This window comes from Python bivittatus, unplaced genomic scaffold, assembly GCF_059951505.1.
Source record: "Python bivittatus isolate LINGU-HERP-01145 unplaced genomic scaffold, Pbiv_v1 ctg000080_np1212, whole genome shotgun sequence".
Taxonomy (NCBI): domain Eukaryota; kingdom Metazoa; phylum Chordata; class Lepidosauria; order Squamata; family Pythonidae; genus Python; species Python bivittatus.
Genome location: NW_028277035.1, coordinates 36,444,033 through 36,565,928, shown reverse-complemented (window position 1 = coordinate 36,565,928; position 121,896 = coordinate 36,444,033). Strand labels below are relative to the sequence as shown.

The 121,896-nt window shown below is 39.2% G+C and overlaps 2 protein-coding genes across 2 annotated transcripts; both read right to left on the bottom strand.

Annotated features, from left to right (window-relative positions):
- Window positions 1–23,942: 23,942 nt before the first annotated feature.
- On the bottom strand, window positions 23,943–59,996 carry SLC6A7 (solute carrier family 6 member 7). The gene is made up of 14 exons (XM_088134677.1): window positions 59,796–59,996; window positions 46,556–46,739; window positions 41,884–42,015; window positions 40,908–41,142; window positions 39,440–39,578; window positions 38,489–38,623; window positions 37,621–37,724; window positions 36,441–36,565; window positions 34,426–34,538; window positions 34,199–34,330; window positions 33,553–33,652; window positions 32,990–33,090; window positions 31,869–32,039; window positions 23,943–26,686 (listed from the first exon to the last, which is right to left on the bottom strand). The coding sequence occupies exons 1-14, from the start codon at window positions 59,994–59,996 to the stop codon at window positions 26,474–26,476; spliced, it is 2,085 nt and encodes a 694-aa protein (XP_087990803.1). The 3' UTR covers window positions 23,943–26,473.
- A 10,316-nt stretch (window positions 59,997–70,312) lies between these two features.
- On the bottom strand, window positions 70,313–107,265 carry CDX1 (caudal type homeobox 1). Its single transcript, XM_088133851.1, has 3 exons — window positions 106,711–107,265; window positions 73,600–73,745; window positions 70,313–72,918 (listed from the first exon to the last, which is right to left on the bottom strand). The coding sequence occupies exons 1-3, from the start codon at window positions 107,138–107,140 to the stop codon at window positions 72,715–72,717; spliced, it is 780 nt and encodes a 259-aa protein (XP_087989977.1). The 5' UTR covers window positions 107,141–107,265; the 3' UTR covers window positions 70,313–72,714.
- Between the last annotated feature and the right edge of the window lie 14,631 nt (window positions 107,266–121,896).

Genomic DNA, 121,896 nt, shown 5'->3' with positions numbered 1-121,896 from the left:
TCTCCTTTTAACTTGTTCACTCTGAAATAACTGGCTAGAGAGCTACTCTTGTGCTCTTTCGTCACGAAAACCTCCATTTAGGTAATACATCTGAAATATTTGTCACTGTTGCTAAACCTTGATAGCCTATCTTGTCTGAGTTTTTACTCCTAGGAAGAGTCTCCTACCCATATTTTCCATCAAGTGTTGCCATTGGTTATGTTTCTTCCAACAACTTAAATACTGCATTTTGCAATATGTTGTAGCTTCCAGAGTCCTTTTTGAATAATGCTTCAACAAGCTGAGAGAAGCTGGAGTCTACAGGAAGCTGAGTTAAGTTTTTAGTCTTCCAGTAAAAGAAACCTGACAGACTGAAATGTATTCCAACTCCTTTGAGTTTTGCCTGCTGCATCTGACATAAGCACCTGCACTTTAAACCTCTGGATTGCATCGGCATTTCTAAAACTGATTTTTCCCCCCTAAGAAAGCATTTGTAGCCACATTATCATCCATTGTCTGTACCTGTTTCTCTTCTACATTTCCTGCCCTTCCTTACTCCTTCAGATCTCTAACATTTATAACAGCTCATTTCTCATGATTCCAAGCATCTGCAAAGAAATTGTCACTATAACACAAAGCATTCTTATTATTTACTTTGTACCTGCTAGGGCTCATATGCATAGCTAATCTCGCCTTTGAAGACTGACCTGCTTTCATAGGCTAGATGACCCAGTAATGTGATACCTTTCTTAATGTTAAGCTACATGTAACATAAAAGTGCGGGCAAGAAATGGCTTGCATACTGTATATCATTTTATCATAGGAAAAGTGCCATTTCTATTTCTATTTTTGTTTTTATTTTATTTTTTGCAGGGGGAGGGAGTTCTTGGTGTCCATATGGGTGCTAATTTTCTCCAACACAATATCCTTTGCTAATGTTTGGACAGCATCGCATAACATTATCCTACTCTTCCTTTTTGTCATGATCATTTTTTCCTTCTAACAAAATTTACAGCTTGTTTACATTTCCTTCTACCCATTCCCCTAGAAATCTCAGTAATTTTTTCTGCTACCCTTCTTTAAAGCAGAGGAGTGTGATTTTTATAATCCAACAAAGCATTGTCCCATACAGAAATATCAGACCCAGTGCTCCCTTTCTCAATATTGCATCAAAGTAATCTATGCATATTGAGTGTTAAAAAAAATAAAAGATAACAAACATTTTGAGCAGAAAAAAAAATCATGCTTTTATAGTTAAGCAACAATGAGCAACAAAACTATCATAGATAAAAGGATAAAGATCCACAAACTAAAATCAAATGTCATCTGATGAACTGCAACACAGGAGATCTTGACTGGACATTACTCCTTGTAAAAATAGGGAACCAAGGCTGATGTGTGCTGTGTCTATTAATATTTTTATATAGTTTTACAGAAATATCTCTTTCTCTGAAGATTTTCAAACTAAATCTGGATGTATCTATTTTAGGTACAGTTTAACTTTAGTAAATTGGACAATGTGAAAAGAGGCTGGGCTAGCTTTCAGTTCAGCAACTAATTTAAAAACAACAACAATGGAAGAATATTTTCTGCTGCACTATATGTTTATCTATTTCTTACTTTGCAAATCAATTTATTTCTAGCTATAGAAAATAAGAGGCAAGTTTCTGAATTAGAATGTTTCATAGCAGATCCTTCTTACTACATTCTACAGTGTCAATTAGGCTGGTGGGATGAATCTCCCTCCAGAAAAATGGAGATTCCAAATGGAGATTCCATTCACACTTGGCTTCCCACATGGCTGGGAATACAGGCTGACTTTTTCCTCCCAGTTACCCTCCATATTTTCTGTTTTCTTAAGATGGGTTTACTTCCTTCTCCTCAGTTCTTGCATGGCTGCAAACAAGCCACCTTTTGACTTTTTTCTGCCCTAAAATAAAATCTGTGAGAAACAGTTTGGGATTTTTTTTTCTAAGCGTTGCACAATTTTATGACTTTTTAACATTATGGGGAAGAAACAGGAAAAAAGTTAAATGGAACTATAAGTGTATATATAAATATATATTATATAAATACAAACACACAATATATATGTATATATATATATGAAATACCTTTGGAAATATTTATTTCACACGAATGCAAAAAGCAAAAGAAAACAGAAAAAAGCAGCTTTGTAATGTAAGCAAATAAAAACTTCAGAGAGTCTCCCTCTCATTTGCAACTTGATGTGACTGGAATACTCAAAAAATCTTCAGTATATTTTGTACGTGAACCAGAATTGTAAAACAGCGTGATCGTGTTGGGTTCTTTGTTCCAGTTTTTTGAAGCTGTGGCTGTGAACAAATGATCACTGCTAAAATTTTATGCTATATTTTTGGGGTGAATGGGGTAGAAAAATAGGGGTTGTCAATTTTATTCTTGGTGTTTAAGTGCAATAAAATAGCTACAAACTCTTGTATGGAAAATACTGATTCTCACTGAATGATTCCTACAGACTGTCTTCCTCTCGTTTCTTTGCGCGGCTTCTGTCTGAGCAGGACCATTTCCAAGTTCTGTAATGCTTGGCGTTGGAGGTTGGTGCATTCTGGGTGTTCATGTGACTGTTCCTGAGAGTGGGAATCTGACCTGAGCAGCAATTAGTGAAGCAGGTTTTATAACTACAACAGAAAGATCTATTTTCACAAATACATTATAAGGTTAGGTAAAGCCTGTCTATGTACATCCTAGCGAAAAGTTAAAAAGCATGTGCTGTGTGTACACACGGGCAGAAAGCAGAAGGAAGTGACTCAGATTAGCAACGCAGAGTGATAGGCTTTGCGGTCAATAGATCATGCGGTCAGAGGGTCACGAGGTGCTGAAGAATCAGTCACTGGAGTTAGGCAATTCCTGCCAAGCTTTGGAGATCTAAGTGTCCATTCTGCTCCCCACTCTCCACCCCCACTGCCCCCCCCCTTTTGTTCCTAATTCAATAGTAGGCAACTGTGATGGAATGGAATTATGAAGGCCAAGCTCAGGGAGATAAGCATTTTCTTAGCTCGCCGATGGAGTGTGGGAACTACAAGAGGATGAGACTGGCACCTCCCTGAGGAATTCACACTGTCGTGGCTGGCTGACTTGGGAGATGGGGTTTCAGTCTGGGAAGATTCTTGCTAGAGGTTGTAGATAATAAACATAGCTGAACTGATTTGCATTGTCTCTTGGAGTTCCTTGGGCTAGGCCTGACAGCAACTCTCTTTTCCATCAACCTGAGTGTCCCTCAAATGTATGGACTCTAACTGAAGAGTCTGAAGTATAGCTATCTGGCGGTAATGAGATTTGGGAATGATGAAAGGTACTAAATGATGGATTTCTTACAAGTCAAACTTCCTTAACTACCCAGAACAAATCTGGACATTGTATGTGCACTTTGCTTTTTCTACTTGTCTATAAAATTTAGCTCAGTGAGAGGTGCTTGGAGGGAGAGGAGAAGGGAGACAGATCCAGTCCAGGTCTTAAGCCAGAACCCAGGGCTCCATAGCTTCCACATTAAGGCAAGATTGCAATCTACTGCCAGCCGCAGTTTGAAGGAACATATCACAGTCCTTTGGAATTTAGTATGGAGGCAAATTGGGATAGGAAATCCAGCAAGACAAATGGGACATGGGAAAATCCTCTGTGAATTCAGGAGCTACAGAGCCAAATGGCTCTGTAGCTAATTATAAAGTCCAAGAGCTGGAGAACTCTATGGAGCACAATGACAGCAGATGGCATGCAGGGACCCCTTTCCTGTGCTCTGACCCCCACGTGAAACCTTAAGCAGGTTTAGTTTGTTTAGTACAGTTAAGGAGAAGAGAATGAGGGGACTGAATCTCAATGCTGACGTTAAAAATAGTGCAAAATTTATTTATTTGTTTGTTTATTTATATCATTTATATAGCCACTCATTGGACAATTGGAAAGGAGGACAAATGGGGGGGGGGAGGAGGACACACTAACTATTTAACTTACTTGACATCGGTGACAAAAATTGCAGCAAAAACCTGCAAAAAAGGTACTTAGGCTTACACATTATATGAAATGACTTTTTTCAGCATCAGAAAGACTGGATTTTCAACTGCAATATTTTTCCAGTAAATCTTTATTTTCAAGAACATATGCTAGTGATAATATAGAAAAGATGACGATGTGCTTTCCAAATTTCACCATAGAAATGTATGACAAGTCATGTGATCTGCAGACTACAGTAATCATACTGTAGATGTGAAGGGGCTGGACTGAAGCTGTTTGCTGGAATCAGGAAATAGATTAAATAACTTAAATCTAGACTGTCGAGTCTGTTGATGGATGAGGGAGAGAAAGAAGCAGACAATTTACAAGGTCACAGTACATGAAAGTTTGAATGACTACTGTTGTGAAAACAGTCCAAAATAAAACACAGCAAGACACTCAAAAAGCCAGACAATGTTTAATTTTCAGGCTATGCCTGCCGAATGGAGGACATGAGGACAAAAAGGAGGCCAGGTCTTCCTTTTGCCGGACATCTGGTAACCCTACACACAAGTGACTCTGGCCAGCTTACAAAATTAGAAACAAACAAGTCCCCCCCAAAATACTATTCTTCCCCAATATCAACATTTCATGTTGTTAAAAAAGAGATCGCGGAAAATAAAAGAAAAAAATGAAGCTGGTCTTCTTGAAATGTAGGGAACTTAGGAAACTTAAATAACTTGTACAACTGATCCACACCATTGGAATCATTTAAAAAAAAATCCACTTTTCAATTTGTTTTTGGAAGTTCCCTTATTATCAATGCAATCCTAAATGTAGCATTTTTATTCACACAACCAGCTCTTACCAACGGTTGGATACCTCTTTCCCATCCACCAGGTCGTTTCCTTCATGGTGTAGAAGAGAGGAGGAGTTACCCGGTGGCCTACTTCCCTTTGTTTACATAATGCTGCCAGTATGTACATCGAAGGGTTAAAGCCCACTTCCTTTGGGACCGTCCATGCTAATTACCAACAATATTGTTGCCAATGACTGTAAAGTTCTGTAGCTTTTAATATAGCAAGATATAGGTAACGTAAATGCTTGCCTGTTGTTAATGTCTCACTCCCTACTTTTGTCCCATTTTTGCCAGTTAATCTTTGCTGATGTTTAATAAACAGACATCAAGCTATACTTTTGCTAGCTGAACTAAGTGGGATCTCTGTTTGCTCTGATCTGGATCTAGGGACTGACTGGGAATGTATTTTCCAATACTGTGTAGCTCCAGCTCCTTTCTATGAAGCAGTGCCATCTAGCGGGACCCAGAAGAAGTGCCTCCTCTGTTGCTGTCTGCCCAGTGTGCACACACCCCACACCCTGAGATCCAGAAGGCCCAGACCCTGTTAGTCTTCCACAAGGCTTTAAAGGCCTGGCTTTTCCCTCCAGCCTTGGGGCCAGGATTTTAGATGAGTCTAGCTGCTTTGTCCATCTTTAATGATTTGCTAGACGGGGTGGGTTTCTTGGACCTTAGGTGCACTGGACTTGATTATTTGTGCTGTTTTAAATATTTTGGGTTGGCTGTTTTAGTTTTTCTTAACCTGCTGCTAGCAGTCCAGAGTCACATTGTTTAAAACAAACAAACAAACAAAAGAACTGTAGGAATAGAAGGGGTTGTAATACCCTCTGCTGGTATTTGGAGGTAAGTTGGTATCACGCTTAGTTAGGAATTCACAAAAGTTTGATATAATCGATCATTACCTAATCGTTTTTTCCTTTGACTAGATCAGCATAATTATTATCATTTAAAGTACAGTGCAACTAAAAGCAATTAAGCTATGAAGTTTCCATTTCATTCCATAAAGACCTTGTCTTGTTATTCAACCACCTCAAATAATCAAATATTCAACCAGCTCAAACTACCTGAGATGTTTTAAATGAATTCCTACATTAGTGGATACATTTTTATGGAAAGGTCAAATTCCCAAACTTTCCCCTTCAAAGTTGCAATTCCCATTTGATAAATGGGAGGTTTAATTCTCCTGATTTAAATTCTCCTGCTTTTAAATTATATAATTCGGCACATTAGTTAACTTTAGTTTTACATTTGAATGAAAGTGATGTGTATTATCTACTGTTATAAGCTTAATTGGAGAGTTACTACTTGACAAATCTTCACACTACTTGGTTCTAAGTGTAGTAGGAACTGTTTTTTTCTAGCAATGAAGGCAGTCAGACATATTTGTATGATATTGGGTAAGAAAATAAAATTTGATTCCTGCTCTTATGACAAACTGATTCTTTTGAAAAATGAGAGTATTGCCCTTAATGGAACTGTTACCCATAATCAGCTAATTGCTAATGATAGTTTTAAAACTTTTGAAAAGTTACAAAAATAATATAATTTTTTAAAAAACAGCTGAATGGCAATATAATGAGTTAAAACGTTTGAAAGTTAAAACAGATCAAAAGTACCTATTTTGCAGAATCAATGGTTTCAGGTTTTCAGACTTGTTAAATAAATTTCTTATGGTCTTAAAACAAGATTAATTAATCCAAAATGGGTTGTTGGGGGTTTTTTTTACATTTACTGGACCCCTCAATGGATATTCTGAAAGAGTTTGTTGTCTGTCTTATTTTCATTGAGCCAATTCACTCAAGGATCCTCTCCTCTCCTCTCCTCTCCTCTCCTCTCCTCTCCTCTCCTCTCCTCTCCTCTCCTCTCCTCTCCTCTCCTCTCCTCTCCTCTCCATCACCTTCATTTCTAGGACCCTAGCAGGAGTTGCTTTTCAAAAGCTACTCTGCCATAGAAGTGAACCTGCTCATTTGTTCATAGACTCTTTCCATCCACTCCACTGGGTTCAAATGCTTTTTCTATTTGAGAAGAGGTAACTGAAGGATGACCTTTTATCACTTTCCTTAGTATGAGGGCATGCTGGAAAGACCACTTCCTAAGCCAATGGTTCTCTATCTACCATTTTTCATGAGACAAACAGATGGTTAATACAGACTAGTTGTGCAAAAAACTTGCCATTCAGAAGAAAGAACATTCCAGGGACTTTTGGAAACTTCCATTTTTCTTCTAACAGTCTTAATCAGTAAAAGGAAGGAATATAAAGTTGGTTATACCAAAGTTAAAATAAGACTTTAAAAAAAAGTTCTGGCAGCCCTTTATGGACTTTTTGCTGACACCAGGATGAAAAGTTGATGTTTTATGAATTTCCTAATAGATAAGGATGGGATATGGGATGAAGAGATATCTGTTTGTAACCTTATAGGGGATGAAGAGTTACTAAATTTGTCTATACTTGTTGTAATGAAGGTTGGAAGTCACTTCTTTATATATTTCTTTTCTTTTTCTTTATTATATTCTTTCTTTTTCTTTATTCTTGCACTATTTATTCTTTCTATTCTTTTTTCTTTCTTTAAGTTTAGTTTCTTTTAGTTTTTACTACTGTAATCAAAATCCTTCATATAAAATTATGTACAAGGAAAGTTCCATTTTTCTTCTGGACCAAAAAATAAATTTAGCACTGGTCACTTATTGGTCCATTTGGGAGGTAATGAATTTTGGAGGACTTCTGGACTAAACTTCCATCATCACTGAGGCAATACAAATGCCAGGAAAGTGCCTGCCCCTGTCAGTGGGCAGACGGGCATTTCATGACTTCAGTCAGGCTCCAAAACTCAGAGGAGCTTAGGGCAAGGTTGTTGATAATGGCTGAGTTCACCAAATAAAATGCTAACTGATGGTTTATTTAACATGATTTACTGAACTAATCCAATTACCTGGGTTCATACGATACACTGAACACTGAACTACTGTAAGTGACTGAGTTTGCACAACACAGTGAATCCCAAAGTAAACCAACATGTATGTGGAAACCCAGGAGATAACAAGCAAGAATGGTTGGCATTTGCCAACAAACCATCCTTTCCCTATAACACTATGCATTTTCAGAAACAGAATTTGTCTTCTGATTGAGGCCTCCTCCAAAGCCTCTTCACAGATTTTTTTCTATACATCTTCATTTAACATATATGTGTGTATATATGAGCCTTTCCCTCTTTTTTCCTAATCCCTAATCTAATCCTAAAACTTTTTTTCTTGAGAAAGAAAAAGCTGGGGAGAAAAATAAGCAGAAAAGAGAAGTTTTAGCCATTCTCCCATCCCATTAATTTTTATTATGCTTTAAAGCAGTGTTTCTCAAACTTGGCAGCTTTAAAATGTGTAGACTTCAACTTCCACAACATTCCCCAACCAGCATTTTGGGAGTTGAAGTCCACACATCTTAAAGTTGCCAAGTTTGAAAACACTGCTTCAAAGTGTTACAGTAGGAGTAGTTCTCAGGCTTATGGATTCTACTAGAACCTGGGAGCCTCCAAAAAATAAAAGCATGTACAATTTTTAATGACAATGCCACAAAGTACCAGAACTGAATTCAGCTAACCATCCTTTCCATTCCCCTCCAGGTCACTCCAAACTTTCTTTATTTCAACGTTATAACTTAGGGAAAGTATTTTTACTTTTAGTCAGCAGGAAAGCAGAAATCCTTATAATCTACTGGAAATTATCTAGAGATCTGCCAGTATATGTTTAGCTTCTGCTCGTTCTTGGTCTATTGTATCTCTAGAACAAACAAAAATTGTAAAGACATAGCAGGAAATACTATCTCTGTCCACAGGATGGCAGGAGATAGCCATAAATGCAGCTTGACTCACTGAAAAAATGTGCGTTCATTATTACATCAAACTCTTTGGGACAGCAAGCTGCCTTGCATGATGGAAAGGTATGAGCGGTCAAAAACTCCTTATTAGGGTAAAACTAGCATCCAGAAAAAGAGATTATAGACATTCAGCAGGTGGTCCTGGGGAGCTTGTTTTTCTATGCTTAGTAGCTTTCAAAGATTCTCCAACTGCAGTCCAGAATAATGCAAGGTTGTTCCTAGTTTAAGCCTGTGCATGTGTAAGTGTGTTAAAATATTTTTTATTCATTTATTTAACAGTATTTATAAGCCGCCCCAATACATACGGATTCTGGGTGGCATTGATTGATTATGTGCCATCAGGTTGGTATTGGCTTTTAATTAGCACAGAGATAGATTTCTCCAGGATATCCCTAACTTGGTCCTTCAGCTCTTCCAATGGTGCATCCACTTCTGTTCTAATCGAGTCCATCCACCTTGCTGTTGTCCAGCCTCCTTTTTTCTTTCCTTCCACCTTTCCTAGCATTATAGACTTCTCCAGAAAACTAAGTCTTTGCATAATGTGTCCAAAATGCAATAATCTGTGCCTTGAGTGAGCTGAATGGCATACAAGACAATACAGTTAAAACGGCACAATTAAAATGACAATGAAAGACAACTGACTATGCTGCTTGTCCCCCCAAAAACTACAGGCCAAAACCTCAGTGGAATAGTACCAATTTAACTTGCTTCATAAAAGCAAGAAGAGGTTGGGCTGCTTGTACTTCTGGAAATAATGCATTTTAGAAGATAAGGGCCACCACTGAGAAAGCCTGTCTCATGGTCCTTACCAGTGAAACTCCTAAGAGGGGGGACTCCCTAGATGTCCAAAATGATGGGTGGATTTTATTTTGGAAAGACAGACATTCAGCAGGTGATACTGAATGTACAGTATTGTGAAGGGGTGTGAAGGTAATGACTAACACTTCAAATTGGGCCTGGAAGTTTACTGGTAACCAGAATAGGGACTTCCAACTGGAAGTTGTTCTACAGTGACAAGATAGCCCTATCAGCAACTGTATTCTGGACTAGTTGTAACTTCTGGGTCATCTGGAAAGACAGCCCCATGTACAGCACAGTTCCAACTCTATCTAGAGAGCCCCAGAGATAGGGAAACTATGCAGTGACAGTTACCAAAAAAAAAAAAAAAAAGGGCATGCTTTAAGCCCAGGAATGAAGGAAAGTAGAAAGAAGAAACTCAAATTGGCCCCACCCTAGCCTAGAAGGAAATACACAGTCATGATTCATGATTCTGTTATTATAACCTACATCAATAAAGTACTTATAGAGTCTGCTTCCTGATCTGACCTGAACGGCTGACAGGATATGAGTTTGGTTGCCAAAGCATCCCTGTTGAGCTAGGGTCACAGGTACCTGGTGCACCAGTGGAAACTGAGCAAAAGACCTCCCTGGCCATGGCTTCCATCTGCTATTTTATTAGGAACTCAGAGTCCAGGAGGATCTCCAAGTCAGGAACCAAGAGTAACTATCACAGTTATTGTTATAGGACTGCCCAGATGCAGGGCTGGCTTTAGCCCTAATTCCTGACCTTGGGAAAAACTAAAGCCAAAAGTCTTCTTACTATTCAGACTAGACCAAGTGATTTTATGGCATTTTTGCTGCCACTAGCAGAAGCCTATACCAATCAAAATTTCTAGCGTAAAACCCCCTGATCTGGTTTGCTCTAGCCAGTGTGGTACAATGAGCAGACTAGGACGATCTGGGTTGACATTCCATCTCCCCACCATGCCTTTCCATGAGTAACCATGCTCCAACCATTCTCTCAGCTTGATTGATCTTATAATGATGTTTTAAAGATAAAATGAAAAAAATCAAATATGCCATCTTGATCCCATTGAATGAAAAGTGGCATACACACACACAAACACACACAGAGTATATATATTCAATAAATAAACTAAAGATTTAAATGTTCCATTTCCCCATAGTTTCAGTTCCTGATATTACCACAGTAACCTAGAGTAACTTACAATGTAATTATTTTCTGCGTTGCTTCTCGCTGTTATCACAGCACACCCTGTCCTTTATCTGTCCATGTTCCAGCTTGCTGCAGCAAGGGCTAAAGTCTATTGTGCCTGCAGATGCTGGAGAAATTTGCAGGTGCCACAAAACATTGAAGCCAATTCTTCATTTGCAATGACAGCTTGATGACTTTATGAAAGATACAGAACGAGTGCTGCTATTTATGCTGCCTCTATAGCATTTCAAGGCTGTAATCCTATAAATGCTTCTGTGCAAATAAAAATTATTGAGCGGCTAAACATACCTAGGACTGTGCAGTATATTAGGTTAGCGAGACATTCACTCTAATTTTCATAGTCAGGATTTCAGTTAGATGCTTCTGGATTCAGTTAGATGCAATTTGGAATGAAAATAGGAACTGCCAATTACAGATATTGATAGTCTCATCAAACATAAGAACTGCTCCAGTTCTGGGAATTAATGCCAGAACAGGCTTGTGAAAGAAAGGCAGGACTGCTAGATTCTACAGGCTACTTCAGTTTTAGAAAATTATGCAAAGCCTGTGCCTGAATTTGATCTTAGACTCCAATTGATAGCTGGCTAGCTGAAGATTATCGACTGATTGATTTAAATCTGCACGAGGCTGAATCTTCAGGACTCATCATGAGATAATAATTTGTGCTAGCAAGGCAAAAGAGATCTAGGCTTAGTTTTTGCTCTCCCTTCAACCTCCACCAGAAGCAATTATCTACCATTGATAGAAGCAATAGTAGGGAAGTTATCAATGATAATAGTTGAGGTTTTATGTTTACTGGGTTGGGTAGCATCATTGAGAAGAAAACTGGCAGCGCCAATTGTGTTGCCCTGATTTCCCTGAAGGGAATGATGCAATTAAATGAACAAGTAACTCAGGAAATGCCATTATTACTGGAAGAATTCTGGATGATAGGTATTTTTGCTAAACTAGCAAATTTATGCTAGTATAATTTATTTGGGGGAAGACTCCCAAAGGATTGGTCTATTTAAAGCTCAGGTTCCCATAATCTAGAGACCCTGGATCCCCCCATCTCTTAATATATGTTTCCCTTGCCAAATGTACAAGCCTTTCCATTGGGATCATCAAGAGTAGGGCTGTAGGCTGTACACACTTTGAATTTCATTCAGAATTTTTTTTTTAAATCTTGCACAAACAAAGCATCACTCTGCTCTTTATGAAAGCAGCTCAACCTTTCTCAGGCTCGGGTGGAAGCTGGAAAAAAGTCAGGCCACTTTCATGAATAGCAGACAGATTATGTGTTTCCACTCATGCAGGATCCAAAGTAATCCTTCCAAGTGTGTCAGACTAAGTTTATGGAAATCTTGTTTTTTAAATGTCCAAATTACATGTCTGATTACATTCAGTTTTAGTTTCCCTTAAAAAAAAAAAAAACCTTCCAGAATTATACGGTTACTTTTCCCCAAAGTTGTTTTTGCTTTTATGTAGGTATATGTATCTATTAATGGTATGGTTTGATTTGGTTTTTCTTTCAATGGTTCTCATGAAATTGTCCCAAAATCACCAGTAAAAAGATCAGGAGAGCTTGTGCAATGAAAGAATAGGCATCTTTCTGTTGACTGCTTCTCCACAGCACATTAGTGACATACAAAGTGAGATACGTTTGTTTGACAGAGGCACCCAGCTCTGTAAAGGGCATATACTATAGATGTCTCTTCTATGAACCAGAAGGAAGTGTTAGTTCTACCCAGAGCAGCTCATGTTTATTCCCGTGGGAATTAGTCACTTTATCACTGACTTATCACCTCAGCCTCAGTTTACTTTCCTGTCCCCTCACAGTTATGTGCTGAGGAAGGTTTTGCCACACAACACCAGCATACAATGATTTGCCCACAAAAATGTTGGTGGGGGGGATGTTGGAGGGCAGCTTTCCCCTTCATGATTCAGGCCTATAGGACAATATCTGAAAATACAGCGATTGAAGACTGGTCCACCAGTGATGATCACATCGCTTGCCGGAGGACAGGGGAGTCATCAAAAAAAGGAGAAAAGATGGCGGGAATCACAGATGCAGATGCATGTATCCGGGACGTTGTCATCGTTGGTCTTGGATGGGGTAGCACTGCCCCAGACAGACCCAGTGCGTAATTTGGGGGTCCTCCTGGACTCACGGCTCCTGCTCAAAGAGCAGGTGGCAGCCGTGGCCAGGAGGGCTTTTGCACAGCTTCGGGTTGTGTACCAGTTATGCCCTTTCCTGGATTGGGATGCCCTGCGAACAGTCACTCATGCCCTTGTTATCTCCCAGATAGACTACTGCAATGCGCTCTACATGGGGCTACCCTTGAAGAGTATCCGGAAGCTTCAGCTGGTCCAGAGTGCGGCCGCGCAAGCAATTTTTGCTCTGTGAGCTGCATTGGGTACCAGTTTGCTTCCGGGTCCAATTCAAGGTGTTGGTTATCACCTTTAAAGCCCTACATGGCATGGGACCAGGTTACCTGAAGGACCGCCTCGCCCCCATGATTTCAACCCGTCCCACCTGATCTCACAGAGAGGGCATGCTCCGGATCCCCGCGATAAAAGAGCTTCGATTAGCGGGGTCCAGAAGGCGGGCCTTCTCTGCTGTAGCCCCCGCCCTTTGGAACATCTTGCCCCCGGGGGTGAGACAGGCCCCCTCACTCCAGGTCTTTTGGAGGGATTTGAAGACCTGGCTCTGCCATCTGGCCTGGGGTGGGGAGGGAGGATATCAAAAATGTGGTTGGCTGGCCCCTTAGCAGCCTGGTATGGCCTCTATCAGCCTCTTGGATTTTTTAGCCTTTTTATCTTTCTCTTTGTACTTTGGTTTTATAATCTTTTAATTATGTATTGCCGATTTTAGTTTGTTGTAAGCCGCTCAGAGTCCCCCGTTGTGGGGAGATGGGTGGGGACAAGTCAAATTAATAATAATAATAATTATTATTATTATTATTATTATTATTATTTCAGCAGCTGGGTGGGGTACAGGATTATCCCACCAGTTATATTTCAAAAGAGAAGCAACATGGGGGGATGGGGGCGGACAGGGAGTTGGGGGGCTGTTTAAAAAAGTCACAATCATGCAACTGAAACCCTGCCCTTTTTTTACATGGCAGTTGCCATCTTGATGGGTCTTTTTAACACCAGCAGACCCTCGGCGGACACCCCTGAAGCAGCAATATATTTTATATTCACATTCCCTTCCAAAATACCTCTTTTCTGAAATCTAATTATGTTATGTGATTTTTAGGATGACATCCTCAACTGAATTTCAGGTTAATTATATTCCTTATTTAGAAGGCATCACAGAGGTTCATCAATGGAGAGAGAGGCTTGATAATCTCTCAGGTGCTCAGAGTCCCCCGTTGTGGGGAGATGGGGAGATGCCCCCCCCCCGGCATTGCCTCCTCACAAGAAGTCCCTTTGGGAAAAACAATAGCCTTATAGCCCAAGGCCCTCATGAAACAGAAGGGTTAAGAGAAACTCAACTGTGTACCAGGATATTCTCACATTTCATCTCAGCTATGAACTCACTAGGAACGCTTCCAATAAGGCATTGCCCTGTCTCATTCAGAGACTTTTATGAGGGATCCAGATAAGGTCAACTTAGATTTGTAATTCTGTTCTCCTGGTTCTTCCTCCTCCTCCTCCTCCTCCTCCTCCTCCTCCTCCTCCTCCTCCTCCTCCTCCTCCTCCTCCTCCTCCTCCTCCTCCTCCTCTTCTTCTTCTTCTTCTTCTTCTTCATTATTATTATTATTATTATTATTATTATTATTATTATTATTATTAAACTTGTATGCCTTGTATGCTCTTCTTTTTTCCTTCTTCTTCTTACTACAGTACTGCAATTCTGGTAAGGAGAGAAAGTCAGGGTAGCTGCAGAATGTCTTTTGCCTGGCAGTGTTAGAAGGCTATGCAAAGGCTAGACAGTAGGATGTGATGTTGACTAGAATTGTTGCTAAATGAGTTAACCTTGTATAACCCAGAAGGATTGCACTGACATTACTGAACAACCTGTCAGTATTGTTTCACCTAGTGTTGTTGTTGTTGTTGTGTTGGAACTGGCTTTCAATAACACAGTTGCCAAGCTAACTGCATGTAGTTACCAGGATCCAAGCTTGCCTTGTAGGATAATTTTTTTAGCATTCTGGTCATTAAATCTAGTTGCTAGGAAGTGGAGGTCTGGCCAATCTTACAGGTTGCAATAATGCTAGTGATTGCAGCGCTTGAGCTGGCATGGCAATTCCTGTCCTCTCCTCTTCACCCATTCAGCCTCTCTCATTAGAGTCCAGATCTCCTGCCATACAGGTGCAGTGATAGGCGACCATTCCTGAAGGAAGGCCAGCTGGCTCAGATGCATTATACTAAAAAAGAGCCATTGCTTGACTAATAGGATAACTTTCCTTTTGATGAAAATGCCCAGAAAGCACCTCAGTGCATTACGAAAAGGAACTATGTGAGGGATTCATTAATTAGATTTTCTACAAGAACAATGATATTCCTTCCTAACTCTGAAGTAGTTAAGAAAGATAAACTTGGATGATGTGATTTAGCATTTCCCTGGAGATTTAGCATTTCCCTGTGATCCTCTCTGCAACTACCACATTTTGGCTACTGCATAAGAGCTAGAAAGGCTTCTTGGAACTATAGACTGCCGTTAGTTTCCATTATTGTGGTTCTAAACTTCTTATAGCTTGAAACACTGAAATGGCTGCTGGACCCTTGAATGTTATGTGGTATATTGGTTAAAATCTTGGTTTAAGCCCCCCTTTGACCACAAAGCCTACTGATCAGCTACTATCTCTCCGTCCAGTACATCTCATAGGTTCGTTGCTGTAGGGATAAAATTGGGGAAAACCCCTTACATATGCCATTCTGAACTCAGGGGAAAGGCGAGATATAAATGTGGTGAATAAATATAAAATTAATACAGCCTGGCTTTTATTAATCTTTCTCCACACAATCATATATTCCATGCAAAATAGCACTGAAGAATTAAACAATGCAGACAGGTCCTTGCATTTCTACAGCATTATGCAATCAAATTGCACCAAATTATATGATTTAAATTGATAAGCCTTCAGATGCTCTGCTTTGTTACAAATGTCTCTTATTGCAAAGCACAGTTATGTCTGTCCAGGCAGGCAGGTATATAATCACAACAAAAAGCACTAGTGCCTAACTATCTTTGCACTCTAGCTGTCACTTGTAGGTAAGAGCAAGGATCAAAGAGGTGGTTGATATCCAAGATACTCCCATTACCCAATAAGGAAACATAATAAAGTCAAAAGCCTAGAATAAACTAAAAAAGTAGTTCCACTCCCCCACCCACTCATAGGTAATTTGGCATCCACAAACCCTACTTATTTGTGTAATCGTCAATTATTTTATTCATCCATTGAATCAATCAATCAACCAACCAACCAATCAATCAATCTGTACCCAGCCTTTCTTCCAAAAACTCAGCTAGCAGCCAAAATTTAGAGGACAGTTCACGTCCCCCTGCTTCAAAAGAATAATAAGACCGAGCATTTATTATCATGTGTTTTATGTTATGGGTCAGTATTTTGTAGATGTGAGTTCAAATTTACCTAATGGCAAGACCCATTTAAGCCATTGCTCTCACTCCAACATCTTCCCCAGTCACTTAGATACCCCTTTACAAGTACTGTATTTTGTGAGACATAGAAAAACACCCTTTTTCCAGTGTGCCCAATCATTCTGTTCCACAACAATACAATAACCTTGCTGTTCATCAGCTACCTTTACATAACGAATCGCTTTCCTCTCTACCATGCTTCTGAAATCAGTGTAGTCCCTCAGCTTTCACCCAATCAAGGGCAATTTGGGCAGTAAAGTAGCCTCTCCTTGGGCAAACAATGTCAAGGTTAGAGCAAGTCATTAATTGTAATAATAAATCTTTATTGCAAATCCCTCTTCTTCCCATCCCCCACCATGAATGTAACTTTCCATAAACTACATTTATGGGATGCTTTATAATGATTAACTCAATGCTTGGCAGCTTGCAAAACTTTGAAAGGGCTGGCTCTGGATGAGGTAATGGTGGGCTGGAACCTGTAAGAGAGAGAGAAAAGGATCTTCTCTTTCTCAGGATGGCTTAACCTCTCAGTTCATTTGTAGAGTTAATGGCCTGCTGGCAAATCTGATGAGGAAAGCAAAGAATGCTGCTAGATGTCTTTCCAATCAAATAACGTTAAAGACAGCTTCTTTTTCTAAGCTCTATGATGGAAAAGAAAATACAATTACCTAGTCTCGTTGTCAGATTGAGCTTCACTAATTTTAACTGTCTCAAACTCTACTCCAGTTTCCTTACCATGTTGAGGGATAAATACATGATTGATCAGTAAGAGGACTTTTCATAAAATCACCCCGATTAGGGGGATCAATTTGGCATCTGTTTTGCTATTTGGAGGGGTCATTTGGCAAAGACTTTTATTCTTCCAACCCTTTGAGTTCCTTTACTTGCATTTCAGCTGCCTGGGAACATTTTAGGGCACTTTATTGCCATAATTTTCTTGCAATCCCTTTTTAGCCTCCACTTCCTTTCACTGATGGTCACCTTCAATTTATACTTTTTAATTGTTTAATTGTATTGATTTATATTTGACTGATATGCATCTTAATGTTTTTATTGTACATCATCTTCACAGCTATTAATTACAGGGTGATGCATTGAGTCTTACAAGGGAATTTAGGAATAGATCAGTCAGTCCTGAGGCCTTCTTTAGGAATTGTCTATTGAGGCATTGAAAAACTTTGTATCGGAAAGCAATACAAAATAAATATTTGAAAAATCAAGTTAGTCTTGCTTTAAATCTGCCCCCTCCAATTAGAACTGGAGGTGCAGATTATTATGACCAGAGGGAGTCTCTATTTAATAGTTCCTAGGCTAATACAAGACCAAATGCATTGGGAAAACTGGAAAGAAATATGTTCCTGTATACCAGTGTTGCTCAACCTTGGCCACTTGAAGGCATGTGGACTTCAACTCCCAGAATTCCCCAGCCAGCATGGCTTGCTGGGGAATTCTGGGAGTTGAAGTCCACACGTCTTCAAGTGGCCAGGTTTGAGAAATGCTGCTGTATACAGTACTTCTATACTGTTGAAGATACATCAGTTCAAACTAAAGCTGAATTCTTCATGTGATTTGGGCAAGCAACCTGGAATCACTACAGCCCTTTGTCTCTCCCCTCAAAGCCCCTTCTATGATGTCACTTTCAGCAGCATGACTAGCAACAGTTGGGTACTTGTTTCCTCTCTTTTTGAGGCAAGAAGATCTGAAGGCTGTATTGTACACCCTAAAGTTAACATTTTTAAAAAAAAAGGCCGAGGTATCCTGCTGGGAGAGGGAAAGGACATTGGGTGAGCAAGAGCAGAAACAAAGGGAGGGAAAAAAAGGGGGGGGGAGGCGGTTTCAGGGTGCCATTTCCCACAAGGCTATGCCCACTTTTGCACCACTTCTGCTCTCCTGCCTTTTTGTTCAGGTCACCCATAATGCAGCAGCCAGTCACCTTTCAAAATTCATGCTCATTCTCATGGCATGGAAAACCCAGCTCTGTGGTTTAGTGGTGGTGGTGGTGTTTTGTTTTTGTTTTTGTTTTGCTTTTTCACAATGAATGGGAGCATCCCTCCACCCTCATGATTTTCTGGCCTGCCTAATGGTCCGATAGCTTTTCAGAGGAAGCAGAACTAAAGAACAAAACATTACTGAAGCTTGTGCTCTTCCTTCCTTCATCTCATAGCTACTTCTCAGTCCCAGTGGCATACATTCTTTGTCTCAGCAAAATCATGAAACAATCCCAGATAGTGTAAAGAGTTGGAGAAGAGCAGCTCTCTAAATAAAATAATGCAATCATTACAATTTTCACATGGGGCTGCTTTTCTTTTTCTTTCTATTTTTATCTGTAATTCAAACTATTAATAAAAGCAGAGTAGTTTATTTTAGTAACTCTGTGATTTGGGAAGCTTTTAGATGTGCTCTTCTTGCTTTATTCATGGAATCCTACAGGGGGTCTAGAATCTTAGAGACATATAACTCTTGAGATGCTTGCATGAAGACATCATAGTAGAAGTACAATTGCTAGAGAAATTACAAAAGAAAATACAAAGTCCAGGAAACAACTTGTGCATTTTTAACGAAATAATAAGATTTAAATATTGAATTTTTCCATGCTTCCACTGATTCTGTTCCCTTTGGGCCTGGGAGAGAGGGAGATATGATCCTAGATATCCACCATCCAAGTCTAATATCCTAGCCATTATTCTGTGGTAGCTATGATCTGTTTCCAAGATTGCCTGGGGATGCATAATAAGTTGCACTTAAGCCTACTGAATGTTTTCATGTGCCTAACTTTGTACGGAACTGAGCTGCATGCTGGCTCTGATTCACAAGAAGGAAAGGGAAAGCCATCTATCTCCATAAAGAAGGTCACATCTAAGTGTAGTTTTTTGTTATTTCTATGATGACAGCAGCACAAGAAGTCTATTAGCTTTTCATGCATATTGAAAGGAAAAAAGCTTCAGTTGGAAGTCCCCGACAAGATAGATTGGCTTTACAGTGTCTTGAGTATCTGTTGCAAATCCAATGGATGTTGGTATGGTGGAGCTCAGGAACTGTGCATTCCCAGGGAAGTCAAGAGTACTAACTGTAATTCAAGTCATATTTTGTCAGAAATAAACCCTACTGAGCTGAATGAAGTTTACTTCCAGGTAAGGGAATGTAGGGTTGTGATTTTAAAAGTTCTATTTGGTTTTAATGGCATTTAGCTATGGTCAACACTTAGAGCAGTGTTCTGCTATTTTTTCTTTAGCAGCAAAAAAACCCAAAACAAAACAGTGAAGTCTGGGAATTGTCTGACATTATGAACTTGCAGCTGGAGTCAATTATATACTGCCAACACTGACGTCCCATAGACGTCCCATTGACAAATGGAGTTTCTAATCCATGAGAAACCTTGACATTTTGAAAAACATTTGCATTGCAGAGCTGAAAGGCTATGTACACACAAACAGAAGCCCAAATAGCTTGACTCAGGCAAAAACAAAGTCAAATTGTTGATGTCAACAAACAAAAATTTGAATATTTTCACCCAAGACAGTATACAAATTAAATCATTTATAAGGAATCAGAAAGGAAGGAAGGTCCTTTGCTTTGATTCAAAACTTCACATCTTTGGGTCTTGACATTAAATATTGAATCATGATTTAGAACTTTTCAGATATAGACTATTGTTTGGCTATTAAAGCAAATTGGCATTCTCCTTAATTCTATCCATAATGATGCTGATAGATAAATATCGGGAGATCTTTCCCTCCCCCAAAACTTATATTCAGCATTTAAATTTCAGGGATTTAAATCTCAAATCTTTCTGAAAGTACTTTCCTTCTTCACAGGACTGATCTGCATCCTCTTAAACATAGGACTTTCATTTTAACATGCTCTTCTGTTTGATTTTATTAACATTCATAATCTCTTTTACAAAGGAGGTAGGCAGAAAACTTCTAAGAAATTACTTGGCTTCAATTTCCAACCTTGTCCATCCAATTAAAAAAACCTGCATGGAAGGTATACTGTATTCCTTCAGGATTTTTTCCTTATATGACCTATGTATGATTTCAGCTTCCTGAAACAAGGGGGGACCTGATCAACATGCATTTAACAATCCCCCAATCAGGATGGGTTAAACTATCTGAATAAATTTGGGCTGTGAATATGTATTCTCAGAACACCTGCTCTAAGGTAGGAGGAGAAAGAAGCAGACAAGGAATATTCTGCAATGTCTATATGAGGGCCCAGTCCTACCATCAACATTCAAATTGCTGTCCACTCACAACTAGCATTTCAAAGCTTTCTACCTTTATTTCACAAAGCTGATATTGGTTGCAATTCAGTGAGAAAAGTTTATGTCCTCTTGACCTCTTTCTCCCCCACCCTGAGAAAATGTGTGTCCTTCTCCCTCCTTTCATCCCTCCCATTAGTAGTATTTTAGAAGACATCTTCAACATTGTTCTGTAGATATAAAATACAGAGCATGTTTTAAGTGCTGAATCTTTATGCTATGTTCAAGTTCTAATAATAGAATCTCTCTTTCTCATAAATAACTTAGCAGTAAATTCCTAATTTAGCCCAAGCATCATTGAATAGGCAATAGCTATGGTTTTCTCTTTGGTCATCACTAATTCAGGCATTGCAGGGATAACCAGAAACAATCACACTATTTCCTTTAAATGGTTTCAGGACCAGATTGTATTTCTAGTGATATTTCTCAAGTGATGGTATTCCTGTGTTAGAAGGAAATCACAAACATAGCCATGGACAAAGTTTTAATTTCACTCCATCTCCTGACATTCTGAAACACAAGGCTTGGACACCTCAAGGATTGTTTAAAAAGCAATGAACAGTAGATTCCTTATGTTGGCGTGTAAGAAATTGGAAGATTCATTAACCCTTATAATATGGTTTTATTCTGTTATAGCCTTGTTTGAGCTTAAAATTACTAGATATATTAATATAAGCTTGGGAAGAAATGTGTTTGAAGAAATATGATGGAAGGATCTCAGTATGATGTTGAATTATATCCCTAAAACAGGGGGATTTGTCAACTCATGAAGAGCTTGGCTCTATTGAGCCTGAGTTATGGCAAAGTAGATAATTCTACATAACTGGAAAGAAAGTATTTCTCCTGATTTAAAAAAATGGATCCAGGATATGAGTTTGTTATCTGTTTTTGAACAATCTCTGTGTCGTAAAAATAAGAAGATGACACAATATGTTGCTATATGGCCTAGACTGAGTTATAAGTTTAAAGGTTGAATTAATGTTATATACTATAGTTATTTGCAGTTATTATTTGGAGCTTTTTTTCTTTTTTGTCTCATTTAGTTAAAATGCTTCTTAACAGCATCTTTTTACACACTCAGTTGGAAATTATAAAGCCTAAATTGACTATTGGGGGTGGGGGGGGGAGCTTGTGTCCCAGGCTGCCCTCTAGCACTTAAGCCTTACTGGTTTCTTCTAGAGATGTGCCTGCTTATGACTGCAATGTCAGTTCCATATGGTTATGCTGATTGACCCAAATACAACAGGAGGAAATTACTAACTTGAATACTCCTCCTTGTGAGGCCAATAAATAATCAAGGCCCATTCTGTTGTCCTTGCTAAGATGACCAGTATCCTATTCATTTTTTCATAGTGTGTAACCATGTCCACAGTAATCAAGAACAGAATTACCCATTTATGTGCTTGGCCTGTCCAAGACAACCTAAAAATTGGGAGAAAAAGATGTTGGGTACATTTTACTATGGACTATTAGGAGACTATGCCCCTGAGGCAAATTGGAATAATTTATTACATACAAATTTATTCCATACAAAGAACTTGACCAAAACTGTGCCCAAGGGTTCTCCCATAATCACTGGCATATTGATATAATAGCTACCATCAACATCCAGTTCTCGTAAACGGAATTGCCATTATAAAGTGCTAATCCATAATATAGTGCAAACACTCATTTGGTTATGAAATATGGAGTACATTATCCTATGCTGCTTTTATATACTTAGTCACGTTAATTAGATTGTTTAAAAACAGAAGAGAACAAAAATATAACCATCAGTAAGCCAAACATCCCACTGTCGTTTTAACATCCATTCCCTATTACTCAAATATTACTAAAATAGCGGGAAAGACTGCTGTGAAGAATGTTGATCATGCTACATTGGTGACAAGGTCTGCATTGTCAGTGAAAACAGCCACACACAATTCTTTACAACACTTTATTGCATGTTTCATGTTTCATGTGTTATGTTGAGTTGAGGGTTAAAAGGTATGCACAAGGACTGTTTTTCTTCACCACATCAGCAAGTGTTAAAATGCAAATCGGATTCTTCCTTTAAATTGTCTTCAGTGGACAATTTGTTGTTGACTCTTGCTTTAAAAAAAAAACAATCTCTCTCCTTACCAATGTTTGAGGGAAAAAATTCATATGTGTATTCAAGGGTTTTAATGGAAATCTTTCCCTACTCAGCTAATGTGAATTACTTTTATTTGCAAGTGTGAAGAAACACTGAATTTTTATTTCTTTGGATATTCAGAGTGACCACTAAGAGAGCCTCTAATGCAAATGAGTAAGTCAGAGGTCACACATTTATACTCGGTATTAGGTCTAAGACAGTTAAAAGTGCCTTGGTTTGCATTACTACGGGAGGAAAGTTTCAAGCAGGTGATTTGAAAAGGATTAGGAAGAGAAGAAAGTACAATTTGGGTGGGTTCAGCTGGACAACAGATGTGAACCGATAATTATAAAGCCCATTAAAAACATAATTATTCAGTTTTCTGGCCAGAATGTTAAGACAAGAAAAGGGTCAATTTAACACTTGGAGAGTGACAGTTGGTAAGTGAAGGATACAGCTGGCCAAATCAGGGCAGTATTTCTCAAACTTGGCAACTTTGAGACATGTGGACTTCAACTCCCAGAATTCCCCAGCCAGTGGAATTCTGGGAGTTGAAGTCCATATGTCTTAAAGTTGCCAAGTTTGAGAAACACTGAGTTAAAGGATAGGGGAGGTGTTTTGTACCTGAAGGGAGCAATGCTCAGGCAGAGGTCACCTGTATATGAGTCTAGGACTGCACTAATTCAAAGTAAATCCAGACTTCTGTCCTGCTACAGCATCAGCACCAGGGCTGATTTATTGGCATCTCAACAGTGGGGTAACCATAGAAGAACTAACAGCAGAGGGCTTTACACAGAATGCAAGTTTTCATAGATGACCCAAGATCAGGAAGATTGAAATATGGTTATAAATCTGTCTTTCTACCACCACAATAGCAATTAATTTGAAAATCTCATATAAACATATTTAATACTGAATTTCAGTATCTCTTATATTCCCCAGCAATGAAAAAAGAGATTCAAAATGCTTTAAGTAGAACATACACAATTTCTATAAGTGTGTTATGGAATTCAGAAGATACAGAGAGACTGGTAATAGGCATATTGCTCTGAATTCCCTACACCCATGATAGAGAATTGATTCTACTTTATTTTAATATAAAATATTATACAGTTTTACAAATGCCAAGCAGCCTTCATAGAATAGCTTTTTAAAAGGAGGTGCTTGAACCTCCTTTAGTTCAATGATAATGAGATTTGATGCACAATCAGCTATGAACACCCATACAGCGAGGAAGACCAGAGTGAATTTTAGAAATATCAGATGAGAATAAACCAAACTATCTCGCCATTCATTTATCTATTTTCAAAACCTAAAATGGAGCTGGTTAAAAAGTATGTCAAGATTTTCAGAAATCTACATTCTTTGTTAGTTTTCTTACAAAGAAATCTAAATGCAAGGTTGTTGGCAGTGTCAGGAACAAAGCCTCCAAGGAAGATTTGCGTTTGTGCTAGAAAAGATCTGGGGCCAGTCTGTAGACAGCTGGAACCAAGATATCTTGTTTCAATTTTTCACCAATTGTTTTTAGCAACATCTTAAATTTGCTCACTTGTTTTTGACTTTGGCTTTTAAGTCCAGCAACAGCCTCCTTTTCTTGAATATATGATCGTACAAAAAACAAATACTATATTTATGGTTGCCATAGTAATGGTTTAATACTTGTTGATAACCTGTTGCTCGTCTCATCCAGGTTTAAGAAAGAATAAGAAAAAGGACTGTTAGGGAAAAAATATTCCTCCTTCATGACTACCTGTATCGAAAACCCTTTGACTATCACAACTGGACAAACTCCAGTCTATGTTTCACTTTTGCTGATAAAATTATTCAGATAGGCATTTTTTCAGAGTTGTAAAAATGATAGCATGATTTCATTGCTTTATGAAATAACAGCAGTTCCTCATATTTAAAACTAAGATTTCATAGGAGATATTTCCTGGTTTTACTGTAAAATGCTTCTTGAGGAATGATTTCATAAGAACTGGTAGTGCTAGCAATACCAGCATCTCATACTAGCTGTCTTTTATTCTAGCTGTCTTCATGAACAATGCTAAAGAGAACATTTGATCTTCTCTTCTGCTATATGTGCAATGCAATGAATGTATTCCAGGTAATGGTGTAAGTTTTACATCCCATTAGAAACTGGTTTCAGCACAAGCCAATGTCAGCATCTTAAGAAAAATAGTCCAGCCAACAAGTTTCCGTAATGAACTAAAGAGCATATTGTACCATGCAACCATTCCTTTATTAGTCAGTCCATCCATCCAATCAGCCAGCCATCCCACCATAACTTTTCTATATTATACCCCGATATAAAGCTTTATACATATGGCCAACTAAAACTATCTCCAGTTTATGATACTGTCATTCCTCAGAAAGAAAAGAAGTTATATGGGTAATGCTTTGTAGGCAAGAAATTTGTCATCTCCAGGTATGAACTGGGAAAGTCTTGCATCAGAAACATTGTAGGGTCATTCAACTTAGTATAGGTAACAATGATGACTTAATGGTATTCTATAAAGCAGTTTCTTACAGGGAAAAAATCACTGATGGAGCACAAGCTTTTTTGCATATTAAAAGTCCCATGTTCTCTGAAACCCTGAAGACCTATTGCCAGTTAGTGCAGATAATATGGAGTTAGACCACCTGACAGACTCAGTATAAAGTAGCTTTCTATAATCACACATAGTGTAGTTTTCATACATAGTGAATGTATGAACTCTTGGTGTTAACACGTCGCATGAATGTGCATAGTATACTTGAGGTTGAGCTCCTATTCCTACAGCTTTCAGAGATGATTTATGAGACTCTAAAGATATAAATTAACCCCTTTATATATAGATGTCAGCATGTCTGGGCACCTCACAGACAATTGGTAAAAATGTTGGTGCTGCTGGTTGTGGTTGTTGTTGTTGTTATTATTTTGTAATGTATCTTCATGTGAAAGATATTTTCCAGTCAGCCTAACCTTCCTAGTGCAGATATTTCTTTCCTTAGTATTAATCTGGTTCCCCGTTCCATTTTCTTTTCCTGGACTGTGTCAATCCTCAAAAGAAGAGAGAGCCCTAGATTAAGTTAGTTATTTCTAACTTCTACAAGTCCACACCAGTACCGAATATATTATCCAATGAATTTTATGATGGCCCTGTCACCACACAACACCTCTATATCTTTTAATTTATCTTAGAGTTAGAAATCAGAGTATTTGGTCTGGAATTTTAGTATTAATTGTGATATTGGAGATTTTCTTGTACAGTAATTCATACAAATTTTCAAGGTCTCTGGCTTTCTAGAAGCAATACACTTCATAGGCTACTTTCAAACTCCTTAGGCACTATGCAAAATTACCATTTACTAAGCCACAGAAGGTAGAACAATGGAAGATTTGTGAGAATTGATCCATTGGATAAAGAAACCTATGTTTCTATAGAACAATGACGTTTGTAGATAAAGAAGTACAAGCACATGGCTAGAGGAAAATAGGCTGGATCAATACAAGAAGGAGCTAGCATACAATATACTCATCCTGAATTGAGAAACCCATCACTGGTGACAGCAGCAAGGGACAACATGGATGGGTGGCCTGTATCAGGCACTAAAGCACTAAGACAAGCTCATTTCACATCTTGTCACATTGAACAGAAACCTCAACAACATTGGGATTTTCAGCGGAGTGCACTGCTATAAGATTCTGAACAGGCAATCTTTGGCTGCATCTGGAAACAGACTGCTGAGTGGACTGATGTGCCAAAGTGCAATGTTGTGCAGAATATTCCCCACAGACTCTTTACCTTCCATCACTTGATGTGAATAGACTGTGTCTTCATATCATAGATTCTTCTTCATCCTCTTCAATCTCTTTATCAATTTGAAAGGCTATGTTCTCATAGCTAGTTATTCCTCCATATTTTCTCATATGGACCATCAAAGGTTTAGGAGACGGGCTACCTGCCAGGGTGGCCACATACATGCCAGTTCTATTCTCCTCCAGAGAAGGACCCCAATCCATTGTTGGTCTGCTAGCTTGCTGGATTCTCTGCAGGTAAACAAACAAATAATGTATTGTTATCATTATAAGCACATCCCAGTGAAATTCCAGCAGCTCGAATGGGAACCCAAAGAAAATATTTTGCAGTTCATGGGCATTAACAGAATCTGCCATGTATTACTAACTACCATGGAAAACTGTTGCCCAGAAGGAGGCCTTATGGGTTTTGATGGGATTCCAGATAATCTAAACCAGCCCACAGATAGTATTTTAGTTACTTAGAACTAAAGTAGTTCATGGATAGAAGAGAAACTGCCTGTTAAACAAATCCTTCACTAATGATTTAGTTTTAATCAAGCCATATACAGTAATCTACAATATTTGTCCCATTGTTTACATAAGAAATGATTTCATTAGGCTGTTCAAACAATGGAATTGTTATATTTCTGCATTTTTTTCTCCTGGAACCATAAAGCATTATGGCACTCAAGTTCTGTTTGGCCTTGGGATCTCTTTAGGCTTTCTCAAGACCTGTAAGCCCTCCAACACAAAGAACTAATAGTTTTGTTGCAGGCTGAATTATGCTTTTTGAGATCCACTAATTACCTGACCTAATGTCCTAACGCCTGCACAAGTGAGGTACCAATAACACTTCCCCATAACCTCTTCCTTGTTTACTTGCTTTATCTTCCATCTGCCCGTTCACACTCTAGCTTACTTCATAAACATATTAACAGAGACCATCAAGGTAAATAATAGCTCAGTTTGTTCTGCTGACTGAACATGAAAATTTGCCCCCTAAAATATTTGGAGATGCCCAAAGGAATTATTTGCTTCCTCTTCTCAGTCAATGCAAAAATAATACAATGTTTATTTCAGGAACTTTGAAACTCACATATGATACATAATTGCTATGTGCCAATGAGTAATCTGCCTAATGTTTATATTATCTCAAGATTCATATAAACTTTCATCCTTACTGTTTTGACCATTATAGTAAAAATGTGGAAGATGAGTCCTAAATGTGACTTCTAGACCATGACAACTACAATGTCATTACTAGCTGCAGCTTTAAATTTCTTTTATATAGAATAACATGAGGGAAAAATGAAAAAACATAGATTTCCCAGAATAATAATCAGGAAAGGAAATCCAACCAATGATTTGCACAACAAAAATTAATCAGCCCTGATATTAGTGATCCAGTTAGGATTCTGCCCCAGGACCAAGTCTATCCTACCCCCACCTCCCACGACCACCCAGAGAGTGACAATGGAGACAGCAACAGCAAAGAGACCAATCATCAGCTGCTGGGTTGGCTTAGGCGTGCTGATGCCATTATTGCTATATGCCATCACATCCTTTCTTCTTATTTTATAGTTCCTGAAAGCATCTTGTAAATGGCACATGGTGCAATCAATATGGAGAGAAAGCAGGGTGGATTTGATCTCTATTGGGAATAGCTTGCAAACCCAACTGGGATGGGGAGGGCAGTATAGAGGGGCCATGGTGTCCTTCTAATGGTTCAGGAATCCAATAGTTCACCCTAACCTAGTAATTACTGGGGATGCGGTGGCGCAGTGGCTTAATGATGCAGAAAGTTGCCTGCCAGAAATGGTCGACACTTCAGCGGTTCAAGCCCAGCTTTCGCACAGCAGAGTGAGCTCCTGCTTCCTCCCCAGCTCCTGCCAACCCAGCAGCTCGAAAACTTACGTGAGTAGATAAATGGGTACTCTCACTCTGGTGAGAGGAAAAATGCTGGCGGCGCCTTGCAAAAGGAGTCAGGAGCAGTTGCTGGTAGCGCAGAAGCTGCGCTCACCCGAAAAAGACCCAAAGCAACAGAAACCCCGCCTCCTGTGCTCGCCAGCTGGGCTCTGCTTTAGGAAGGAGGCACTGGCAAACCACTTCCGAAACACCTTGCCTTGAAAACTGCAAGGACTCGTCCAGGCAGTCACCGCAGAATCGGTAATGACTGAGTGCGGATAAAAAACAACAACCTAGTAATTGGTGGTTGGGCAAAAAATGGAATCTGAAGATCAACCCAACTGGAGGACATCAGGTTTCAGAAAGCTGATTTGTTTATATGAAGCCCTGTAACACTCAAAACTCTCACATATGTAAGAGAGATGATTAGCAGTACCATATGATCTTGGCTTGTAATGCAGAAGTGCTGGACTCTGTTTATTTTCTACAGATAATCACTTTGCAATGTACATATATACCAGTAGAGGACACCTTCTGCTTCAGTATAATAGCCTGCTCTTAAAAATGATCTTATTAATATAATAACATAAACTGAATATAAAGAGAGAACTTTTCTAACTGGGGCAAAGTTTACAAAGAATTGTCTAGAGGAAATGTATCCCTGGAGCTATAAAACCTTGGGAGTGTCTCAGAGAGAAAATAAAAATGAAATTGATGATTAACATCAGGGCCTATGAAGTCAGAAGCAAAAGGGCTCCATGGAAAATAGGGTAATCACTTAGGTGGGCAGATTAGGAACTTGGAGATCCATTTTTTTTCCTAATTTAAATTTCTGTCAAAAGACCTCTTATAGTTCCAGTGCTGGCACCTTGACCTGAGTGCCTCTGAAAGGTTCTTTTTAAGGACCAAGTGTCTCTGTGCATGCACGCAGCGCCTTTTATTTATGAAAGGAGGCAACTTCTGTTGGTTAAAAACTCATACACAATCAGAAAGACCAAAGGCTCATAGGAAGCTGCCTTAATATCAGTTTACAGCCCATAAGTGGCTTCTTGGATTAACGGCAACATTACAGGTTCTCAAGCAGAGAAAGCTTTTTGCTCATCACATTCCCTCTTTTTCTTCCTTTTTGAAATGGAAATTGCTAGGGATTGAACCTGAGATTTTGCATTTATAAAATTGTGCACTCAACATTGAAATACTGTCCCTCTGCCTAAAATTCTCATGACAAGAGTGAATAAAATATATTTGGGCTGGAAACAAAATTTTAAAGGTCAGATTGCCTTAGGTGCACAGAGCAGATGCACACAGGGCTTATAACTTAAAGCATCTTAATAACAATAAATCATTTTTTTAGGAAATATGAAAAGCAACAGAAAGGTCCCCTTGTTTTAAATATGTATTAGCCAGCAACAGATTAAGAGATGAAATTTCTAGCTTTGCAGGCCCAGGGATAAAATTTCTAGCTTTGGCTGGTTGGCATCCCTACATATTAAATGAGATGCTAGAAAAATATTATTTTGTATTTGCCTAAATATTAAGAAAAATCATCAACGTTTCAATGGTAATGTATTAATCTTTTTACTTACTTGCCCCTGCTGAATGAACTGTGTCAATTGCAAACCTCTAATGTGTTGCAAGCATCTCAAAAACTGATTCATTATTTAGAAAATTGGCCCTTGCTTTTCTCCCTCTTTTCAGAGCTGGGTAGAATTTATATCCCAGTGACTTCATCTAGAACAGTGTTTCTCAAACTTGGCAACTTTGAGATGTGTAGATTTCAGCTCCAAGAATTCCCCAGCCAGCCTGGCTAGGGGATTCTAGGAGTTGAAGTTCACACAGGTTAAAGTTGCCAAACTTGAGAAACCTTGGTCTAGAGCTTGAAAGCATTGTTGTCACACTGGAGAGACAGCCTGCCATGCTGCTGCCACACACCTTGTCTTCAAGGCTGATCTAGTGCAAGAGAGAGACTAAGGATATTCTCAGTGCCTCTGCTGGTTTTTTCCAAAATCAGTCCTCCCTTGCAAGTGCCTTCTTAGCAGCCTATCATGGGGGGCAGGAGGAGGGGAAAATATTGTCCACGCCAACAGAGAGACCAACGCTCACAAAGGCCTGTTACCAAATGTATGGACTTTGGGTGTTTTGAAGACAGAAAGAAGAAACATTTGCTTCTGTTTTTGTGAAGGAAGGAGACAGGGTTATTTTTTTAAATCATAGAACACTGGAAGCTTCAGGGCAATGCACTCAGCAATTGATTTGGAGCAAGGAGAGTGAACATTCACTGACCGGCCTTCTCTGGGCTTAGTTATGGGCTTGGTTGGCTGAGCAGTAATTGGTTGAAGGTGCTGTTTGAGAGTTCCAGAGCCATAACATACAGAGGACACCATGCTGAAAGCCTTTCGGACTTGTAGACAAGTAGGACAAAGGGGAAGAATGGTGGATTGGCCTTCAAGTGGGCAAAAGCATTGCAGGTGGTAAGGCTGGTGATGTGGCAGAGCTCTTTATCTGATCACAGTACTGTATGAGTTCCTAATGACCTTCAGATGTAATGCTAAAGTTCAGACTTGTATTGCGTGAAGAAATCTGGAGGAGTATTGGGCATTTCTGCCCAGCTGTAAGTTCAAAAGCTTTCAGTTTTGTTTTCAGTTAGCCAGAGTTATTGATATGCCTGATCCCTAAATTGTGCTCAACTTTAACCATGGTTTATACACCAAGAAGTTGGTATTTCATTAAACCACAGTTAATACTAATTGGCTTCAGTCATAATGCTGTTTTCGTCAACCACCAAAATGAAAATGCCACTTTTTCCCTTATTACAACAAGGGGAGAAGAAGACAGTGCTGAGTCTTATCAAGGGTGTTCATATATCACTGCACATAACTGAGGTCAAGATGTAAAAATGAAATATAGGAAATATATGTGGCTGTGGCTAACTGCCCCTTTGTGCACTCAGATTTTCTGGTATGTATAATTATTGTTTTCCTTTCACACTTCATCTCTGTACTGTAACCACACCTTTGTACCCTGGTCCATGAAATATGATTTGTGCCTTAACAATGCAAAACTATTGTTACTGTTTTTTATTCCTGCTGCCAGAAGAAAACAAATAAAAAGGCCATAAAACCACATCACATCACATGGGCATTAGGACTGGCTAGATGAGAAAATGCAGAAAATAATGTTCTAGTAGGGTAGTCAGACAGTAAAATGATGAAAAGCAGAGCAGAGACGGGCAACCTGCAACCCCAGGCTTGCAAATAGCTCTGATCTTCTTCTTTGGGCCTGTCTTTGCAAAGCCTCTATTGATGAAAACTGGGGACATAATTTCTTAGTTTGCTAAGGAACGAAATCCATTAAACTATAGCGCAAGTCCTGCAATAGTTTTGTTTAGAAATATGAGAATTTTCCCAGATTCCCCCTTCTCCTTTGCATAACTGCTCCATTTATTTTAACCCAACAGGGTTAGGCCGGGTTATCCCCCCCCCCCCCACCTTGTATTGGGTTGGAGGGTTTTCTTCTTGTTACTTACTTGCCAGAGCGTCCCTTCTTCTCGGAGCACAGCAAACACCATCCCCATGGGGATCATCAGGCATGAGAAGATCCCCATTAGGATGCCCAGAGCCTCAGCCCAAAATGGAAAGCAGTAAGTGCCATTGTACTTTGAAGGCTGGTACTTGATAATGCTGTACACAAGCAGGGCCTGAAATAGAACATCAGACATCAGAGAACCAATCTGCCCTAGCAGTTTGCATTTCATTTCAAACTTAAATGTTACAAGTTAATTAGGTATATATCATACTGCTCAACAGATGCAATATTAATCCCATAGGGCTAGTATAGTGGCACTGTGAAAGATCAGCAAGGAGATACTGGGATGGACTCTTTTTTCCTTAGGTACATAGAATTTTATAGTCCCATGTAATGTGGGTATATAAATCGTTGAGGATTAATGCAGAATTAAGTAAGTATTTATTTTAGTCACTAAAGGATTATCCCTTGTTTTGTTTGTCATTGGTATGGAACACCTGTGCAGAGTGAAATGAACTTTCTCAGCTTCAGCAGAAAACCTTGGGATGGTCTCATCACCACCTTGTATAAACAAATACTCCTCCTTGGTGGGAATAGGCAAAGCATTCCAAGAACAAGATAAGATAAACTTTTCCTCCTTGTCCTTGGCAAGATCAAGTGAGATGAGGCCACTGAAAACAGGGGTGATTAATTATGGTTTAGAGCCCATATAAGCTGCTCAGAAACCCCCATGAGATGGGACTTTGATGCAGACCTAACCAGGAGGGTGCTGCATATTTGCTAGCTATGAAGGGGTCTGCTTGCCTTCATCTCTTTGGAGTCCCTTGACTGGCAGAAAGGGTGCAAGGACATTCTTTCTTTTCCTTAGTCCTTCCAGTATTCTTGGATATTCCTTGATTGTTATCTTATATTGTGTTCTTTCCTCATACTGCCATGGAATAAAGCCTTAAGTACTCAAACTTAAGTGTGTTCATTGCTTCTAAATCCAGAAGTGCCTGTGACCCAACCCTGCTGAGCTGGGAGCACAGCAATGCAGCAAGGATAAAAAGAATCCCTGGGTGGCAGACGTGGGGTCAATAGGAAGAGCTAGCAGGAAAAATGCTTCAGAAATACCATAGTTACCATCATTGTTACTGGAGACAGGAACAACCAGCAGGCCCTAAAGTATATCCCTGGTTTGAAACCCAGCATCATGTGAATATCACAGCAAAATCTTCTCATGCCTATGGGAAACAGTGGGAAAGTATATCATCTGAATGAAACTAACTGATGAACTGTTCAACTCTATGTATGTTTATTCAAAAGTTTTACAATGTTCAGTGAGACTTTCCCGCAGGAGAGCATGCATGAGATTGTAACCTGAGAGGAAGTCCCACTGAATACAGTAAGGCTAACTTCCAGGTAAGCAGGCACAAGTTCCTGCTGTTCAAGACACACAGTCTGTAACTTCCGCACAAGATTTTAAAATTTATCCAGCAGCGTAAATCTCTGGGATATAATGTGAAAGTTGTTGCAGTATTTAAATCAGCTTCATGTGACTTTAGAGAAAAGGTCACTTATTCTGGATTTTGGCCACCTTTTTCCTAAATCCCAAGCCTTTGCTCCACAAATTACACTGCATACATTTTTGCATTTCCCATTTCACTTTTAAAAAAGGGTTTACTACAATTCCAAAAATGTCTTACCATAAACACGTGTCACTACCAGGCAGGTAGTAATGACCACCACCATGAGCCCAAACCCAGCACTGTAGTCATCCAGCAGCACCAGCCAGTACATTCCACCCTGCAGAGAAAAAGCCAGAAACATCCAAAGTCTATCCCCCAAATATTTATTTATTTATTTGAATGTATAAGCCACCAACTCCATCTTATTAGAGCAGAACAATTTAAAAATATATTTAATGGAATACTACTTTGGTTTCTGAATAAAGCGGTTTGGGCCAAAATATTATAACTATAGGCTAGGTTTCATTACCTAAATATTCAAAAGGAATAAATACTATAATATGCTAAAAGGCTAAGGACATCATCCTAAGAAACGGATAAGACACTGCTCAGATTTTGAATGTTGAGCTTTAAGTAGCTGCAATTAACTGTTAATAGAAATTAGCCTATTTGGTTGGGTAGAAGGATAAGCCACATGTTCTGCTTTGCTGATCTTCTCTTGTACTTGTCACATAGTTTACTAGATAATATCTGAACTCCTCTTTATTCTTTGCCTTTTTGCCCCTTTATCCTAATTCAGTATAGGTTGTCCTTGTAAGTACTCGCCTAGATGCTTAGCTGAAAGCTCCAGCCGGTGCGACCTCTGCCAATCCACTTTGCTTACCTCCGTTGTGAGAATGAGCCCCATTAGAAACATTGCAACACAAACGATGCCCGAGAAAAAAGCCTTCTTTGGTCGCAGGTAATATGGGAACTCATCGGTCACTGCAGTAACAATGGTCTCTAGAAAGGCAAACTGAAGACAAAAGTATGTGATCGCATCAACTGTAAGGTCCATTCATTTGAAGGTACACAGCTGAAGCCTATTCTCTCAGCAAGCCTCGCCCTTACCTGACTGTCCAGGCCAAGAGTCAACAGCATGAAGAAAAAGAGGAAAGACCAGAAAGGAGAAAGAGGAAGCATTGTCATGGCTTGAGGATACACTACAAACGCCAGCCCTGGACCTAGAAGACAGGCCAAGAATGAGAAGGATTACGAGTGCAGTCAAGGAGACATTATTAGAGCTGGATTTCATGAATATCAAAATCAGGTCACTGAACAAGGGAGATTATAGCTCTCACTGAAACTGCTTGCTCACACTGTCACACAAACTGCATTTTGATTGCTGGATGTGGGGAACTGCAAATGTGTGATTTCTTTTCATTCATTCATTTATTGGCCTCGTATGCAAAGAACTTGGCTGGGCATGATTTAGAGATAAAGGCATTTATAGTTGGGGTTTTTTTTCTTTTCCATAGTTGGTTTTCTTTTTTCATTGTTGACTCCTGGTGACTGCATAGAGTAGTCCTAGCAGTTTTCTTGGCAGCATTTTTGGAAGTGGTTTGCCATTGCCTGCTTCCTAGGGCTGAGAGAGAGGGATTGGCCCAAGGTCACCCAGCTGGCTTTGTGCCTAAAGCAGAACAAAAGTTCACGCTCTCCTGGTTTCTAGCCAGATGCCTTAGCCACTACACAAAACTGGCTCTGTTCCTTAGGTAGCTGAGTGTTTTCAGTTGCCCCTTTTGCAATGTGAATGGGGTGGGACTGGGACTCTTCTGAAGTTCATGTGGGTAAAGAATTATAGTCCACATGTAATCAGTCAGAAAATGTGTTTCATAACTTCCATTTTAATTCTTCCCTAGATTGATCAGTTAATGCTAGCTAACTCCTGCTGGACACATTCATACATTTTTCTTGGCAAAAGTACAGATGTGGTTAGTGATAGCCAATTTCTTGATTACAATGCTAATGAGATTTAAAACCTTTTATTGTTGATCCCATTATATTTTCATTTTATCACAGAGCGATGCACAAACAAGAAAATAAATCTCTTCTTTGCCTATGGCTCATGTGATTAGCTTGGAGACGCTATCAATAATTTTGTTCAGTTCTTCTTTGTCTTCTGTTATCTGCTTATTCTACTGCCTTTAATCTTTCCAAGCATCAACATCTCCTCCAAATACTCTTCTTCCACATTATGTGTCCAAAACGCTTAAACTTTAGCCAGTTGGAGGAGGCTGTTCAAATGGTGGCCAGGGTTGGCAGGGCTGGAATTTCAGCCAAATGAACCTCAAGTTCTTGGGAATGTTTGCACTCTCCTGCTGGACACAAAGCAGCACAGCACAGACCTGCTCCAGGTGTGCAATAAGGGCACACTGTGAGGGCAGCAAAATTTAGGATGCCACAGTTTCCTACTGATTCCAGGATGGGAGGAGAGCACAATGAAGCAGTTGCATAGACGTAGCCTAGGAGTGGGGAAATTCCAGTTCTAACTCTCAACCATGGAAGCTTACTGGGAGATGCTGGGCTAGTCACTTTCTCTCAGCCAACCTATTTCACCAGGTGGTTGTGATGGGGAAAAATAGGAGGAGCAAATGCTACACGCACCACCTTAACCTCCTGAATGAAAGGGAGAATATACATGTAATAAAGAAATAAATCTAATTTCCCTTTCCAAAATGTCTGGCTTTAGCTCAGTGATCATACTTTTGTATATATCAATGATCTGGGAGTCATCCTTGTACAGTTCTTCTATTTGTACCATTTCTCCTTTATATCAACTTTCTCATTAGATCTTGATTTTTATTGTACCCATGTTTGTGTAAAAGTGTCATTTGATTCTTTTAGCTTTCTTAAATCTCTTGTCCTTTCCATTCAATTTTTTTTTCTTCCTCAATTTCTTTACATTGCTTATTTAGATATATCCGATTGTCTCTTCTTGTTTTTATCTGGAATTTGGCACTTAGTAGGATAAATTTTCCTCCGTCACTGCAGCACTTATTCTCTAGCAGTCTAACACTTAGACATTCTAACCCATACACACATACATACTTGTAAAAAAGAGGATGGAAGGAATGTTTAGGTTTTACCTGCTTTGGCAACTTCCTGAACAGGAACATCAAGTTCTTGGGACATGTAGCCCAAAACAGAAAAGATGGCAAAGCCAGCCAAAATGCTGGTAACAGCATTGCCCACGGTGACTATAAATGTATCCCTACAGAACAAAAAAATACAGGAGCTCAATCATTTGATCTCAGACATTATAGAATGTCTAAGGAGATATAAGGTAATGAAGAACATGCTTGCCTGTTATTAATGCAAAGATAGAGTATATCCACCTGCCAGATGTTGAACTCCAACTCCTATCAGCCCTATCTAATATGGCCACTGATGAGATGTATTAGCAACCATGACCCAATAAAGATCTGGAGGGTCACATTTTACCCACCCCCATATTAAAAGAATATTAGAACATCCATATATGTCCACTTCACACTATTCCCTTTTGGGGAAAGCAATGTTATGCAGACTAGCATGGAAACAAGAAACACAGTGTGCCCTGGCACATGGAAATCTGGAGATCTTAAGAAATGCACCATTGCTAGATGTTTCAGTATGAAAAAGCAGTGGATGTAAGAATTCTCACAAATTTGAGAATTAGTGGAGACAAAGAGATCATAACAGACAGGAACATAATGCCAAATATCTTTTTGTTACCCACCTGACATTGCAAAAGAGAACTAGACTAAGAAGGTATACTGTATGAATACAAACTGGGTTTTTGCTGAATTTCTGCAGGATGCTAGAGAGAATTTGTTATTGCTGTTGTTATTGTTACCATTTATTTGATTTGTATGGGTGCCCATCTCATCTAAGCAACTCTGGGCAGCTCGCAACAAGTAAAACATAATCCAATAAAAACAAGTTAAAAACCAATATACAAATATATAAAAACCATCCATAATCAATTTAAAACAAAAAATAAGGATCAGCAGCAGAATGCATCCTTACATCAACTCAACACAGCCATTGTAAAAGTTCCCCACCATTGCCAGGCCCCAGGCACAGCACAGAGCCGTGTCTTCAGAGCCAATGAATCCTTTCCCCCTTCCTTTCTCCCTTTCTTTCCATTTTATAACCCTAGCTGTATATCCGTAATTGCCATTTCTCTGCCTATTACCCCATCCATGATTCTCTTTAAAGCACAGAAAACAATAATTCTCTCTCAGTGCATTCCATCTCCATTACATACAAATTGAAAATATATACCTGTAAATATTCTGGTGGAAGGTATTATATGATGCAAAGGTCAGAAGTCCCCCAAATCCTACCCCAAGAGAGTAGAAGATCTGCAAAGCTGCTTCAATCCACACCTGCATTGGAAGTGGAAAACAAGAAGTTAAATCATTTCAATAAACAAGCAAGCAAACAGTATTGGATACTACAGCTTTTACCCACAACCATGTGCAAGATATCTTTTTCAACAGCATGGATATAAAAGTAACTCAAAAAGGATGCAATTGAATGTTTTGTGCAGGGAATGTCTGGTGCTCACTAGAAAGAGTGTGCTGGGCTTTCCTTGCACAATGTTTTTCAGGCATAACTTTTATTGTGATAAAATTCTAAAGAAAAATGTTACCAAAACATCGCCATCCATCACTACCTGAAGTTGTTCCTAAATGAATTTGGAAATGTGCAACGTATGTCTTCCCTGCCATAAGTGCTCATCGTATATGGGAGACATAAAATGCTACTTGGCATATAGTAAAGAAATATGAAAAATTATTCGTACTTTCTCCTTTGTGCAACAATGCCCTTTGTGTGGATGGGCCCACTCAAATATATTTCAGGATCATATATAGGCTTTGAGACCTTAAATGAAGAACTTTGAAAAATGTTAAGGATGCCTTGTTCAGTGCCTGGTGCATGCGGTTTTCTTGGCAGCACTACAGAAATGCCATTGCCCTCTTTTAGGATTTTTTTTAAACTTCCCAGTCCACCCAAAGGTCTGGAATTCCCAGGTGGTCCCCATCTAAGAATGAAGCAGGGCTGATTCTGCTTAGTTTCTGAGATCACCTGAAACATGAAGTAGTCAAAATTAAATTCTGTGATATAATGATACTGGCAAAGATCTCACCTTGGGAGACAGTAGGAGGTCAAACTGGGGTGTGAGATAGAACTTGATTCCTAACCATGCCCCTTCAAGGGTCACCCCACGAATCAGAAGCATGATCAGAATGAGGTAAGGAAATGTGGCCGTGAAATAAACAACCTACAAGAAAACAGGGGCATTTAGTTGCGGCAGCTCTAAAAAGATACTGTGTACCCTGTAAACAACCCCAGAACTCTTGTATTCTTCCATAGATTTACACTACTGCCATATGCAAAATATTTTTCACAGAGCCATAACATGAAATGATAGAAATGGAGGAAGCCATAAAGACCTTCTAGTCCAGCATCCTGCCTAATACAAAAAAATCCAGAAAGAAAACGTGTCATCCTATGCTTGAAGAACTCTAGTGAGCCTATTCATCGTTTCCATGATCAAACTTCTTTGACTCATTAGATGTCTCATTTAATAATCAAGTGAAATCTTTCTTTCTGTGTTTTAATCCAATTAGGTCTAGTACGATCCATTTGTGAAGCATTATGACGGTATTTTAAGGTATATTATGACTTTTTGCAAAAATGGTCAGGGCCCATAGGTGATGCTGGAGTACTGCATTTTCTCTCAGTCCTCCACAACTGTTAAAGTATACTGCTGAAATAAGTTGAAACAATCAGGAGTGGATTTGGCACAGAAGTAACGTGAGATTCATTTCTGAGCTCAGGTTTGTGGATTATGATATTTTTTTGCCACAGTAGATGATCTAAGAATTCATGGGGGGGGGGGGAGTTGACCCTGTGGAAAAATAAAGTTAAAGATGCTCATCCCTTTCCTAAAATATAGAGAGGATTCTCAAAACATATTTTTCAATTCTGATAGTTTCTGTCATAATTATTACATTTAGGAAAGGTCAACTAGGATTAGCTTATATTTTCAGGGTGGAAAAAACACACTGGTGCCTTCTGCTAATGTATACTTTACCTTGCCAGAAGATTTGACTCCTTTTAAGATGCAAAGATACACAATGACCCAAGCTAGGAGGAGGCAGAGGCAGAGATTCCAACGAATCCTCCCAGGATCGCCAATTCCTGAGCTCTCTTGGATGTGGAGGACATAACGGCTTGGAAAAAGAGAAAAACTTCAATGGGCAGAAGGACTGTTCCTCTGCCAGTTATTCATGATGAGGTGACGAAAAGTAGATCTGCCTGAAAAGCATTTCCAAGTAGCAAAAAGCAAGAACATTTGTGTGGAGATTGCCTTATATGATAATACTGTGTGTGTGTCATTTTCACCATACGTATGTGTGCACACATGCAGGGAAGCAACAATTAAACAGCTTCTCAGATTAATGTTTCCAGTTAAATTGAGGCTTTAGTTTATCGTACTCTTCTGTTGGCTTTAGTTTAACTTGTGATTTGATGTTTTTCCCTGTACAGAAATTTCTTTATATAAAGAATTTGTAACATTTGCAGCACACATTAAGAAATGCTTTAAACCGTGTTCTTTTCCTACATATGTATTATTTCAAGTAATAATTTTGGGATGACTGCATGTGCCATGTGTGTGCATGATAAAATACATTTTTGTGTGTGATAGCCACAATGTCAGGACATGCAAAAGCTATTTCACATGTTACATTAATTTGCATGGATTACAACATACACTCTTTGTCTAATGTGTCTTTGTCAATAAGATTCTCAATAATTTCCAATCCTATTAACACAATAAAGTTTATTTTGAACAGAATGAACAATGCCTCCATATAGATTCATTAAGTTGAAATAAAGCTCCAGTTCCTCCTCTTTTGCTATAGCATATTTTAGCCTTATATGGATTTCTATACAGTCCCATTTTCATAACCTACAATTCTCATTAAAATATTAAACAGTTGGGAGAAAGAAAGATAAAAATACTTTATGCATGTAATGAACAATACTAATAGATTCATATATTTGACAGCAAATATCACATCCACATAAAACATTTTTTATGACAAATATATGTAAATTAGGGTAGGAAATGTGATGCCCTTCAGTTATTTTCGACTACGGCTCCCATACAGCGGTGCTAAAAGTTTGTGAACCCTTTTGAATTTTCAATATTTCTGCATAAATGTGACCTAAAAATCTGTTCTCCACACAAGTCCTAAAACTAGATAAAGAGAACCCAATTAAACAAATGCGTCAAAAACATTATACTTGTTCCTTTATTTATTGAGAAAAATGATCCAAAGCTGCATATCACATTTTAAGTCATATTTATGCAGAAATATTGAAAATTCAAATGGGTTCACAAACTTTTAAGCACCACTGTAATTACTGACCTCTGACCCTGCTTATGAGTGTTGAGAAATATCTGAAGGGCAAGAGGCTGCCCTCAGACCAAAGAGGGCAAACCTATCGCCATAGATCGCCTTCCCTGCCACCCTTGTCTTGCCTAAGCTACTTACCTCCAGTACTCCTCACTCGGACTGACAGTGTTAGAAGTGTTGAAAGGGACAGCACTGTTCCCTGTGTGCATGACATGGTGGTCCAGGCACAGGTCTGTATTCCACCAGTTGCCGCAGTACTGCCAAGGCAAGTTGTTTGTCAACGAGGCAAAGAGGTAGAAGAGAACATAGGCAATGATCATGTTATAGTAAATGGCCACCAAGGAGACAATCAGGATTGTGGCCATACCAATACCTAAAGAAGAGCAGAAATTATATATAATGGCAGCATAACACAGGCAACCCCCAAAGTTGCTGGTTGCTTACTGCACTGTTCATGATGCACATAAATTCAGCCCATGAGCTCAATTCAGACTGCTAGGTCTTTTTATCCAGCTTGTGAGGGCCACCAGAAGACCCTCTCTCTTCTTCTGTTGCTTTGGCTGCATTGGGTCAGTCATTAACTTTAGCTGTTTTTATCACAAGTCTTAAATTTGTCAGCAGTTTTCCTAGAGTAACCAAATGAAACCCCTCCAGAAATGTTGGAATTATAACTCCCAGAGTTCACAGCTAGCATGGCTGAAGGATGGCTGAGAATTTGAATAGTTTCATTCTTAACACATTTGGAATTTATGGGATTCTAGAACACTATACTAACATACTTTGTAGAGAGCTCATTTTGAAATGTGAGCTTTGTAAAAAAAGCCAGCTATATTAAATCTGCCTTGTCTTAATCCTCCTCCTTAATCCTTCATGCTTCTGAAACTACAGGAGAGAGAATTCTCTTCCCAAATGTTCTTTCACTTGCACACCATCCATTCTCATCAGTAGTATATTACTACTCTCATCTATTCTGTTAAGGAAGGCTCTACTTTTGTCTCCACAGTGCGTGAAAGCTAACCTATTCCACCAGCAGCCCTAATAATTTATTCTACAGAAGAAGAAATGGAGACAGAAATGATGAGGAAACTCGATGAGTACTGCATCGCACACAGACCTTTAAAGAGTGGGCTTATCTTCCAAACAGCAAGAGGCCCCAGGCTTGAGAACTGGCCTAGTGACAGCTCCATGAAGAAGATGGGGATCCCACATATAGCCAACATAATGAAATAAGGAACGAGGAATGCTCCTGCAGGAGAGAAATTACAAACAAATGACAAAAGGGGCAGAGCTCCAACTGAGAACAGCTGGGGATAGATAGTTAAATGTGACAATTACAGCATGAACCAAATGATACCTCTTCCTATCAGGTAATGTTTTATATCCTCATAAATCAAGAACCTAGTAAAATTGAGAGATGGGAGATTCAGAACATACAATGGAATGGGGGGGGGTTGTTTTTTGTTTTCCATGCTGCAAATAATTAAACTATGGAATTTTTTTCAAGAAGATGTTCTGATGGTCACACACTGGGATGGCTTTAAGAGGGGATTACAATATAATCTAACAGAAGGCAAGACTCTCAATACTTCCCAAAATAGAGAAATATTCTTCTGTGTATCAGAGGTATTAGGTCTTTCAGTGCTATTTGCTCTGGGGTGTAAGAGTGGGAATGGTGTTTCATTTATATCCTGCTTATGGGCTTCCCATAGTCATCCAACGTCTATTGTGAGAATAAAATGCTGAATTAAACAGATTTTAATCTGATTCTGCATTCTCTTTTTATTGTCTTATGGACTTTAATCTTACCATTAGAGTTTCCAGGTTCCAAATTGAAAATTTGGCTCAGAAATTTTTTCTTCCTCTTGCCTACTTGCATTAGGTGTGAAATAGAAGAAGGAAGGAGATACTACCTTCTCTGCTTGTTGCTTTCCAAATATTTTAAAACCACAGCACAAAACTTACAACTCTTCCAACTCTACTTTATCTCTCTAGCATTGGAATTCAGTGGTAGAATACATCACCTATAGAATGTAGAAATTCCCAGAAACAATCCATAACAGCCCAGTGGCAGAATATTTCTGTGTCTTAGCATCTAAGAATATTTCTCTCAGTCTGTGTCAACACTGCCACGGTTTTCTTTCCCCAATCCTTCAGAACTAGTCTGAAGATTACCCATTCATCATCACTGCTGCCAACTTCAAAACACTGAGAACAGTATGAGCTAGTCACGTCTTCCTTACAGCTGTCAAACAGAAGAACAGGCAACAAGCAATGCCTCTATACATAACTTTAGTTCATGTTCTGTGCATTTTGGGGAGGGGGGTGTCAGTAAGAAGTTGCAGTTAAAAGATCTATAGAGGATGAATTTCTGTGGAGAGAAGTAAGAGATTGGCTGGCTACTAGGAACCACAGGGCAGGGCAAGGCAAGTCTCTGTCAGTGAGAAAACAGCTGGCCCACAGGCCTTGCAGAACTTCAATCTTGCAAAAGGAACAGTTGCCTTTTGTGCAATTCTAGTTACACTGCAATTAATTCAGAAATAAAATGGCTTAATTGCTGAGCACAGTCAACAATATGAGATCACAGAGGTGCTGAGCTGCTTCTGGAATGGTTTGAAGACCCTGTGTGGAAGTGCCCAGAGACTTTAGGGGTCAGGTACTAGTCAGTGTAGACAATATGGTATTAGTTTTGACTGACAAATAGCATGACCCAGTATAGGGTAGCTTCCAAAGAAGCATGGAACTCTTATTTTTATTCTTTGGCAGAGAGGAACTGAGGCACAGCATGCTTCAAAAGGAGAGTTCCTAGCAGTCAATATATGATGTAGATGTATCTTCCTTTCTTCATGGATTCTTGTGATCAGAAAAAAAGATGGAAGAAAAACATGGGATGATTATGTAGAAATACTTATATATTCCCACCATCACCACCACCACCATTACCACTATCTATTAATGTGGCAGGGCCCCATCTGGATGCATTCCTTAAAGAGTCTTGAAAGTTTACTATGCTGCAAGCCAAATATTTAGAGGATAAAAGCTGAATGTGAAAAAACCTGAATTTTCTATCTCAGGAGTTGGCAGACTTTAGTTTGTGGAAGTAATTTATTTGTTCAGTTTTCTTTGATTAGAATCCGAAGGTCCAGCAAGTGGAACTTGATGCAAAAAGTGTATATTTAGAATTAAGAAATTCAAATCATAAATATATTTTGAGTACTAGAAGCGAGCAGTGGAGAGCCATTTGGTGTAGTGGTTAAGGCACCAGGCTAGAAGCCAGGAGACTGTGAGTTCTAGTCCTGCCTTAGTCATGAAGCCAGCTGGGGTCAGTCTTGGGTCAGTCACTCTCTCTGAGGCCTAGGAAGGAGGCAATGGCAACCCACTTCTGAAATCTTGCCAAGAAAATGCAGGTACTTGTCCAAGCAGTCACCAGGAGTCAACACTGACTTGAAGGCACCAAATATATATATATATATATATATATATTGAGTAGAGTTCATAGTCCTTCCATATTGAAATCTATTTATTTCAAGTTCTTTGTATTTCAGCAATAAAATTCAAATTTGAGGGAGTTACTCTATCACTGCTGTTGTTAAACAGTTTGAAGTCAGAATACTTGTGGATCTACTGCAAATGAACCACAGGTCTATTACAATATTCAGATCACTTTTTCATCCAACCCTGCTCTAAACGACTTGACAAGATCATAGGAGTGATAAGAGATGCAATCAACAACCGTACTTAAGTCCCAAGTTAGAACCTTGATCATTGTATTTGTATTTATGTATTCCAAAATGCCAAAGAATTATCTGTGTTTTCCATATTTGAAATGTGACTATTATTTTTCACTATTAACAAATTGATAACATTTTCTGTCCATGCCAAGTGCTCAATGTCTATTTTCCTGAACTGCAGGAAAATGCAATGAAAACACAATATTCATAATAAACTCAACAGAAAAAAAAATAAGTTGTGCAGAATCAAATTCTTTTTCTTAGTCCTATCATCATCCTGGAACAAATATACCCAGAGGTGAATCTTGGAAGATCAGAATTCTTCCCACCCTCCCCCCGCCCCCCACTTTGACTGATATTGTTGTCCAATAAAAAAGGGTGACATTTTCAGCAGTGTGTTGCCCTTTTGCATAATGCATTCATGCAAGCTGAATAACACACTGACAGAACGAGGAAACCACCTACTGATTCATCAGCGTGATTTTTGGAAATACATGGGATATTTGGCAAAGGAGCCCAGCATCATGCCGAAGCTGTTTCACAGTAAATAATTGACACATTATGATGGCCAGAGTGTTTTGAAGGAAAGATTTTGCCTCCAGACTTGTCTCCTTCATTTACCAAGAAATCTCCTGGGTTTCACATGGACCCAGAAATATTTTGAGAATGATGGGGAGCTTTCAGCTATACAGTTCAGATAAAAGCAATACTAGTCACATACTTAAAAAGAAAAATGAGAGAAAGGGAGGGAAGGTCATCAGTAAATTATAAGTGACTGTGGACATGCAGTGCCAGAGATCTCATGTTGGGGACTGCAGCCATATCATTTAATAGTCAGCAGAGACCAAATCAACTGGCTGATTGTTGACAACATTTGTAAGTATGGGTGTACAGATCAACCTGTATCCAGGCGTGCCCATATCACAGGCATTCATTAGTCTTACTTTTGAAGGTCACTTCCCCAAATACAGGAAAGTTTGTATGTAATTTTACAACTGAGAAATATTTTGAGATAAGACGTTAGCAGACTGCATGAATTATGTCCCATTGTACTTGAGCAGAAATCTGTCACAGATTTCTGCAGCATCTCTAGTGACAAGTAACTATTGAGGAAATGTATTAAATTAGTAGAACAGGGCATGGGGTGAGCAGACAGCGGATGGCAAATTGATCAGAAAGAAAAGGCACTACTGGAGGTGATATGCACTATAGATTCCAGAGTCTTGCAACCAGCTATAAGCTGAAGTAATACATGTAATTTAGAAATTGGATGTTCATACTTGGAATGCCTGTCGGATCATTTTTATTATAAGCCTCCTATCTCCATTTTGGTACTGGGCTGTGAAGCAGAACTCTTCCACATCACTTGTATGCTTCACGCTTTTGTCAAATCCCCGCTCCTTACATCTTGATAGTTTTAGAAGTGTAAGTGTGGATAAGCTTGGAGGAACAAATACAGTGTATGCCAGTTTCTACCAGATCAATGTCTTCTATGTAATTTGCAGAAAGACTGTCCCATATGTAGACTTCATCTGATACCTTTACATCAGACTTGAGTAAGCACACATTTATCCCCAAGAGATCTGCAGAGGCTTTTGTGACCACATATTGAATCTATGTCAGGAAATCAGATGGTATTAGCTGATATGATAGTGGCTGTAGACAACATAATATTGACTTGGAATCCTTCCATGTCATAACTCCTGTAATTAAACTCCTGTAAACTGGAATTTAATAAATGTAGAATTTAATGTATCTCTGGTGCTATATTTGGTATTATATTGTTATTTGTGTTTTAGACTCTGTACTTTTAATACAGGGTATATAAGCCACTCACACTCCATTTCAATTGGAGCAATACTTAACATAAAATTTCTCTTCTCTGGAGCCCTTCGTTGTACTTCCTACTCTTAAATATGTTGAAATGGGAAATACATGCACACCATAACTTTTGCTATTGCCGGCTGTCAATACGGATATGAAAATCTCACCATAAACAATGAGAAAGGTAGAAATTTTCCACACAAAGGCAAGAAAGAGTGGTGGTCAAGCGCTCACCTCCCCCATTTGTATAGGCACGATATGGAAATCTCCAAACATTCCCCAATCCAACGCAGTAGCCAATACAGGACAAAAGGAAATCCAGCTTGCCTGTCCAATTTCCTCTCTCTTCGGGATATTCAGTCTCTAGGTCACCATCTCCTTGATCACTAGGAGTCATTAACAAGTCTGGAATGACTGGCTGATAAGGAAGAGAGAGAGAAATGCAGAGGAAATGAAAGACACACATGAAAGAAGGGGGGAGAGGAGGGCAGGGCACATTTCAGAGCAAGGAGATAATGATTTTTAACATCCTATTAACAGAAGCTAGAATATGGTATACAAGTTCACCGTCCCAGAGCTTTTCAGATTGCTTAGTATGTATCCTTTGATGCTGCACTCTATAGCAAATTGCATATGTGAATCAGCCATCACAACTGAGACTTCTCAGGCAGGATTTTTGTACCCTTTCTCACATCCCGCCAGTGCTTCCTCTCTCCATAAAGCCAATTCATGTATTTCAGACATGAATCACAAAGGCTGCTTCGCACAGCTGACAGCCTTTACACCATGGCCTCCAGCACCATGGAAAGCTCTTGGCAGCCCTCACAGCCCAGTTGCTTTCAAGTGGGAGTGTTGATTACGTGAACTGACATAGCCACACAGAGCATGAGCATAGTGCCAGAATCTGTGTGAGTACAACGGCTTGCAAAGGAGCATCCACAGTCATGTAAAGAAAGAAGAATAGGCATTATTAAATATTCTATAAATGCAAGAGTCTTTCTGAAAATGTTTGTGTTGTCATCTCATTGAAACATTTGAAAAAGCTATGTTTATCGTATCAGATTAAGTTGTACAGCCATAGAGGTAGCAATCCTCACTTGTATAGGGAGATGGGTGGCATATACACATTTGAAAAATAAATAAATCCAACAAACAGTATTGATTAACCCATTTTGATTTTTTCCTATGAGTAAAACTGAATATTTAGAAATAGAACTTGATAGTAGAAGGAAAATCTTCCAATAAGACTTATCTTATAACCTTAGACAAAACTTTTCCAATTCTGCAATCTCAAGATATGGACAGCAGTTCTCATACTTCTAGTCTGGATACCCCATTAGGGAAGGCATTCTGAGAATATCCCTTCCTGGTGTTTCAAAAATGTCAATGTGTTTGTCCTATTTAAGAACAGCCCAGCTAGCTCAAACTAAAAAAGTCTACCTTACTCTGCCTTTAAAATGCTCCTCCCTTTACATGGCTTTCAGCCACATCTTCTCAAGAAACCGTTTCATGGGTTGAATCTTATCTGGAAATTACACATATAGATTTGTCTGTTTTTTCATTCTTGATGTGAAAAACTATGGGCACTTCCACACTGTCATTTCTGCCATCTCTGGCATCCTCGTCTCCATTGTCCTAAAAATACTAGATGAGTCAACTAGTGTTCTTTTGGGTGGCCAAAAGGGAAGAACACACACACACACCTCATTCTACCACCCTTAACACTTCTGGCAAATAATATAAAGGGGGAAAAAAGACCTATGAATACAAGAGGGGGTCAATGAAGTCACCCCTGCTCACTAGATAAAGCTTGGTAAAACCGTGGTGTGGTACCATGGCATGTTAGCCTTAACAGAGATTGGACAGAAGTAAGGAGCCAGGAGACAAGACAAGGTGAGTATTCCACCAATGGGAAATAGCCCAATGCCAAGATCCTGTGTTACCACTGTCTTTGCATCCTGGCTTCACACCTGAGGGGAAGGTACTGGGTTACCTGTCAAAAAGCAACAGTGCTGTGGAACACAGAGTATGGCTGACTTAGGAGGAACCCAAACTCATTGTGTAGAAATGCTGTCTGGTTACCTAGGAAAAGACCCATTGTGGATGTTTAGAAAATAGTTAAACTCTATATTGGTCATTCATATATTCTTTGAAGACAGTTCCAGGCTCCAGAGAGCTTTGGCCTAATTTAAGCATGTGTCCTTCTTTTTCACCAGTTGCTGTCTTTTCATTTACCACAGTTATAGAGGCAATGCTTCTTTTGCTCAGTTTCCATGGAGACAATGAAGAAAAAGTTAACTGAGGAAACCGGCCCTAATAGTAAACCACTATTATGGTTAGGGTGGTGGCAAGCTTCTTACAGGGATTTTATATGTTAGTCTCAATGTTTTCTCTTCTGAATGTACATTGCTCTTTTCTTTGTTTTATTGTTCTTACTGTTTTTAATGATGTATGCTATCCAGTGTCTTTATGGAGTTGGGTGGCCTTTAAATTTGACAAATGATAAATAAATAATCTTCTTCTATTCTGTTCTTGAACTATAAGTCAACTTCTACTTTCCTTCCTCACGTCCCAAGCATTTCAGAGGGTAAATTGGATATACACATTTCCAGATCTCCAGATAACACATCTTCTATGACAAGAATATATGGAAATGCAGCTGTAGAACATTACTTCTATTTTTGATGGAAAGATGAGATTAGATTGATATGATACATTGAAATATTAGTCATGAACAACAAGGAATATGTTTGTGTCCAAAAAGGAAGAGGAACTGACTCTCATGCTAACTTATGAGGGAACCCTTAACTGCTGGTAGATCCAATCTCAGAAACCCAACTAGGGAAGGGGGTACAGCTCAAGAGCGCATACAGTGGTTATTGATGTGTCACCTGAAGAAGAGGACATACCTGTAGAAAGAGGTGACTTACGTGAGTTTGCAGATGATAATTTTCATGGATAGAAACAAAGTTAGAAATCATGACGATTCTTGAAAGAGACATACAGCACATCTCCACGCAGTGGGATCAGGTGGCCACTGCTGACTAGGGGCTAAGTATGGACAGGTTAGTTTAAGACCCCTTGTTGATACAGAATCCAGATTTTCACCACCCAATTAAAAAAAAAAAAAAAGATGAAAATAATCTGATCGAATAGTAACTTTGCTTTTTTGCCTGCAAATTCCAGGGGAAAAAAATTACAAGCAGTTGTCAAGCTAGGTTATTCCTGAGTTTTGACTTACAATGCCAAGATATATGATGTTTTGTTTGCTTGTTTTTTGTGCCTTTGAGGCAGTCTTGACTCCTGACGACCGCCTGGACTAGTCCCTGCAGTTTTCTTGGCAATATTTTTCAGAAGTGGTTTGACATTGTCTCTTTCCTAGGGCTGAGAGAGAGTGATGATTTTAATTACTGTTATATGTTATGGGGATTATAATGATGCTTGCATGATTGTTATACTATTTATTGTTTTATGATTGGCGCTGTGAGCCGCCTAGAGCTGAAATTGATTGAAGCAGCATCAAAGCATGTGGAATAAATAAATGCTCCTTTTCCTAACATTCAACTGAACCTCTTTTCATGCAACTTAAGGTTACTATTCTGAATTCTTAAACTCAATACTCTGGAATAATAAAGACTGGTTCAGGAGCACTGTCTGTTTTGCAAACTTTCTGTAGCTGTGGACCATTAAATAAGCTTTCAGAAAATGTGGAATCACCCAGTTAAACAACGCTTTCAAATTTAAGAAATGGGGAGCTCACATTTTTGGTAAATAAGATAATGATTTTACTTGCATTTGTATATGCCTTCCCATCCCCTCCATTTTGAAACTAAATTTTGATCCAAAATATAAAATCCAAAATTAAGTATTTATTTACCACTGGAACTATTTTATGAACCTCTTACTGTAATAACAAGAACTGTTAGCATCAATTTGCTGATCAAGAAAACACAAATCTCTGGGTATTGAAGAGTTGCGGGAGGGTGGGGTGTCAAAGATGGCCAATGACAAAACATGTGTCATGATGTTGCAACACAACTCTACCCCTTCTCTATGTGCACACAGTGTCCCAGGCATTGCATCATGACTTCACAATGCACATTTAGTCATTCTGATAAATCCTCAGCTTGAAACATATGTCCCTGTGTTGCACCCCTCACCTAAAAAGTGTGCTTTTTTCTTTCCCACACACACATTTAAACAAGTTTCTTTCTTTTATGGAAATGTGCATGCCCTGAACTCTCACTTTGCAATCTTAAAACCTGCAGCCCTTTGAGGAAGGCTAGGTCAAAAAACAGACGTGACAGGAATTCCAGGAATGCTGTAGGGAAGAATCCTGAAAGCCTATCACAGTTTCTCTCTGCTCCATCATATACCAGACAAAACTAAGGCAGGATTATCTCGAATTTCTTTCTCATGCTTTTCTCTTTCTCAGGACTGAGAAATCTTTCTGAAAGTTCCCCTTAATAGTATGCTCATTTCTTGTCTATTCCAAAGGCCAAATATGGGAACCCTTGTCATAGACAAATGGGCATAGTTGAAAAACAATGTAGCACAGAACACATTTTCATGTACATTCTCTGTTGGTTCCACTTAGTTTCCTACAACAGCTTCAACACATTTGAAGATTTCTAGGGGTGCTTTCTGAAGAATTCCAGGGTGAAGAAGGGTGCCATATGGTATGGACATGGGCATTATCAACGTTTCTTTGTGATTTTGCACAACATTATGAAAAGGCCACAGAATGGCCCTTTTCTAAAACGATAACCTTAGGTACACTTTCCAAAGGCAAGTTCAACTATAAACAGTAACACTAAGTTCATAGTAAACATGCATAATATTGTATTGAACAGCAGTTTGGAGTGTAAAGAACAGAATTCAGCAAGGAAGGAACTGGATTTTAAAGCAGTTGCTAATAGATCTAGTCATTGTACTTGTTTATGAACATGTAACAGGAACACAAAAAGCAAAGCAGGACAACTGGATGCAACACAGCCCTTGTCTGAAAGCACCGTGGGGTGGAGAAATATTACTGAAATGATTAAAATGTACTAAGCAGAGAAAAAGTAAATGAAGTGTTAGAGGAAGTTACGATGACTTTCAACTGTGTGGTGTGTGTGTTTATATGCACACTTATGACAATGATTGGTATATATGCAAGTCATATGTAAGGTGAACTTAAAGGTATGAATAAGTAGTCAGCCTTACAAATGGGGCATTGTGAATACTTTGTGGCAAAACAGCTTTAAAAAAAATTAAATACCCTTGTTTTTAGGAATAAACTTTCTTGCAGTAATTACAAATGTTTTGGCTTTTTACTTAACGCATGCCGAGCACTAAGTTAATCAATGCTGGAAATCTTCAGAATAACACAACTAGCTATTCTGTTTAAAGCCTATTTACAACTGTATTATGGCCCAAACTAATTACTTTTGATCTCTTTATCTCTCCAGGGCCACCTTCGTTATTCTCCTTACTTTCGGTTTTCCAACTGACCATGAAAACACTGCATAGAAGAAGTCCAAGGAGGATCCCTGTGAACTCAAGATTTCAAGGCTAATCCATCGATGGGAAAACTGACCTTCCACTTTTTCAGCTCATGTAAGTTTGGAGGTGGGGGAGGTAGGGGGAATAGTCTGGCCTGGAGCATGTCAAGGAAAGAAGATACTGTGATCTTCAATCCTCCAGAGTCATAAATTGCCATTTGAGAAGTCATGCAAGAGAAACAGATTTAGGCTTAAGAAGTTTGCATCTGATCGTTGCCCTGCTTATTAGAAATGCTGAGAGATATAGTCCAACACCAGATTGCAAAAAGCTAAATGTACCACATTACTTTCTATATGCCAGGGTTCCTCAGCCTTGGCAACTTTAAGATGGGTGGACTTCAACTTCCAGAATTCCCCAGCCAGCAAGGCAAGGCTCGCTGGGGAATTCTGGGAGTTGAAGTCCACCTGTCTTAAAGTTGCCAAGGTTGAAGAATCCTGCTATATGGCTATGTATGATTCATTCCTGGAATTTATGAGTTTAAGCTATGAAAAGTCTGAACAGTATACTGTATATGCATCTGATCATGGATAGAGTGTATCCCTGCATAACCACCGTCCATATTACAGTCAATTGCAAGTAAAGATATCTGGCTTTAGGCAACTTAAACACTCACAAAGGCAGATGAAATGGTCCCAATTTGTCAGCAGTGTCTGCGGGACTGGGCTTCAAAAAGGCAAGATGGTAGCCATGACAGCATGATCCAAGCCCTGCCCTTTCGTAGATCACTTGATGTTGTGCACCAAAGGTGTGGATATAATGAAAAGATTGCAAATCCTTCATTTTTCAAATTATTATTACATTTTCAATATCAAGGATGAGTATAGAACCTTGAGGCTTCCCCCCTCCCCCCCTTGGCTCAGGGTCTTTGGCCACCTGCCCTGGGTGGATTGGGGAAACCTATTCCCAGGTCTGCCTCAGGTAGGAAAGTGTCTTGTGCTGAAGCTGTGTTGTGTTTTATGTTATGTTATAACTATGCTTTCTTTAGAATATCTTTTAAAAATTGATCATTTTTCCCCCTTTAGTTTACTTTAAAGGAAAGCTTGTGGTCCTGAAAACAAAGACCAGATCTTGAGTGATTCTCTCTTTCTCACTCACAGGCATCCACTGCTAGAAATAACAAGGTGTGAGAAGTTTTAATTGGGGGCAATAAAGATTATATGCTGCGTTTTCTCTCCTTTCTTTACTTCTAAAGGAAGGCACAGAGGAAAAAAAACTCAAGAATGGGGTTCCTCTGTAGGGAATTTCAGAGAGTCTGTAGGTGCTCTTTGGTACTCTAGAAAGTGGTAACTTTGGTAACTAGGTTTTCTAGAAAGACTTCCAAAAGATACAGTAAAAAATAGGAAATGGGGGGGAAAAACTGTTGAAACAAAAAGCAGAGTGGGAGAAAGTGAGAAGCATTGGGACAGATGAAATATTAGCGGAGATCTGGCCTTGCAATTCATAAGGGAGAGAAGGGATCGGCTGATTATTAAGCTGCACAAGGCATATGCTTGGCTTAGGGAATAAGGAGCTTCTGATTCTGGCTGAGATGAAGAGGGAGTGGTGTGCTGTATACCACCCAAATAAGTTTAAGGTACCAACCAACTTTCTACTGTTTAAACTATTAAGGTGGCAATTATACCTTCAGAGAATTAAATAGAATTCTGGAAATAGCCTGTCTTTCCATATGCTATTTATAATGAATAAAATAAAAACTAGGTGTTATTTTTTAAAGTAATCTTATTTGTTTTAAAACATACTCTTACACACATACAAAACAAAAGGCAACTGTTTTCATCTTCAAATCATCTAGTCTTTCAAGTCATCTCTGCAACTTCTCTAGCCAAGCTAAATTAGATAGGTCAATTATTTGACATAAAGCGGTAATGCTATCTTTTCACATCTTTCACAGCTAAACTTCTTTTACTGCTTATAAACTATGTTAATGATTCAGGAACAACAAGCAGGTAAAACATGTGGATTTATTCAGAAGAGAGAGCAGTCACTCCCTCTGATTACCTGCCCAGGTCAACTGGCAGAACCAAAAGGCATCTTCCACACTAGGGCCTTGACTCTGCATTCCTGGATCTGGAGCTTCAGAACAGATATTGTGAGGTGGGGGTGGGTTGCTACTAAAGGCAATCCCCAGGGCAGCTGCCTAGAACTCCTGGAGAAAAAGTGGGATGTAGATGTAACAATAAACACACCAACAAGTTCCAAAGGGGACTACTTGTCCAGGAGCCTTAGAGAAGGCTCCATTTGCACAAAAGGGCACTAGATGGGGATACAGTTTGTAGCAGGGAGGAACTGGTTGACTTAGAGCCTGCGGTTATGGGGTATGACCAAAAAAAAAAAAAAAGCAAGTAATAGAAATTGGCCAGGGAGAAAATACGGAAATAATAATAGGCAATTGGTAAATATGATGGGAAACTGCAACCTGGTTGCTGCAGGGTAAAGAAGGCTGCTGGATGGCTTCTCTTTCTTTTAGGCTGCAGTCTGATCAAGAAAGTCAAGGTAGCAGTTGACCTGGAATAAGCCACAGAGACCTGATTGGAGGAGGGAGGGAGTCTATTTTTCCCAGCTCTGTCTACCAGGCTATTCCAGGGTGCAGCAAGCTAGAATTAGAGAGCATGGAGTCAGAGTAGCCATGATCTGTGGACATTTCATCTTACTGAGCAGATGCTCAAGTGACAGTCTGTCAATTTTGAGACCATGTTGGCAAGTCTGAATGACCAACACACCAGTAATGGTTTTCTTTCTTTCTTTCTTTCTTTCTTTCTTTCTTTCTTTCTTTCTTTCTTTCTTTCTTTCTCTTTCTCTCTCTCTCTCTCTCTCTCTCTCTCTCTCTCTCTCTTTCTTTCTTTCTTTCTTTCTTTCTTTCTTTCTTTCTTTCTTTCTTTCTTTCTCTCCCTCCCTCCCTCCCTCCCTTCTCTCTTTCTTTTCTTATTTTTTCATTTTTATACTGTTGAAGCTGGTGATTTTCAACTCAAAATAAAGCAAGTATACAATTAGACAGTCCACTATGGGACATCATAGTAGTTTGTCTTTCTTAGCTACCTAGGGTGATCTTAAGCATGGTATTAGAGCTACTGATCCTGATGGGTTTTGATGTTCATGCGGCGATCAGGAGCTGCAAAAAGCTTTATGTTCTCTGTGACCACCATGAACTTGTCTCAAAAAAATAGATGTTGAGGTTAAAGCATTGTGTGTGCATGTGAGCATCCCTGAGAGCAGGAATCTAACTTAAGTAAGCATTTGTGAAGCAGGTTTTATAACTAAAACAGAAAGGAGATTTATTTACAGGAAATACATTACAGGGATAGACAAAGCTTAACCCCTAGCTAACTATATCCTACCAAGGGGAAAATCAAAGAGTGTGTGCTCAAAAAGAAACATCTTTAAATCAGCAGGCTCTTAGACAAAAAGTAGGTGGGAGTGAAAGACAAAATAAATTCCCAACTCTCCATCTACACCCTATTGCCTGCTTGTAGTCAGTAGGTCATGAGGCCCTGAGGAGTCAATGCCATTAGATTAGGACCTCCAAAAATGGGAAGTTTATTACTGCTGGGTTTTAGTTACAAACCTCTGCAGGGTTGAAGGATGTATTAAAATGATTTAGGCCAGATGCCTGATGGTTCTGGTTGGTTTCCTGAATGTGCCTGGGGAATTTCTTATATGTTGGTGATATAGCTGAAGCTCAGCTAATCTTTGGAATGCAGAGATGGGTTAGCTAGTTGGTACTAGTAAGTTCTTTCTTCCTTCTTGCAAAATAAATCATCCCTTTGGTTTACTAGGGAGCCAAGAGTGATGGAGCAGATAGAAGGACAAGTGGACGAACTCTTAGATGAATCAAACTGAACACAGAGTGAGATCTGTCAGAAAGCCCACTCAAAATCGTATTTTGTGGCTATGGAGGCAGTAGAGAATATTTACTTCTATGCCTCTGTTGCATCCACACAGAACAGGCCAGCATTGTATTTCTTAACTATGAGGTATCTGCTTCATGAAGATGATGGAAGGGAGAGCCAGAACATTAGGTGCCCCACTAAGAACAATTTGCTTCTGTGGATAAATTCATCTGGAGTCCAGTGTTGGGACAGCTCATAGGGATGTAGCTTCAGCAACCACTTGTGTTATTTTCAATAGTGTTCAGCTTGAGATGTGGACGGTATAGGAAGACAGCTATCAACTTTTCCTTGTCCTCCAAGCTATCAGCCAAAATGGGACTAACTTTATGCTTAAGGGAAGTCATTGGTGCTTCCTTGTGAGTGGAAGGTGTTCTGTCCTGCATAAAGAACCCATCTCCATGAAGAACCCAGAAGGGAGTCCTTTCTTGGATTCTTCCAAGCTATGGAAAGGACTCCCTTAGGAGTCATGTTTGGCCCTCACTGTCTTAGCCTTTCAAAAAAATCTGTGAAGACACAGTTCACCTGGCTTTTAATAGCTAAATAATTTTAGAGTCCATCTTACATGTTACCTTTTGTTCTGTGTTTTAAAATATTGTTAGCTGTCTCGAGTGCTTGTTTAAGCAGAAAGGCTACATATAAATAGAACAAATAAATTAAATAATAATACCTGTTGAAGAATATTGTTGAGAGACCCATAAAGTTTCCAAAACCTTAATATGGCAGGATTTACTTTACCATTACCAAAATACATATATTGTTTTCACTGCATGGGTAATATATTATGAAAACATAATTATTATCTGAGTTTCTTGAGACCACTTTAATGAATGGCTCAAATATAGCATTATTGTGCATTGGGAGGAAAACTAGATCATTAGATATTCCCACCTCAGGCTCAGAGTTGCATTCTTCTAATGAATATCAGATAAATGTGTTTCTATTTTTTTAAAAAAAATAAAGGGAATAGCTACAATGCATGAGTCAATTCTTTATTGACATGTCTTTATTTTGTTAATTATGATTATTCCTTCTGTACCACTCTCAAAACAGATGGTGCTTCCAGACTAGGCTTTCCTTATGCAATCACTATGCCTTTGTGGAATTTTTTTATAGGCCGCCCAGATGTCACTGCCTTCTATCCTTTCTTCCACTGTTTTCCTTTCCACCAAAAAAAAAAAAAAAAATTATCAGGAAGAAAGGATGGGATAGCTTTGGATTGAGAGTATTTGGACTTCCCTGCCTAAAATCAGCCTTAGTTATTAGTAAAAACATTTTCTCATGCTAAGGGGAAAAAAAACTGTTTCACAACTGAGTCACAAGGTACAGCTGGAAAAATCAACATACACTACCTTTCTCAACTCAAAAGCCTTTCCTTATTATTATTATTTTGCAGAATTTTGGAATGAGAGCAACCCATTTTATATATTTTAATTAAATTTCCAGTTAGATGTGAAAGAAATCAAAAGTTGCTGTCCATACAATGTCCTGCCACTTGTAGTTATCCTGTCCATGCACTGCATTATCGTCCACTGGTAGGGAAAGAACAAGTTTTACATTCACTGTGAAATGAGATCACATCCATTATTTCCTCAAGCACACATTGCTGGGAGAGGATCCTCACATGTTTGCTTTTTTGCTCATAACAACCACAGCTTATGATGGTTATTTCAACCTATTAATTCCAAGTATCATATCACTCAGGTGTAGAAGCCACAAATTAGGAAACATAAAGGGGAAAAAAATGCATAGAAGACCTGGCTGAGTTCGGAGCTACCTTCTATTAGCTAAGATCATGGGTCCATTCCTTTAAATATGATTACGAGAGCACCAGAGATTACTGATCCCCTAGGAAGAATTATGTGTCCTACTGTTATAGAGAAGAATCACTCGTTTGAAGGCACCCCCTAGATGAAAGGGCTCCACTTCTGTTTTAAATAGAAAGATCCACAAGAAGGGGATCTGGGGCCTTCAAGTTGCCCATCAGTAGTACCATCTGGATAACAGATTGAGCAGGCACACAGGCTACCCAAACATTGTCTTCCGATACGATGATATGCGTGATTGTGTTTCTTTTTATAAAACAGTAATTACTAAATTTGCATACATGCACACTCACATAAGCATGTACATGCTTTATACAATTCTGTTTTCTTTTGTCTTCTTTGGTGATGTGTTTTTTTCCCCCTTTGGGTGATACCTAAGAGATACCTGTATCTGTGTCACCCCTGTTCACCACCGAAGTAGAGAAAGCTCACATCAGTAAATATTTTACAAATCAGATGGATCATAGCCAGCTGAACTATTCAAACTGAGCAACTGAGGCTGTGGATATTCCCATCATATTGCATTAGCAAAGTATTGTTCTTTGAGGAAATTGCTGTGATGATTTACATCACCACATCAGCTTACCCAGAAACAAGATATTCATTTTACTGCTCTCAAAATGCAGGGGGAGAGCACCTGTGACATTTTGAATGTTACTGAAAGAGAAAAGGCCTCATCGTTTTATTAAAGCTTTAGTAAGGCTTGGCTTTGCTTTGCTTTGCTTTGCTTTGCCTGCTGCTTACCAGCTCCATGTGAGAGAGAAAGAGAGACTTTTGATGCCTGTAATCTCTGTCCAAAAGATAAGCATCAAACAAGCGATTACATACAAATCTAATGAGCATTAATAAATAGATGCTGGTCTTTGCATCTGGGCTGTGCTACCTTTGGATTGTACAACTGGATTTGTTCTGAAGTTCACAGGACCGAGACATGGAAGTCATTAGGGGGATAAAATTCATTTCAAGGATTAAGTTAAATATGAATGTATAACATTGTGAAATCTACACTACTACAAGGGTGTGCCCTTGCCCAATTCTATATGGAAATCTATATGAGAAATACTCTATCACTCTGGAATTTCAGGGGAATAATTAACTAATGGAAAACAATTGGAACAATCAGAAATCGAAGACTTGTGTCCGTATTTCTATATCTGTGCGTGACAAATCACAAGAAGCCAAGTTTGGTTCAAGTAGAACCAGATTGAGCCAATAACAGATATTGCTTCAGCCTGTTATTTAATTACTCTGCATACTTTTGTGTCTCTTTGATCTCTTTGACTCTAAGCAGCATTCTCCTCTTTTTCCTTCTCTGTCTCATACAAAATGTTTGCCTACAATAAAACAACAGGTCTGAAATACAGTGCTCAGGAAAAGGAGCCCTTTGCAGCTTTCGCTGAGGGCATCCCATCCATGGCCAAACATGTTCTCATTGCATAAATCCTCTCAGAAGACTTCAGGAAGAGTCAATTACTTGGAAGGTTCTAGAATCTCTTTAGCTACAGACCTTTCTTCCCTTCTCAAAAAGAGGATACTGAATTGCCCCAAATCTGTGTCATTTTTGGAAATGGGCAGAGCCAACTTCTACTTGTCCAGCATGGAAAAAAGGAGTTTTATAATGAGCTGGAATCCTCAGACGGGTTGTAGGTTGGTTCCTGGTGGACTCAGAACTTTGGGGATTTTTGGGGCAAGGGCTAGAAAGCAGAGAGAACATCTCTGTGTAAGGAAACACAACGCCAAAGAAAAAAAGAGGATAAAGCCAACCAGATAACACAGGCCTTTGGGGGGTGGGGGTGGGGATATGGAAAGACTCCATAGACCTGCCCCAGTTTTCTGCTCCAGTACTTCCCAATTGCAGCAAGACAGGCTGGGCACAACACTGTAATTCCTTTCATATCTCTCTCATTCCATGTCGTGGTGCTCAGTGGCACCTGTGACATGTTGGATGAAGTGGAGCAAAAGGACAGTAACTGAGGCAAACACGCTCTGAACCTCTCCCCAAAGCCTGTTCCCTCCAACTCTTGCCTGCCCGCCCACCCACCAGCCAACTAACCATATGAGTCACCCTGATGGAAACACCTGCTGCCTTTTATACAATCAGCTGCCTCTTGGGTTCGATGCAGCTGACTTCCTGTGAAGCGCGGGTGCTGAAGGAGCATTGCTAATTATAAAGGGTGAGAAGAAGGGCTCATTATGAGATTAGAGCTACCCACCCACCTCATCTTCTGCCATCAACCCAGGAACAGAAAGCTCTACACCTCCCAGGGGCAATACAGATAAATCCTTGGGGATCTGGTTCCAGACAATGGACCCCTTGCCACGCTTACCTAAGGCTGCTGTTCTGTCTCTCAGCCCCTGAGAGGGGCTAGGAACAACCATCACCTGCTGCAGCTCCTCTCTGCTCCACCTCTGTGGCATCCGGTGAAGTGCTTCCAGTACAAATTGCTGCCTCTTACCTTTTGAGCATGATGCTCCTGGCTCTTCTTCATGGTAGAGTCTGGTTGCTACGCTCCCCCTGCCTGCGTGTGCACTCTCCCTCTTCCACTTGTTCACGAGACTGTCTTCTTTCTCTCTGCACAATGGGGAGGGCAGAAGGCAGCATCCAAAAAGATAAGCAGATCAACAAATATCCTCCTGATTCTCTTTTCTGTCTCTTTCCAGATTGCTGCTTCTTGATGGAGTGTAACTGGCACAGTGAGAAGAGATGTTAACACTCTCTAGAATAAAGCAAAATGAGAGAGAGAGAGAGAGAGAGAGAGTGAGAGAGCTGCTGGGAAGGACTAGGAACAACAGAAGCAGGCTAGCATACAGGTTTGCTTAGTGTGAGATGGATATTGCAGACTGTCAAACAGAAAGGGAAGGTGAGGGCAAATATCCACGCACTCAGGTCTGTGATCTGTGGACTAAGAGATGTCTCTGGTTACTGGAGGAGCCATTGGAAAAGGACGGATGCCTTTTCATGGGCTTTCCAAAGTCACTTGCTTTGCTTCTGCTCAGTGAAATGCAATGTTTGTTTTGAGCCACCAAAATCTTAGTTCATTCACACGTGCAAACACAACTATGATATCCAAGAGGTCACTTGCTCTTCAAAACTGCAGTGAGCTGTGAATCAAACAATTTAAACTAAAACTAAACAAGGAGGCAGGAGAGTAGTTGTTCCATCTGCATTTCTAAGTGAGCCAATCGAATGTACTCCTCCCCAACTTAGTATGTAGATTAGAGTGTAGTTGCTCTTCCCACTGCATATTTTTACAAATGGTTTTCCAGTGCAGTTATTGGCTAAACAATGCATAAAAAAGAAAAGCTTTTGGGGGAAAATACAGTATATACCAATTTGTGAGAGGGGGATGCAAAACAGTTAAATATGAATGTTGATGTAGAACATTGGATATAGTTTTGCAGAAAATAGGATGGAGAAGTTCTGACTGAACACATATGAAATGACTGGAAAGAGACTAATCTTCCCTGTTATTTAGGAAAGCTTTCAGAAACCTTTAAAATTTTTGGGTAGTACAAGGTATTATAAAAGCCATTTATGTGGTCTACAAGGCAGCAAAGGTGTTTTGTGAATGTGCTACCTTTCCAAATTCAAGTTTCATTCAAAATGTTGATCTTTTGCACCTGAAGTTCACAGAAATAAAAATTCCTTATGATCAGATTTTGATTTATTGCAGAATGCTCATCATAAATAAAAGAGAAGTGGACACAGCAACTTACACTGCAATTTTCCTTAGCTCAACTTAACTGTAATCTGTTTCTTTTATGACCTGTTTCTTAACGAACCTGTATGGCTGTGTAAGAGTAGAACCAATACAGATCACAGACTAGTTTGTTCATATTCTTCAAGATAGGTTTTATACACGGACAAAAAGATATGGTGATAGGGTGCTCTTCCTTTATTACAAGTACAAGACAATTCTGCAAATAACAACCTAAAGGAAGCAAGTCAAAACTCAAGTATTTGTACTGATATTCTACTTTTCTCGAGAAACCTTAAGTTGACATTTCCTTTCAAGGTAACTCTACCACAACAGCCTTTTGAGATAAGCTGAAGTGAGAGAGAGAGAGAGAGAGAGAGAGAGAGAGAGAGACTGGTTCAAAGTCACCCAGTAAGATAATTGGTCTGGTGGGATCCTGAATATGGGTCTTCGTAGTCCCACTCCAAGACTATAACCATTATGTGAGAGAGTATTACACTGGCATTTCACAGTCACATCTCTGTAAAATTCCTTCCTCTTTCCCTCATTTTGAAGCATGGAAGAAGTTGCTCTATCTCCATTCCATGAGTTCTAGGTGATACATCACTTCAGTGAATGTCATTCCTATGTGTAATTTATCCTTTCAGTTATCCAAAGCATCCTAAGTGCCTCCAAAGTTAGATCCACATGAGCCTTTAATGTAAAAGTGGAACATGAGCAGATAGTGTGGGGAGGAGGGAGTGGCACAAGTTTCAGTGAAATAAATCATTAATGTACACACAGCAATTCTACAAAAAATTGTAGAATTGCAGGAATGTATGAGTTCTTAAAGAATTTGGGAGGATTCTGGTAGACCAAGGCCTTGAGATGTTTATCAAGATAAAATCTGACTTCTCACTGCCATTACAAATGGGCAGCATGAGAAACAGCTGATCACAATGAAAACCCATCACAGCATTTATCAGATTTTGTAACTGTCCATTTGGAGTAGACTGCCTGCAAAATCCTATCAAATATTTTGAGGCTGATCCCAGTAGTAAAAAGGGACATTCTGAACTCTGCCAGAATCAATCAATGAAGCTCATGAGAGGTATTGGGCCATATTAGCTCCGGCTACTGGACACAGATGCTACCCTCTCCCTCCTCATCAAGGATATTGCAATTATTTTTTAGGCTCATTCAGCTCAGTTCCATCTACATGAGTAGGAGTGACATAAACAAATGAGAGGAAGGCAGAGGCTGGATCACTGCAGAGGAAAAACTTCTTTTTAGTAAGAGCAGTTTAATGAGGGCTGACTGAGGTTGGGTGGCCAATAAATTTAAAATAATAACAACAACAACAACAACCACCACAGAGCATAGGTGGGCGTGGAATGTTGCAAGTACACTAGATAGTTGAAGAACTAAAAAGGGCATCAGAAGAATATCCGAAGGACAGTGAAGAAGATGCACTGAAGCTAGTACATCATGAAGGCTTACTGAATACTGAAGAAACCAAACTCGCCTATAAGACCAAATGAAGAACAGAAAAGAGACACGGCAAGGCAAAGTATTACATGGCCAGTACACAAAAAATCTAGCAGGCAAAGCAGATAACAACAAGACCTGGCAATGGCTAAGAGCAGGAAAGTTGAAGAAGGAGACAGAGGTGCTAATTCTGGCTGCACAAGACCAAGCCTTAAGAACAAATGCGTACAAAGCCAGAATTGAGAAGACAGCAACAGACAGCAAATGCCACCTCTGCAAAGAAGCTGAAGAAACAGTGGACCATCTAGTTAGCTGCTGCAAGAAGATCACACAGACTGACTACAAACAACAGCATGACAAAGTAGCAACAATGGTGCATTGGAATATCTGCAAGAAATACAATTCTTGCAAGCAAGAACTGATGGGACCACAAAACAGACAAAGTAATAGAAAATGAAGAAGCTGAAGTGATCTGGGACTTTAGAATTCAAACAGACAAGCACCTGCCCCACAACACCCCAGACTTAACACTTGTTGATGAGAAAGACAAAAAAGTCTGGATAGTGGACACTGCAATACCTGGAGACGGCAGAAGAGAAGAGAAAGAACTGGGGAAAATCACAAAATACAAAGACCTGCAAATAGAAGTAGAAGGACTGTGGCAAAAGAAAGCAAAGACAGTACCAGTAGTAATAGGTGCCTTGGATACAACCCCAAAACATCTGGAGCACCACTTGAAGACCATTGGCGTTGACAAAATCATCATCAGTCAATAGCAAAAGGCAGCTCTACTTGGAACAGCTTCCATCCTGCAGCGATACCTTTAACACCATCAGACAACAACATCTGCCTATCCCAGGTCCTCAGGAAGGACTTGATAGGTTGATAAAAATGCCAAATCCAGTCTAAACATCTGGGTGACTGTGCAACCAACAGTAGTAGTAGTAGTAGTAATAGTAGTAGTAGTAGTAGTAGTAAAACTAATGTCCCAGAGATTTGATGAGCTTCCTTTGACCTGCAGTGGCTGGGCTGCCATCTGTCAGGGATGCTTTACCCAGGATTCCTCCACTGAGCAAGAAGCTGGACTCGATGGCCTAAGTGGTAATTTCCAACTCTACAATTCTAGGACAGTTGCTATTAGTTGAATAGGTTTCATTCATGTGAGCAATCATTTGCCACTCAGGGCCACCACAGTCATCTTTGTGACATGGGTGCCTTGCTTCACACTATGACCTTAGTCACATGGAGGGCTCCGTTTTCTGTTCCCCTTCTCTCTGTCCTGAGGGTTCTAGACTCTGCTATCCCAGATTATTCTATGGGAAGCATCTTTTTTTAAAACACTTCATTTGCTGATTTCATCAAAATATTAATAAATCTGTTCAAGATTTATGCCATCTAAAATGAAGGGATGAGGGGAAAAAATGCACAGCATCAGATCTGAAATACAAACTGATTCAAGGAGTTTGATTGAGCAGGGTTGGGTATTGCTTCGTACAAAACTAGGTGTATTTTCAGAAATAACAGTCCACTTGAAACAGGACCTTACTACAAGGGACAGATAATGGCACATTTTCTTAGGTCCTCCTATTTTTCTTTCCAGCTTGCATCTCTTCAAAAGTTCTATTTTAAGCTCTGCAGTTTTACATCCTTCTCTCTTCTAATAAGATTGACACTGGAGCTACTGGCAAGAGCTCACACTTTACAATTCAGTTGTAGCATCTTCTTGTGCTTTTATGTCAGTACTTGATATCCTTGCTCCCCCTACTGGCAAAAGGTGAAAGAAGCATGCTTAGGATGGCACTTTGATGGATCTTGTTCTTAGACAGCCACCAGATGCTGGTAGCTAGCTCCTGATTGCACCTCTTTTTCAGGATAAATACATTTAATATACATTTTAAAAATGCAGTGCAAGTACAACAGACATCTAGATATTTACAGGGAGGATTGACCAGAAAACCTAGCTAAGTTTTAATTTGCAGTGTCTCATCCCTTGATATGTCTCAGCAAGTAGCAGTACCTAGCCAGCCTTGGCTGATGTTAAAGAACTAAGAAGCATTGGACCAAGTTAGTACTTGGACAGAAGATGACCAGGAAATTGCAAGATTGTTGGCTTAACCTAGAAAGTAAAAAAGCATCCTGGAAAATGGCAATGACAATCCACTTCTGTTTGTACTAAAAAAAAAAACATGAACATATTTAGACTGAGAGTGTGAAAAAAAGAGGTGTGTGCATGAGATGGGCTACTGAGCTTCAACTGCCCAGTGTTAGCAAATGGCTTTGGATCCAACTCCTGGGAAGCCTGACTAAAATAAAGATTCACCCCAATACAGCACTTAGTGAAGGAAGATGGTGTCCACTGTGAAAGTTGGTAGTGTAGAATTCAGAAAGAATGCTGCAATAAAAAAAGTGGGAGTAGGAAACCAGTGATCAAGTTGTTGCCAGTTAATAAATGACAGAAACAAATGACATCCATTTCAGACACATCTGACAATGTAGCTGATTCAAGGCAAATTGGCCTGTCTCAGCTAAGCTCTTGGGAGCTCAGACATATGGGAGAATGCTTTAGGGCAAAAGCACCTGGTCCCATTTCAGGTTTGAGTGGAGGTGGAGACTGAGGACTATTTTTATGACTGCTTCTCATCACTGTGCACACAGGCTTTGCGGGAACCAAAAGGACCAGTCTGTCATTTCATGGACTTTTACCCTGCTGTGCAAACAAACAAAGCCTGATACAGTTTCGGTTGGAAGTTCATCTTCTCAGTATATGGCAGGAGCTCCTTTGAAGCCAATGAATCCACATTTTCTTTCTTAGTTTTCTCAATTCTCTTCTTTTATATCCATTGACTATTTTATTAGCTCCTACCAGCCTTCGCAACCTGATGGCCCTCCAGATGAAATGGCCTCCAGTTCCTAGAATTCCATACCATGATGGTGTTAGCTGGGAATTCTGCAGGTTGTTATCCATAAAAGGGCAAGTTTTTATGGAATGATGTGTGGAATTGTTCCTCCTATTCATTAGTTTGTCCTGCATTTATCTCCATTTCACCATTATCCTTACCCTGGGAAACATTGGAATGATGCATGTAGCTTTCACACCTTCTTTATCACTTGCATAAGCTCACATTTTGATAGGAGGTTTCTAGAAAAATGTCACAATGGAGTAGAAAATAATATGTCATCTGGGAGAAAGGCAGAAGAACAAAGAAAAATGATAAAGTAGCAGTTGGTAACTGGAGGCCTTGGAGGCTAATCTGGACACCAGCATAGTTTCTAATCTCAGCGGATTAAGCATGCACCAAGAGAGAGAGATGAGTAGGTATAGGCAGGCAAGTTTCCCAGAGCCTTTTCTTTGTGTAGGACAGGAATTAGGCAGAATCAGTGAGGCTGAGCCTTCAGCCCTTGTTCAGTTCAAAATATATTTTCTGCTGTTAAATACAAGTTGCTGACTGGGCTCATATAACCTTTGAAAATACTCTTTTCAGAAGCAGAGATGGTCTGTTGCTGATACGTTAATTCACCAGGCAACATCATGAGTCCTGCTATCTAAGAAGGTGAAAGAGAGCAGGAATAGGCTCATTCCTAAAGATTCATGATCTGTTTCTATTCCATTAATAGCAGCTTGATTTGCAGATGAAATTTTGTTTTTGTTTTTCTTCCTTTTGGAAAAATCATTTTTGAATACTCCAAAGGGTGATGTGCTAACAGAGGAGTCACCTCACAACAACCTTGGAATGAGTTTGGCTGAAGCAGAAAGACTGACCAAGGATCACCTAAGAATTTTCATCACCCTCCAGGAAACTGACCTTACAGCCTAGGTATCTTTAGCCCAGGTTCAACCTTCCTCACTGTCAACAGGCAGCCCCTTACCACCAGAAGTGAGACCCAGGGGGGTGTGGGGAAGTCAATCCACTTTCCCTAAAACTAGTAGAGAAATGATCACCGCTTTCCTATTGCCAATAAGTGAGTCGGTTTATTACCTGATAAACTGGCTGCTTGAGAAGTAAATTGCTACTTTCCCCACTACTAATAGCAGTTAAAAATTCCCAATCTTTGGCAGATCATTAAAAGGGAGAGGAAGCCAGCACTGTTTCCCTTGCTCAAGATCACTGAGAAGAAAAAGAAGGCAGAGGGATGAAATGTGAGTAGAAAAGGCGGGTGAGAATGGGAGCACGGCATGCAATTAAACATGCATGCTTGTGTGGACCTTGCCTGGTCATTATTTCACGATCTGTGCATCCCTTGTGGCTGAAAAAATTGTCCACCCACACACTATACTCTGTTGGCTCTCCATACTTGCAACAGTATGGATATATACACCACCACCTACAAGATTGGCAGGGGAAAAAAAGGCCATGTCACTAGTATTTTTCTGTGGCCATCTTTGGAGGGGAATTCCCAGAGCTCAGATATTTTTCTCCCTTCTGTTTTGGTGCTGTTTCCCCCCTCTGCTCATAAAATGGTCCAGGGCAAGAAGAAACCAGCTTCTCGATAGGTTTGGCTTTTTCATCGACATGAAAACATGAGAATTCCAAAGAAGACTCACAGAGATTATCATTTCCTTATGGTTGCTCCTGCCATGGAAAAGAAAAGAAATATTTGCGAGGAAAGAAAGGATAAAGGAAGGCTCTGGACTGGTCAAAGTACATATTACACGAGCTGTGTGTAAGCAGTTCCCATACGTAGCTGTACACAATTTAAACAGTTGCCAGGGAAGGGCTCAAACAGCATGTGGACTGTGGCACATCAGGAGTATATTAACTCTTTCACCTGCCATAGTCTTGAAAAAACACCCCCTCCAAGCTGCTGCTAACCCTCAAGTGCAAGCACCCACTGATGCAAAGAGAATGAAAGAGGCTGTAGCACATAATTTTATCTACAGTACAGTGAAAGAGCAAAGAGAACAGCTTTAATGTTGCTTGGACATTGTTACCAGTTAGTGGGAGGGCTGTTAATGACAGCATAAATGCTTGCCTTTACTCTTTTCTTCAGTTTTGTTATAAACTTGGGGCAATATAATACAGTCCATTTGCATAGTATTGAGCCTTACTAGGTAGACCAGACAGGAAACATGACCAGATGAGCTAATTCTACTTTATTGTAAAGCTACATGAACAGAATCTTGCAAGTCTGAAAGCACAATTTTCCCACCGTCTCCTTTACAGCCCAAAAAATTAGGTAGGCTCTCTTCTGAGCCTCTTGCCCTACCCACTATCCAGCTGTGGGCTATGCTGTCTCTTATCTGACCATAATCTTGAAAAAAAAACCAAGATCTTTCCCACATACTTTTACAAGAAGAGATGGTAGCCATTTACTAGATTTTCTGAGAGATTGGATTGTTATCTGGCGTAATAAGAGAGCTGACTTTCCAGGATGAATCTGGCTTTTGATCACATTAGTTCTCCACTGTTCAAGTTCTTGAGGTCCACCCACAGTAGCTGGCTCGCAGCCCTTGGCAATTTGATAGGACATCTCTCTCAAGCAGCAGGCCCATCTCCACAAGCATTGTACTACAAAGGTCCATTTATCTTTCCTTGCAGGAAACTAAAGCCAAAAGGGGTTTCTAATTCTTGGCAGAAAACTTTTTGATTTGGAGTAATCAAATGTTACTGATGACACGACTTTGTTCTATAAACAAGGGAATTTCAGCATGAGCCATTTCTCTCTTTTTTTGCAGCACTGTGAAATAACAAACTAACATCTGTTCTGAAGCCTCTTCTAGTAAACACAAGAGATCTCAATTATTTCTCCAAAATGGCTGGCTAGCCTTCATCAGAACAGGATATAATAGGGTTCTAATATACTTAGCAGGCACTTGTCAAATCTAATCCTACCCAGCTTGTGAAAAGGCTCACATGTAATGTCATCCTCCTATGTGAGGTGCACCCAAAGTTGGATCTGGCTCTTCGGCAATTACTCAATGTAAGCAGAATCTTACTGCCATCCTTCTGGAATTTCTGTCTGTCCCCAAGTGACATCCTGATTCCACAGTTCATCTGTGCAAAGTGCCATCTGCAAAGTTAGTCCTGGTGTCAACAAGTAGAAGCGATGTGAGTCACAAAGCAATTAAGCTCAAGAAATGGTGAAGTGATCAGTGTATTGTGGTCCCACAGACACCAGTGCCAGCTGCTCCATGTGCTATCTCAAACCGTCCTTCTATGTTTGCTGTTCTTAGATGGGGGCTTGTCAGCCTGGGGACAGTCATAAAGCAAGATTAGAAACCCAGAGTAACTAATTGTTTATGGCTCACTGTCCTTGGTCTTTGGCCCTAAGAAAGCAGCCCTTCCCTTCTCTTCGTTTTCCTCGGTTGCCCCCTTGTTAAGATGTCAACAGTCCGAAAGAGCCCCACATCCTGGGCTTCAAGGCAAAGTAAACTGGTTTAAAATGTGACATGAGTGCAACAAAGAAGAAAAAGTTTCTTGCATGTGTGTGGAAGCTGCACATGAATTAGGGAATGGTAATTTTTTTGCAAAAGTAATATTTGTAAAATTGACAGGAACTGGATTAACATTAGAAGAGGCAGATTATTATTATTACTATTATCATTATTGCTATCATTATTACTATTGTTATTATTACACAATATACTATGAAGTTGTTGAAGTCATTGCCGAAACAGGTTTAGCTTGAAAAAGAAATATATTTCTCAATAATCATGGCTAATCAAAATACTCACACAGCTGACAATTTTTAGAAAAATAAAAATAAATAAGAGAATGCATCAATAATTTCTTATAGCTCTTTTTAATTTTCTGTATATTTGGAACTTACTAGTTATTTACAGAGGAAAAATTCAGCTAAATGATCCAATCGTCTGACTGAGCAAACTGTTTTATATGTATATGATCTTAAGACTAGGAAGCAATTGGAAATAGATTTTCCTTGCACCAGTCCTTTGGGGCAGGAGAAACAAATGTGCTTGAAACAAGTTTTAGTAGTGTGACTTATTGCACAGTTTAATTAAACCAGTCCAAAGGATTAAGATCCAAAGTGCCAAGGAGCATAATGGAACTGATACTGAGTCCAAATATAGTAGACTAAATCTCAAACATGAAACAAAAATATTCCACAAATATCCCCTATGAAGAATAGATGCATTCATTCTTAGCTTCTAGCACAAATCAAGCCAGAGGAAAGCCCTGTTTACCACTGAAATGAGTACGATGGTACAAAATCTCCTGCCTATAGAAACACAGACATGAAACATTTCAAAGCCATTTAATAATTCAAGTCTAATAATTTGTAGCATTAAAAAATATCCTTTGTCTTACCACTGAGAGTGTCTATCTATTGTTTTCTAAGTTAAAAAATGTATACGGTCACTTTCTCTCAACCCAACCCACCTCACAGGATTGTTCATCAGGAAAGTAGAAGGCAGAAGTATTATGTACATCACTTTGAGTCGTACAAAAATAAAGGTGGGATATTGTTATTATTATCATCATCATCATCATCATCATCATCATCATCATCATCATCTCTGTCCTCAGCTCCAGACTTCAAAAGAGGGAACTCACAAATTTTCTGTACTTCGTAAAAAAGACCGAAGGGTAATTACAAACACCTAAAAGATGTATTATTTAATTTATTTAGGCTTATAAAATTACCTTAAAAACACACCCAAACAAGCCCAACCTGAGCAGCATAATGAAGAAATATAAACATCAGTGTTTGCATTACCAAGGACTGCAGATTCTGGAGTTGAGGAAGGAAGAGTTAGGCACCTTACAAGAGGAGAGCAATTAGTTCAAAGCCAAATATCAGAGGGGGTGACAGAAAGAAAGCAATCCAATCAGCTATTCAGGGAAAACAAATTATCTTCACCTCCTCCACTTTCTCTTGGCTTTTTAAATAAAAGGATCACATTTTACTTCACTTTATATAACTGCAGTATATTACTGTCAATCAGGGAAAGACCCATGAAGCTTTACACCAGTGTTTCTCAACCTCAGTAACTTTAAGATGCTGGCTGGGGAATTCTGGGAGTCGAAGTTCAGACATCTTAAAGCTGCTGAGGTTGAGAAGCATTGCTTTATGCCAAGCTTGAAAAGGAGGAAAAGGAATCAGGAAATGTTAAATTTCACCCCAGTGTTATCTTTTTATTTGCTGTTATTAGGTGTATGCAGATCAGTAAGAGATACCTGCTCCAAAATATAGTCTGGCTTTCTTGATCACTACTAGCCTCATTTTATTGGTTAGGTTCACACTCCATGTCAAGGCACAATGTGGTTTGCTTGTGTGATAATTTAGTTTTCGCTTTGTTAATAGGTAAACTCGGCCATTGTCATTTGCCACTGTTGTTTGTGTGAACCTGGTCATTGTGGTCTGCCACTGTTGCTTGTTCAACAAACCATGGATTAATGCAATGTGTGAATCCAGCTAATGTATATTTTCTGCAGCTCTGCTGCATGTAATTTGTTGCTATTAGTGGAACTCAGCCAAAGGCGTAAGGGGGGAATAAGCTGATTTTGTTGAGAGTACCACTTCCACGTTGTGCCCTCTTCTGTCAGCTATAGTCACACAAAGAAGATGCCCATATCGAATGTAAAGAACTGGTGAAGTTTTCCTACAAGTTTGATTAGAGTATCGACAGCAGAGCAAGTCAATGAAAAGTGGAATCCTGGTCTTACTGATTCATTCTGCTCCTTTACTCAGATAGGCAAATAATTAATGGCTGAGTTCCCACATTGTGGGAAGACATTGTTTTAACCATGGTTCTTAAATAAGACATAGTGGCCTAGTTAGTGCATAACATTATGCCATAAGTTATATTTACAAACCCCACAATGATTGAGTTCACACACATGAAATGCACTGCTGACCATGAAGATGAAGTACTGTGGTCCACAGTTCCTATGGTTTAGAGCAGTGTTACTCAACCTTGGCAACCTCAAGTTGTGTAGTTTCCCCAGCATGCTGGCTGAAGAATTCTGGGAGTCCACACATGTTGAAGTTGCCAAGGTTGAGAAACACTGCTTTACAGCCAGGGAAGTTTTAGGGCAACCTTTCATTAGGGCTTCCCCTGATGATTGGGACTGCAGGTGCCAGAATCCTCACCCAGCAGGCATATTAATCCAGAGGCAGTAACAGACAAATCTCTTCCTAAGCAGGTTGTCAGTCCAAACTATCATCCTCAACATCCAAACGCTGTGCAAGAATATGGTGGGAGGAAATGGGACAAACAAGAGTTTATAAATTAAGTGTCTCAAAGCAAAAACCAAATCAGATGCCTCTGACGCGGAATATGTGCACAATTAAAATTTGCAAGAAAACAACATTTGACTTTGGGCATTCATGCTCTGTGGAAGCCAAAAACTAACTTGCTTTCCTCTCTTGAGGAGTGTTGCCCTCGTTAAGGTCTTTGGCTAGTTTCTGCCATCTTGATTGTCATGTTCTTTCCCCACCTGGTTTCTCTTGCCTACTTAGGCTTTAGTATGACTTTAGTTCCTAATGGTATACATATAGCTAGAATGTGGGCTCAGCCTCTGTCATCTGACCTGAATGAGTCTATAAACTGGCTGGGATTGGGCTTGAAATAAGTAACTTGGCTCCTGCCTTTTTGACCCACTTAACAAGGCCTAAGTGATGACTGTGGCCCAACCCAGAGGCTGACAAAATATAATTTAATAATTAATTAAACTTGTATGTCACCTGACCCTCAACGATTCTGATCCAGATCCGATCAGATTTTTTCTAAGTACACTGATTCTCTGTTTCTTTCCTCCCAAACATCCATGCTTCCTCCCCTTAAATACTCTGAGACAATAGCAAGTCTTTTCCTAAATAGCAACAGGCCGATTTTGTTTTAATTCCTAGGAATGAGTTGATTATATTTGTCCAGTAGAGTCGCATATACAAAAAGCCACTGGGTTCCATCAGTGTGAGTGTTGAGAGCCTGACTGCTAGTTTGACTCTCGGGGTAATCCATATCATTCTGGGTAAGTTAGTCTGAAGACCTAGTGGAAAGGCTGGGTTTAAGGCATAAATTCTTCCTTGATAGTCATTGGCGAGGAGGAAACTAGACTGGTGGTACTGCTGCAGATGCCTCCTATTGGGCCAGGAGTGCCAACTGCTGGCGGGGTTGGCGTGGTTGTGCTGGCAGGCTGCGTTTGCTGCTGCATCTTCTTCTTGTTCACTTTCCTCTCCTTTGCTCGCCGGTTCTGGAACCAGATTTTCACCTGCAGAGACAAATGAAGGCAGTGAGACTAATAAAGAGTTTAGGAAAACAGTTTCTCCTAATATATAGCATTTTACCTTTAAGATGAATGATTGGTCAAGCTGTTGCATATTTTCATTCAGGAACTGCATTGCAGATTTCAGAAAAGTGTGTATACAGAAATACGAGTGCACTTTTATTCATATGATAGTTCAGGAACCAATTAAAATGAGAATCAAACAAATGGATTCACCATTCTTAATGTTTATCTAAAAGTCCATTCTGTATTCTATGGCTTATTCCCAAATGTATATAAACTTCTATATGTACTGTATAGGAATTCCTTGGAGATATTGCGGGTTTGGTTCCAGAACACTGCAATAAAGTGAATATCGCAATAAAGCAAGTCACACAATTTTTTTGGTCTCCCAGTGCATATAAAAGTTATTGTTTACACTATACTGTAGTCTGTTGACTGTGCAATAGAACTGACTCTTCCTTTCACAAAAGATTTCTCTGTAGCATGTTTGATAAATGCAATATCTGCAAAGTGCAATAAAGCGAAGTACAATAAAACAAGGTATGTCTGCATAAGATTATAGTAAATATCCTGAACATGTACCTGGCAGCTCTGCTTGACAAGCCTGTGTAAACTGAAAATGGGGTGATGATTTACAGTTGGAGAAGTCCCTGCTGCACCCACCTGCCGCTCAGTGAGTCCAAGGGCTGCTGCCAGCTCTGCTTTCCGCCGGATGGTGATATAGCGGCTATAGTGGAATTCCTTCTCAAGTTCCAAGCGTTGGTGGTCTGTATATACAACACGGTACTTGTCTTTTGTTCTGGTCTTGCCTAACAAAAGCAAACAATAGTACATGGTGTTAAATATCTAGACATAAAATATCTGAAGCAATTGATGGCCATAATAATAAGGAAGGTTGGCTTGATTGTGAAATAGGAAGAAGTAGGGGAAATCACCGAGTGGAGGAAGAGAGGAATGCAGGGACACAGAATTACTCTACTTTGGGGAGAGGAGAGGAGAGGAGAGGAGAGGAGGGGAGGGGAGGGGAGGGGAGGGGAGAGGAGGGGAGAGGAGAGGAGAGGAGAGGAGGGGAGGGGAGGAGAGGAGAGGAGAGGAGAGGAGAGGAGAGGAGAGGAGAGGAGAGGAGAGGAGAGGAGAGGAGAGGAGAGGAGAGGAGAGGAGAGGAGAGGAGAAATACTGCAATAATATTTTGTTTTGCCAGTGGATACTCATTTTTTGAAAATTAAGGGCCATACATTTTGCTTTCATACACATTTCCCTTTTAAACTATGATGCAGCTAAACCAATGCTAAACAATTCTACTTCATAAAAATTCTATCAATGAGATTTAAAACTGTTGCATTATTAAACCTTTGCTATTAATCGGGAGGAGTCTGAAACAACCCCAGGCTGTTCTTTCACTTCTCTGTGACATATTACTAATTTTCTCTATGAAAGTAACATTTTTATACTAGAAAACAAAATAAATCTGAATGCGATTAATCAAAGTTTAGTTATCAATCTTTTTCTTCCCTTATGTCCTCCATTTAGACCTCATTTGGCTGGATCCAATATATATGTTTTCTGTAGCATCAATACAGCAACCATTATATGAAGGTCTACTGTCCATTTTGCCACCAATGTTTTGTAATTTTAAAAGGACCAGTGCATAATCCAGCAATTTATTAGTAGACTAATGCAATAGAATTTTTCCTTTCACCTACAGATCCTGCACACTTTCAAAATCTGCTCTTAAAGGTTTGAAATTTCTTGAGCAAATTTTGAGGATAATGTGGGCTACAGAAGGAAAAGTGTTTCCTCCTAATTCCCCAGTGATAATTCCTTCTACTGACAGAAAATCTCTACTGGATTCTAGTGGATGGACTGCATGTCACACTCCACTCTTCTCAGGGTCTTCATTCATATTTAAAATAAAGTTCAAATTCTTCTTCAAGGGGTGTGGAAAGTGTGTCCCAGGGACCGCTTGCATCCTGCCAGCATTTTTTCCTGGTCTACTGCCAAGTTTGGGGGATTGTTTTCTTGAGATAGTTGGATCATTTTGAGGGGCAAAAATTGTACCTTTAGCCTTCAGGTGCGTATTTCACCTCTTAAAACTCTTGAAAATCCCACTCCCAAATGGGCCATAGTTAAAACGTGTATATTCCCACTCTTATAGAATAAAGATTACTATTGTGATGGTGTATGGGTAATATCTAGAAATTTATATATAAAATGCAACTTTGTGACTGGCTGCCACATGATGTGGTGAGTGTTTTTAGAAGTCTTCAAACACAATCTAGATGTTAACCCTCTCATGGATTCTGCATCAAGCAACGGGATGGATTAGATTACCTCAATGCTACTTTCCAGTGCTATGATTCTGGTATTCTATCTAGCTAGGCCTTATTCATTTTCAGTTTTTTCAAGTAAAAAAAAAAAACTCCCCCCCCCCCAAGTAATGGACTTTGAGGAAGCAGGGCAGGAAGAGTATTGACACATTTGAACTCTGGTGTTGGAGAAGACTCCTGAGAATACTGTGGACAGCCAAGAAAACAAACAAATGGATCACTGAATAAATCAATCCAGAGTTCTCACTTAAGGCACAAAAGACCAGACTCAAATTATCCTACTTTGGACACATTATGCAAAGACCTAGCTTTCTGGAGAAGGCTCTAATGCTGGGAAAGGCAGAAGGAAAGAGAACAACCAGCAGCAAGGTGGATGGACTCAGTTACAGTGGCAAAGGGTATGCTGCTGGACACCTGAAAGACTAGATTAGGGACCGATTATCATGGAGAAAATCTATCTAGGAGGACACTAAGTCAGCAATGACTTGATGGCACATAATCAATCATTTTTTCAAGTAAACATGTTTAGCATTAGTTTTGAATACTAATTAATTAAGCACAACATTGTACTAGAAACAGCTTGGTATGGCAATTTTAATGCAAATACAAATGTGCTATATAAGATGTAACCAAAAGAGCAAAATCATGCATGGATATTCAAGTTACAATGTATTTTTCAGCAAGCTTCAGTCCAGATTAATTTTAGTACATATTCATACAAAACTTTTAAGAAAGCCAAAACACCTTTTAATGGAAATATACAATGCCCACCATGTAGACCTTTCCAGATTTAATGAACTGCAAAACGTTTATATTTTTTTTAACCTATAAGAAAAAAAGTATGCAGCATTCTTTTTAAAAACCTCAGGAATCTCCTGGAGCCAGTATTTTCCTCTTGTATTGTTAGAAGTGCTGTTGCAGTTACATAATAACTGGCACATAGAGAAGTGAGAGTGTTCATTATTATTTATCATACATAGTAATAAAACAGAAGGCTTTCATCTCTTTAAATGTTAATTGTCCCCAAAGCTCTTGAACCCTCTATTTGTTAGCATTTAAAATAATGTCTGATTAAATTTTTCACAAGTGAGCTGAACCATGTGGAATCCTACATTCCATTAGCTCTCCAATTTGGGTGTGTGAAGTCTGATTATAAATAATGTGCAAAAAATATATACTATATATCCTCGTGAAGGACAAGCATATAAAAGAAGCAATATAAACATCTTGCAATAGTCTTTCCATTGATTTTTTACAACTTTCCTTTGTTATATTTTCATTCTTCCATTCATAAGACTTGGCTTGCAAAAACTGTGGTCCATGATATTTATGCTCACATAGTTTAGGAACATGATCAGATCATTTAACACTCTCGTTTACAAATAAATATCCAGCATGGTTAAGCTGCCAACTTTGGGATAGGAACCAGTTCTTGAATTAAGCATCTCTCCGAAGAAAAGTGGAGGTTCATGAACTATCCTTTCTTTAACTTTGGCCAATGGGAATTGAAACAGGAATCCAATAGGTGAACAACTCAGAGGTTTAATGATCTAGATCAAAATTTATCAATGAAAATGAGGTTTGACCATACCATTTATCTTCAACTGCTTGCTATGTATTGACACACCAAAAAGTAATAGATATTTTGGTCCTAATGCTGGTAAGTAGACCAGATTCTGACATTGGGAAAAATATTAAGAACTATTTCTGAACAAAGTCAATAAATATAACAAGTTATTACTTTTAAAATGATAATCTAATATTGAAAACTATGGTATAAATACTATTTTATGTATAAAAAGACTAAAAGAACAAAATGCTTCTAAGCAGGAGCAAAACACCCAGACAGTGGTTGGAAGATACATGGGTAGCTATGAATACTAGGCCTTCAGAGCCCTTGGCAACCTGCAGGTTATATGCATAATAAAGGAAAGGCATAATTATTTGCTTGCAGAACACTGTTTCAATTACATTTCACCAGTGGATTCTCATGTATATTAATGAATTCAAGAGTTTTTATAGAAATGTGTCCCTTGGGATGTTTACAATACACTGATCATCTGCCTGTAAGTAGTCACTGACTGAGTGACTTGTCCAATATTGAGGACCTCTTTATACAGTGTCCATAACTTCAAGGGATGCAAGTATTTCATTAAGTATCCTTGTACACCATTACATCTTCCCCAGTGTGTTTTTCACAGCAAGACAGAATACCTCACAGAAGAGCTGTGAAATTTAAGTGAGACAGGAAAAGTAAAGTAACTAAAACAGATTTTGAGTAGGAAGGAGACTTCAAGCAGGAAGAGGAATAAAAGGTCCCCAGAAAAGAAATGAAAATATTCAAAATCATATTAAATGCTTATACTGTCATTCAGCAATGTTTCTACTACAGCAACTTGCAAAAATATATATAAAGCAAACGAATCTTCACACATTATAATTCAAGCATTATTGTTAAAACAATAGGGTTTTTTTCTTTTAAGATTAAAATGTTTAGGAAAACTAAGAGGTATTTGTCTGGCAATAAAAGAAAAATATCATTGGTCTTTGATGTACCTGCCTAGGGAAGAGAATTCTACAAGTGGGTGCAACAATTATTGTTTTTCTTGTTTCCAAAGAGATGTTCCCAATATTGAAGGGGTTCCATTATGTTCAGTATTGGCTCCAATTATTCCAAACTGATAGCAATCTTAAAAGGTGGGTCCATGTCAACTGCATTACTGCGGCCAAAACACTAATAACTGTAATAGTTATTCCTCTCCAAGATTTCTACTGTAATTTAAGCTAAGAGAAGATGTTCCACACCACTGAGTAAACCTAAATTTTTTGTGTCAAAGATGGATCTAAGAGCAACCCCAGTTAAAAGCCTGATCCTTCAGGATGAATTAAGCCCTATGCAGAAAAGAGCAGACAAGATGTCCCTGGACCACCTACTCAAAATAAACAAAAAGACAAAATAGCTAAGTAATATTCATCCAGTATACTTTGTATGCAGTAGGTCTCAGGATCAATCCTCAGTATTTTTATTCAGAACCAACAGGCAGTGGATGATGGGAAAGATCTGACTGAGACCATTGATTTAACATGAGTTTTTCCATTTAGTAAAGGGGCGCAAAAGTAGGCCAGCATAATTTGCTGTGCCCCAAAGGCAAACTTGTGTTCTGCCTTGAGTGGTGCTACCCTGACAGCTTTGACGTGGGACCAAGCAAAGAAAAGCCTAAAGTCACCTGTTGTGGGCAGCTATATTAATTGGATGGATGGATGGATGGATGGATGGATGGATGGATGGATGGATGGATGGATACATACATATATACAGTGGGGCAAAAAAGTATTTAGTCAGCCACCAATTGTGCAAGTTCTCCCACTTAAAAAGATGAGAGAGGCCTGTAATTTTCATCATAGGTATACCTCAACTATGAGAGACAAAATGGGGGGGAAAATCCAGAAAATCACATTGTCTGATTTTTAAAGAATTTATTTGCAAATCATGGTGGAAAATAAGTATTTGGTCACCTACAAACAAGCAAGATGTCTGGCTCTCACAGACCTGTAACTACTTCTTTAAGAGGCTCCTCTGTCCTCCACTCGTTACCTGTAGTAATGGCACCTGTTTGACCTTGTTATCAGTATGAAAGATACCTGTCCACAACCTCAAACAGTCACACTCCAAACTCCACTATGGCCAAGACCAAAGAGCTGTTGAAGGACACCAGAAACAAAATTGGAGACCTGTACCAGGCTGGGAAGACTGAATCTGCAATAGGCAAGCAGCTTGTGTGAAGAAATCAACTGTGGGAGCAATAATTAGAAAATGGAAGACATACAAGACCACTGATAATCTCCCTTGATCTGGGGCTCCATGCAAGATCTCACCCTGTGGGGTCAAAATGATCACAAGAATGGTGAGCAAAAATCCCAGAACCACACGGGGGGACCTAGTGAATGACCTGCAGAGAGCTGGGACCAAAGTAACAAAGGCTTCCATCAGTAACACACTACGCTGCCAGGGACTCAAATCCTGCAGTGCCAGATGTGTCCCCCTGCTTAAGCCAGTACATGTCCGGGCCTGTCTGAAGTTTGCTAGAGAGCATTTGGATGATCCAGAAGAGGATTGGGACAAACAGGTGCCATTACTACAGGTAATGAGTGGAGGACAGAGGAGCCTTTTAAAGAAGTAGTTACAGGTCTGTGAGAGCCAGACATCTTGCTTGTAGGTGACCAAATACTTATTTTCCACCATGATTTGCAAATAAATTCTTTAAAAATCAGACAATGTGATTTTCTGGATTTTCCCCCCCATTTTGTCTCTCATAGTTGAGGTATACCTATGATGAAAATTACAGGCCTCTCTCATATTTTTAAGTGGGAGAACTTGCACAATTGGTGGCTGACTACTTTTTTGCCCCACCGTACATACATACATACATACATACATACATACATACATAACTGTTGGTGGATTTCCTGCCATTAGGAGAAGCATCAGTTGCTCTCCCTATTATGGGACTAGGGAGGAAACAAGCTTTGACTGATAGCTAGACCATGGGTTTAGCCATCTATCAGAATCTGATCCTCTGGGTGGGTGGGGATTTTCTGATTCTCCTGCTTCCCACATCCCACTCACACTGTGGATCAAATACTGCAGCTGATCTTGGGGGGCGAGGGGAGCTACCTGTTAAAGTTTACCCAGAGGCTGTTCTCTCCTACTTTACTGGGAAGTCCCCACCTACCCTTCAGATGATCTCTCTCCCTTTCTCTCTTTCTCTTATGATCTCTCTTGTGCCCAGTATGTTTCTCTCTTGCTCTCTCTCACCCATTCTTGCTCACTAATCTGTCTCTTGCTCTGTCTCACTCTTGTTCATCACCTCTCTCTCTAGCTTGCCCAGTTTTTCCTCTGTTTTTCTCTCATGCATAGACTCTGTCTGTTTTTCTCACAATCTTTTGCTCTCTCGCACTCTCTCTCTCTCTGTCTTTCTTGCTCTGTCTAAAAACAACAGATAGGACTGTTGGCAGATGCTGGATTCCTGCTTCACACTGCACTGCTGTTATGTGGGTTATTTTTTTCACATGCATCTCACAGTCTTGCATTAGTTAGACCTGGAATGACAAGAAGCCTGCATAATGCCTGACCAGGGCTGTGCAAAGTAAATGCCCAACGCCTGATCACTCTTTCTCCCAAAAGAGAAGAGAAGGGACATTCTGCAGCAGCCAAAAGGAGCTGGGCAAATCATCACCACATCATCACCATGGTCTCCACTGAAGCATTACAATTGTGCATATTTAATAGCTGCACTGGGGGGAGATGGAAAAACACTTTAACATTGGATCAGATAAATATGGAGTTAGAAAATCTCAGCTCTGAGTTGGGATGAGGCAAAGGCTGTATCCTGATGGCATGTCCTTAAAGAATGGCTAGCAAATGATCTTCCAGCCAGAGTAAAGGGGGCATGATAAGCCCTGAGACTCCACCAGCCATTGCAAGCAATCATGGGCTGTAATATCAGGCACCAATGCTCTGGAGCAGAATGCAAGAAGTACAGGAAAGGCAAAAAGGGACTTCAATGGCTGCTACTGCTCAGTTTAGTTTCAAGTCTGTGTTACTATATTACTGTAGGCTGAGAAGACATAGAGTTAGTACATAACATGCCATTCCATTCAAGCTATTTTGTGCAGGATATTTATAGAGCTATACAGTGAAATAATCCACGTTTTTATTATTAGGCTCAGCTGCAAAAGTACTGGGCTAACTGCAAAAGAATCTGATGATGGGCACGCTCGCCTCCCTTCCACATGGCTTTGGAAGATTCCTTGGCAGCATACAGGATGTACTAAAAACCATCTTTAGTTCTAAGAGATGAGAAAGCATCCCCACCAAATGGGCCAAATCCACCTAGGGCATTTCTGAGTCAGAGTATGAAGAGAGGAGGACAGGCCCTGTGTCTGTCAAAAACTACTTTATGGCCTCCATGCCCATCTATCCAGACTGGCAGGGGAAGCACACTACGGGTTCCACCCGTAAAAGAGCATCATCTGGCAGGGCCTCTTCTGCCATGGCCCCCCTCTGTGGAGCATCCTCCCCCTGGACCTTAGATCGGCCCCAACCTTCCTGGCCTTTAGGAAGGCCCTGAGGACATGGCTCTGCCCCCAGGCCTGGCGGTCTGGCAGTGGTGGGGAGCTCTTATGATGGATGCATTGAGCTGATGCAGATCATGACTTTATGTATTTTAAATAGATTATTGAATATAGGTTTATGTATTGGTTTTTAACGGGTTTTTATTGTTTTTACCTGTTGCGAGCCACCCAGAGGCACTTAAATGAGATGGGTGGTCATACAAATCAAAATTATTATTACTATTATTATTACTATTTTGATGATGATGATGATGATGATGATGATGATGATGATGATGATGATGATGCCATCGATTTCTGTAAAACCTGTATATTGTTTCCAAGACTTCTGTGTCTGCATTTCCATGAAGGGGGCAAAATAACAAAGTCAAATGACTGACAATTTACAGTACCTTTGAATCACAGGAACGATTCTCTAGTGACTTAATGGCCAAAGGAATGGCTCCAAGGACAATGTTGTTTGGAGTCTAAAGATAGCTTTATATAGCACTTGTATCAAATCAGTGGGATAACTGCTTCACTCATGGAACACACAACATAATCCAGCTTGTTATCCTGGGTCTCTTGTCTCAAAAAACCATTTTTCCTGGCTGCTCTATGATGATTATTTGGGGCTTCTAGATGCTGCTGGATACAATGCCTTTCAAGACTGCATTTGGACTAGGGAGGCCCCCTTCAGCTACAGACCTCACTGGGTGACTTGGGTGACTCTCCACCCAAGCTACCTCACAAATCAGTCATTCCGGAGGGAAAAATTAGGGGAGATCCTGTAATATATCACCTTTTGCTCCCAGAGAAAAGGCTAGACATAAATGCAGTATACAACAGCAACAGCAACAGCAACACCACCACATTCTGGGCCAGTTGTGAAAACAATGAAGTGTGCATGTTTTTTGTTTTTTTAGGGTTTTTTGGCCCTCTTTTTTTGCCTAAGGAATGGCCACTTTTTTTGCCTAAGGAAAATTTTGGGAAACACCCCTGACACACATCTAGAATCTGTTGTCTGCCTGATATATTTGGAGACAGCAGAGAAAGTCCCTTCCACCTCTCTCCCCTTCCAGTTCTTTAAGAAAAATGGATTTGTACTGCAAAATGTTTTCTTTTTAATTTTCTGGATATGATAAGGGGAAAAAAGAATACATAAGGGAGAATAGAATAGAAATGACCCACCTCTTTATTGCTATTGAATTCCCTGGCACAGAACTCTTGAGAAACTGAAAGAATAGTGCTAGGAAGAGAAATGGTGCCCAACTAAGTGATTTATGACAGATCAGTTGTTAGAAATGAAACTGTAGCAACAGGTGGTAAGTGATCACCCCAGGAAAAAAAAAAGATCTAATCAACAACTAAACCCAAGCTCAAAAGTTCCTGTTTTCTCCTTTCATCCAAGAAATAATGTGTATTTATAGAAATATAAGTAAATATATACTGTACATTTGTTTATTGTAGGAGTAAATTAATAAATAAATGTATATGACTACCCAGTCATGACAGTGTACACAATTAAAAGCAACACATGACCACCATGAGGGACTTTACAGGTAACAACCAAAGCCTTGAATTGTGCCTGGAAGTCCTCTGGCAACCAGTAGAGTTTGTAAAGTAGCAGTAAGCATACTGAAGTAGTCCCATAATTACTTTGTGCCCATAACTATTTGTGCCATTGTATTCTCGACCAACTATAGTTTCCGAGAAGTCTTCAGGGGCAGCCCCATGTAGAGCATGTTGCTGTACTCCAGATGCAGTAACCAAGGCATAAGTGATCATAAGTAGGGCCTCCCAATCCAGAAATAGGTGCAACTGGTGCATGAGAGATTTGTGCAAAGGCCCTCCAAGCCACCACTGCCACCACTTTTCAAGCAGGAGCTGAGAATCTAGGACATCGCCCAAACTGTGCAGCAGATCTCTATGGGGCAGTGTAACCCCATCCAGAACTAAAGATGAACAACCTCTATATCCAGGTGGCCCCCAAATCCACAGCCACTTGATCTTCTAGGGTTGAGCCTCAGCCTGTTCTTCCTCATCCAGAGCCCACAGTGAGACAGAACTTAGCCAAGGTTTGATATATAACTGGGTATCATGAATACACTCATGATTCCTAACTCCATGCTGATTACCTCACTCAGCAGCCTCATATAGATGTTAAATAGGAGCAGGGAGAGAACTGACCACTAAGGCATCTCACAAAGCAAGGGTCAAGGGCAAGATCCCCCATCAACACAGACTAGAACTGACCCTGGGCCAATAAACTGAAACTGAATCTCAGTAAGATGAAGACTCTATCAAGTGATTACTTCCAAATCTAGACATCGAAAATGCAATGTTCTCTGGATCGGACTGCACTACTTTCAGAGGAACAACCCTATTTATCTAGGTCATGGGACTCTCAAATAATCTTGTTGACTCAGAGTGTTTTTGACCAACTTTAGTTGGCCTACTACTAGGTATAAACTGATAATGATATAGAAGAACGCTATGTGATTTAGATGGGTCTGGTCTTGATCTGGAGATTCCAAGTAGTGCACAATCTTACTGCTATCAGAAATTGCAGGTCATCAGTTTACTCCTAGTTGAAGTTCAAGATATTGGTGATGACATTTAAAGACCTAAAAAGCATGGGATTGTGTTATATGAGAAAGTACTTCTCCCTTATGTGAGAATTAGTGAGAGCCAGTTTGGTCCAGTGGTTAAGGCACCAGGCTAGAAACCAGGAGACTCTGAGTGCTAGTCCCACCTTAGGCATGAAAGCTGGCTGGGTGTCTTTGGTCCAGTCACTCTCTCTCAGCCCAACTGACCTCACAGGGTTGTTGTGGGGAAAATAGGCGGAGGAAGGAGTATTAGGTATGTTTGTTGCCTTGAGTTATTTATAAAAATAATAAAGGAAAGATAAAAAATCTAAAAAAAAAAAATGTTCTGCCAAGGAGGATATTCTTTGCATCCCACTATTATGTTCACTCTGCAGATATGGAGGACAGCCATATTGGCTGTGGTGCCCAATTGTGGAGTACTTGCTGTGATTTGGAGGCACTAGCATTGACTTCTCATTCAGGCCAGTTTGCTTCTACAGAAAACAGCTTCAAGTAGCTTGTGTGTGTGTGTGTGTGTGCATGTGCTTTTGAGTACATTAATTGAAAATGGTCAGACTTACATAGTTGTGCTTGTAGTTATTAAACAGATACTCTTAGAATCAATGCAGTCACATGAAACCATCAAACATGGCTTTTTCCATAGGTCTGTAAGTATTTTTCCTTATTGCCTACAGACCTATACGATGGGAGTATCGTATACATATAGAAGATAGGACAGATCCCTTCATCAGTATCTCATGCATTTACTGTGTTCACAGCACTCTGTTCTATTATATTTGAAAATATGAAGCTGCTGATGCCATTTACAAGCTTTTGCCAGGATCACCGAAAGAGGAAACAGCTTCATTTAGCCAAGTCCCATGGTCAGCACATACTGTGACAAAGAGAGTGTGTGATTTGTAGAATTCCCTTTCCATTTACCAAGATCAGCACTGCTTTTCACTGGAAAAAGTTTAGGTGGTGATTGGCATGCAAAGGAGAGATGTTCATGGGACACAAAATGTTACAGCAGTAGCAAGAAAATTCAACTATTTGGGTTGCATTGCCAAAATCTCAAGATTTCATCTTCCAAATGTGAGCACTCAAGTAGGAACTGATGGAAGGCTGAATAGACAAGTGTTTCCTCCTCTCTGTAAGAGCAGTACCTTTTTATGCAATAGACATGAAGAAGTGGAAAACATGTAAACTGTCAAATTTTTGTTGTCCCTGCAGTTTTTAATCTTACAACAAATATAAATGGCAATCATGGATAAACCAAAAGCGCTAACTATTCCAATGAGAACAGAAAAATATCACTATGCAGTAATATCTGCTTGAGGGAGGTGTTTGTCCCCTCAGCCTTGATGGAGGCAATGGTGCACCCCTTCCTCAAGAAGCCATTGCTAGACCCAAAGAATTCTGGATAATTTCCATCCAGTCTCCAGCCTTCCTTTTTTAGGGAAAGTTGTTGAGAAGGTGGTTGGGCTTTAGCTCCAGAGGATTGTGGAGGTGAATGGATTATCTGGAACCATTTCAGTCAGGTTTCAGGCTGGGTCAAGTTCAGAGACAGCATTGGTTGCACTTGTTGATGAGCTGTGGCAAAGTCAGGATGGGAGTAGTGTGTCCATCCTTGTGCTCCTTGATCTCTCAGCAGTTTTGACACCATCAATCATGGTATCTTTCTTGATTGGCTCCAAGGTTTGGGAGTTGGGGGGAACTATTTTGCTGTGGTTCTCCTTTCTTACTGGCCAGTTTCAATCAGTGTTAACAGGGGGAGGGAGTCAAATCCACAGCCCCTCACTTGTGGGATGCCACATGGCTCCACACTCACCCTTCTGTTTAACATCTACATAAAACCACTGAGTGAGGTCATGTATTAGTTCAGAGTCACGTATCATCATATTGTACAAATCCAGTTCACAACATGGGGCTCATATTGGACTCACAGCCCCACTCAAAGGACATGTGGCAGCTGTGGCCAAGAGTGTCTTTGCACAGGTACATCTAGTGCATCTAGTGCACCAGATGCACCCCTTCTTGGACTCACGTTTTAGCCACCTTATGAATGGATTATGTAACACTGTACATGGGGCTGCCCTTGAAGACCTCTCAGAAGTTACAGATGATCCAGAATGCAGCACAATGAGCGGTTATGGACATGTCTTGTTATGCCCATGTGATCCCATTGTTCCATGAGTTGCACTGGTTACCAGTTGGCTTCCAGGTGCAATTCAAGGTGCTGGTTATCACCTATAAAGCCCTTCGTGGCATAGGACCTGGTTAGTTGAGGGACTGCCTGATTCCAGCTGTTTCTGTCCATCTGGTGCAATCAGGCAGAGTGGATGCACTCTGGGTCCCATCAATTAAGCAGTGTCACCTTGTGGGACTCAAGAAGCATGCCTTCTCTGTTGCAACAGCGCCTGCCCTCTGGACCAATATCCCCCCAGAGATCTGTGTAGCTTCCACTCTAATGATGTTCAGGAAGCTATTAAAGACCTGGCCACTCTCTCAGGCTCTGGGGCAAAGTGAAGGATGAACGCTTGCTGGATGGGTTTTTGTTGTTGTTGTTATATATTGTTTTGGGGTCATCCATTATTTCTTTTTGTCTCCCCCCCCCTTTTTAAATTGTAAGCCTCCCAGAGTTGTTGGAAGAGGGGCAGCCTATTCTGCCAATTACACAATTGTGTAAATAAATAAATATTAATTTGAAGTTGACACATAACCATTTTTGCCATTTCAGCAAAGGGCACTCTAAGGGCAGCAACTGGCAGTTTCCCTGATTGAAATTCTGATTTTATCAAGTGGTAAAACTACTACCTATTATTATACAGAATGTGTACCAGGGTAGCGCTTATGAAGTCTAGGAGCTCCATCCAATCAATCTTCTTTTATCTTTTTTCTCAAGGGACAATCAAGCAATCAACTTTATGAACAGCAAAAAAAAGAGAAAAACCTGCCTCTTGACTGCAAAGTAGTGGTCACCTGGACTTATGCAGTTCAAATGCAGCCAGTGTGTGTGAGAAAAGTGTTCAGCTGTGGGGTGCTCTCCAGTACATCCACATATTCTGTCCAAAATGAATACCGACATGTTGATTGGTCAGTCTACTGATCATTAGGTAGCAACAAAAAGTAAGAATTACTTCTGTTCCTTGGCTGCCATCTAGTGGTTATCCAGATTTGTGCACTGGAAATGCAGCCAGTGAGTGTTGTTGAAGAGCTGGAGTTTCAGAAATCACTTTACTTATTCTTGTGTCAAATCACAGCTTACATCCAAATAAGTTTTTTAAAATTGATGATGTGCTTCATGTTGGTGTCAACTCTTAGCCATCACATTGACAGACATTCTCCAGGATGATCTGTCCCCCAACCTGGCCCTTCAGGTCAGTGTACCCATCACCCATCAAGTCCATCCACTTTGCTGCAGCCATCCTCTTCTTGTCTTTCCTTCTACCTTTCCCAGCATTATGGACTTCTCGAGGGAGCTGGGAGCTTCACATAATATATTCAAAATATTATAATTTGAACCTGGTCATTTTGTGCCTTGAGTGAGAACTCTGGATTGATTTGTTCTATGATCCATTTATTTATTTTCTTGGCTGTCCATGATATTCTCAAGATTATTCTCCAACACCCAAGTTCAAAAGTGTCAATACTTTCTATCCTGCTTCTTCAAACTCTTAACTTTTGCTTCCACAGACTATCATAGGGAAAACTATTGCCTGCACAATTCTGATCTTTGTAGGTATACAAACATCAGAATCTGATTCTGATCTTTGTAGGTATACATGTGTCACAGCATCTGAATATTTTTTCCAAGGCCTTAATTGCTATTCTACCAAATGTTAGCCTGTTGCATATTTCTGCACTGCTGGTTCCTTTACTATTGATAGTCATCTTGACTTGGCTGTATGTTGAAGCCATATCTGTACTACTATACTTTACATTCTATAATGGACTGATCATTTTAAAACAACATTCTGTGAGGAAAAACTGAGAAGCCAGGACTTCTCCAAGAGCAACAGCTACTGGAAAAATCTGCCATGCAGGCTACAGACACACAGGTCATTTCAATTACACTTCTAATTACCTATATTATACAGTACCAGTGACTGGCTGGTCAATTTCAGTGCTTTGTATTCTCTAAGTCAGTTCATAAGTCTAGAAGGAACCCCAGAATGCGCACCAGGTCTGTTTTTTAATTGGCTGACTGATAATATGAATATGAATCAGTAATAAATTAAATGTGCTGGTCGTGGAAAATGGAACAACCCATGGTACATGGAGGAAGAGGCTTGAGACAATGTGGTTGGAGGTGGTGATGTGCTTGGCTGCCATTGGTTTGGCAGGTCTGCTGTGGGACCACCCCTTTTCATCTGGTCCCTGGGTTTGGTGCCTGTCCTACTATACTATTTTGCCTGTGGGAGAGACCAGAACTTAAGCTTCTGCTGCCATTTCCTTTTTTTTTTTTAAGTAAGTTGGTCAGCTAAATTAAAGTTCTGGTCTCTCCCACAGGCAAAATAGTATAGTAGGACAGGCACCAAACCCAGGGACCAGATGAAAAGGGGTGGCCCCACAGCAGACCTGCCAAACCAATGGCAGCCAAGCACATCACCACCTCCAACCACATTGTCTCAAGCCTCCTCCTCCATGTACCATGGGTTGTTCCATTTTCCACGACCAGCACATTTAATTTATTACTGATTCATATTCATATTATCAGTCAGCCAATTAAAAAACAGACCTGGTGCGCAATCTGGGGATCCTTCTAGACTCACAACTCCTGCTCAAGAAGCAGGTGGTAGTCATTGTCAGGAGGGCCTTTATACAACTTCATGTTGTGTGCCAGTTGTGCCTGTTCCTGGATCTTGTGAGTCTCTGTTCAGTTATTCATGCTTTGGTTACCTCCTGAATGGGCTACTGTAATATGCTTTACTTGCCCTTGAAGAGTATCCGAAAGGTTCAACTGGTGCAAAATGCAGCAGCGTGAGCAGTTATGCATGCTCCTAGAAGGACCCATGTTACCCTTTGCTCCATGAGATGCATTGGTTACCAGTTTGCTTCCAGGTGCTAGTTTTGACCTTTAAAGCCCTACATGGCATGACGTCAGGTTACCTGAGGGACCACTTCTCCCCAATTACATCTACCCGTCCCATCAAGTCCAGCAAGAGAGACACATTGCAGGCCCCATCTGCAAAGGAGTTCCATTTGATGGGACCTAGGAGACGAGCCTTTTCTGCCATGGCACCCTCCCTCTGGAACATCATCCCCCCTGAGGTGGGGCTAGCCCCAACCCCTGTGACTTTCCAGAAAGCCCTCAAATCATGGTTTTTTTCAACAGGCCTGGAGATCCCCTGGTAACAGGGAGCCGGTGCACTGACTATCACCTGTAATATCTTGATGCATTCTCTCTTGTGATCTTGTTTTATTTATGCTTATTGTTTTTAACTGGTTTTGTAGAAGGTTTTGATTGTTGGTTTGATTGTACACTGCCCAGAGTCACTCTGTGTGAGATGGGCGGCCATACAAATTTGACAAATAAATACATAAATAAATAAATAAATTTGACCATTTTCATATAGATTTAGGCAGAGCTAACCCTACTGAGAGCAATGGTTTTAAGCATATATAACTCAGCATAAGAAGTAAGAAGTACTTATAACTATAGAAGCAATTAGGAAACAATGCAGCTTTAAGACTGTGTTGCTGCAGAATGCCTTCAGTAATAACCATTAGCAAATGTATGTTTTGAAATCAGAAGCATGAGCATTCCTTCCCTCCCTCCCTCCCTCCCTCCCTCCTATCCATCCATCCATCCATCCATCCATCCATCCATCCATCCATCCACAGGCCATCTGGCTCCCAATGAGGTTACAATTAAAAAACAAAAATTACAAAAGACCAAAAGAGATCATGAATGGATCTAAAAACAACATATTACCAATCCCCTCCCCCCAATCCAGTCAACCTTCACTCTGCCCCAGAGCAGAATCTTTAATAGAATCCTGAAGGTCATCAGGGTGGGAACCATTCATGAAACCAAAGAACATGTAAAAGTGCAGACAGTATTTGCAATTATTGTTTTGTGTTTCATAAATTTGTTTCACTTTCCCTTGTCTATTTTTGTAGGAGATTTGGGAAAGGAGATCATTTCCAAGAAAGGAAATATAAAATTTAATAAATATAGGTTTGATCCCTAACATTTTAGAAATTATATTATACTAGTGCAAAATGTCAGTTGAACAAAAACTATCGAAGATGGTGAGATTATAAAGACCTAAATTGGGCTAAGAAATTACTGGTCCAGAATCACCAAATGAAATTTCATGATTCTTGAATCTGATATCTCCAAACTTAGTCTAGTTCCTTAACCACTACCTATACACCCACTCTATAGAAAACAATATGTATATGGTATTCAAATAATCTCTGCCATTAATGAAAACATTCATCTCCTTGTGCATATTCCAAAAACATTCTGGGGTGATGGGTTAGGAAGATGCAAAGGGAAGGAGAGATGGGGAAAATCCCACAGCATGAGTAGTTTATTTATTCTTATATCTACAAGATCTCATGTGATAAGTATCTGTGTATATGAGCTCCTGACATTTCTAACAAAATGTTCTTTCACTTGAGTCTGCTCATTTAAGTAGGAACCCAGACATAGATACCCACAAATGTAAACTCCCTAACTTCAAAGACAGTGTCCCATAATCTCTGCTTTCTAATTAACTCTTATTCTTTATTCATTAAACTAGTCTTCCCTGATAATAGGCCTTGAGCTTGTCTATATATATATATATATATATATATATATATACATATTTGAAAACTTTATTGCTGGTACCCAACTATCTAAAGATAACTCAAGAACACTTATTTTTACTTTTTTCAACCTTACCATAATTCTAAAAAGTAAATGACCCCCTTGATCAGCCCAGATAAATCCACTAATGAGACGAGAGGCAAGGAGTTCAAAATGGTGATCAAGGGGAGGCTAATGTCTCTATGCAGTAAAGCTATCGTTACCTTTGTTAATATGTAACTCTAATAATGCTCAACCTAGCTATCAATAGATAAAGAAGCTGCTTTAATATGCTGCACATACCATAAAAGAATCACCTCTGAGTATATAGACAGGGGCAGACAAACTGAAACCTATTCAGGTTCCTTCATCCCTAGCAATTCACTCTAGAGAAATGATTTTAGTCAAGATCAAGGGTACTGTCTGCATTCTTTAGTGATGCTGGGATCAGGACAACTCAATTAATTACAAATTGATTGTACCCAGGGCTCTGGGTAAAGGGGTAAATCAGGAAATAAAATAAGCCTGTGCTCCAATTCAATGTAAATTGAATTACTCAATATATAATGAGAATTTCTCAATATATAATGGGGTGTTTCATTTGAAGTGCAGGAGATATATATCTAAAATTCAAAATTCTCCATAAAGTTCTATTTCTGATATGTAGCAATATGTATCATTCGGCATTGGGATTTTTCTCATGACAGATAATGGGAAAATGGAGCTTTCATGTTCTCAAACAATGTTCCAGAATCCATCCAGACTACCAAAAAAAAAAAAAAAAGTTGGGGTACTTTTCAAGCTGCAAATCCAGACACAAAGTGGGACAAGCATGTCTTATCCAATCCTAATACAAATAATAATCTCAGTTCCTAAATGGAACTTGAAAATCCAAAGAAAAGGATTAGTTGTGCTAATTCAAATATTTTTATTCTAGTGAAAGGCCTCCTTCTTATTAATTCTTTAAATTCATTTATGGTCGCATGATCTCCTTTGCAAACACTTTTAGATCGCTGCTCAAACGACTGTGAAATATTAAGAAAAAAAGAATGTTGACTTGATCCATTTCTTTGGATCTCCCCAAAACTATTTAGATATAAAATTATTGGTATCAAGGAAAAGTTAGGGATCATTTCAAAGTAGCCCACATGTGATCATCAGTACCAAAGAGGCATTGCCATCTTTCTATCAAATGGTATAGAGAAAATCCTACAAAATCCCATATTCTAAATAAACTGAATTTAAACAAAAGGTTGTAAACAAATCCATGTTTCAACTAAAAATATGAAGTGAAATGTTATATATATTTTCCTTACAAACACATACCTTGGAATAAGATCTACTAAACATAGAGGGGCTTCCTTCCAAGTAGAACATGAATTACACTACCAGAGAAAATACATACTGTAAATAATTACATACTTTTCTTGTTGTAAGATCCCCTGATGTGACAGTTTTAACAACAAAAAAGGATATGAAAAAGATTAATTTTTCTTTGGATATTAGAAGAAAGAATAGTTATTAAGAAAGTATGTGAATCAATGGGGTGGCCAGTTTGCACTATCAAATCAAATCAAATCAAATCAAATCTTTATTACGGGCATAGACCAGCATAACAGTTTGTACTACAATAAGCAGAATACCTTAGCTGGAAACTTTTGACACGTATTTCCGCTTGTCTCAGCAGTTCAGCACTACTATACTTTCAGTTGTGAAACCTAAAATTCTAGTAAGGCTGCCTAGCATAGTCAGCTGACTATACTGAGTGTATTTCAATCTTTATGATGCTGCAAAAGAACTAGGCAAGAAGACCTAGACGATCTCAAAATTCTTTAGTTCTGCTTATCCAGAGATAGACAAGGAACCGCAGGATCAAATATTCTCAAACTATGATTTGTTTGGTTCCTGGTGATCTATGAACTCAGGAGGAATAGCCACTAGCTGTACTGGGCATCAATTTTTCTCCCTGATGGCAGATTCTTTTGGCCCGAATCAGATTATCTACATAAAAGGCCCCTGGTATAGGGCTTCTAAAATCATTTTAACATTGCTAATGTACTCTATTCTTTTACTTTAAAAACTATGTCTTTAAGAGTCCCATCCCATTAATGGAAAAATACTATTAGATATTAGCTATGTATGAGCTTTGATTTGTAAAACAAAAGGAAAAGTTGCTTAAATACTCTAAGAAAGTCCAATAATTTCCAAATGGTCTGTAAAAAAATTAAATTATTGATGTAGGTTACTAAGCATTCAGGATGAAGGTATTTGAGAACAGCATATATTTTATAGGGCAAAAATACAAATATTTATGAAATGTTATTGTGTATTAGAAATCTTATTAACAAAATATAGTATATATTAGAACCTTCTGAAAACCCTACCTCACTCTAGGCCAATTATACATAAGATGGGAACATAACAAAATAGATTTTCCAAAAGAGTTCAGATTGACCGGGGGGGGGGGCGGGGGAGCTGGTACTCAATGTTGTTTCAGTGATTGGAGCAGTGAGTAGAATAGGAGTGGAAAATTATCCTTGCATTATGGATCATTTTTCCTGATCAAAACATGCCTCTCCAAAATCGTTTTTTGTATTTTTGCCTAATGGTGAGAAAGGAGCCATGGGACTTTATTGGGAAAACAAAATCCTGGGAAAAGATTTAGCCTCCCCCCACCATTCTCAAATTCTGAGCCCAAAGCAACTACATTAAAATATAAATGAAGAACATTTCCTACATTCCTAAATATTTCTTACATTACATGCAGTTTTCCCTTTTCCATCTAAAGCAGGAGTGGGGAGACTGGGCTTCATGATACACTTTGTTTTTAGTACAACCCCAGGTTCTATTAAGTGAGAACCAGGTGTAAAAGAGAGGTGAGAATTAGGTGCAAAAGAGATGTGCGAATCTGAATCGGTCTGACACATCCTGACCAAAAGAACTGGAAGCCTCATGTCATGCTGGAACCTTTGTACCGTGTATCCAAAACCCTGGAAAAGACAGATGAGATTCAGATTAAGAGTCTCTCTGTGTCTTTAGATCTAGACTAGTATTTATACTTTATTAGTCATTTGTTTATTTATTTAAATTTATTGGCTGCTCACCTCCAGTGGATTCTGGGCGGCATATTATTTATTTAAATTTATTGAGCACTCAATTATCTACCTCTAGGTCTTTCAATCTAGTTCCAAATCAGCAGTCATTCCACAGTTATGATTAGTCAGTTCAATATGAAATTAATTGCCAAATGCTTTTAGCATAAACCCAGAACTGATGATGAGCAAGGTGCCATGGATATAATTACATTTAGAAAAGAAATGAATTACAAGTTTTCACCTTATTCATATTTTTTACCAAGCTGATGGGGAAAAAAATGAAGTGAAAATAAAATGAGGCCAGAACTAAATTTAGAAAGATTTCACATGCTGAATTTGCTCCATATTTTTATTTCCATTTTTTAAAAACACATTATTATTTTCATTGATAGGTTCAGATATGTTACTGAACTTCACTAATTGCATTAGTTCACTTAGAGAGATGCTAGAAACCAAGGATAGATTCTTGTCAAATAAGCACTCTCATTGATTTCAGTGGAGAGTTCATCCTTATCCTTCAGTAACATTGCCATTTAAATCAACGGGGCTTGAATTTAATGTTGGTGATACTGTATGTGCCTAGTCTCAGGAAAGCAGCAGCAGGGACCTGATCCATTCAAATGGCTTGCTCTACTTTTACGTAGGAAACATGGCTCATATTCCATAATTCCCTGCACAATTCTCCTTGTCAACTCAGCAGAAAATCATATTGAATTCAGTGGGTCTTCCTGCCAGAAAGAAGGGTGCAGGACTGCAGACTTAATAACCTCCTCAAACTTGAAATTCACTGTTGTTATTAACCATAGCCAATGTTAACCTTTTAAACATACATTTCAGTCTGCTTGCTTTTTCTCTATTTTTCTTCTCTGCTTTTCTTTCTGCTCTCTCCTTATCACTCTATTTTTTTGAACCTCTGTGTTCTTGTTGTGAAATAACAATGAAAATGAGAAAAATAGTGGCATTAGCGTGGTTAATTTTAGATTACTGTAAAAAACAGTGTGGATTAGGTTGCTGCACTGCTTTTTTAGGTCAAATGTTGCTGTGCCATATTTATTATGCCCAATGGATTTACAATTTTATTTTTTACACAAGCCATTTAGATATGCATCAAATAAGATGCTACACAAATGAATTAAATTAAAATAAAAATATCTGCAATGTATAGATTTGTCAGGCATATTACAATTAAAAGAGCACAATACAACAAAACATCATTTAACTCTTGAAAACAATGATTATATGAGAATCGTAAAGATTACAGTGCAAACCTTTTTAGGAGATAGATCTGTCCACTCACATTTTGGTGTATTTACTGTATAGTTGAATACAGAGACATATTTAAAGCCAAAGGAACATTGTGTCTTCTGTATCATTATGGAAAGGAAACTTTAAAACATTTTAAAAGGGCTACTGGCTACTCAAAACATCTCAAGTGAGCTCAGCAGCATGCTGTGGTTAATAATTTAAGAAAGAGTTCTGTGTGTACGTGCACAGTTGTGTGTATATCTAGTATGCTTCTGTGTGTATCTCTGTATACAGTGCAAGAGTTATCACCATTCAGGGCTTTAATGCTGTATGTTCCATACTGAAAAATTTAAAAATCCAGAATGATATATAATGTAAGAATGAAATATAAGGTCAACAGTTCAATTTCTAAAGAGTTCATTAACTTGCAATGGACCCTGAACCAATAGTGTAAAACTAAAACATGTTTATATGTAAGATTTGAATAAATTTGAGTTTCTATTCTTAGCAGAATTGATACTTACCACGCAAATATTTCTAAGAATATTCATTTCAATTGTAATCAATTATTTAGTGCAATATTAGAATACGGGTGTCTCATGGTATTCAAATATCCTTTCATTAGCTTTACTGCCACCTCTATCAGTAGCAAAGAGCAACAAGAACCAAACTTGAATATTGTCTACAACGACACAGAGTATCATTGCGGAATAGTTACCCCAACCCAAGCATAGAAATTACACTACAACGTTGATATCACTATTCAAAGAAGGGCAAGGTTCAAAGCTCAAATATAAAACGTGTACAACCATTTACTGGTTATTTATAAATACTGAGAGCAATAAAATCATAAGGAAATCTGTGAACGTTTGAAATTAAGAACTGCAAGATTTCCACAAGTATTTTGTCAACATTCACAGCATAGGTTAAGAGCCAGAATTTAACAGTCCATACAAATAGTTTTTACCGTTTTCTTAGCACTGTTTCATTGCCCTTATTTTTAATCCAGCAACATGAATATAATCACAATCTAGGAAAGTTAATTAAATTTAGCATTGGGTTTTGCTGGAATGTGTTTTATCTCCTGAATACAGTAACTTAAAAATAAAATCTTTACTGTGTTTTGAATTGCAGGCTTTCTAATACGTAGAATTATATATTTTACTAGTAACTATGAGGGAGAAGTTGCTGAAAAAAATTATCTGCATTCAGAAGTCTTTATAAAGCACACTCCCTTATCTTGGAAGACTGCAAATGAATTATCATGATGAACGGTAAAGTCGTTTTTGATATTTTTTTGATAATAAAGCTCTAGACTACAATCCTAACCATGACTTGTATTTGGAATCAAAGTTTAAGGCAGGCGTAGACAAAGCGTGACAAGTTGTAGCTGGACTGCAACTCCCATCATCCATGACTATTGGACGATGTTGGCTAGGGCAAGGGCTAGGGCTGATAGTTGAGTTCAGTGACATTCAGGAGAGCTAAACATGATAGTGTAATTCATATATGGTATTAACAAGTTCAATAAAACTGAAATGCTGAGTTTCTAGTTTACTGCTAGTAGCATCTGCAGCAAACGACAATGATAGCAAAATTATGATACACAAAAGGAGACGTTATTTTGCCATTATCATGGTTTGCTGTAGATGTCACTGAATGGGAATTGCAAAGAGAGAGCTTTATTTCCTCTGTCTCAATCCTGTAATCTGTACACTCTGACTTCATCTCTTTGCTTTTCTATCCTTTATGAAACTGGCACTACAAAAAGACCAAATTTAATAGCTGTAAAAAGTTCAATTTGATGGCTGCAGTATTGAACAGTGCCGAAATGCTTCAGCAAATTGCTATTTGCTTCACATCACAAGCAGTCTGGACTTGGATGGGATAATTTCAACAGAGAAAATAGCAGGAAAAAAGGATTTTTAGAACTGCAGCACCATAGTCCAAAAATAAGTATCCAGTCTATGATGGATATTTATTTTCTATGATCTACCACACCATCTAATGTAGCCATGAGGTATAAGGTTCTAAAAATTGTTAAATGTACCAGTGTAATTTTCAACAGAGGATTTTCACTGACTTTATTTCTAAAACAATTTATGTGACAGATGCTGCTTAATATGCTCTAAACGTTTTGATTACGTGCCATCAAGTTGGTGTCGACTCTTAGCAACACATGGATAGATTTTCTCCATGACAATATGTCCCTAACCTGACCATTCAGGTCTTCCAACAGTGCACTCATCGCCACTGTAACTGAGTCCATCCACCTTGCTGCTGGTCATCCTCTTCTCTTTCCTTCCACCTTTCCCAGCATTAGAGCCTTCCCCAGAAAACTAGGTCTTTGCATAACATGTCCATAGTAGGATAATTTGAGCCTGGTCATTTGTGCCTCAAATGAGAACTCTGGTTTGATTTCTTTGATGATCCATTTGTCTGTTTTCTTGGCAGTCCACAGTATTCTTAGGAGCCTTCTCCAACATATCTAAAAGTTACCGTAGGTATAATTAATTTGATGATAATACCCTACTCTATATCCCTGCCCAAGGCTAAGCAGGAGATATGGTGAAACTCTTAGCGCTATGTCTTGAAGCTCAGAGGGAATGCCTGAGGTCAAACAGACTAAGACTGCATTTCAGCAATGCAGAATTGCTGCTGGTACAGAAACCCTAGGCTTCCATGGAAGGTTGTCAGCCCTACAAGGTAGACCAGACTGAAAAAACCAATGCCATATAAGTCAGGACTACTTTTATTGTAACAGCTATAGTACAGAATCTTGCAAGTGTGAATGTGTTTCCCCTCCCCTCACTTATCTTTGTGTGAATTAGGGAGGGGCTTGTCCGAGACACTTTCTCAAATTAGTTTCTTGGTCCAGGTTCAAGCCCCCCCTTATCTAACCACTGCCTTGTAGCAGCTCTTCCTCTGTCCTTCAAGATGATTCCCTATGCCATCTACAAAGCTCCATCTACAGGTAATCCTCATTTACTGACCAAGTTCAGCGACTGTTCAAAGATATGATGGTGCTGAATGAGGGGACTTACAGCCATCCCTCATAGTTGTGGCCATCACAACATTCCCACAATTACATGACTGCAATTCAGGCACTTGGCAACTTGCTCACAATTACAATGGTTGCAGTGTCTCACGGTCACATGATCGTGATTTGCAACCTTCACTGCCAGCTTATGACAAGCAAAGTCAATGGGGAAGCTGGCAAGAGGTCACAAATGGCGATCATGTGACATTGTGCCTAATGACCATGTGGGATTCGCTTAACAACAGCAAACGGAACTGCCACAACTGCCATCATAAGTCGGCATGGTCCCACATACCATTACATCAACTGATGACTCTTGCTGGAAATGCAGATGGAAGCCATGGCCAAGAGAGCCTTTCACCAGCTCTGACACATCCACTAGTTGTTTCCCTTCCTGGATCGGGGGTGCTAAAGACAGTGACTCATGCCCTTGTTCTCTCTCAGACTATTTTATTGGGGCTACCCTGTAAGACAACTTGGAAGGTACAGCACAGAATGCTGCTTGTTCACCAGTGTTAGCCAGTTCAATAGAATATCACCTAGTCTGCAGGAGGTGTACCCTGCTTGACAGTAAGTTTCCAAGCCTAGTTCAGGATGCTGATAATTACCTATAAAACCCTATATATCTTGGGCCTTCTTAACTCCTCCAGATAGAATCTGCCTGCCTTATCAAATCTAGCTGGGACAGGGTTTCTTGGACACCCACCCTGTGAGAGATCTGTGGAGCTGCATCCCAGAGAAATGACCTTCTCAGCAGCAGTCTCCTCTCTGAAACAGCATAACCCTCAAAGTCAGGTTGGCCCCCACCTTGCTATCTTTTCAAAAACTACTATAATTGGATAAGGAGGTTTTTCAGCGTGATCTATATATTACAAAAAATTTAAAATTGAAGTTTAAAATTTAAAATTACTTAATATCCTACCTGTAACACTGATGGATAATCTACGTAATGCAGGATATTTGTTAAATTATTCAAGATACTCAAACTAGTTTAAATCAATGGCTCTTGAATTAGTAGGCTGCATTTTACATGTTTAATACCAAATTTACCAGTAACTTTAACCAACTGATTTCAAACCCTATCCTAAATACAAAGTTACAATCAATTGCACTAAATTTGATATAAGATTATTAAAATATGTATCTTTTAATGTCATCTGGCTATCTAAATAATACTAAAAAGTAAGTAACTCCTTAAAGGTCTTTCCCCATGGTTAGAAATTGCAATACCAACCCACTATTTTTCTAGCAGCATCTAACACATTATTTTTCTATAATATTAGTAAGCTATTTATACTAGGGGCTGAGCAAAAACTTACAATTTGCAAAATGTTGTTATGATTTATAATTTACATAATTAAGGTGTTCATATTTGTAGGGCAAATGATAATTTCCTACCATAGCTGCAGCAAGATACCAACTATTAATACCGACATTATCCATTTAGGCTGATAATGTGGTCACAGCAATTCATAATTTTTATTATCTTTTGTCTTAATTAGTCTAACCAATGTCCTAAGCAAATTAGAATTTTTATTTATTAAAAGTCGTAAAAGTTGTCCCTTTGAAATAATTACATGTACCTGTATAAGTCATTCATGTAAATGACATGTTTTACTAGCACTGTACCAACTGAAATCAAAGTAATTTGTATCAGCAATTATTTCAATTTGGCATTGCTTCAAATTAGCATTAAAATTATCAGTCACTGACACAGCCACACCAGTTATATGATTTACATAATTTAAATTTCCTCTATATTTAAGATAGAGTATAATAGCCTGAAGAGAAGCTAACTGCAACACAATTCCACCCATTTTTTTTGTTTTTCAAAATACAAAATATTGACAAAACATCTAAATACACTAAAAAAACCCAAACACAATTAAACAAGAAGTTAAATAAAAAGTAATAGAAACTGAAAAAAGGAAAAGGATTTTTAAAAACATATATATATATATACACACACACACACCCCTTATATATTAAAGTTATTGCTAATAAATACTATAGAGCATTATATTATTTTATTGTACTGTATTATAATATTATTGTAAATGATTACAGAATTTCTACCGAAGTAGTACATTTTCTTTCATCCATATTGCCTTTTCCAAAACAGATAGGTCACACAGATAGTTTCCCAAACCCATTCCTTAACATCTGGAATAACAAAACTTTTCTAATTTCTTAGTATAATTTTTTGAGCCATCCCCCTATGCTCAATGCAACCATAATTCCTGATAAACAGTCAAATTCCAAAACTTTGGTGTATAATTCAACATCACATTAACATCTTTACATTTAAAGATTTTCCCATAAATGTATTTATATACATTAAAATACCATTCCAAAAAGATACCAGATAATCACACGACCATATCATATGGGTCAGTGAACCCTCGATTTCTTTCCACCTCCAACAAAGAAAATTTTATATCCATCATTTCAGGTATATTCTTTGGGGAGTCCAATACTCTCTAAATACCACTTTCTGATGAATCAACTTTAATCTCAAATCAATTAATACCATTTTAATATTTTTAAGGCCATGAAGCCATTGATGGGGCATAATGAAAGATTCTAGTTGTTTAGTCCATGTTTGGAATAATCCAGAAGCATTCACTTTAAAAAAATTCTTGAGCTTTCAATAGAGAGATGTTATGGGTTTTCTATCATGGATTCCTTCAAATAGGAGAGCATCTCAGGTGCCTTTATGGTGACCAAAGTGCCTGGCCTATATTGGTCCATTAGAGCATGCTTAAGTTGAAGATACCACCACTGTTGTGAACTGGGAAGACTAAATTCAATCTGAAGTTGGAAGACATTCTTAAAAATCATTACATAATAATGTTTTAAAGTCATATTCCACCCATGATAGACTAAGAACTATAATCAAAGCGGTTCATTTGTTACAGTATTATTCTTGTCAATAATAATAGCAATTTTACTAGGCTTATATGCTATTCCAATCATGTCTGACTCTTAACAGCTTACAGACATTTTTCTTCATTAGCGATCATTAGTTTTAGCTGGTATTTTTCTCATTCTTTCTTTTAAAATAAACATTTCATTAACCCTGAAACTATATGTTCTACCATTATTTATATAAAATTCAAATCAAAACAAGATTCCTACTAATTTGAATGGAAGGATTAAAGTTTAATCTGAAAGATGAATCTTAATGAAGTTAGCATTACCGTGTAGAAGAGAATTTACATGCATATTTTGGCACTAACTGGTGATTCAGAAATTATGAGGCTCAATTTTGGAAAAACTCTATGAAATCTTCTGAACTTCTTTTCTTATCACTAAATTTCAGACTACAGTAATAATGAAATGGATCCTTTAGATTTGTCACTGTTTCAGTATAACAGCATTTTAATTTTTAAAAAAATCAGTTTATCATTAATTTTATAATAGTTAAAGGATATTTTGAGAACTTCTTTACTAATTATACTTTTTTCACAAAGTTATGTTAGGAGCAAGACTGCTAGATTTGTTGAAAAATTGTATTTGTTTATTCTATATTGAAATAACCTTTCATATTTATAACTGTTTTCCTTTGAATGTTATGAGGTACAGTATATATTTCTCTATATTTTCAAAATATTTTCTTCCAATGTTTCTTTTGTAATATGGTATGTTACTTTACAGGGTGTCTAAGAAACAAGAGATCAATTGCATTCAAAAAAACAATAATTTCCTTGGTTGTACTCTACAAGATACAAAACAAAACTCAAGATATTTTTCACAATCAAATTAGATTTAATTTAGTTAGAGGTAATTCAGTCAGTACTTTTTGTCTTAGTATAATTCTATTGTGTAATATTATTTTATGCAAAATCTAAAATAGTTTTGTTTCCTTTGTTTCTTACTATCACAAAATAAATCCCCCAAATCATTTGACCCTAGTTTTGATAAATTTAAGATGGTATCAAGTCATTCATTTAAAATCCTTTCCAGGTTAAAAAAGGCTCTGAAGTTAACCATTCAGATAACAAAAGTGTGAGCCTTCCATTAATTATTAGTCTTGCAGGCTCCTAGTAAACAATCCAACAAGTTGAAAGAGCAATGCCCAAAATGTGTTACTGTGAATTAGTATATCCAGTCTAAACTTTGGATAACTAAATCCTATGAATAGCATAAAGACATGATTTTATGTAATGACTCCATTACATAAATTAATAGACTCTGCATTCTCACTGTATTAAACATGTAATCATCTGCATGTTAGATGCTAAAAAGAGGTAATTGCGTGGCCGCATCCAGTTTCCTCCTCAGCCCTCAATGAAACAGCCATAAATTCAGGAGTTCTCAGAGCAACACAGCAGCTCTGCAGAGGGAAGTAAGACCCCTTCCACAAGCTCTTTCATCAGTGTCATACTGCATGTCAGCCAGGGCCTATAAGATAAAATAGTATCCTACCCAGTTCACAAATGATTCAACGCCTACTATGATTTGAGCCAACTTGCCATATAATCACATACCACAAAGGCTGAAGAAAGTAAATTATCCTGGGAACTTGTTATCACATAACTTCTAGAGTATCAGGGAGCAAATGATAGGGAAGCAATCATGTTTGCTGTCTATGTATTCACTAAACCTTGTGCAAGGCAGTCACTGCATATTAGATCAAAGGAGATACATTTTTGTGCCAGATGAAAAAATACTTGCATAAACAAAACAAACAAAATCCCTGGCCTCAAACTCCAAACTACATCAAGACTACATACTTTCCTGGGTGTAAATTTCACTGAGCTCAACAGGGAGCTACTTCTGAAGACACATACCCTGTTGGAGTCCTCTTGCTTTCAATGGGAAAGTAAAGCACATGCCTGAACCTCACCCACTGAAACCAAGGGAACTTGAAAATACTTAATTTTGACTTACTGGGCCCATTACAGCTCCCAGACACGCCCCAAGGAAACATTCTAGCACAGTTCACAACCACACGTTTCAAAGTATTTTTTTACGCTCCGCTCCAATTAAGTTCTCCTCCTCCTCCTCCTCATTTATTAAATTTATATGTCGCCCCACTCCCAGCAGACTCTGGGCAGTTTAGAGTACACGTGTGCTTAAGTTAAGCATCGTGCATTATTTCATCTTGCACTTGTTTCCATTCACAAGCCAACCTCACGCGTATATTTGGATCGAGAGGCCAAGCGCTGCGTCAGCCTGGGAGCCTGAAAATGCGGGATTGGCGGTGGCCTCGCAGGGGCGGCCCAGCCCTCAGCTCTACCGAGAAAGTGGAAGTTGCCTCGGGATGCCCCAACTTCAAAGGACGCCTAGCCGCGGCCGCCAATCCTCAAAGCTGAGAACAAGGAGGCTCGCTGGGCGCCCCGCCGCACGCAGCCCTTCTGTCTATCAGCATAACAAAGAGGCACGCTTGTAAATTTGCCCCGGGTTTGACTGAGGCGCTTGCAGGGCCTTTGATTAAGCAGGTCGCCGTCCTGCCGCCTTTGAACTGGGCACCGGTGCGGGCTCTTTTTTCACCCCAGAATGTTCATTTGCGTTCGCCTGGGGAGAGACTTCCACTTTCCCACCGCGTCACCCGGGTCCCCTTGAAACTCCCTTCTCGCGCCGAGTTCAAGAGTTCAGCGCGGCCGCGAAACTAAGGATTGGTTTCGGCGCTGGAAAGATCCGGCGCTGCAGAGAAAGAAGCTGGAACGGACGGGAAAAAGCAACGAGGCGCACCGGGCTTGGCGGGAAAGTTGGCTCGCGCCTTTTTCTGCTCGGAGACGCAAGCCGTTTTGAACGGAACGCGCCTGCTAAACGCGGATGAATTCCTGTCCTCAGAAAATGCGTTGCCGCTCATTTACAGTCAATCGGCTTGGGCATTTTAAAATATCGAATCCCATTCGAAAAAACCGTAAAAACTAGAGTGCCATGAACAGGATGTCGGGCCTGCAAGGTAGAGAGCTCATTTTAGCCATGAAGTTCACTATCCATCGATCAACAATCCCTACCATTTACTGTAGTGTCGCTGAGAGAATCATACTGTTTGAATGTATGCTGCCCTGGGGTGTATGATAAATAAAACTACACAAAAAAATTAAACAGCTATATTTGTTTTCTCCAGAAGTTAACCCCAGCTTTATAACCCCAAATCTACACTGGCCTAACAATAAAAAGCAAGCTAAAAGCTATGTGATATATCTATTAGCATGCATGTGGATATCTCTGCAAAAGGATTCCTACTTTATATTCATAAGTAGTTTTTTAAACATGAAGGTAGGAAGTCAGCTCATATAAGAAAAACAACCCTTCACAAATCTCACCTTTCTATTAAAAAACAAGTCAGCTGGGATCAATGGAGCTTGTTCCCACAAATAAGGGGCATTAAATCACACACATACACTTGATGGTACATCTGTCCCATAAAAGCTTAAGGTGCCATACATTCATTAGTTAAACCTATTTACTGTGCCATTAGCTTTCAGGTCTTAAGAAGAGCCTTTTGAAAAAAAAATCTTGTACTGATAAGCAGCTTATATATTCACAGAAAAGTACTCAATGCTTTCTTATAGTACAGGAACATCGCTACCTCATACACATTTTAATTGATATAAACACACTATTGTTTTGTATTCGCAATAATTTATGTGGATTAGAGAATTCCCATCAGTTATAAATTGAAAGGTGGGAATATAACCACATGACAAGACTAGAGAAAGTAAGAATGTAAGTAATAGGCAATAACTGTTCTTGTGCAGATGCTTAGATGTAAGCAAGCATACAAGTACATTTCCACAGAAATACTAATCAGAAAATAGAGGTTACTGCCCTTCCAAATACAGAATTTTAGCTGAATTCTTAATAATGGAGCAAGAAGTGGTACAAGATGGTTATTAAGATTACATGTTTTTGTGTCTTACACAGTATGCACAATCTTTTACTTGTGTCTGCTGTACAGGAATTCACTTTATACTGAATGATGGGGGATTTTTGAGAAGACTAACACTTGCCCAAAAGGATGGCCTTGAGTTCTTCCCAAAGTTTCCAGAATCTATGCTAAAAGTTTCAGAGGGTGTACAGAAAGAGGAATAATCCATTGTTGCAATAATACTGCTGGATACTAAGATGAAGCTGGCATGTAGATACATATATCAATATATACCTTATCCAGGATATATGGATATGGTATTCCCATTCATCATACTGAAGGAGTGCAATAAACTGCCAGGTCAAAACCTCATTGAAAACAGTAGAATTTTATAACAGTAGTTACAACATAGCCATACAGAATACAAAGACAAAGTGTGCAATGGAGAAACCAAAGAAAGACAGCTGTACTTTAGTGAACACAAAAATCAAACAGGCAGTTATGCACAGTGACCTTTCAGATGTTCCCATAACTTAACAAAAAGACAAATGATTTTTATTGTGATCTCTACCTCACTGATTTGAGATGGCACTGCTAAACCACACACCCACTTACAGACGATAAGAAGCCTTCCCAAAACTGTCTTCTCCAGAGCCTTCACAATCAATATTGGATATTTTTTTTCCTGTATCAATTATCTTTCTCTGTAGAGAGTTTCAGTAAGCTAGACTGAGAATAATACAGTTTACTACAGTTTTACTTGATGAGAGAAAAATTAACTTGTGACTCAGTGCCAGAATCTGGGTGAAGTATTTGACAACGATACTGGAAAAGACTTAAGTAAAAGGTAGTTCTTGGGAAGTTCTAATCATTCCTTTCAATGTAGATTAGGGAAATATACAGACACACACATACACAGACAAAAAGAAGCTCAACCCATATGCCATTTTACGTTTATTTTTATATATTACTGTCACCCTATTTCCTTGTAATTCCCCTTTGAATGTAGTTCTGTAGCTTTACCCTATCTACCCCTACATTGTGACTCCAACTTTGACAAAATGATATGTGAACAATTATGCAAACTTATATTCTACTGACTATAATGAGGTTCAGTTGTTCCAAATTCTCTCCCGGTGTGGTCATCAACTGGGGAGGCCATAGCCAATCACAGTATGGGAAGATATCTGGTCCATTATTGCCCAGTCAAGCTGACTAGAATCAGGCTATCTCTATTCCTAAGGATCAAGGCTATTCTGGGCAGCAGCCCCAGCTTTCCCAACAGCTACTATCATTTGAGCCATGGACTGAACCAGGAATGCTTTGCTTGAGAAAGAGATGACCTGGCCCTTTCCAAATCATGGATTCATTAATTGAAGAGCGTCCATGTATAACTCCATGGGTTACATGTGACATATTGCGTACAGCTGGCAAATATTGCACAAGTGGAATTTCCTTCTGTGTAAAGAAGCCACCTCTGAACGCTCCTGGATCTGTAGCCAATCTTGCAAGTATCCCTGCCTTTTTGTGTTAAAATGTCATTTGACCACAAATTCTTGTGTCTACAAGTTGATGGGAAAAGATAATGAAGAGTAAATGTTATAAAGTAGCCAGCTCAACCCTGCAGGGATGCTAAGGAAAAAGTCGCCAGACCACAGAGGCTGCTCATCTCCCGGCGTAAAAGAGACCCCTCCCCGAAGCCAGAGACGAAGGACAGAAAGAGAGACAAGTCCTTACCACTGTTGCTGCTAGTGGGAACGTGGCGCCTCATCCACTCATAAGGCGTGCGCCTTTGCGCGTTTGGGGAGAGCTGGGGGACTGGGGCGCTCATGGGCGGAGGCAGCAGTCCAGAGCCAGGTGGCGGAATTGGATTGAAATCCGGGGGGCTGTATCCTAGCTGCCCCGGGCTGGCGACAGAAGAAGGGGCTCCTGCACCGTAGGAGTGCCAGTCCTCTTTAGTAGGCGGGTACAGAGAGCCCCAGGTACCTGCAGGCTGCCCCTGGTGAGGATCGCTGTTAATCCCGGGCATGTGGTGGTAGCTGGCAAAATCCGAGTACTGAGGGGGCACAGGCACATAATTTGGGGGGCTGAGGTTCAGGCCCGAGTGCCTGACCGGGTTGGGGTACATGTTGGTGTCCTTATCCAACAGATAACTCACATACATCATCCCCAAGTAGCTCAGCGTGCATAATGTGCCTGGCGCCGCAGCAGTGTCTTCCCCAGCTTGCCTTTGCCGAGAACTCCCAGCCTCTTCCTGATTAACAGTTCACCTGAACTACTTGCTCAGGTTTGTTTTTTTTTTTTTTTTTCCTTCCCAACTTCGCAAAGGCACCTCCCTGAGGAAAGGCCTTTTTTTATTATTGGGCCAACCTCTCGGAGCATTTGCATTGAAAGGCAGGTTTGCATTTCAAAGTCCCGGAATCAAAGTGGAAGCCACTGGGGTGAATTCAAATGGCACTAAGCAGATAGAAGGGATGGGGGAGGGGGAGCTAAAGGCCCTTATAAGGGCTGTGCTTTAGAGGGTAAGGAAAACCTGAGAAATTCCCAGAGGATACAAAGAATTCCAGGTACAAAAGGGCTCATTAGGGAAATGACCCAGGAAGAAAAGAAAGGGAAAAACTGAGTTGGTGTTTCAGTTTTCCCAGACTCTGGGCAGGCATCGAAGCTGTTGCACACAGCTGCAGGAGACCCCTCTGCTAACCATCTTTCAAACAATCTGATCAAAAAAATTCAACTGATTTTGAAAGAGGGAGGGCCCCTTAGGTTTGGTCATCACCTCCTCTTGTATTAGCATTTCAGGCTCATTCTCCCTGCAAAACTAATGTTTAAATCCTCCTGCCTGACATGCCCAATGGGGTACATGTTGAGGTGGGTTAGAAGTGGCCTATCTATTTCTTTTCCACAATGCTCCTAACCTGATATGCTGAACAATTACTCCCATCATCCCCAGCCAATATCTTTGTACTGGTTAAAAATGACGGGAGTTACAGTTGGATGTATCTGGACTGCAGCGCCTCAAGGAATATGTCAGCCTTGATCAAGCACCCCAGAAATTTTGGGCTAAATTTGTGGAAGCTTTATTTATGTTAATGTTTAGATTTATAATCATATTCTATTTATCCTAAGAAGATCTGTTTCTGTGGTTCTTTATTTAAAGAGCATTAACAGTCATAAACCATTTCTCCATTTTGATTTCTACTTTGAGCAAAACTAGATACTTTTTTTAATCAGAGAATTTTGACTCAAGCAAGCTGAAATCATTATTTTGTAATATTTTAATTAAAGAAAATTGATATTTTTCTTTGCAAAAGAAAAAAACAGACTGAGACAGGGTAATAGATATTAGCTTGGTGCTCCACGTATACTTCCCCCCCCCCAAAAAACTTGAAAGTACGTATGCTAAGAAAGATGAATTATAAAAATCCCAGACCTTGATAGGGGTTGATAGAGGGAATTTTCTTAATTGCAGTTTCAGAAGACGAGAAATTCAGTTGAATTTCTACTGTTTGGCAGAAAACCTAATGGATAGATACAGGAAAGAGCCACAGCTGTTTTCCCTGCTGCAGCATTTCTATCTCCTGAAAGAATGTTCTCCAGGTTGAGTATCTGCAGGTGCTTCTAGCCTCCAGCTACTTGCTTAGTTAATTTAGGATATGCCATCCTGGAATAGCCAGTTAAAACATAGGAATATAACAGCAAAAATACCTTCACATCAGTTTTTAGCTTTATTTTTGTTTTAAAACTGCCATAGAGTTCCATCTTTGTGGCAGGCCAAGAAACATGAAGCACGGACCGAGTAATGGGCGTTTGCGTGCATAAAGAGAGCCAGTGTGCTTGGTATGAAGTAGGGCTGGAGGGGGCCATTCGCCCCCAAGACTATGAAATGCACGGGGCTCGCAGCCAAGCACGGTACAAGGTGGGAGTGCTAGAGGCTTGGGGCCCCTGGCTTTTTAAAAAAGCCAGTCCAGGAAGAATGGGGGATCCCCGGACTCCTTTTTTTCCCCCTTTCCAGAAGCCCACGCCCAACCCCGGCCAGCCTTGCCTTTTATACTTTTGATGCCTGCTCACACCTCCTTGTTGCTCAAAGCGGATGGTCCGAGGGCGAGGGGCGACGCCTTCTCCGCGGAAAGAGGAGTCTTATCAACCCGCAACTTGCAAAGGTTGGAAAGGCGCTTTCTCTTTCCTCTCTTAGGTGGAAAAAGACCAGCGGAGAAAAAGGACAGAATCTGCATCGGTGGGTCCGTACACTGAGGCTGTGCAACCTTACCCTGCAAATCATAAGCAGGGCTAACTTCGAGGTAGTTTAGCGCTGTTTCTACTGAGTCTCTTTGAAGATAATGCAACTTACTCCGGAATAGAGATGGAACGCAATAGGTTACGATGCAGAGAACTGTGTTCCTGTGCTTGAACAACATTTCCAAGTGTCCCTCCAGGCCGTAGTTGACTCTCATCATACTGAAAGCCCAATCCGCAAGATTCTGTACACTGCCTCTTTAAAGAAACCCTCAAAGCCACAAGTGCTTCGTATCTCCCATTTCACGGAATGATTAATCAACGGAGCCCCATTCTTCCCAACCCGTTTCTTTTCCAGAACATAATTCATACAAAGGCGCACAGACCCGCTGCTTAGAAGAGAAAGCGAAATGCTCTCATGGGGGAATGACAGAACTGATGGTTGACTATGACATCTCCCCAACCCCAAGGAACAGGTCTGACAGTATACCAGTTGCAGTATATTTCACCATTTCCCCCCTCATTTACCGGGAACCTTGCTATATTCTGGGAAGACTGCTTTCAGGACTGTAGCTTCAACTACATTTCTCCAGGTTGTGTGACTCTCTCTCTCTCTCATTTTTCATTAAGAGAGGAGGGATATCCTTCTATGCTTAGAAAGAACTATGGATGGAGTTAAAGCATGGGGGGGGGGAGGAATCAATGCAGTAGCAAGTTACAATGTGAAATATAAAAAATAATTTTAATGGCACTTTCCACTCAAGGACGGTGGCTCCTTCTTTGAGACAGAGGCAGGTGCCTAGTCCACATTTGGAACAATGAAACATTTCAGGAAAACATCACAGGAATGAGCACAATGTTTGCAATTGCTAAGCTACAAAAAATCATGCTCTTATGAGTTTCATTATCAGAAAGGAAAAAAACAACAACCAAATATTCATATATTTCTAAATGAAAATCTAAGCAATATTTTAATTACTAGACCCTAGTTTAGGAAAGAAAAAAAAACTTACCTTCTATAGTAGAATATTATTTATTAAATTAAGCAAGATATTAAAAGTGTTAGATTTATAGCTGTCATTATTTGAGGCAACCCTACTACAGCCATATATACACACACAGATTTATCAAATTCATAGGCCACCTAACTCCATCATGACTCTGGGCAGCATACAATATTAAACAATTTATGGCAAAACAATATAAAGCAAAACCAAAAATCCAGAGAATATTAATACAGACTTAACAAAATAAATAAATAAAAGGAGTTGTGAATGTTAGCATGAATTTTATTAAAAATAATATATATTTAAATAAAGATCTGTTTGGCAATGATTTAGAATCTGCATATGCAGATGTAATATTGAGAAGAGTCTTCAGATTTATGTAGGAGTGAGGATATTAGCAGATGAAAAGCAAGCAATGCAAGTAATATTTTGAACAGAATGTCTCTTCTATGAACCTCAGTTTCCTTATCTATTAATTCAAAATGTATCTCCGATACGCTGACCATTTTGTGAATGTTGATAATGAAATGTTTTAATCCTCCTCCTTTTTTTGTGCTATGTACTATAACACTGAATTTAAAAACCAAAGCAAGACTCAATTTTATTCTATCAACAACTTTCCTACAAAATCATTCATAACTGAAACAACACCAGAGATGACTGTAAATCACAACACATCACAGTAACAGAGTACAGAGAATCTGAAACACTGCAAAGGAACCTGAAATATAGCATGTATATCACAAATTGCTTACGGTAGAAGGTTCTCAGAGATAAGACCAGGCACTGAATTAGAAAGTTGAAGAAAACTAATGCATTCTCTGTAATAACATATTATGATCCCCCGTTTTTTTGTGTGTTTGTCATTTACTGTTTGATGGATTAACTAAGACAAGAGATTAAGGCTTGAATCTTCAAGTAACTTTGTTTAAAGTTTTACAACTCTCTTTTCTGCAACAACCTTCCACATCTTCCCAAATATCTCTGGAAGTTGGGACATTCCCTGAATAATCTGGGACATCATATGGCAACTTCTGGAGAAGAGGGGAAATACCCAGATTTGATTTTAAATGCTAATTTCCATTAATTTAAGAGAGTACACAAATGAGAAGGGGAAAGCACATTTAGAATGCCAGCTCAGTGCACTGCAGCTATCAGCCACAACAAAAGGAAGTTCATGGCTGTTAAGATGTGAATCATTCATATTAGTTCATATGAAGCATTTATAGAATTTGGTATAAGATATAGTCCTGGCTTTTGGTTATAATTAGCTTTAGAAATGTTGTTAGAATGTTTGGTCTAGTAAGATTGGTGTAAGATTGTTACAATTCTTTAAGACAGTCAAATGGGATCAAAATTGTCAAAATTGCAAGACAGTCAAAATTGCATTTTGCAGCAATTCCAGCAATATTTGATGGGCCGCAGGTTCCCCACTCCTGCAATAATACTGTAACAACACCTATTGTAGGGGAGATGGGCGGGAGAGAAATCTAATAAATAAAATAAAATAAATAAATAAATAAATAAAGTATTGACTAACTTGAAATACATTCCTCTTAATTCTTTTAGAAAGCTATCTCTGTGCAATATATTTAAGATCAACTATGTAAATTGAAAATGAGAACTCAATATGAAGATGCACTGGTAAACTTCTAGGACTAGCACGGACATAATTAGCATTTGCTTAGACTAAAAAGGTTCTGTGTTAAATGGTTAGGATTAACATAGTCCAATGGTTCTTTGACAATCTGTATTAAAAAATCTTCCATTTTTGTTGTTGATTATAACAGTTGTATTGAGGCTATAGATCAAATGTTTAATATTGAAATACAGTAATTAACTTGCATCCAATGGGCATTTCACATGTCCTCAGTATGCTATCACAGCATTCTGCCACTTGGTTGATTGTATTGGGAACAAAAAACACAATCAGAGCCAAGTTCAAGTTGTCATTACATGACCTTCTGACTATCCCAATTTAGCATTGTCCCATATCTTCCCACTTAACTACTCCATTCATTGTCAAACTTAACATATTTTTTCATTTCCTATCCATGATCTATTCACCATATTGCTGTCTTACAATGAATTTACTATGTCTTATAATGTAATTACTATGCCCATCATCAATAAATCCTATTAAACAGTTGAAAAATAACAGCTGCAAGCAAATATATTAAAATTGTGGCAGCAGATAAACAATGTCAGCTCTATGAATTATCCCAAATCTGATTTTATAAATATAAAAGGTATTTGCAGCCTGCCATGTCAGAGGGTTGATATTCCAAAGGGGCAAATGTAGAAAATACTATTTTCCTGGTACCTACCATCCTAATCTTTCTTATTGACAGAGCAGCCAACTAAATACAGGGAAGCAAAGTCTGTATTTTAAGAGCCAAAAGATTAATCTGACCCAAGCAGGCAAAATGTCAGTCATGATACACTTTTAATCCTGGTCAGCTCAGCTTCAGCATGACATTCCCCTGGACACCTAAAAGTTTTTTTAAGTACAATGCTTGAGATAATTTTTATCTGTTCAATAAGTGAAATTACTACATATGCTTGGAATACTATATAAATGAATAACAACTAGTATAGCTGATCACTTGCTCATTAAACTGCAGATCATGGCTTCCCTCTATCTCTTCAAGGGTAAAAGGCCAATCAGAATGCTGTGCCCAAGCCACATGATTGATCTAGAAGGTTTCCAAAGGATGCTTGAGGATTTATGCAACATCTGCTGGCCAGTTCAGTCTTTGGACTGACCAATCTGTGGAACACCAAGACGGCCAGAGTCCTGGATGAGATTGTTCCTGTTAGGCCTCTCCCCAGTTGCTAGTTCTAAGCAGCTATTTGGTTTACTGAATAGCTGAGGGGAATGAAGTGATTAAAAAGGTACCTAGAGCAATGGTGGCAGAAAACCAGAAGTGAACTTGACTGAGTAGTGGTAAGAATTTATGCTTGGGCCTATAGAATGGTGATAAGAGCAGCAAAGCATTAGTTCTCTTGTTGCCTTATTGGCAATAAAGGCTTATTGCCTTTGCAGCTCTGTTTAGAATAACACAGACTCCTTTAGGGAAAGATGAGCGAAACAAAGCTCCTGCAGGTGCACCAGATAAATCTGTGAGTTTCTTGGTAGATAAAGCCACTTGTATCTGCTCAGGGTTGAATAGCTGTTGGTTAGAGCCCATTGTGGTAAGTGAGATGGTATCTCTTGTGGTAAACTGGGATTCTTTTCAGTTTTTGGAATTTGAGGAAGTGGATAGGGACATCCACTTGTTGTTGAACCTGGTAGAGAGGATCCTAGAAGATATGGTTTATCCGGATATTTTTCAGTCAGGGTTCAGGCCTTGTTATGGGGCACAAACAGTATTGGTCACTCTGGTGGATGATCTTTCTCAGGATTTGACTTTGTTGAGACTTGGATGGGAGAAATGTACCCTTCTTGGTCCTACTAGATCTCTCAATGGCATTCAGTTCCATTTACTGTGGTATCCTTCTGAGCTGCCTGCAAGAATTGGGATCAGTTCTTCTACAGTGGTTCTACTCCTACTTAAGCCAGTAGTTCCAGTCAGTGGTTGGTGGGGAGTAGGGTAGTCAAGCTCATCACTGTCCTAATGTGGGGTTCCACTGTGGTTCCACTCCCCTTCCATGTTATCCAACATCTACATGATCCCACTGGGAGTACTCCACTGGCAGTTTGGAAAGGGAAGGTGTTACAAAGGGAGTCCAAAAGGCCAAGCACTGGGAAAAGATGCATATGCCACATGCCTACAGTTAAGACATATGAAGATAAATTTCAGGCAGAAGGGAACTCTTCTCATTTGGTAGTGAACTGACAAGGCAAGATGAATAGTGTATGTAAACACTTCATGAGGAATGATTCTTTTCTATAGCAACCATATCAAGTCTTATAATCACTTGTATTATATAATAAATATCGTGTACCATGTAAGCATCCACTTCATGACGTTTCTTATTAAGCCTTTTATTAAGGGGACCGAAGTAAAACGTGGATTCAAGTGACAAGGAAATGTGAAAAATTCAGCCCTTGATAATTCTGTTCACTTCAATAAATGCAGAATAACCTCTCTGCTGGCTCACAAAAGCAGTGATAGATAGTGTTAGCATATGGAGTGAGACATGTTTTTATTCAGGCCCAAACAGAATACAGCTGCTTCATGATAATCTCCTTTTATTTTCAGCGGTCAACAGGCCACATCCTTTAATTGCATCCTTGCTTGATAATGATGACTTTGAAACTGAAAGAATATATGTCATAGGCTGCTTCCTCCAACCGTTTGAAATGTCTCTCTGAGCTGTATAGGAAGGGACTTGGAAACATACCTTCTCAGCAGCATCTCCTGCTCTGTGAAACACCTCCTCCCTGAGATCTGGTAGGCCCCTACCCTTTTAGTCTTCCAGAAGGCCTTGAAGAACTGGCTGTTCCCCCAAGTTCTGCCGTGGCACCCACTCTGTGGAACATCACCTGCCCCCCCCCCAAGGTGAGATTGGCCCCATCCTTGGCATCCTTCCAGAAGTCCCTCAAAGCATGGCTTTGTCAGCAGGCCTAGGGATCTCGAGGATATGGTGATTTGATGAGATGGCTGCACTGTTTTTATTATCTATTATCTCAACTATCTTGTTATTAATAATATTGTTAATGTATTTTAACTGTATTTGTTTTAATATTATGATTTTATTATTATTAATGTAAGCCGCCTAGTGTCACTTTACTGTGAGATAGGCCACTAGATCAATTTGATTGATTGATTGATAAATAAATAAATAAAATGAGTTTTTGCAATAGGATAAGGCTGGAACTGTAATTACTGGGGAGTGTTGTTTAGAGCGCTGGAAGTTGTTTTTGATTGAATGCTGGTTTGTGCTGTTTTTTGTATTGTATTTTATTGTTGCTGTGAGCCACCCAGGGATATAGCACATAAGATGGATGGCCATATAAGTCTTTTAAATAAACAAACAAACTCCTATTCTCAGAATAGAAATAAATATTCTGGTCTTGGTTAGTGTAACTGTGCTAAACTTTGATATGCTAAGTACCACAAAGAATTGCCATTCTGACTCTACGTTTTTAAAATTCAGAAACATAGTAAGAAACAATAGAAGGGAAAATAACCAATAGTCAACAGATTCAGAGAACTATACCTCCTGTTGAAATATCCATGAGACAAGGCTGCACAGAACAAAAAACATACCATGTAGGAACTTCCCTTCCCATATGTGGCATATAATGAACATTCCAAACATGTTTATCTCAGTGTGTTAATCCCTCTGATCTAACCAGAATCTCTCCCATTCACAATCCAGTGGAAAAATCTAGAGAAGGGGAGGTATCAGCAAAATTCAGATCTTTTCTTCTTGTGTTTGTGAAGTAACCTCATTCTGTTCTTGGGATGCGGAAAAAGAAAATAGGAGATGATTTTCAGCAAGCATGAAAACAGTCTACAAAAACTATGAATGACCCATTTTTACTGTTAGCAAAACAAAATGTTGCACAAGAGATGTAGTTCTAATGTAAAGTCTAATAAGACTTCAACGTTTATAAAGAAAAAAAAACAAAATTCTGGAAAACTGGGTCACAATCAAATAGTTCTGAAATATATTATGATTTTATTTTTATTTTAATATTTTATTTTATTATGTGATGTGAGCCAGCCTCTGTTAAAGTTGAAAATAAATAAAAATGCAAAGCAACAATTATATAAATTATGTAACAGCTTTGTGTCATTTATACCAGAATGTAGCTCTGGATGCAGAATTTGGAAAAGGACTATCATTGTATGAGATGGCCTCTGATAATGGCCCTCTATGGTCTATTCACAAAGGGATAAGTTTGCTTGCCAGAACTTCCTTAACCTTGGTGGACTGGGGTAGGTGCTGTTCAGTACATGAACAGTTGCTGAACTGTAAGAAGGACAAACTTATATAAAATACATGATACTAAGGCCCAGAATCTTAGGCCATTTTGGTTCTTGTACCCCAAAGAAGCAGTGAAGCGATTAAGACCTGGAAATTTGGTATACAATTGTCAGACACATGCTTATGGACCATCCTTCTAAGTCTATGTGAGTTTTCTTTATGATGAAAGTTTACTTTGGTGGGAAGGGTTAGATGGGACAAGACAGGTCAACTGAAAAGACAATAGAACCATAAAGATCCAATGATAAGGTTTCCTTTTGGTCTTTTTTTACTATGTAAGAATTATGTTTGGAAAAGTTAATTCATGAAAAACACATACACCTTTGGTTCTACATAAAACATTTGCACATCATCATATATACAAAGAAGACACCACTCAACCAACATTGGTCATTTTATAACTTTCTCCTCACGGCTGGATGATGCAACCCCAGCAGAAGTAGCCCAACACCCAATTCTACTTTCTTATTGTAGGAAAAAGCTAATAGACATTATGCATATATTGCCTGAAAATAAAAGGGGGCATTACATTGGGGAATGCAATTACATGAGCATCACTTCTTACCCTTTGTAACTTTTCGTGCCATGGAGATATGTAAACCTAAGTAAGGCTAGAAACAGAAAAATGCTATGGCAGAGTGGGGTGCAATAATTAGAACCAGGAAATCTGAATTCCAAGGAGACCTTAATTCTATCATTAAGTTCTTGTGAGATTCAACAGGTGCGTGTGTATGTGTTTGTGTATCAAGGACCTTCTGCTATATGGAGGAAGAAATAAAATACAACAAACAATGAAAAATATTTTTTTTCCAATCAGATGTGTATTCTAGCCAATATGGAATGGCTAAATTTTAAAATGCATACTCAGGAAATGCTTTCAGAAGGTCATGTGGGGAAGGGGCAATGAGAGAAGAGGGCTATGGTTAAGTATTTGAAATTACACTATCACAGGATACAGTGAGAAGAAGAAAGTGTGTGTAGGGTGGTGGTGAAGAGATGAAATGAGTATTTTGCTTCTGGGGTTTCTGAAAGTCTTAAAAAAGCTCTGCAAAGCCTCCAGGTATCAGCCATAGAACTTCTTCCTGTATTCAGGTCTTTTGCACAAGTTTACCCAGTAATTTAACGTAGTGTCCCATAAATTCAAAATCTGTCTTTCCACACACCGTTTTTCTGACCCCATCCATGAGAGAGAGAGCAAGAGAGAGAGAGCGCACAGCACTGCTCCAAGTTGTGTATCAAAAAGGAAGCACCCCCCTTGGCAAACTGAAGCCTCAGATGTAATTAGCAGAAGCTGCTATTATCACTTTGCTGCTTCTCCTGGATCTTTTAAAAGTCCCAACAGCTCTGAACAAGTCCCAACCCCTGACACAGTGCTCATGTTATCAAATACGAGCATGCTAAAATTATAAAAAATTATGTTTTAATATTGTCCCACCCAGCTGGAAAAGAAGTACAGGCAAGATTAAATGTATAGGCTCCCAAAATACTCAGCTTTCTCTAAGCATTTCTTTCTTTTTGATAGTCTGCTGAATGCTAGAATCCACTAGAGCTACTGTGACTTAGCTTTTCCACAATTTGCCAGGAATGGCTTTATTTATTACTGCGATTCTGCAGTGCACTTAGTATAGTTCTATATTCTCCATTACTATCTCATAAAGTCTATTGCTATAGCAGTAGTAAAACGAGGCAGAACAAAATAGCATGACTATAGCAATTTCAATAAAAAGTTTGAATGTTTGTCTCCCATTTTTATTTGTGTACACTTGCATTTTTGCACATAAACAAGACAAAAACAAAATACTTCTCCCCCCCCAAAAAAAAATGTTAAAGAAAACAAACAAACATGGGCTGATGAAAAGGGGTTAGTTTTCAGGCAATGTAAGGGAAGATAGATTATATAATCTTTGCACAAAGAAACTGCAAGTCAGGAATTGTATTTTGGCTGCTTTAAAAAAGTATGAAAGGGAAATGACTGATGTATATTAATACAAACTATCTCCCTTAAAGTGCAGGAGCTTGAGACTTCATTTTTGTATGACCACACCATTTTGTACATCATTTTTCCAGTGTTTCTATTTGCCTGTTTGGATTCCATCAAAACTTCAAAAAATATACAAGCTTCCTGTGATGTTCCTGTGAATATGGTGTATGTGGCTTTCCCATAGTTGCCTTCCCCTTTCAAGAGAAAGATTGAGCTTTCATAAGCTCATAAAAACAACTGGAAGTCATACGGAACTGCTGCTATTTCTATTATATCAGGCAATGGTAATGGTAAACTGAAAAAAAATCTTGCTTTATTTTTTAGTTCTCTGCCTAAGCTGGTACCAGTCATGCATCACTACTAGAACTATATTCCAAATCAGTTCCCTCTTCAGTACATCCAATGTTATGCAAGAGAACTCCTGCTTGTGCAAGACGGCTTCATTTTGTTCTCCTTCTTTAACTTGCCAAATCTGCCCATGGGGTGTGCCATTTTTTATTATTTTTTGCCCGTTTCCCATGCAGAAACCTTCAATCCCCTGCAGTCAGTCAATGTGCCAGGTCCCAGCTTTCTTGTGCCGTGATGGCAGGGTTTTGATGCAAATAGGAACTGAATTGGCCACTTCAAAGTGGTCATGTACAGTATACACACTCTGTTCAAACCTTTACTGAAGTAAAGCATTCCTCCAAAGAACTGCACAGCGCTAATAAACAAGTTGGGGCACCCCTGTTTTATCCATTGGGTCGCACAAGGTCTGATAGTTGAGGACAACATTTTGCACTGTTTTGGAGCAGGCAAGCTTGTCTCCAGTGCCCCCTATTTCTCTTCCTATCCAACCTCTCAAAGCAAACAAAAACAAAAAAAACCCAAAATGAAATTGCCCTGCCCCTTCCAGTGACACTGGCATCATCATACAACCTACTGTAGCTGTCTGGAAGGTTGAGAGGGCCAACTGCTGGTAATGCCTACAATTAATCTAATTCTTGATCAACTTTTAAAAGCCGGCTGGCCAGGGCTTTTTTTAAAAATGGCTACTTTCTGGTATCATAAAAATCCTACAAGTGGTGCTATTAAAAGTATCCCTTCTGTGATAGTTTTTGCAAAAGTTCCTACCCCAATGACTGCTTTAACTGGCAGGACTACTCTGGCCGGCTGGCAAACATTCAGACAACCATTAGATACCAACAGAATTTGTTTTTCTATCTCTTTGCTGCCATCTAGTGGTTGTCCAAATATGTGCGGCTCAGATACCATAGCCCAAACCACAGATCAATACAAAACTGTGCTTCAAAGATTTGGCATTACACTTTAAAGTAGGGCTACTACATATGATATCCATATTAGAACCTCACCAAAGGGACAGGACTAATGCCAGTTTTATAAAACGTAAAATGTTGTTTTTTGGCAAGTTGGTGGCAACAACATAAATGTATCTTGCACTTCTAACAAGAGAGCAAACAGCCTCTATTGCCTCCATCAATGTTGGCTTTCTCCCTAATTTTCTTCCATCTGACCTTCCTTCACTATTTCTGAATTCTCCCCTGACACTTGCATAAAATTAACTTAAAATCTGCATGAAATTGAGAGCCAAAGATTTCTTCCTCCTGACCTAAATGCAAAGACAGGGAAAGAACATAATGTACGTAAGCTAAGGTTCCCATATCTGGGCCACATAAATCCATATGGCCGCTAGATGATAGCAAAGAGTGAGAGACTTTCATGTCTGTTTGCTGGAGTCTAGTGATGAACTAGATTTTTGCAACTCAGACCTCTAGCTGAAATATTTTGGACTAGAGAATGGCTATCATCATACCATTTCTACGCTCTCTAAAAAGATATGCTCTGTGCTAGGAGATATGCCTTTTAGACCAGCAATTCCCACCTTGATGTTGTACTACAAGTTCTATAATTTCCTATCAGCTGGAATCTACAGGAGTTGCAGCTGAGCAAATCCGGAGAGCACTATCTTAGACACTGCTATTCAGGAGTAGGAGATTTGGATTCTCTTTTTCAGAAATGTGGACCATAGTAGCTACAAAAAAAGAAATACACATGATGCATGGATTTATTTTTAACATACTTCCTTCCTTCATGAGCTCTCATGTGGGCTGTGTACTGAATAAGCATTCCCAAGACAGAGTACAGGCAGGTGGCCCAGTAAGTGGGAATGGATATTGCTGGACTTTTGTTTTCTTACAAATCTTCCTTGGAGCAACTGCTTAAATACTGATAGAGATTGAATTGATTGCTTGAATTTTGAATCAGATCGATTACCCGACCTAACAAAGAACTGGAGAATATTTAGTTCAAGGATGGAGAACCTTGTGGTTGTTATACTACAATTCTCTAGCAACATCTGGGGGGTCACAGGTTCTTCAGCCCTGTCCTAGTGCTTAGATAGAACTATTTATCATTTCGACAATTTCAACAACGCAAGAAAAACCCTAGCTTGCAAGAATATGGCACAACTAACTTTTCTCCAATTTATCTAAGCTGTTCTTGGGTCCATAGGAGGACATGCCTACAATTCAGTAGATATCACAGCAATATAAAACTGAAAACTGTTTGAGTTCAGTAGGGGTGGCATAACGTGTTCTGACATACAGCAGTAAAGCACACCCACCCACATGCATACAAACAGGGCTGGAACAGTATAAGAAAGACTGGCCTTAGCCTTTCTACTCCCACCCTTGCTTGTGACTGAATCAGCTCTAATCTATGTGCATATTTGTACTGAGGGGGATGAGAGTTCTTTGCGACATTCCACCAAATTGCAAATGGATTTTTTTCCCCTCAGTACTTTTCCAGTGATGCATTCATGGCAGCTTTGCTGCAAGACCTCTCCAGTCCTTCTACAAACTTCTCAGGGCAAACCCTACAGCAAACATTGTCTGCTGTGGAATACCCTCCAAAAGTCCTTGAGCAACTGAGCCATTCCACCCCCACCTCCTTACCTGATTACAACTAACCGAATCAAAAGGTAGTAACAAACTAAGCAGTTTATTGTTTTAAAGTCAGATGCATCAGTCCTTTCTTTAATCTTTTACAGCCAGTCAAGGGCAGATTAAAGAAGAGGTTTAGAGGCCCTCAGCTCTGTAATTCCTTGCAACCCAGATACAGGAACATGGATCAATGAAGGTAGAGATCAAAGCAAAGCATAGCGGAAACAAAAGTAATGATTGTTTGTGTGTGTTTTTTAAAATTGAGGTGGTTCCTATACGAGACTAAATAGGCTAAAACATACTCAAAGCATTTAAAAATATCAAAACTAATGTGAAACAGACTGCATAATTAAGACAATTGTTGAAACATAATTGTCAGAAAAGAAAAAAAAATGTTTTCAGTATCTGCAGAAAACAGGGAAAACTATAGTGCCACTACTAAGATGGTCGGTCCTCTCTTCCTGCTATCCGCCAATTAGACGTTCACTAAACACACGTCACAGAACACCTTTAAGAACCAGAAGCAAATAAGCAGCAATGTAAAAGACAGCAGTTTGGTGTAATATCCTGTTTGTTCCCTCTGGCATTTTGATTTGTCTTATATTATCTTTATAGACAGATCCAGTAAAAAAGCATTATAATAGTTTCCTCTAAAGGTAGCAAAAGCATGGAGAACTGAGGTCATAATTCTACATTCCCTGCATAGAGTTGCAGATTTCAGAGCAAGGGAAGCTGATTAAAAGTGCTCGTAACAAGATGGATCCAGGACAATGTAAGATCCAAAACACATTTCACAAATATGTCTTTACTCTTGAAATGT

What these genes read in the sequence shown, in the direction of transcription:
- SLC6A7 (XM_088134677.1), bottom strand. Translation starts at nt 59,996, where the DNA reads ATGCCACAGAGGTGGAGCAGAGAGGAGCTGCAGCAGGTGATGGTTGTT. An exon ending in GGTTGATGGCAGAAGATGAG is followed by an intron (nt 46,740 to 59,795) that starts GTGGGTGGGTAG and finishes CTTCCTTATCAG; the next exon opens with CCAGTCATTCCAGACTTGTT. An exon ending in GGTAGTGACACGTGTTTATG is followed by an intron (nt 33,091 to 33,552) that starts GTAAGACATTTT and finishes TGTTTCCCATAG; the next exon opens with GCATGAGAAGATTTTGCTGT.
- CDX1 (XM_088133851.1), bottom strand. Translation starts at nt 107,140, where the DNA reads ATGATGTATGTGAGTTATCTGTTGGATAAGGACACCAACATGTACCCC. An exon ending in TCCCACTAGCAGCAACAGTG is followed by an intron (nt 73,746 to 106,710) that starts GTAAGGACTTGT and finishes TGCTTTTGTTAG; the next exon opens with GCAAGACCAGAACAAAAGAC. An exon ending in TTGGACTCACTGAGCGGCAG is followed by an intron (nt 72,919 to 73,599) that starts GTGGGTGCAGCA and finishes TTGTCTCTGCAG; the next exon opens with GTGAAAATCTGGTTCCAGAA.